The sequence below is a fragment of the Dipodomys spectabilis genome, unplaced genomic scaffold, assembly GCF_019054845.1.
Source record: "Dipodomys spectabilis isolate Male_0828 unplaced genomic scaffold, ASM1905484v1 ptg000095l, whole genome shotgun sequence".
NCBI lineage: Eukaryota > Metazoa > Chordata > Mammalia > Rodentia > Heteromyidae > Dipodomys > Dipodomys spectabilis.
This window is the reverse complement of record NW_024870772.1, coordinates 47,906,097-48,027,992: the sequence shown is the minus strand read 5'-3', so window position 1 is coordinate 48,027,992 and position 121,896 is coordinate 47,906,097. Positions and strand designations below refer to the sequence as shown.

The window sequence follows — 121,896 nt, the reverse complement described above, 5'->3', positions numbered from 1 at the left end:
CAAAGATGATGAAGAACCACCTCTCTGCTGCTTGGCGAGAGTCTGTAACCTTTATGAAGAGGCCTGGCCACCAACCTACCCCGTTAAACTCAGAAAAGCGTTGCCTTACAGCCTCCATGGCCGGTTTCAATGGTACATGCACACACTGTTCTCGTTATGGAATGTTTAGCTGCTTTTACACCAGGGAAGCCAGAGCAGCGCAGTAATAACACAGAATGAACAGCTCATAAAGACTGTGTGGTTGAAGCCGGGTGCTGGTGGCTCACATCTGTAATCCTAGCTACTCAGGAGGCTGAGATCTGAGGATTGAGATTCAAAGCCAGCCAGGACAGGAAATGCTTTTGTCCAATTAGGGACCCACTACACCCATACCCCTTCTCCCCCTCCCCCCCCCCCCCCCCCCCGCTCCAAATAAAACCAACAACCTGAAAGTGGCTCAAGTGGTAGCACTCTACAGTCCCAGCCTTGAGCAAAAAAGCTCAGGGTCAGCACTCAGGCCCTGAGTTCAAGCCCCAGAATCAGTGTATGTATATGTGAGCATGTGCATATGCACACGTGCATACGCACATACACACACACAGATTGTGTGGTTGAAAAGCAGGATCAGACCCCGTTGGATACCCCCTCCCATGCTTTCCTCTGCAGCCAGTTGTCCTAGATCCCAAGGGAGGGAGAAAGGTTGTGGGAGCTTTGGGAACCAAAGTCCATGAGCGGAAACACTCGGAACATCAGCAACTAAATTAAGAAGAGTCTATACACATATGCTAATGCAATGCATCATGATGTGTTTATTCTTTATTATTTGTTGTTGTACTAGGATTTGAACCTGGGGCCTTGTGCTTGCTGGACCACATCTCCAGTCCTTATCGCTTTCATTATTTTTCAGGTAGAGTCTCTCCCTTTTACCCAGGACTACAGTCCTTCTACCTATGCTGTCCTCATAGATGGGATTACAGGCAGGAGCCACTCTACCTGGCTACTTCATGAGCCATTTAACGTAACATATTACACATGGTTTGACAAATGTTTTCAAAGGCCTCCAATATATAAGCAAAACAAACTGTTATAACTGTTTCCAGAATATTAAGAATAACAAACAGCAAACATCTTACCAATATCCTATATCCAGGACATGGGTGTTAAGAACAAATATTCTCTTCAAGCCAATGAGTTTAGAAAATAGCAAGAAGTTGATGTTACAAACTGACTCAGTATTCACACCATGCTAGTCCTGAAGAACTGAAGCTTCCCTCATCCAAACAATCCCGTGGGCACCTCCTGGCCCCTCTTCCGGCTCTCACAGTCTGGAAATGGAAGAATTTTCTCTCAGCTGATTATAGGTCCACTTTGGACTCTGTAAGGTAGGTGGGACACGGTCACAGAGACCCACAGGCCACCAGAATACAGTGCTGAGCTTCCTCCTCGGTGAGCTGAGCTCAGGACCAGGTGGTGCCCGAGGGGCCCTCAGCTTCCTCCCAACACTCCGAACTGCAGGTGGAGACTGGCAAGGAAGGACACACAGCCTCTGGGGTCCTGACCCTGCTCAGCTCTAGCTCAGGTACAGAGCCTGTTGGCCTGACCTTGTAGGCTGGTATGCTTCGGTAGGTGACTCTAGCCATAGGGCTTCCACTACTTCCCTGATAGGAATGTATCTGTTCAGGTGTTGCAGTAGATTATGACCATTTCTTGTTCAGGTGTCAGAGTAGAGGTGTGACATGTTCCTGGTCAGGTATCATGGTGGAGGTGTGACATGTTCCTGGTCAGGTGTGGTGGAGGTGTGACATGTTCCTGGTCAGGTGTGGTGGAGGTGTGACATGTTCCTGGTCAGGTGTGGTGGTGGAGGTGAGACACGTTCGTGTTCAGGTGTGGTAGTGGTGGTGTGACATGTTGCTAGTCAGGTGTCATGGTGGAGGTATGACATGTTCCTGGTCAGGTGTGGTGGTAGAGGTGTGACATGTTCCTGTTCAAGTGTGGTGGTGGTGGAGATGTGACATGCTCCTGGTCAGGTGTCATGGTGGATGTATGACATGTTCCTGGTCAGGTATCTTGGTAGAGGTGTGATGTTTTGTTCATGTTGGAATTTTCTGAGTTCAGATTCTAGACAGAGTGCATGATGGGAGGAAGATGGTGTTGATCTAACAATTCTCTTCTATGTCCTGGTTTGTCAATACATGCACTGGAGAGCATAAACATCAATAAGAAATATTCCTAACTGTTGAAATGCCTCCTCCTGCAGCATTTAAATATGAAGAGCTCTCTTCAGTTTTTTGATATTTTTCCCTAGAGTACAGAATTAGCTAGAAAGAAAAGAATCTGAATAGCCAAAACATCACACGTTTAGTGTCACTAAATCTTTTCAAGTATAATTAGGATTTGCAAACTACCAATGCTTATTGATAATTTTTTATCTAGTATATTGTAGATATATTAGAGGACTTTTAATGAGGCCTACTTCCACAACTTCTAGAAGTTGAAATTATTTTTGTCAGATATAGTTTGAGATATTTATTAACAATTTAGTAACATTTCCTTCTTAAAATTTTTCCTTTTTTTTTTGGCCAGTCATAGGGTTTGAACTCAGGGCCTGGGCACTGTCCCTGAGCTTCTTTTTGAGCCACAGTGCCACTTCTGGTCTTTTCTGTGTATGTGGCTTCATGCATGCTAGGCAAGCACCCTACCACTAAGCCACATTCCCAGCTTAAGTTAGCAAAAAGTAATTCTGGGTATGGCACACCCTATAGACCTGGCAGTAGAAGGCCAAGGAGGGAAGATCATGAGCTTGAGGCCATCCTGGGCTACATGGTCAGACTGTCTCTGAATCCAAGCCAAACTAGAAGCATAGTGACCCTATATGTGGCCTGACCCAGTCGACTATTCTTGATTGCATCTATCTTTCTCTTTTCATTAAATAGGAAGAAAAGGATATTGACCTATTCCATCAAGAAGTGCACTATCGGGGGGAGGGGGGGGGCACTAGGGACTCACACTGGTAATTCTAATCACTGAAGAAACTGAGATCTGAGGATTGTAGTTCAAGGCTAGTCCAGGCAGAAAAATCCAAGAAACTCTTTTGCCTATGAGCCACCAAAAAAAACTCCCAGAAGTGGAGGGGTGGCTCAAGTGGTAGAGCACTAGCTTTAAGCAAAAAAAACTAAGCAAGAATATGAGATCCTGCATTCATGCCGCAGTATACACACACACACACACACACACACACACACACACACACAGAAATGCATTGGTTATGAAGTTTTAACTTTTATGCCTCATGATCATCAGTTTGTAATATATTTATGCTGTTTGAAATAGCAATATAGAAATAATAACTAATAACCCAGTTCAGAAGAACTTTAGCATGTTGTACACATTTTATAGTAATTTAATATGGTGAATCAATAAAGATTTTACAATCATAAATATATTTTAAGCGCCAATATCTTTACAGTATCATTTACAGCTATTTGAATTTTGACTAAATATTTTAATTTAACCTAAAATTGTGAACATTACAGTTTAAAAAACCTGAGGGTGGTGGTTACAATAGGAAAAACATTGACTTACAATTCTGGAGGAAGCGTGTGGGTTAAGTCTATGCCCAACTGTTGTAATGAAGTAAGGTTGTGCATCTCCCCCCAAACTTATAAAAGTACATTTCTCATTTCCTATACTACTACATATAGTACTTGGAAAAATAAAACAATTCCAGTGCTAAGAACCTTTAAGATTCCGAGCTCCAGTCCTGTTACACTGTTTTCAAGGTCTACTAAGTGAATCGGAACTTGGGTGCCTTGGATTTGAAAAATTCTGCTTTGAGTCAGTGACAAGAGGCAGTACTTGGAGTTTGGCAGTAACCTTAATACCCCAGAAATGTCATATTCTGAATAGAAAATTACAACTGCTGACCTCATTCACTTTAAGAGGACAGAAGACAGAGCCATCTCTTTAGATGAATGTGTTAGGTCGTGTCAGGCTCACTATCGAGAGAGATGGAGTAGCAGTGGTATACAATCCAAAGTCAGATGTGTATATCTTCTAGCAAAAAGTATATTTCAGGTATCTTTGTACACAAATGTCTTATAAAAGCATCTATCTAGAAATGATCCAGCCAAGCACTGGTGGCTCACACCTGTAATCCTAGCTACTCAGGAGGCTGAGATCCAAGGATCAAGGTTCAAAGCCAGCCCGGGCAGGAAAGTCATGAGACTCTTCTCTCCAATAAACCACTAGAAAACCAGAAGTAGAGCTATGGCTCAGTGATAGAGCCTTGAGCTGAAGAGCTGAGGGACAGCGCTCAGGCCCAGAGTTCAAGTCCCACAACTGACAAAAAAAAAGGAAGTGACCCACTAAATTGTCTAAATAATTGAGTTGGAATTCTTTACAAGAAAATGATTAAGTATAGCCATATAAGCTAAATATCAGCAATAACTGTGTTAATAAAAATAACTTTTTAATGGCAACTGAAATATAACCCTTTCATTGTTTTTTTCTATTGGTATCTATTAATTGTACAAAGGGGTTTCATTTTGATTTGCTCATACACATATAAAATGTGCTTCAATCAAATTCACCTTTTTAATATTGTTTTCTTAAATCACGACCCTGCAGGGTGATGAGAGCAGAGACAATGTAAGGCCTCATCATGTCAAATACCCACTATGGAATTGCAATCTGAACCTAACGTCCATGCAGCCATTGTTAGCTCTACCTTTAAAATAAATTGATCTAAGTATAATGCTGTTACAATGTTACAGTTAAGTGATTTAGAACTATGTCCAGAGGAATAATGGTATCAGAATATTTGGGGGAGCATTACTGAGAGTCTCATACTTGCTAGGCTGGAGCTCTACAATGTACGTAAGCTATGCTTCCAGCCTTTTTTTCTACTGTTTATTGGTTACGTTTGAGATAGGGTCTTGCTTTATTCCACCACTTGTCTGGCTGTGACCCTTCTATTCTGCTTCCCTGTGTCACTGGGGGCACAACTATTGGTTGAGATGGAGTCTCTCCAACTCCTCCCTCCTCCTGCCTGGATCAAAGCATCGTCCTTTATCTTCACTGCAAAAATGGCTAGGCTTACAGAATTGGGCCACCATGCCAAGTTTCTTTATAACACTAAGCAAACTATGTTGCACAAGCCCCCCAAAATGAGTGCCACCAAACTTTCTTTGACCACCAACATCCAAAGATTCACCATTAGAGGATTAGAGTTTAAGATCAATGAGTTGCCAATGATAAAATCCCAAATACTTCTATAAGATTTAAAAACAGGGGCTGGGAAGGTGGCTCAGTGGTAGAGCGCTTGCCTTGCACGCCTGAGGCCCTGGGTTTGATTCCTCAGCACCACATAAGCAAAAAAAAAAAAAGCCAGAAGTGGCGCTGGGGCTCAAGTGGTAGAGTGCCAGCCTTGAGCTGAAGAACTGAGGGACAGTACCCAGGCCCAGAGTTCAAGCCCCACGACCGGACCCCCCCCCAAAAAAAAAGATTTAAAAACAAAATAAATGTTTAGGGAATTTTTTTCAGGCTTAAATTCATAGATGCTGCTAAAAGATGTTATGTTAATTTTCTGTTCTTGTCTTTTGGCAGTACTGGGGTTTGAACCCAGGGCTGCACTTGCTGGACAGATACTCTACCACCTGGGCCATACTCCTAGCTCGTGTTTTCTTCAATCGCTAGTTTTCCTGGAGTGTCAGATTCAAAATCAGTGGGTGAAGTTGAATTCCAGTGCACTCAAAGCAGGTGCTACATGGGCGTGGTCTGGACCGGGCAGGGGTGTGCGGCACAGGTTCCAGTGAGACAAAAGGGACCTGAGGCTCTTTCTGGTCAGCACTACAGCTAGCTCTTAGGTGGAGAATACAGCAGGGTCAAAGGTGGCATTCAGACAATGTTTGTCATACTTCATACTTCTCATACTTCAGCATGTACAGGAATCAGTGGAGGGCCTCTTCAAAATAGGGCTCCACTCAGCAAGTGCAGGTGTGAGATGGATATTCTACAGCTCTAACCACTCCAGGAGAACCTGCTCCTGCTCAACCACTCCGAGCAGCCAGCACTTAGGGCAGGATCCATCCTGGTTCTCTGCGTCACGTCTGAGGCTAAGCAGCCACATGAATAGAAAGCTATTTAACCTCCACGTGAACTATTATCTGCTTCTGAATACTGGTAGGTCTGGGCAGGGGATGTGTCAAGTCCCCCCAGAGCCGTGAAATGTAAAGCTTTTGTGGTAACTTATTTTAGCTGCTGTCTTCTACATTTCCCTTCATGCTTGGTTAGGGGAAACCAGAAGGAGGTTTTATTACACTGCATTATTCCTAAATTCTTGTTTAGCTGCACTTTGCATTCTCGGCACTAACATGATAGTTCTTTCCTTTTTAAAATATTAACTTCCATACTTGTCCTCCATATTCTTCAAACTTGTCAGATTTGTCTTTTCCAGCTTATGAATACCCACTGAGCCGGCAGGATCATCTGTTTCTCAAATAAAAACAGAGTTCCTACTATTCCACAATCTCCTGAGAGGCTATAATATTCTTAAATAGAGGCTGCTCCATTCACTGGGTCAGTCTCATGAAATGCACCCTTGCTAGGTGGCCACAGCTGGCAATAGCTCCAAATCCTGTTTAGCAGGGGAGGGAAATCTCTCCCCTTCTCTGAGCATCCATTCTGGGCACGGCTCCAGGCACTGGGTCACCTCCAGGCCCAGGTCATGCCCACTGGGAAGCCTTATTCAATCAGTCCCACGTAGTGGGGTCCACCTTTTCCAGGGTCCTGCCTCTTCCCTTCACCAAGTATTTTCAACATGTCCTGTTTCTCTTACACATTTCCCTTACCAAGTGTCCTGGGCTTTCTTCCACAAAATCCTACTCATTCTTCAAGACTCATAGAAAATACACATTCTTGCTTGAAGTACTCTTGACTCAGCTACCAGTTCTCCACACAGCTCTCCTCTCATCAGATCTTCTGCCTTATACTTGCTGTGCATGCTTTGTCTGCCTGCTCCTATACAGTTCTTAAGATTATATGTATCTTAATGATCTTTATAGTTTCCAACATGCTTTTACAATTCTGCATATTTGCTGAAGAAATGAACAAATAAAAGAATGAATGCATAATGGAGCTATAGCACTGACCTACGGATTGAGATGCTCAGAAAATGCAGACATTTAAAAATTATTTAATACTACCATCTGCTGTTTATTTAGGGAAAATTAATTTTTATGATTCATAATTCTCAGATTTTGGAGGGCTAAGGAACATCTATCTGGTAAGTGTTTTTACTTGGTGGATAGAAAGTGACATGAAGGAAGGGCGAAGAACAGGGAGAACCATTTCCGGTTACAATATTTATCATGGTCTAGTCTAGACCATGATAAATATTGTAACCGGAAATGGTTCCAAGTTCAGCCACCTTAGAAATGATACCATGATTAGCATAGTTTGGGGACCATTACAAGTGTTCTGTACAAGATGCAACATGCCATTTGCTGAAAAACCCCAACAATCTATGATCACTGTGGAATTTGTGAACCTGAGTCCCTGGTTACACAAGCTAACATGCAGTGATCAGGATAATGACCTGCATATCTTAACCCTTTAGAACACCAAGCTGAGCAATAATATTACAAGTTACAAGACTTTTTTTTTTTTTTTTTTTGGGTCCGGTTGTGAGGCCTGAACTCTGGGCCTGGGCGCTGTCCCTCAGCTCTTCAGCTCAAGGCTAGTGCCCTACCACTTGAGCGACAGCGCCACTTCCGGCTTTTTTCTTTTTTGCTTATGTGGTGCTGAGGAATTGAACCCAGGGCCTCGAGCATACAAGGCAAGCACTCTACCACTGAGCCACCTTCCCAGCCCCAAGTTACAAGACTTTTAAAAGGCTTGAAAAACTTGTTATAAGAAAAATAAATTAGCTATGATTGATCCATAGAATTACAAAAACCTTTATAGAAACATTAAAACACCATACTCTTGCATACTTTTGATATTAATACCTCTTCTAATCCCATTCCATTGCCACAAAATATAATTTTTAAGTATTTCTAACCAACTATAAGCAATGCTTTTTGAGCTGGAGACACGTTCTCACTCTATAACTGAGGCTAGCCCCAAACTTGTAATCCTCCTCCCTCAGACTCCTGAGTGCTGTAATTATAGACATATGCCTCTGTGCTCAGCTAATTCAATAAGATTTAAAAAACTTGCTTGAGAAATCCATGTTAACTGTAGCAGGTTTTATTGGTCTTTCTACCCATGCCAGTTCAAGAAGGAAAACATAGGGCTGTAATTCTCTGAGGACTTTCTATGGTGTTCTACAGAGCGTTAGACGTAATCCATTATGTGCAAGTCAGAGCCTTACTTTTCCACAGTATTTTGTACTGCTGTCACATTCCAATAGTGTTTCAAGAGGACGTTGATCATCACTGAGAAAGTCAAGGGCAGTTTGGATGTGTTCTTAACCTCTAAGTTACATGTTTCAGTGCTACTTAAAAAATTCTTCCTCCACACACATAAGCACATAGCTTAGTCTGTATAGCCAAAGGGTAAATACTGTCTATTTACTCACACATTTCTGTGACATATTTGTGGAATACAACATAGCTTTGCTATAGAACATGATTCCATTTTCACAGTGATTATTTACAGAAGTGCTCATTGTCAAGCTAGGGTCAAACAGCAAACTGAGAACCAGGTCTTGCAATGAAACTCTCCACATCACTTTACTAAAGCTCATGTGTGTTTTCTTTATAAATCTAAAAATGTCTGTAATTTAGGAAAGATGAAGAAACCCATTATGTCCCCAAGGCTCCCAAGGGGAGATCTAGAATGACAAGGCCATGAATAAGCAATAATGAAGATGGCGGCTTAAGAAACGCTTCAGTGCATACACTGGCTTTGCCATCAGCTTCTGTCACAATATTGTAATTTAAACAACAGATGAGAAACAAGGAAATCTAGTGCCAGGATACCTGCCAGCATTATACAAGGCCTTTTGGGGTAGGTTGTAACTAGGCAATCACACTTATTACTAAAAGTTATGCTTCCTCAAGTAAAATTTCCATCTTACACCAATTTAAAGGTGGGTGTACTTAAAAATGTCAATACAGTGCAGGTGCTGTGGATAAAAATCAAAACGGAGGCTTGGGAAGCTCTTCGGGCTATGTGGCTGTGGCTCTGGTTTAACCTCTGTCTCTGATCAGCTATATTGCTGTAACCAAGTCACAGCCCACTCTGGGCATCTCTCCTTACCTGCAGAGAGGTCAGACGGCATGAAGGCATGGCCCTAGCACTGCTACTCTGTGATGCGACCCTCTCTCATGTCCACACTGTCACAAGAAATGATGACCTACATAAAACACCACACCACAGGTACAGATCCTAAATTAGCCAGGGACATCAGTGGATCTACTGTTGGTTTTAATTTAAAATTTGTTGATACCTGTCCTGGAGCTTAAACTCAGGACCTCAGCGCTGTCTCTGAGCTTTTGTGCTCAAGGTTACAAGTGAGCCACTTTTGACTTTTTGGTGGCTAATTGGGGATAAGAGTCCCATGGACTCTCCTACTCTGGCTGGCTTTGAACGGCCTTGAACAGTGGTCTTCAGAGCCCAGCTTCCTGAGTAGTTAGGATTACAGGTGTGAGCCACTGGTGCCCAGCTTGATTTTTTTTTTTTTTTTGAGGTTAAAGCACTCATTAAATCTTTGAAAGATTGGAGATAAATTTAGTTTTTCTGGGCAATAGTTTTTTTTTTTTTAATGTAAGAAGGGATACTAGGCACCTTTGGATTCTCTTCTCAATGGCATGTGTCACTGTGTCACTTGTGTTAGTTTCATGTATGCACATGAAGATTGAATGTCTGTGATGCAATCAGATGGAGGATTTAATGAAAATCAGTTTTTTCTTTAAAGAAAATTACACAGGCTGAGAAGGTGGCTCAGTGGTAGAGTGCTTGTCTTTCAGGCATGAGGCCCTGGGTTCAATTCCTCAGCACCACATAAGCAAAAAGAAAAAAAGCCGGAAGTGGCGCTGTGGCTCAAGTGGTAGAGCACTAGCCTTGAGCTGAAGAGCTGAGGGACAGCGCGCAGGCCCAGAGTTCAGGCCCCACGACCGGACCCCACCCCCCCCCCTCAAAAAAAAAGAAAATTACACTTTTATTAAGTGGAGAAAAATATAGGAGAATATTGTTTTTTAAGAAACCAGAGGAACCTGAACTTTAAGGCAATTTAAAATGGATGATTTGGCTTCTGGTTTTAATTTCACTCTAAAAATAGAAACTATTAATCAGCTAGCATTTTCAGAGGTAATAAACTGCTTCCAAATTTCTTTTGTTAAATTATCTCAGATTAGTTCTCTTCTAGTGGCTGAAGAATACAAGTTCCAGCCACATCCCACTTGGAGTGCCCAAAAAGCATTCAATGGAGAAAACACTATAACATTCTCAGGGATAGGCTCTGTTTTATTTATTTATTTATTTATTTTTTGGGTCTGGTCGTGGGGCCTGAACTCTGGGCCTGGGCGCTGTCCCTCAGCTCTTCAGCTCAAGGCTAGCACTCTATCACTTGAGCCACAGCGCCACTTCCGGCTTTTTTCTTTTTTGCTTATGTGGTGCTGAGGAATCAAACCCAGGGCCTCAGGCATGCAAGGCAAGCGCTCTACCACTGAGCCACCTTCCCAGCCCCATAGGCTCTGTTTTATAAAGTAATCTCTAGTCAAGTACCAGTGGCTCACACCTGTAATCCTACTCACAAGGATCTGAGGATCGCAGTGTGAAGCCAACCTGAAGAAAGTCAATGGGACTCTTATCTCCAATGAACCACCAAAAAGCCAGAAACAGTGCGGTGGCTCAAATGGTAGAACACTAGCCTCTGTGAGAACCTGTGGGGTGGGAAGTCCTGCCCCATGCTGGTGTCACCTGCACACACTCCAGGCCGCTGTGGGGCAGGCCACCAGATACAGAGAAGAGGACACACCACGAAAGACATGTGGCAAGGGATGCGGCTCCCAGAATGGAGGAGTGCCCAGGCCGGCCCGAGGGGAGACTAGGCCCAGAGGGGAGACCTGGCTGGGCAGAGATGCCCGAGGACAGGTTGAGAGGCTGCGGTGAGTAGAGAAGCCCCCAGAGAGTGGAAAGGCCATGGAGAGCAGAGAGGCCCGTGGAGAGCTGAGAGGCCCGTGGAGAGCGGAGAGGCTGCAGAGAGGCCATGGAGAGCAGAGAGCAGAGAGGCCCTCGGACAAGCAGAGAGGCCGTGGACAGGCAGAAAAGCCATGGACAGACTGAGAGGCTGCGGAGAGCCTGAGGCCACGGAGAGCCAAGAGGCCTGCGGAGAGCAGAGAGGCCCATGGAGAGGCTGAGGGGCCAGCAGAGAAGCAGAGGCAGGCAGAGAAGCCTGCGGAGAGGTGGAGAGGCTGGCAGAGAGGCCAGTGGAGAGGTGGAAAGGCCTGTGAAAAGCCAAGAGGCAGCAGGGCGCCAGTTGCTCAAGCCTGTAATAGCTACTCAGGAGGCTGAGATCTGAGGATCACAGTTCAAAGCCAGCCCAGGCAAGAAAGTCCATGAGACTTGTATCTCCAAGGAACCACTGGAAAACGGGAAATGCTGCTGTGGCTCAAGTGGTAGAGCGCTAGCCTTGAGCTAAAGAGCTGAGGGACAGTGCCCAGGCTGAGTTCAAGCCCCATGACCAATAAAAAGCCAAGAGGCCTGCAGAGATGAAGAAGCCCACAGAGAGTTGGAGAGGCCAGCAGAGAACAGAGAGGCCTGTGGAGAGGCCTTCAGAATTCAGGGAGAGAGTTGGGGAGGCCTGTGAGAGTCAGAGAGGCCAGCAGGGAGGTGAGGGGCCCACGTGGAGGTGGAGAGGCCAAGAGGCTGGCACAGTCAGAGAGGCCCATGGAAAGTTGGGGAGTCCTGCACAGAGGCCTGTGCAGAAGAGGCCAGTGAAGAGCCAAGAGGCCTATGGAGATGAGAGGCCTGCAGAGAGTGGAGAAGCCAGGGGCAAGGAGGAAAAAGGTTAAAAAAAAAAACAAACTTGCCCCCCTGGGAGGTTGCAGCTACTCCTGGTTCTGAGGTAACCCAGGGCAGGGTTGCATCCAACTAATAAAACTCCTGTGTCACCTTTAACTGTGCCTCCGTGGGTTTTCTCACTCATGGGTCATGTGAAAGGGTCCAAGCCTCGAGCCTTGACCCACAGATGCCCTTTCTCGGGGGAGGCCACGGGCGCCCCGGTCGGTGCTTGGCCCTCACCTCCTCCGAAGCTGGGCCTGCGGAGAGCAGCTTTGGACCTGGGGCACCAGTGAGTCCGGGAATGACTGAAGCGGGCACTGGGGGGAACTGAGTCACGAAGGACTAGTGCTTTATCTAGTCTGCAAACGAAGGGACAAACACCGATAATCCAAGACCATCTATTTTGCGGAATGTGCCTGCTTGCCGTGAGGGAGGAGGGGAGGAGGGGGGAGAAGAGGGGGGAGGGGAAGGGGGAGGAGGTGGGGGAACAAAGGGCAGGCGCACAGGTGTGTTTACCTGCGGCCTGCAGGGCGCAGCCACACACCCCCGGGACCGGGGATCCGGGACGGGGACCCGCTGGGCCTCGCGGGTTTCTCCGTCTTGGTGAAGCACATGCTGGAACGTTCCGTCCTGCCGTCCCGCTCCGGGGGGAGCGAGGCTGTGGGGGGAGGGGGCGGCCGGGGTCAGCGGCGGCTCAGCCGGCCCCGCAGCAGCGCGGCCAGCCTCCGTCGGGTCTCGCCGGGGCCCGGGGCCCGGGTCCGGGGCGGCGGCTGCGGGAGGGCGGGCAGCGCCGCCGGGCTGCCCGAGGCCGGCCCCCCGCGCGGGCCGGCGGCGCCGGCGGTGGGGTCGGAGCCGGGCCTCCGGAGCAGCGCCTCCCCGCGGGCCGCGGCGGCGGGCGGGCCTCCGGGAGCCGGGGCGCCGGGGCAGGGCGGGCCCGGGCCGGGGGGCGAGCCCCTGAGGCCCCCGTGGAGCCTCCTGAGCTCCAGCAGCTGCTCGCGCGCGCGGCCCAGCGCCTCCGTCAGCTCGAAGCGCTCCTCGCACTCCCTCCGCACCGTCTCCTGGAGCAGGGCGTTCTGAAAGACAGAGGAGGCGCCCGGCTCGCACCGACGCCCGCCCGCAGCCGGGCACGGCGGCGCCAGCCTGCGCTCCAGGCTGAGCTCTGCAGATGGCAGTTCAAAGCCAGGCCGAGCAAGGAAAAGCCCGCCAGACTCACGTCTCCAACCGACCTCCAAAGAGCCAGACGCGGAGCTGCGGCCCGAGTGGCGAGGCCCAGCCTTGAGCAAAAATGTCGAGGGACAGCGCCCGGCCCCGAGTCCAAGCTCCAGCACAGGCACAGGTGCCCGCGCACGCGCCACACAGAGGGGCTGGCGGGGCCGGCCAGTTCAAACCCCAGCCCTGCCCAGCAGGAAGAGAAGCTTGAAGAAAATATTAGGCCCAACCCCGGCCATCTGCAGAAGACCCAGAAGGCAGAATATGGCCGAGGGACCTGGTAGTGGTGAACCTGGGATTCGAACCTCTGACTTCTCATGCCTCTGCCATGGGGCTGCAGCTTCTCTGCCTCCTGTCTCAGACAGAGTGTGCAGGTACCCGCCGTCGATACTCACAGTTGTAGAGTGTGTTCTTTTTGTAATTTTATAGTGAAGGTACACAGCAATAATAAGGAAAACAAGTAAAAGGGCTTGAACTATAAGATTGGAAGAACAGCAAAACAGATCAGCTCCAGCATTTAAATAGTGAAATCAGTTATTTGTGTTTGCTCATCCGTCATTTTGTAAAATACTATACTAAAAACACCTACTGCTTCTAACTCCATTCAGAAATCATTTGGGCTAGGCACAGGGGCTCATCTCAGCTACCTAAGAGTGAACTGGGGGGGGGAGGGGGGTTGCAGTTCAAGGCCAGTTGGAAAAATGTTACCAAGATTCCATCTAAACAAACAAATTGGACATGGTGGCATATGTCTGTGGTCCCAGCTGCAAGGGAGGTACAGGAAGGTAGATTATAGGTCAAGGCAAGCTCAAGCAAAAACATGAGACCCTAGTTCAAAAATAACAACATAAAAAAATGGCTGAGGGTGTGGCTCTAGTGGTAGCAAGAGCAAGGCCCGGAGTTCAAACCCTAATACTACCACAAAAAACAAACAAACAAACCAGAAACATTGATCAAATTTCAGTATGCTATCAAATTTTCAGTATGCTATATTAGTCATCTCCACATTACTAAAACAAATTATCAGGCAACAGGTTTATAAAGAAGAAATGTTGACTCTTGCTCATCGTTCTATAAGTTTCTGTGAACCCAGTGCTCTGGGCCCCTGGAGAGGGTGACACATTGCAGGGGAATATGTAGGGGACAAATCACTTACATTATGAGTCAGGAAAGAGAGAGAACACTGGCTCCCTTTGGGGGGATACATGCTCAGTGACCTAAGGACCCCTCAACAGGCTTCTGCTCTCAAGGGAAGAGTGCCCAGGCCCTGAGTTTAAACCCCAGGACCGGCACTTAAAAAAAAAAGGGGGGGGCTGGGAAGGTGGCTCAGTGGTAGAGTGCTTGCCTTGCATGCATGAGGCCCTGGGTTCGATTCCTCAGCACCACATAAGCAAAAAGAAAAAACCCGGAAGTGGCACTGTGGCTCAAGTGGTAGAGTGCTAGCCTTTAGCTGAAGAGCTGAGGGACAGCGCCCAGGCCCAGAGTTCAGGCCCCATGACAGAACCCCCCCCCCAAAAAAAGGCAAAATTCCCAAGGCACTGTTTCAGTGGTACAGTAAGCTGGTGATCAGCTTTAAGTGGACCTCAGTGGATTAATATAAAAATACCCTTGATTAAGAACATTATGAGGAGCTAATTTTATTGGAATATATAAAATAAAAAATGGCCGGGCACCAATGGCTCACATCTGTAATCTTAGCTACTCATGACGCTTAGATCTAAGAATTGAGGTTCAAAGCCAGCCCAGGCAGAAAAGCCGTGAGACTTTTATCTCCAAAAAACCACCAGAAAACCGGAAGTGGCACTGTGGCTCAAGTGGTAAGTGCTAACTTTGAGCTGAAGAGCTGAGGGACAGCGCCCAGGCCCAGAGTTCAAGCCCCAGGACAAAAGAAAAAAAAAAAAAAGACAGCAGTGAATGATGTCAACAAATGGGTGACCTGAATGATGGGGTCATTTCATGAAAAGACAGGTTGATTGACACCTGTGTGAGGACAAGAGCCCTCCTTTATAAAACAAGAAAACTTAGTAAAAGGAAACGCAGGCCTTCAAGTACAGGAATGGCACTTGACAGAAAACATCCATGAGGCAAGTCACTGAAGAACTGTTTGGGCAAGTGACAGGGGAAAGGCACAGGTGGAGTAAGTGACAAAGTCACACCCCAGAGAGAAAGCTCTCTGCCCTGCGAGGTCTGAGTCTACCACAGGATCCTCACGTGTGTGCAGTTAGCTTGCAGAATGGAGGATTCATTCTCCTGTTACTTTGTGAACGAGGAGGATCCTGAGCGGAACACAGGATCCAAAGTTGGGACTTTTATTTCTGTCTGTTCACACATGATGAACTCTTCAGGGACTCTGATAATGTCTTCATGCCTCCTGCCACCACTACTTCCTTTTTTTAACATCTAGATTACAGCTCAGTTTTGCCCAACAGGCAGTTTGTTATCATTTGTTCAATCTTAGGGGCAACAATGGACATGGAAAGCGTGGCTATTTCAGAAGTGGGTGCGGGAGAAGAGAAGAGAGCATGTGGATTGTCAGTAGTCACAAGTGGAAAATTCCATCATATGGAGAAAGATTCATCACTTGTGCCTGGATTGTTCGCAGCAGTTTACACAAGAGGAAGGATGAGTTGTCACAGGAATCTAGTACGTATGTTCACTGAACATGGATAAATGTGATGGAATAACTGTAAGATGAAAACCTGTCAACAAACATGAGCATAATCAGTGATGCCACACCACAGTACTTTATATGTTTTAGACAAAATTGTCTTTGGCTGGGTTTCATTATGGCACCATGAACTGGAAGTCAAAATTAAACGAGAGGCCGGAGTGGTGAGAAAGAATCTGAGGTTTTCCAGGTGGAGCAAAAAAGAATGAGGCACATGTTGGCCCAGGGAGATGCAGGCTGCAGGTGCTCAGATCTCAGTTAGATTCAGGAGGTATTTGGCAACCCTTGAACACTGGAGTTTGACTTCACTCTACGGGCCAGATGGAGTCATTGGAAGGTCTTTGTCAGGCAGGTGGCTGGTGTGATCAAATCTGCCGGATGGAAAGCTCTTTTGCCAGCCCTGGAAAAGGATGTGGAGTTGGGTAAGGTGGGAGGCAGGAGGCCAGCATGGGCCAGAGCTGTCACGGGGAGCTCTGTCCCAGCGTCCCTGCATCCCTGTGTGAGGTGCCTGGAGGCCCCACGCACAGTCCCAGGCCCTGGCACTTTGCACACAGGTGTTGAGCATCATTCTAAAGCTATCTCTGTAACACCGTAGACAAAAGCCACTTTAAATGGGCTTAAAATATGGCCTAATTGCACTCCCACTGAGGAGGTAAATGTCAAAATGAAAATATAAATTAGCTCACCATCTGTTTTAAATTTCTAATATTAAGAGATGGCTAATTTTCCCCAATCTCTGCAAAGTAAGAGTAGGTTTATTTTTATGTTTGTTTTCGTTTTTATCCTTTGAGACAGCTGGGTTGCTTTCAGTTCCAGAAGCAGTGAAAGAAGCAGAAGGCTTTGCTGGGTAACTCGATCATTCTGAAGGTGAGATGCCTGCTTGGGGTGTTCTGGAATCAGCTGTACTTGGCACCATGTTGGTGACTGAGCCTGCAAAGAGGTCCTCTGTGAAGGGGGCTTGCTCCCACTCTGTGCCAGTCATGGAGAGATCAGGCTGCAGTTTTCATCAATTCTAACTAGATGTCACCCGGGGTGGAGGGTGGGGGGGAGGGTGGCCGGCCAGCTGGTTGGGGGAGCTGTAGAAAAGGCACAGAAAGCAGAAGCACTGGCGGAGTTAGCCAAGGGGGCCCCACTTCCATCCCAAGGCTGCTTCTGCTCACTTCATCTGTTCAGCCTCGAGCTGCAGAAAACATGGAAACGACCTTTGGATAAGGCACAGTGAGATGGCTAGGCGTGTTGTTCTTGAAATGGTAATTCTGTGCTTGAAAACATAGTTACGTCAACTATAGACAGCAGACATAATGAAACAGATGCTGTGGAGACAGATGCTTATCCCTCCGACTGGGTTACAGTTAGCATTAGTGAGAATGAGGACTAGGTTTAGGGTTAGCATTACCCAAAAGGTTGTGTTTGATCAGGGTTAAGGCTTGAGGTTTGACTGAGGCATTGGAATGAATATTAGGTTTAGTTTAGGATTTGAGTTGTTTCAGTGTCAGTTAAGGTTAGGTTTGGGGTTAGAATTAGGAATAAGGTTAGAGTTTATCGGTAATTTGGATTAGTGTTGGAATTAGGCATTATGGCCTGGATTAGTTGTGGGTTTAGGTTAGGATTAGGGTTAAGATGAGAATTAGAGGTAGGGTTAGGTTTGTGAAGATGGTTAGGATTTATAAGGGACAAAGGATAAGGTTAGGATTTGGCATTAGACTTAGAGTTAGAATTACATTAGGTTTAGGCTGTGGGATTTGATTTAAGTGTTCAAATTAGTGTTAGGGTGGGGTTATAATTAGGAATAAGGTTAGGAGCCACCAGAGATTATGGTTAAGTTTAGGATTAGGAACAGGTTTAAGGTTGATCAGTGGTGAAGGTTAAGGGCACAATTAGGTTGTAGTTTTTATTTTTTTACTTCTAAGTTCTTCTATTGCTTATTTGTTTCTGTTTTCTGTCCTTCAAAAATTAAAAATATTGGGTCTGGGAAGGTGGCTCAGTGGTAGAGTGCTTGCCTTGCATGTATGAGGCTCTCGGTTCGATTCCTCAGCACCATATAGGCAGAAAAAGCTAGAAGTGGCTCAAGTGGTAGAGAGCTAGCCTTGAGCTGAAGAGCTGAGGGACAGCGTTCAGGCCCAGAGTCCAGGCCCCATGAACAACAACAACAACAAAAATCCTCAAGTATTTGGTGATCTTTGGCTGTTCATGTTCAAAACAGAATCCTCAGAATGTGACCTGAAGTCCAGTGTGTACCTGGGTAAGGTTTATTGACTATTATTCCAGGATGGGTAGAATGGTTGCAGTGCAGCCATTTCCTGGAGATAGCTCTGTGTTCAGTATACATAGATCTTCCCAGAGAAGGCACTTCCAATTTGTTGCTAGTGATATATTATTAGCCTGAATGCTGGTGCTCTGAATGGGAGTGTGTAAGGGGGTGCATTTAGCACAGATGTCACCCCCAGTTTTTGGCTGTTGTATGTCCTCCAGTCTGGTGACTGACAGTTTTACTGGTGAACCTCTGGTACCCTGGCCTCCTGTTCCCTAGTGGGCCTGAGAAGGGGGAGGCACAGTCTTCCTGGCCTGCCTGTGCTGTGTCACATGCCCAGATTTGCATCTCTTGGTCCCCTCACTTCTCCCTCCACACACACACGTCAGATTTCAATATTCCATTCTTCAGGTTAGTTACCACTCAGCCATCTTGTTTTCCATTTTCCAAAATTTATCAACATCTTTTTTTTATCGTGTCAACTCCTCTCTTGCTCTGTCTGTCTTTATGCATTTGTTCACTTTTATTAATTTATTGCCATTTCATGCTGATAAGATGAAGTAGAGAGATAAGCATATTGGTTCCATTCTCCATGTTTAACTGAGAACATATTTTTGTTCTGGTGCTGGGGCTTGAACTCAGCTCCTCACGTTTTTGCTTAGTTTTTTTTTCCCTTATGGTTTGTGCTCTACTACTTGTGGCCACACCTCCACTTCCAATAAGCTTTGATTTTTATTTTCTATGTTTGAGTATCTTTCATCTTCCATTAGATAGGCTGCAGAAACTGGAGAAAGTAAACTCCTGATCCTTTCTCCCTGTGTGGGTTTGTTTCATTTTTCACTTTGCAGCTTGCCTGAATCTACTTTATAGTATAGTCTAACTTCAAATTCGATCTTCCTGCCTCAGCCTCCCAAGTTGCTGGGGATTATAAGTGTGCACCACCATGCCCAACACTGTGGTCTTAAAGCAAGAAGATGTTAAACTCCTTTGGAGCTTTTGTTTTGTTTTGAATCTATCCATCTTCTTCCTCTGGACCCTGGTCACACTCTCTTGATAGGATCCCAGAAAACCTGGACACCAAGAGCTTGGATTTCCGTTTGAACCTGGCTGGAAGGGTCGTGCGCTGTTCTCAAGAGTTACTACTTCCTCACTTCCCATTCTCTTCTGCTCTTCACACATGTCTTTTCCACAGTGCAGTGAGCGCTTTGGGGGCACCTTGTTTATGCTCTTACCTCCATCGCTCTGTATTTTCCATTCTCTCTTCCTGGTGACTGCAGTTTTTCCTGCCCAACCCTGTTCTGGGGGTTGTACCAATAACCCTGGCTTGCCTTTCAGAGTTCCAGCTCTCCTCCTACCCTCAAGCCCTCTCTTCTGCAATTTAAAACCAAGTCTGTCACTCCTCCCCTGAGATGGAGAGGACTGTCCTTCTCTGCACTGGCTTGTTAATTTACCCTTGTCCTAATGGGACCTTGCTTTCTCCGTGCATTATTTCAGAACCTAGGAAACTTCAGGAGTCTAGGCGAAGGCTGAAAACAAGGAGTGGCTGTCCCTTTGTGTCCTCTGTGTGTGGCCTCTACTCTTTCTGGTTCATAAGTCCTATCGCTTTCATTGGCTCATGTCCTATTTTTTTTTTTTTTTGGTCGGTTGTGGGGCTTGAACTCTGGGCCTGGGCGCTGTCCCTGCACTCTTCAGCCCAAGGCAAGTGCTCTACCGCTTGAGCCACAGCGCCACTTCTGGTTTTCTAGTGGTTTATTGGAGATAAGAGTCTCACAAAAAAAAAAAAAAAAAAAAAAAAAAAGAGTCTCACAGACTTTCCTGCCCAGACTGGCTTTGAACCGTGATCCTCAGATCTCAGCCTCCTGAGTAGCTAGGATTACAGGCATGAGCCACCAGCGCCCTGCCTCATGTCCTATTTTTATAAGCATGTTTTGGTCTTCAGCATGCTTAGTCATTTACTTACATTTTAGTTCCAATTATTTAACATTAAGGTGATATTTTGGAAACTTCTAATGGAAAGCCTAGAGTGCTTCTTCCCCTCGGTAAGCCTCCTAAGCATATCCATAATTAGCTTTAAAAAATGACAGGATGACAGTTTTTCTCCTCTCTATTATAGTGATAATCGACAATTATTTGTACATTTTATGGTTGTTCATATTATTGGAGTTTGAAAACTCCAGGCCTCATGCTTGCTAGGCAAGTCCTCTGCCATGCTTCTAGTCCTTTTGCCAGTAGAATCTCAGTCCAAACCAAGCCTGGACCTCAATCTTCCTAACCTAGACCTCCCTTGTAATTGGAATCACAGGCATACACTACCATACCTAACTTATTGGTTAAGACGAGGGTCTTGGTAACTTTTTGCCTGGGATAGCCTTGAACCTTGATCCTCCTAATCTCTACCTCCTGAGTATCTGTGATCACAGGTATGAGCCACTGTTCCTGGCCTTGTCCAATTTCAAAAAAAAGTAAATGCATACATAATGGAAGCCAGGAAGTGTTGTGAGATGAGCCTGAGGCCACCTTGAAATTTACAAGCAGAATCTGGAGAGCTCAGATCTCCTGAAAAAAGAACCATGACCCCACGGAGACTCAAATTTGAATCTTGGCTGTACCACATTGTAAAACCTTAGGAAAATTATTCAGTGTTTTTCAGTCAGTTCCTATCTGTAACATGCAAACATTTCTACTGTACAGAGCTGTGTTAGGCATTGTTCTTGATCCAGTGGGGTTTCTTCCATTCCCTATTTCATCTTATATTTATAATTCTTTCTAACAGCTTCACTTCATATTTGTAATGATGAAACTAATCTTCTATTTTGGTCAATAATCTAAATATAGCAAGAACATGATGTATTTATTGCTAGTACTTTCCATGTATTTCTTCATTGAGATGCTAATAAAACCAACAAAAACATTACTTATCACTAGCATGCAGAATCTCCCATTTGTCTTATTTACTAAACTCTTATAAATAGTATCAAATATTATCATCTAAAGTTGGTAATTAAAGAACAAAGTAATTGTTCCATTGTTCCTAAACTGCCTAGCATTTCACAAATAAGAGAAAAAAGCTTCAAGTCAAAATGAGCCTATTTCAGTTTAAATAAAAACATTGCTGAAACTGGGCACTTGGTGGCTCACCTCTAATTGTAGCTATTCAGGAGGCTGAGATCTGAGAATTACAGTTTGAAGCCAGCTGGGGCAGAAAAGTCCCCATGAGTCTCTTATCTCCAATTAACCAAATACTGGAAGTGGCACTGTGGCTCAAGTGGTATAGCCCTTAAACACAAAGAAGCTCAGGACAGTGCCCAGGCCCTGAGTTCAAGACCCACAGCCAATTGAAAAAAAAAACAACTGCTGAAACAATTATGCATACATAAGAATACTAACACTTATTACTACCTTTTAAGGTCAGTTTGACAGAAATGTAAAACTTTATAAAAGTCAAATTATCTTTATATTGTCCATATTTCTTTTTTAATTTATGCACTTGAACCCTAAACGTTTCTTTGGCAAAGATTCATGTTAAGGCAGATAAGACATAAATATGTAAAGATTCCTAGTCTTACAAGTCTTTTCTGTTTGCTTTGTGTCATACCTGGGGTTTGGTTTGAACTCAGGGCCTGAGCACTATCTCTGAGCTTCTTAGCTCTAGGCTAGCACTCTACCAGTTGAGCCACAGCTCCACTCCTGGCTTTGTGTGTGTGTGTGTGTGTGGTTGATTTGAGATGAGAGTTTCATGGGCTTTCCTGCTGGGGCTGACTTTGAACTTCAATCCTCAGATCTCAGACTCCTGCTGAGTGTAGGCTACGGGCGAGAGCCACCTGTCCAGCTCACATCTTAAGTAGTCTTTGGCAACACAGAATTGGGCACTGAGAAGGCATTAGCGTATATAGTCTAACGTCTTATACAAAGTGGGGCCAGGTCCACAGGATTAAATGGTGCCCAGAGATAGCCAGGATGTGGTTTCCATTTCCGGTCTCTAACAAACAGCCCAGGGCTCTTTCCAGGCCACCAAGCTGCCTTTCGTGTGTGTGTGTGTGTGTGTGTGTGTGTGTGTGTGTGTGTGTGTGTGTGTGTGTGTGTGTGTGTGTGTGTGTGTGTGTGTGTATTGGGAGAGCGTGAACTCTGACCCTCCGTGCGGAGGGACGGTGGTCTGCCCCTACCTCTTCCTGGGATTGGTTAAATTGTTGCATCAGCTGTGTTTGGGTCAACATCACTCTCGCCAGCTCATCTGACTTCTGTTTCATTTCCTTCTTCAAGTTTTCTGAAACTGTATCATGACTGTCAATTTCCTTCTTGAAACGTGATTCAAATTCTGCAACTGCATTTTTAAGGGTTTCAATCTCTCTTTGTTTGGACTCAGATTTTTCTGCGTATCGCTGATGGGTCTCATGGAGTTGTTCTTCAAGGGTGCTCACTTTCAGCCTCAGGTCTTTTGTAGCACCTGCGATTAAGTCAGATATCTGTAAGACAAATTTCATATTAGTTTGTAGGTGACAGTTTCTAAGTAACTATAGAGCTCTTATGGTTTTTAAGCAATTTATTTTAATAAACCAGTGTGTGTTTTTAACTAGATGAAAATAAACCTAGGATATATCCAGGCTTTCAGGATTTTCTTCTTAAAAGTTAACACAGACTTTTCTTTTCCCATGTAAAATGGAATGGCATTCATCACTTTGTACCCTTGGAAATACACAAATCTTGGTGACTATCTTGAGCTGCCAAGAATGGCTCGAATCTTGTCAAGTAGACCAGGGGCCTGGATAGTCCTAACTAGGCTGGCTTTGGGACCTCAAAATGCCTCATGTTTGGAGACATGAGTGTGCTACAGCTACTTCACTCTTACCAACAAGTAAATCTTCCTCGTGGCGTCACTGGGCTTCCTTCATGTATGTCCTGGCTGGAAGGCCCCAAGCACTGCACGTTTGTTTGTTTGTTTCTTTCTTTTATTTTCCTTCCTTCCTTCCTTCCTCCCTCCCTCCCTCCCCCCTCCCTCCCTCTCTCCCTTCCTTTCTTTCTCTTTTGTTGGTCATGGGGCTTGAACTGTGGGCCTGAGCACTGTCCCTGAGCTCTTCAGCTCAAGGGTAGCGCGCTCTACCACTTGAGCCACAGAACCACTTCCAGTTTTCTGGTGGTTAAAAGGAGATAAGAGTCTCACGGACTTTCCTGCCCAAGCTGACTTTGAACCAGGGTCCTCAGATTTCAGCCTTCTGAGTAGCTAGGATTACAGGCGTGAGCCAGCAGCACCAGGCTGCTCTGCATGCTTCTTGAAGAGTCCTGTCACATAGAATTTCTTGAAATGATAGAAATATTCTGCACTATCCAGAATGGTGGCCAGCAGCTCTCTACGGCCACTAGCTATATAAAATGATGGTAACAACAGTCTCTTTAAAAATAAAAGCCAAAGCCTGGCTCCAGGGGCTCATGTCTATAATCCTAGATACTCAGAAGGCTGAGACCAGAGAATTGCAGTTCAAAGCCAGCCAGAGCAGGAACTTTTATCTCCACTTAACCACCAAAAAAATCTTGAAGTAGAATTGTGTCGCAAAGTACTAGGGTGCTAGCCTTGAGTACAGAAGCTCCAAGACTGGCATAAAAAAGGAAAACAAAGTAAAAGCCAAAATTATATTTAATTTCCATGGTGTAAACACTCCTTCCACAGCTCTGGATGTGACACTACCAACGAGATGCTGTGACAGGCTCTTAAAAGCCATTACCGACCACCCAACATTTGAAATGTGACTGTGGCTGGGGCCCACACATTCAAGTTTATGAAAGCTGAATGAATTTTTTGGAAATACAGGCCACATATGGCTGCCATAATGATGTTGCAACACTAGACAATAGCAGAATACTGTGATCATGTGCTGCTTTTCTTGGTTGTACTTCTAGATAAATAAGTGAGAGGGGAAGAAAAGCTTTTCCTCATGGCATGAAGGGAACATTTCCCTTTTAGAAGAAAAGATTTCTCTTCCTCCTTACAAAACAAAGAACAGAAGAACAATCACATAGTTCTGATGAAGCTTATCCTTATTATTTATGCGACAGATATTGTCATCTTACAAATAATTAGCTTAACAAGAAACTAGTCCACAAAGAATCTGGAAAACATTCCTAGACCAAAGCTCTAAGGACTTTTTGAGCTATTACTTAAAAAGAATTATGTATCCAAAATTTATTTCAAATGTTAAATTTACATAAAAAACAGCTTTTGGGAGAAATCTATTCACCAGAGTTAGTCACTTTATAAATTAATATTCTATTATTTTCAACTAACTCAGGAGGGAAGATGGTCACTGCCAGGTCTGAACAGTAGTTCTGACACTGGAATAGAACAAATTGTCCTTGGGGTGCAGAACAACAAATATGTTTTTAGTTTGTGTGTGTTGTGTGTGTGTGTGTGTGTGTGTGTGTGTGTGTGTGTGTGTGCCTGTATGTGAACATTTTAAAACCAGGGGATTTTACTTGCAATACCTGGACTTATGACTGCTCTTGAGAATCACATGACCTTGCTCTGCACTTCTCTACCCATGGGATCCTGAACCAGGATTACAACCAGTCACCAGGTGGGGGAAAGGGGTACGAAGTTAGGGGTGAGGACCTGGCTAGCGTTGGCCAAAACTTTAGGTCAGTCAAGGCTCCAAGTTACAGTAGATGGTCTGCCATCTCACAGATTCAAAGGTAAAATGATCAAGAGTGTCAGGCAGCATCTGCACAGCATTAAGTCCAAAGCAGGAGCCCTTTCTGACTAAGAGGCCCTGTGTTACTACACTGGTCATATACTGGTGGGTGGTCCTACTTAATTATTGTTTTCAGTGAACCACTGAAATGGCTGAACTGTATCTCCTTCACACAAGGGCAGGGTATTAGGTTCATCAGATGCTCAATTAACATGGGCTCTTAGTGAATTTATTCACTCCAGTAAGACTTGACTGATACACATACATATTCTATACTTAGAGGCTGTGAAAACAGGGACTAAGCTGGGCACCAGTGCTCACAACTGTAATCCTAGCTACTGGGGAGGCTGAAATCTGGAGATTATAGCTCTAAGCCAGCCTTGGCAAGAAAGTCTTTGAGATTTTTATCTCCAATGAACCAAAAGGCCAAAAGTAGAACTGTCGCTCAACTGGTATAATGCTAGTCTTGAGCACAAAAGCGTGGGGACAGAGCCATGGCCCTGAGTTCAAGCCCCAGGACTGGCATATGTGCACACACACACATACACACACACACACACACACACACACACAAACACTACACACAACAGGGATCCACTGCTGAGTTTTGTATACAAGTTTATAATCCTAGCACTCAGGAAGCTGAGACCCAAAGTTTGTGAATTTGAGGCCAGCCTGGGCTACATAGCTAGATGATGTCTCATAAAACAAGCAAATAAAACAGACACCACCACCAGGGAGACTTTAACAAATAGGGATGTATAATTACATCTACAGAATATTGTTCTTCATTCAAAAAATGTTTTGAGCCTGGTGCTGGTGGCTCATGCCTGTAATTCTAGTTATTCAAGAGGCTGAGATCTGAGGAGTGCAGTTGAAAGACAGCCTGGACAGGAAAGTCTGTGAAACTCTTACCTCCAATTAGCTACAAAGCAAGCCAGAAATGGAGCTGTGGCTCAAAGGGTTGAGTGCTATAGACCCAGCCGTGAGTTTAAGTGTTAGGATTGGCACCACAAAAAAAAAAAAAAAAAAAAAAGAAAGAAAAGAAAAGGAAAAAAGGTATGCTTTATTGGGAAATGTAAAACATCTTATCATTTGGATATTATTATTCTGGGTATTTGAGGTGTTGTCAGAATAGCCATGTGCTTATTGCTGTTCTAAAGGTAAGTTTATTTTAGTAAAGGAAAATAAATCCATTCATAGCTGAATTATACACTTATGTCATTTATCTTCATCACCACAGGCCAGAGAATAGCCGAACTAGTTTACCTGTGTGGCTAAACCATGGCCCAACAACCATAAGAACAGTTACTGGTGGCAGATACTGCCATGTTCTTAGAAGGAAATTCCAACATCTGTAATTCCAAACACATTAAATATGATGGACATAGCTACAGACCTTTGCCTGCAGATCTTCATGCTCTTTCTTATATTTTTGGATTATTTCCTGGTGTTTTTCTTTTTCAATATCAAGTTCCAGTTTTGCCTCTTCCTTAAAGAGAAGAGCTTGCTCCTGGAATTCAACCAAATGTTGGGCTCTTTCCTTGGCGATTTCAGCTTCAATCTAAAAATAACATTAAGTACATATAAAACTTATTCTCATACTCTAATGAAAGAAATAAAACGTTAACATTAGCTGCGTGCCAGAACATTGACCTTAGAGTAAGATCCCAAGACCTAAGACCTTCTTGAATCTGAAAAATCAGTAGAGAAATTAGGACTGTATTATGACCGTTTTCAGAAATACTAAAAGCTGAATCACTTAATAACTAAGATTAGTTACCTATACTGTAAACTCAGTCCTCAATAACCACCCTTATACACACACATGCACACACATACTTTAGGCTGGTAGACTAAGTCCAGCTGAAAACTCAGAGGAGATAGAATGTACAAAAGTTAACTTTTCAAATTTTTTTGGACACAGATTGCCTTTTTAAATGTGACTGAAGCTGGAAGGGTGAGTAACAGACAGTGCCACAGACAGTGACACAGGCATCACAGTTTGACTCAGACAGCACCAGTGGGACAGAAGGCTCTAGAAATTCCCTGGCTCAGCCTTGCACGCTGTGTAACTCACGGAAAGCAGCAGCAAGGGCTCGGGTGGGGGTGGAACCGAGTTTGCACCCTGCCTCGGAGCAGTCAAGGAGGAGGAGGAGCAGGCCGCAGGGCTCACGCACGCGGCCATGCGCTGCCGGTGCTCCTCCTCCTTCCTCCCTGCAGGACTCTCCACCCGAGACTACGCACTAGGCTGCAACTTGGTCCCCTGACAGACCGCCGGACGAGGCGGGGTCACAGCATGAGGGCAGCGTGGGCTACAGGTCGTAGTGCGCTCACGGGCTTGACAGTCGCTCCAGAGCTCCAGACTCACAGCCGTCCGTGCTGGTACACGCACTCACGAGGGGTAAATCGGGAGAGCACAGGAGAGTGACAGCCAGGGACCCACTCGAGCTTCTCTCGGGACACTGCCGGGCCGCACGGGGTGGCGGTCCTGTCTTGGGAAGTCTGGATTAAAGGTGACCGTCTTTGGGACTTGACAGAATTGTTCCAATAGGCAGTTCTCTGACCGCTAAAGACCAAGGAAACTTTGGGGTGCTGGCAAGGAGCCCCCCGGAATGGCAGATCCTTGCACCCATTCATCTCTGGCAGCCCCTCGACATGGCCCATCCACGGGCCCACCCCTCCACACAGCCCCGCCCACAGGCCCGCTCTTCCACATGGCCCCACCCTCCCCTCAACGCGCCCCTCCAAGGCCCCGCCCACAGCCCCTCCCCTCCACTGGCCTCCCCCTCCCCCTCGACACGCCCCCACCTAGAGGCCCGCCCCTCCACGCGGCCCCGCCCACTAGCCCGCCCCTCCATACGCCCCGCCCACAGGCCCGCCCTCATTGAAGCGCTGTCCACTACCCAGGCGTCCCAGCCAGCAGCCCACCCCTTGGCTTTCACCCTTCCGCCCCTGCGTCTGCACTATCCAGAGAGGCCCGTGTCCATGCGGGTGTCCACCGCTCCCCCAGCGCTGGCCAGCCTCCTTACTCCAACGCTCCACCCAGCGTTCTAGTAATTTCTCAGTGCACCACTAACCGGTCACCACTCACCGCCAGGCCTGTGCGGACACCGCAGCCCATGACACGGCGTGGGGGTGAAGGTCGCCTGAAGGGTGGGCTGGACAGCAGAGGCCGGGCCGGGCTGCGCAGCCCCAGCTCCGGCCAGGCCTCTCCAGTGCCCCACCCCTACCCCTGCCTGGCCTGGCCTGGCCGCTGGGCCTCGGCCGCGCTGGGCGGACCGATGGGCTCCACTGCCCAGCTTGGATGGTTACCCGCGCGGTCAACGCCGTGTGGGTCGTGCACCTCACACAGGTCCACAAACATAGCCGCAGTGACCGCATGCATCCCGGCCCAGTGTCAGTCCTAAACCTCACTGCTCTTGGCTTCATCTACTCGCTGCCTCTTCCACTTGAAGAGGCTGAGGTTTCGTTCCGCCTCCTGTCAAACTCAGAATTTTCTAATTCTTGAAGTAAACGTTTCCCCCCTTGCGCTTTTACTGCCAATCCATTTACTCTAGTCAGGAAGTAAGATTTTTGTGGTTTTGTTGTTTAAAATGAGGCCAATTGGTGCAATTCTAAAATGTTTCTAAATGTAATATCTGGATAATCTATGAAAATGCTCAGTTGAAATTTGTCGACAGCACTCAAAAGTAACAGTCAAGAAGTAAAGCGAAGGGGTTATTAGGTAAGCACTCTGGTTATCGGAGATTTTTTAACCACAAATTGGTAACTAAATAGTAACAGCATTATGCATTTTGGAACCAGGTTTCCAGGTTCATCATGCACATTAATTTTCTCTCTTTGCATCCAAGCATACTTGAAATCAACAAAGATCACTGGCAATTAGTAAATGTAGTTATTTAAAAATGTGCCATTCTTGTTGCATAGCAACTATTTGGTCCTATTATGTGCTTTTTACATACTCTAAAATAATTAAGCACAGACACAAACTTCTATCCACTTTTTAAATGTTAAAAGCATTTAAGTTACGAAATTTATTCTAATATGTGTATTATATATTTGTAAAGAGAACATTTCATTCCTACGCAAAGGCACAGTGACCCAAGAAAGAGACTACAATGTCATATTAGTGATTCTTTCTTCTCACGAGAGGACTTTTAGGGAACTTTTTATTCAGAGTCTCAATAGCTGACACAGCCAAGATATAATTATCATCTCCTGGCTTCACTAATCTGAATCTTGATTTACTGCTGGCTAAATGATGACATTTATTAACAAGTCATGTTCTTTCAGCAAAATGAAATGTCCACTTATACTACAGAAATTATACATGCCAAAAGACATCTGTGCTACAATTGATTAGAAAGAACTTCAGAAATATTACGTGATATTATTTCATCACCAGTTAACTGCGCATAAGGCATAAATACAAAAGCTTTTATATGGCCAAATGCTACCATGAGCTTGATCTTACTCTGTATTAGAAATGCGGGGGGCAGGGGACAATGAACAGGAACACTAGAGTGGGTGATACTGTTCCCAATGACCTCTTCTCCATAATGGGTGTTAATGTGGACATGGGAACTTCTATTCAAGCCAAGGCAGGAAGGTCACTCCACCAGTTTAAGTGGAGGAGGTTAGGAGTTTGAAGAAAGGGAGAACCTATTAAATCTCTACCCAGGTTGATTCCATCGGAGAAATTTCTAAGTCAAAAGATGGACATTTACAATATCCTGTGATACATACTGACAAACTAATTTCCAAAACGTAGTTTTAATTTTCAGTACCTTAAAGAGTAAGTAGAAAGACTATTCTACTAGACTTTCACCAAGGTATTAAAAAATCTTAGTAATTGAATGGGTTTAAAGATAAGTCTCTTGTTTTGAATATTAAGTTGACTGTCTTCTTTTTTAAATCTTAAACATGGGTTGCTAGGAGGAGTAGGGGAGATGAATAAGAACAGACCAGCTAATGAGTACACTACAATGCATGAACATTAGAATTAAAGCAGCATGGGGCTTTGCAAAGAAGGAAGAGAAAAAGCCTGAGCTATATACAACAAGGTATAAACTAGAGAGAGCAACTTCCTCCACATTCTAAAATCTTATTCTACAATGATCATTTTATATTTTAGCTTGACTGCACATTCAAAGACACAGGAAAGAAGCATTGCTTTGCAGAGGGCTGGTACAAGTAGGGTATTTTGATGATTAGAAACAGAAGTGATGAATTTAGAAGTGACTGAGCCAGCAACAATGACCAGAAGGCCTCCATCTGCTGGGTGGCAGGGTGAGGATTCCTCGGGAGATGTCAGGAGAAGGGAGGCCACTGCTTGCTGTAGGTACAGAAGTTGGGCCTCAAGGGGAAGAATCTATGGTTCTTGTTGTCTAGCCAAATAGCCTGAATATCAGTAACCAGCTCCAGGTTCTAGAGAAAAGTTTGAGACACACTAAGGAAACTCCAGTTGGGGCTGAAGCTTGGCCGAGCACTTGCCTAGCACGTCAAGGCCCTGGTTCAACCCCAGCATGGCAAGAAACAAACAGAGGAGAAAAATCAGAAGAGAGGGGAAGGCTGGGGCTCTGTATGCAGGACAGGCCTGGCCACTCAGCAGTCCTGGAAGTTTGGGGCAGGGAGGGGTTGATTACCACTGACATGTGACTGACCTATGTGTGAAGTCTGGATGGTGGGGACTAATGATTTTTTAAAAATTAAAGTCATATTTCTAATATGACTATGATTATGTAATATTTATTAATACATATTAAATATGTGAATATTAAATAAAATTAGTTATATTTTTAAAAATATGACTTTAAAATGATTAAAATAACAAATGTGCATTGTTGAACCTCTGAGTTAATGGCAAGCTAAATGTTCATTTTACTGTCGCAGAGCAAATGTCAGAAGTTCATAACTGAATAACTTTTAAGTAATTTTTCATTCTCTTACATTATATCTCCTTAGAAGTAGAGAAGGTATATGGATTAATATTCCCTTGCTTTTAAGAATGTAGTAAAACACACATTGTGGTGGGAGAAAAGGAAACATCTGAAAGCTAAACTTCCATTTCCCAGTGCAAACTAAGGGCTTGATTTCTACAAGATTTCAAGATCTGTGTTTACTTTTGATGTCCCATGACATTGCTAGCATTGAAAAATACAATCATCCTAAGAACATTTGGTGCTGGAGATTTCAGGGAGAAGCACAAGTGTGTGCAGAAGTAGAGAAAAGCATGTGCATAGTGTTCTGGCAAGTGGACAGGAGTCTGCAAAGCCAGCAAAGCCAGCAAAGCCAGGCGCCCAGCAAAGCCGCCCGCCGTTACCTTCTCCCTCCAGTTATCATCGTTCAGCAGCTTCTGTCTAAGGGTTTCCTGCAGCTGCCCGATGCTTTTCTGGTGGGAAAGCAGCATCAATTCCCTGAAAACCATAAACCCAACACATGAGTAAAGACTCACCCCTGACCCTCTTCCAAAGTCGCACTTCCTGGTTCAGAGAACATTCTTGCATACCTTAGTCTGCTTATTCTTACTAGCAATATATATTGGCTACTATATACTATTTTAGTGGTTAGTGGCAACTTGAAAACTTTAATGCATACATGGGAAGTGCTTTCTTGGGGGTAACTTTCTCTTAGTTATCAATGTTATTATTTTTATGTGAAATAGTATTAACACATGTGCAATCACAAATATAAATGATATTATGGGTTGTGGCTCAAAAAAATTGGTGATTAAGCCAGGCACTGGTGGCTCACACCTGTAATCCTAGCTACTCAGGAAGCTGAGATCTGAGGATCACAGTTTGAAGCCAGACTAGGCAGGAAAGTCTGTGAGATTCTCATCTCTAATATACTACCAAAGAGCTCAAAGTACAGCTGTGGCTCAAAGGGTAGAGCACCAACCTTGAGCAAAAGAAGCTCAGGGAAAGAATCCAGGCCTTGAGTTCAATTCCCAAGACCAGCACAAAAAATAAAGAAATTTAAAAAATTAATGATTAAATTTTAACACTAGATAATAATGTTTCTAAAAAAAAGAAAATATTCTGGGATACACCCAAGTTCAATGAATATTCAGTGTTTGCTAAATTTATTTTTTCTTCTACTAATCTCAGATATTGATAGGAACAAACGGCAATATTAGGAGTTACATGGGATACAAACTGTAAGGCATTGGAAAAGGAAATATAAGGAACATTTTGACATTTTCATCTATGTAAATGGGCTTTTTTAAACAATCGGGCCTCTCTATATTGTTCATGCTGGCCTTGAATGCATGATTCTCTTGCCTCTGTCTCTCAATTGCTGGGATTACAGGACATAAACGGATCTTGATGTTTAATGTGTGTTCCTCTGGGTAGAAATAAGGATGAGAGATTCATGGGAACATTTCACAGGGACACTGAAGTGAAGGCCTTTAATGTCACAGGTAGTGACAAAACCGTGTGTAGGCCAGGACTCCTCCCTCCTTGGAGAGCCTCCACGCTCATTTTCTGTCAGGATACTTCTCCAGGGTTTATTCCTTCTCCCCATTCCTGTATTTTCCTTTACCATTCCCTTTCTATCTCCAAAAAAAACCCCCAAAAACCAAGGAAACAAATTCACCACTATCTCCTGCAATCTTCCTTTCTTCTATATTCTGGTAATTTTCAATAAATTAAAACTCGTCTAAATAGTCTCAAGTCTTTTAATTCTGTTCCCCATGTTTGAGCTTCCTTGTATATTTCCACATTTTGGATTCTCATTTTCTGTTGAAATTTCTGATGAAATTTAAAAGTAACTAGACTGTTTAGTAGTGAAAAAGACAACTGAAATAAAAACTCCTCTAAATAGTCTTCTAAATTTCAAACCTTGGGCTTGAAATTTTCAAGTCATCTTTGACTTGCTTTTCTCTTTGTAGTATTCATTCAATAGAATTGGGTCAGAAAACAGGTATCAACAAGTTAAAAAAAAACCCTGAAATTATATTGAGTATCTTTTTCATCACAGTGCAATAAAACTAGAAATTAACTTTCAAAAATATACAAATACATGGACATTATACTACTCACTAGTGAACAACCAATGGACTTAAGGAAGAGATAAAAAAGAAAAAGTTTATTTCTTGTAACAAATAAAAACAAAGAATATACCAAAACCTATGAAACACTATAAAAACAGTATAACAGGGTAAAAGTCTACAGTACTCGATTCCTACATTTTTAAAAAAGGATGTCAAATAATTCAATGCTGTATCTCAAAGGAACTAGAAATAAATAAAATAGATACTAAAAATTATGAAAATTAAAAAGAACTTTTTTCAAAAAGGTAAAGAAAGGGGCTAGGGGGGCTGGGAAGTTGGCTCAGTGGTAGAGCGCTTGCCTTGCATGCATGAAGCCCTGGGTTCGATTCCTCAGCACCACATAAACAAAAAGAAAAAAGCCGGAAGTGGCGCTGTGGCTTAAGCGGTAGAACGCTAGCCTTGAGCTGAAGAGCTGAGGGACAGTGCCCAAGCCCAGAGTTCAGGCCCCACGACCGGACCAAAAAAAAAAAAAAGGTAAAGAAAATGGATAAAAACTCATAACTACTTTAAGAAAAAGAAAAAAGAGGGGACTGGGAAGGTGGCTTAGTGGTAGAGCGCTTGCCTTGCATGCATGAGGCCCTGGGTTCGATTCCTCAGCACCACATAAGCAAAAAGAAAAAAAGCCGGAAGTGGTGTTGTGGCTCAAGTGGTAGAGCACTAGCCATGAGCTGAAGAGCTGAGGGACAGTGCCCAGGCCCAGAGTTCAGGCCCCACGACCGGACCCCCCCAAAAAAAAAACAAAAACAAAAAAGAATATTCAAATAAGACAAGAGGGACATTACAGCTGACCCTACATAAATACAAAGGCTCACCTGAGAATTAGATTCATTTGTGGACACATATATCTCACCAAGACTGAATCATAAAGAAGTAGGAAACTTTAACAGAACAATTACAGTAATAAGACTGAATTAGAAATAGAAAGTCTCTCATCAAGGGAGAGCTCAGGGCCATACGCCTCACTGCTGGGTTCTACCCAACACTTCAAGAGCTTGCACCAATTCTTTCTAAACTGTGCCAAAGTAAACGCAAGAGGAGGGACTTTCCCCATTACATTTTAAAGGCCAGCATTATCCTGAACCAAAGCCAGACAGGGACACAACAAAAATAGAATGCTATAGGCCCGTATCCTTAATAAACACAGATTCAAAAATCCTCAACAGATTGAGGGGGAGGGGAAAGGCTGGGAAGGGATGTGAAGGGTAAACCAAAGGAGGAGGCTGCAATGCTTGGTAAGAAATGTACGCATTATCCTGCCCATGTAATTGTAACCCCTCTGTACAGTATGTTCACAAATAAAATTAAATTAAATTTAAAAAAAATCCTCAACAAACTATTAGCAGGCTGAATCCAAAGGCGCTTTCATCCAAGGAAGCAGGATAATTTGACCTATGAAAATCAATAAACATATACCATAGCAACAGAAAGGACCAAACCATCAGATTCTCTCAATAGATACAGAAAAGGCTTTACTGGAGTTCAGCATCCCTTCGTGATAACACTGAACATATTAGTATAGGGAGAACTTTTATCAACACAAAATAAAGGCTAGGTATAATCTGTACACTGAATGAGAAGATGCTGAAAACTTTCTAAAAATCTGGAACAAGTCAAGGACCCTACTAACACTTACATTAAAAAATAGCATGGTTAACATGTTAGAGGAAATAGACTGACTTCCTTGAGTGATGAAGTTTAAAAGTAACTAGACTGTATAGTAGTGAAAAGGATAACTGAAATAAAAACACAGTGAGTATCTCTGTGAATGATTACTCACAGCTGAAAAAGCCGAAAGATGAGAACAGAAAATGAGAATACAAAGTGTGGAAATATACAAGGAAACTCAAACATATGGGGAACAGAATTAAAAGATACATCAGTCAAAAAAAAAAAAAAGATACATCAGTCATCATTTCCAAAACAGAGATGTCAGGGTGGGGGAGAAAACAGTATTTGGGAAGAATAGTCCACACTGATGAAAAACCTAACTTGTAAATCTAGGAATTCTGGATTGCAAATCCTGCAATTAAAAAATAAAACCCATGATTAATAAAACGAAATTGCGTATCTAAGAACCTCATTTGTGAAGCTAAAGAGCAACAAAGTTAGAGGTCTTATAAGATGTTGACTAAGATATTGAAAATTTACTCTCAACAGAAATAAAAGATGGCAAGAAAAGAACAGAGTAGAAGATTCAGTGTCCTTTGGGAAAAATCAGGATCCTAAAATTAAATATGGAACAAAGCTATCTTTCAGAATGAAGCTAAAACAAAAATATACCTGAAAGTTTATCTTCAATTCACGAGCCTCATGTAAAAACTCTTTGAAATAGTCTGGTGGTGGTTGATACCTGTGGTACCAACTACTTGGGAGGCTCACAGGCTGGGCCAGGCTGGCCAAAATAGCAAGACAAAAACAAAGGTGAAAAAGACCCGGAGGTAGCCCAGAGATAAAGCCCTCTTGCCACAAAATAACAATAACAAAAACAATAGCAACAAGGAGAAAGTTTCGCAAGAAGGAATAGTGTACAAGAAAGCAAGCCACACACGGAGAGACAGTAAGCAAAGACCCCAGCAGTGTCTGGAGGGCTCTTGGGTGTGTCTCCCACCGCTGTGCACAGCCCCAGCCTGCAGTGCCTGTGCCTGGGCTTTATGTTCCTGCATTTCCCATCCAGACGTTTCCAAGGTTGTTTTTCTTTGAATTTGTTTATACAGTGAAGCCTGGTAGATCCCCCAGGCCGGGGAGGGGGGGGGGGGGGGGGCTCGCCCAGTCTCCAGATCACCTCATGCCATGCCCTCCAGCCCTAGCTGCTGTCAGCCTCCCTCCCTGCCTCCACGTGGGTCTGATGTCATCTCTGCTGGAGGCCTGGCTTTGGGGAGGGCCAGTGCCTCTTAGGCTTGCGCTCACCCTGTCCTGTCTGAGGGCACATGACTGTAAATAGAAACAGAAGACTATTGTGACAAGCTGAGAGACTGTCAAAGAAAGGAAAAGCATTCTTTTGCAGTTTTTTTAGTTAATGGTTTTTTTTTTCTTTTTGGCTTATATCAGTTATACAAGGAGGGAGTGTGCACGGTTACATCTCCACAGGTTTACACCGTATTCCAATCAATTCTGCCCCCTCCAACACACTCCCTGTACCCATCTAAGAAATGCACCTCCAACAAGGTTTCCCTCATTATTGTAGTTGTGCATTTCTTTCCCCACTTTTTGAACTTCTCCCTCTACTACCCTCCTCCCCCACCCCCCAGCGTGGGCACTGTCCATGAGCTTCTTTTTCTCAAGGTTAGCACTCTACCGATTGAGCCATAGCTCAACTTCTAGCTCTTTGGTAAGAGTCCACATGGACTTTCCTGCCCGACTGGCTTTGAATCCCAATCTTCAGATCTCAGCCTCCTGAGTAGCTAGACTTACAGGTGTGAGCCACCAGTGCCCAGTTCATACTTAGCTTTTAAAGAGACCTATAAACCATTTTCCAAAGAAATCACACAAGTTGACACTCCCTCAGCAGGTATGAGTTCCAACTCCCCTTATCCTTTCCAACACTTGGTAGTTTCCAGCTTTTTAATTTTAGACATTCTAAAAGCACACACAGTGTTATCTCTTGGTGGTTTTGATTTGCATTTCCCTGATGACTGAGGATATTGGGCACCTTTTAGTATATCAATTGGCTGTGAAGTTGATCACTCAACAGTCTGCTCAAGTCTTTTCCTCATTTTTAAAATTAGGCATTTATGTCCATTTGACTAGGTTCTGTGAGTTATTTATTATGCCCTGGAAATGCAATTTCATGAGATGCATCTTTGCAGATATCATAGTGTAGTCTATACTTGTTTTCCCCTTCAGAACAAGCTTCTGATTGTGATGAGGTCACTTGAAGGTCTGATATAACGTAAGAACTATGAGTTCATACATTAATGCTGTCTTAAGCCACTAAATGTATGTAATAACATCAATAAGAAACTATTATAATTACACAACTTCAACTAGATACACAACTAGATGCACTTTTAGACTTATAATCGTAAGTCAGAACAGCAACAAGTAGAAATAATGAAGCACTTCAATTAAAGTAGTAGTGATTGTCAAAATGGCTGGATCATAGCACAGATGTAGCTGGCATGTGTTTATTACAAATGGGCCGACAGCAGAGTTGTGGCAATTTGGTGCACTCTATTTCTTCTCTTTTTCTCTCCCTTGCCCCTGTTTTGGATTCACTTTATCTTGCAAGGTAGACTTCTAGTTTGAAAGGAGACCTTAGAAGTTACTTTTCCTACAAAGTAGATGGCCCTGAGTATCTGAGATGTCAGAATAATTTTGATTCTAAGCCAACAGAAGCCATTCCACATCCATTCCACTGACGGGCCCAGGACAAAGCATCACTTTATGTTTCTCTTTGGAACAGAAGCTAAACTGTTTGTCTGGTGGATTACGGCAGCTAAAACAGAGTGGGCCGGGGTTCCCACAAAGCCAACAAAGTGATCATTAGTCACCCAGTTTTCAAAGACTTGTGGCATCTGTTAAGATATTATTACAAAGTAGAAGATATTTTAAAGGAGTTGCCAGAATATATAAATTTACATCTGCCATGGCAATTTCTTCACTGAATGGGAGAGACCTTTACATTGCTTTGATTCCTTGCTGGGCCTCTTGCTGACTCAGACTATTTCACTGTGAATGCTTAATGGGACAAGCAGAAAGGATAATTATAAGTGATATTATAAGCTCTCCTCATTCTTTCTTCCTTTTTTTTGTCAGTTGTGGAGCTTGAACTCAGGGCCTGTATGTTGTCCCTGAGCATTTTTGCTCAAGGCTAGTAGTACTCTACTGTTTGAGCCCAGCTCCACTTCTGGATTTTTGTGATTAATTGGATCTCATGGCCTTTCCTGCCCGAACTGTGATCCTCAGATCTCAGTCTCTTGTGTAGCTAGCATTAGAGGTATGAGCCATCAGAGTCCAGCTGCTCTACTTATTCTTGACTAGAATAAAATGGGCAGTGATTGATGCATAGAGATGGTCATCCCAATTCCCAAAGTGAAAGCTGCATGTATGCAGTACTCCATTAAAATGCTCAAATACCACTCACATTACAAAACCATTTTGAGACAGTGACAAGATGAAACAACCCTGCATGGGAAGGAAGTTAAAAGAGAAATGACTATGTGGGACTTTTTGTTAAAAATTGAGAGGAATTATGAGGAATCAGAGTCATTATAAGAGCTTAGTCCATGTTATGCAAAGCTGAAGGTGTACAGCTGTTTAGATACCTGCCTGTCTCTTCAGGACCTGTTCTGAGATGCTCATACTTTGATATTATAGGAAACAAAACAGTTTTCAGCCTTAAATCTGAATTTTACTCAGAATCAGATAGATTACCACTACATGCTTTATTCCTAGCTCTGATTTTTCTTTTAAAAGCAAGTCAGCAGTTCTCTGAGCCTAAAGAAAAACTAGGAGGAGCTTTACATGTTCAAATTCTGTAATCAGTTCCTTAACTGGAATTAAATTTACTTCCTTCATCCATCCATCTAGCCAATGTATCAGTGTCTTCTATGTGTTAAGCAATGTTTTAACTCAAGGAATACTTGAGGTTCTTTCTGGTTATTCCCTAGAAATATGTTAACACAATGCCCACATTCTTAGAGGAAACAATCACAGAGCAGTACAAGACTCTCTCCCAGGTGACGCAAGCGGCTGAGCTAGCCCAAGCTTATGTGGGCCTTGAGCCCTCTGAATGATGTCATGCTGCCTTGTTTTACATACAGCGCAGAGGGGGCCTCTCTATAATCTCATCAGATCGTTTTCTATTAACATTTTTTGAGTTAACATAATAGGCAAATTAGGATAGACTTACAATTAAGAAATTAAAAATTTCATTAAAAAACACATTTAACTTTAAACACTCTTAAGCTAAAAAGAAAATGAGAATTTATTTACATGCAAAACAATCCAGATTTCTTTAATTATAGCTAAAAATGTAACTTTAAACAAATGTCAAACCATAATGCCAAAATAACAGATTTAAATTCTGTTTCATGAGTTGTTCTTTTAGAGACGTCTTCATATTGTCAATCACAGAGATGATTTTGATGTTACCACCACCTCTGCCTCCACAGAAAACTGTAGGTGTGAGCTACCATGGGAAGCTAGGGAGACGGCTGCTCCCAGAGCTCACAGGGCATAGCAAATCAGAGACAGAGGCGATTCTTAGACAGACAGTACTTGAAATCCTTCATTGGTAATGCTCTAAACCAACAGAACAGCATCCATGGGGAGTGGCTGTAGGGGTTCATCTTCACGGCTAAAGGCATACAGCAGATAACTTTGAACTCAAGTTATTGAATATCTACATGGACAGAGCAGGGCATAAAAATTAGTGAGGAGTGGCTAGCCTAGAGAACGACGAAGAGGAGGAAAATAATACATTCTGAGTGTCTTCAACCTAAAACATGTAAATGAGACACATCAGTATTCCACAGCTGTTAGAACTGCCCATCTCACATATAAAGAAAAGGAGTGTTCCAGTGGTTAAGCTGCCTAGGCTTGACATTGGCCCGGGGTGGGGAGGGGTGCAAGGTGGGGTGGTTTACACCTCTGCTGGTCTAATTCTGTAAGCCACACTATGGGATGACGGAGCCCTGAATTCTTTTTTTGTATATCTAATATTAGATATCCTTAACCACTTCTCATTGCCTCTACTTTCTTTGGTAACATCTCAAGCTTCAGTAAAGAAACAAAGCATGAAGCATTTGTTTCCTTTTAGAATGTGGTTGTCAAAGTTTCTATTCTATTTCCAACCTGGAGATACAGCTGTTCTTCTGATTTTGCTGAGGCATTAGAGAGAGGACATCTCTCATGTTTATCGAGTGAACAGAAGAGTCCCTAGCATGAGAGGGGGCAAGGAATGGAAGAGGGGACACAAAGGCACAACACTGGGTTTCCTTCAGGGCCAGCGTCCCCTGAACACTTGTTGCTACAACACGCTTGAGAGAGAGAAGACAGAGGTCACACCTTGAAACTGACCAAACAGCCCTTCAAGTGAATACAGAGGAAAGTGTGCTAGCTGTGTAGATGGAAATGTGAAGCCGAAGACCCAATGTCACACACTGAAAGTTCTGTTCTGTCTTTGTCAGCTCTGTGACCCTGAGCCAGAAGTTCAGCCTTGGCTCACCTTAGTGTTCTCATGTATGAAAAGTGGAAAATGACACCTGCTTCACAGGTGTTCGACACCACTCCAGTGCCGTTGGGCTGGCTTAAGAATGGGCTGTGGGATTCTTGCACAGGCCAAGACAAGACGACACAGGTCTGCCAGTAGCACTGAGAGGACTTGAGGCATTGTGTGAGGAGCCTGAGACATAAATAGAAAGGTTGGGAAAGAAAAAGGGGAGAAAGATTCACCATGTTTTACATAGATTCATTGAGCATATATAAGTGCTCAGTGAATAAACCTGTGGTTTCCACTGTGATATGTAGCTGATTTGAAAATGTTATACTGAGGGTCATTGTCATGGCATCAGTTGCTAACCCACATTACAGATATAGAGAGCCTGTTCTCTGGTTATTGGTGGGTACCGGGCCGACGGCTGAATTACCCACAGCAAATGACAGATTCATTCCTTCCTTTATGCATGCACTCAACAAATATTTATGTGCTAGGCTCTAGGACAGAGTAGAAACCAAGACAGACAAAATCTGGAAGCAGCCTGGAACATGAAAAGGGGAATGTTTATGTCTAAGAGAAATGCTACAATCGTATAACTGTGACAAGTACATCTTAATCTTTCCTGTGTAACAGACACCACTTCAAAACCTTACGTACCAATGAGGAGAAAGTCATGTCTCACCTGTTTCTTCACAGGAGAGAGGAGCAGGGGCAAGGATATAAGAAAATGAGGCAAGAAGCAAGAGGGCATTCTATGGTATGGCCACTCTCTAGAAGCCGCCGGAAGCCACCCTTCTTGTAAGTGCTCAGAGCAGAGGGAGTGACTCTAATCATAAGAAAAATAAAAACAGCTAAACATGTTTGGTTCCAGGGAGAGTGCTGTTTGAAAGTGACCTTGCAGAGGGCCCTGCATGTTTCTACTGATACAGCTGAGCTTCAATATATTTATAAAAATCACTTCCTCAGACTGCAGCCAGAGACAGACAATAATTCCTCTAAAACCTCTTTATAAAGAGTAAAAAAGTATGAAGCTTCCAAATTATAGTCATTAAATAAAATAATTCGAACTTGAAAAAGTGATGATAGGAAGAAGAAAAACAAGCAGAACTCATCATATGCTGTCTACACAGAAAGGACAAAATAAGCATTCCTGGCCTTACCAAAACTGTTCTTCTAAAGTATAATAATTCTAGAAGAATTATTGACAATCTATCAACAAACATCTGCTAATTTATCAATAGATGTAAGTGGAATAATCTTTCTGTTTTTGGTTCTGCTACTGGGACTTGAACTCAGGTCTTGCACTTTCAGATGTTTTTTGCTCATAGGTAGTACTCTGCCACTTGAGTCTCTAGTCCGGCATTTTGCTGGTTAATTGGTGCTAAGAGTCTCATGGATTTTTGTCTGCTTGACCTACTTTTGAACTAGGATAGCAGGCGTGAGCCACTAGGACCTAGCTTGGACTAATCTAGTAAAGACTACATTTTTTTTAAACCAACAAGAGGAACAAAGTTTATGTGATGATCAGATATGCATTTTAAAAAGGACTGAAAAGGAACGAGCCAAGACATACTAAACTAATGAAAATTAAAAGAAAGCAGAGTTGAAAAGTTATTACAGACTGATTAAAGATAAGTTAACTGAATAAAAATATTGGAAGACTGGGCCAATATGCTTCTCGACATCACTAAAGGAGGAGGTTATCTTTGCCTGGGGCAGATTCTCAAAGAGATATGCGGAAAAAGGAGGAGGAGTAAAGAAAAGCAGGAGCCAAGAAACAGGAAGTGGGGTATAAAAAAGGACTTCTTATACCTTTCTATAAAAGGTTTTTTTTTTTTTTTTTTTTCTGTTGAAAACTAATAGACTTCAGCAATCGTTTGTCATCTTTTTCCACAGAAATCTCACACCAAATGCAATCTGAACTCCATCTCTGCTGTCACTAACTGTGGGGTTTCAACACATTCAACATGGTTTCTGGTTTCATCACCTGAAAATTAGGTGATGAAGTACAGTGACTGCAGGTGAAATAAATCTTTAATCCTGTGTTTTAATGTTATTATAACAAACCAGACATTGATGTTTTGAAACTATATGGAATATCGACTTAAACATAAAAAAATTTTGTAAGACTGCACCTTTCATTTTTCAGGGCTAAAACATCTTCCTTAGTTTGATTCAGAAGACTTTTGGTTATCTCTAGTTCATTTTCTGCATGATTCGTTCTTCTTTTCAGGTCATCTTCTTGCTTTTCTGTTGCAGTCAGCTCTTCCTGTAAAGTTTTATACATTTGTTGACAAGACATTAAAGAGTCTTCTTTTTCTTTAAGTAGCCTAGTATGCCTAAAAAAAAGAATAGAAAAATAACCCTGCCAGCATGCATTAGATACTATGTTCTTATACTGTGATTTTGTACTTCTATAGAAAGCTCATTTACATTATAGACTACAACTGTACTTTTAAAAATGAAAACTGTTGAGGAGATGGATAGTTCTGTGATGTTAAATGTTCTATCTGGGCACAGACAAAAGCAGTGAACAATGTCAAGTCATTAAAAGTCTGAGGTAGGGGGCTGCATGTATAAATAAGGACATTAAAAAATGAAGTACATTTCAAATAAAATAATATTAAAATATGGTTTCAAATTCAATAATTAAAATACTAGTGAAAATATCTGCAGTGTATACCGTGATTCAGAAACAATGGATTCAAACTTCAGTTTTCTAAGTTCTCGTTGATAGTCATCAGCTTCATTAGATTTATTCCTAAAATAACAAAATTACACCAAATTACTTAAAGCACAAGCTTTTCTAAATCACTGTTTTACTCCTCTATAGAAAGACTTTCACAGCATCTTCAACTGTAATTCCTTTAAAGAAATGAACACCCAATCCACTTCAATAAAGGCAATATTAGCTTCTACCACACTTCTCTATTTCTAAATAAAGAATAAACTCTAGACAACATTAAAAACAAAAACAAACAAAACCCTATCTAAAGGTTTTGGAAAGTAGCCAGGAGAAGGAAGTTTCTCAGGGAAACTTGTTCCTTGAGTGAGGTACTAGCATAAAATCAGGCTGTTTTTTAGATTATTTTAAGCCTGAAGGCAGGTCTCGGGGTGGACCATGCAGAGGAACGTAAACTCTGGTAGAAAACTCTTGGCTTTTTGGCTCAAACAATGAGGACAGTGTTTGGAGTAACCACAGCTGCTGGAAAGTGAAAGGTTACCCCTGAATAGAAGAGAATACATACATACACACACATATATATGTGTGCATACATACATACTGTATATATATATATATATATATGCATGAGGTTCCAAGTTTTATATATATAATATACATATTATATATAAACATGAGGCCCTAAGTTCTATACATAATATTATATTATACTGTAATTCTGGGCATGCATATATATGTATATATGTATGTATATGTATATATATATATATATGTATATATTACAATCCTCCTACCTACACCTCCTTCAAAGCTGGAATTACAGGTATACACCACCCTACCCAGTCTAAACACAAATTCTGCTGAGCTCTGAACTCCAGGTGCACAGAGCAGATTCCAAGAAGCCTAAAGATAAAAGAACTAAACTGAGACTGAGCTGCTGTCCTAGAGACAGAGTTTGGAGTTTGAGACCAAACAAGTTAACCATTTGCTTAAAATGACACTACCCCCAACCCTATATTATTTTTTATAGAAAATAACAGATTCAGAGTCTCTATAACATAATATTCACAATGTTTAGAATAGAGCAAAACTGATCATATACTGGAACAAAAATGTGTGACTCATTCTCAAGAGAAAGATGAATTGTACTTATAATCTGACTTCAATTGAAATGCCTTTGTACAACTTAAAATTAAAAATATATCTTCTCTAGACTTCTTATGAGCAGAACAGAACAATACTCCTCCATTAAATTTGTTGAAAAGTTAGGCAACACCTGGCCTGTGATCACACTGAACGTCTTGGGGAAGGGAGAGGGCTGTCATGTGCTTCTACATGTGTCACAGCTATAAAGACATGTCACCACTGTGGGAACCCAGAAAGCAATGGCCTGAAATGTGGCACACTGGCCTAGCAGTTATTTTAAATTAAGGACTCTTGGACAACAGCAGGTGCTAGAAGAAAATTTCCCTTTGCTATTCCCTTATCTATCTAAAAGACTGGACCTGCCAAAGAAGGAAATAATTGCCTTTGGTCCCTCCTGTGAGTTTTCATTAACTAAATATGGACAGATTGTGTCACACTCTATTTCAACAGCCAATTCAGTTCACAAAGCAAATCATTCATTAGGACTCTATCAGATATTTACGCTGAACTCTATCCTCCTGCCCAGTAGGGGCAGTGCCATACAGGGTTATCATTCAGTCAACAGCTAAACTGAAAGATGGGTGTGAGTTTAAAGTGTGTGTGTGTGTGAAATAAAAATGCTTTGAGACTGAACAGCTCCATCATAAATTCTATGATATGTTTAGACCCACACTTGTTTTCCCAATGAGAAGGAGGACCTCCTTGGGATGCTTATTTTACATTATTGATCATGTCCACAGGCTGCCATCCCAAGAACCTCCCTTACAGAAGGCTAATTCAGTCCTTTCTTCAGTATGCTCTTTACTACCCAATTGTTAGCTTCCTCTTGGCTAGGATGGAAGGAACTAGAAAGAACAGAAAGTGTGCCTAAGTCTCTTAAGCTCTACATTCTTCCTTTACTCTCAACAAACTTAATCCTTTTTCTTCAACTTCCTTGAGGCCTCAGGCGGCTGCTGCCAGTCAGGACCAAGGAAACAACATGAAATGGCAGGCTATTTCCCCCTAATTTCAAAGTCACTTGTGCATATATTTTTATTCCTGCGTAAGAAATAGCCATTCTTGAACCATCTCCTGGATAGTTCCACTTTGCCACCTAAAATGTACCTCAATGCCAATGTGGTCAAAAGCATTGCTTTTTTTTGTTCATAGTGTAAGTGGTAAGATTTTCTCTAATTAGAATATAGCCATGGTTCTTTTACACATACTGTGATTTGAACTTTTGTTCTTTTTTTTTCCTAAACAATTTTATTGAATCTCTTTTGCAACTTTTCCTACTTCAACACAATAATAACAGCAATGATACCTTAAAGATCTCCTCAATGCAGAAGGCACTCCTAATTTACAATTGGAAGAACTGAGCACAAAGGAAGTAACTGGCCTAAGGCGACAGAACTACTCAGTAGTGGTTCTAGGAGCCCAACTTTGGAGACTAGGCCTCTCAACTGTCTACCTAGAGGCTGAAAACCTCAGGCCCCATGGCTCTTCCTTTTCCCTTGCAGTGTCCTTCCCCACAGGCAATCCTGGCTAACATACTTCCGCCCTTCCTTCTCTTCCCCCTCACCACAGCCTTGGGCTGCTTCTCACTTGCATGAAACATGGTTTTTTCACACTTTCCTTGATTTCCACTCTGTTCTCTAAGCAGCAGCCGCCTGAAGCTGTGACCACTTTCTTGTCTAAAAACTCTTCCCAACTTCCTGCTGCCCTCCCCTAAACGCAGTGGTGGAGAAAACTTGAATCCCAAGCTTCGTGTTCAGCAACCCACTAACCAGTTTACAGTTCTCTAGGCTGGAGTCCTGAAACCAAGGTGTGGCTGGAACTGCTTTGTGAGGAGGTCGGGAGCTTCTAGAGATGGCCTGTCTTAACTGCAGCCGCCTCCTCTCTGCCAACAACACCACAGTTTCCTCTGCTTCCATCCCCACATTTCCTCCCACGATTTCATCCACTTGACTCCCTTCTGACAGGACCTGATGGTAGCATTGGGACACCTGCACAGCCCGGGGAAAATTCCCCATCTGAAGTCCTTAATTTAATCCCATCTTCGAGTGCCATATGCCTGTAAGGAGCATAGCCACAGATCTCGGGGACCAGGGGACATTAACATCTTTGGGGCACCATTATTCTATCTATGGTAGCTGGGCCCATGCCCTGCTGAACCTGTAAAACTCCTTTCCAAGAAACGGAGCCTGTCCTTGTGCCCCTGCTCTCAGATGTTGGCATGTTGGCATGGTCAGCCCAGGGCTGCCATTCCCATCTTAAAGGTCATCTGCTCAGGAAGGTCATTTGCTCAGTCTATCAAAAATATATCATTCTTGCTGACCATTCACCTGCTACTGTCCCTGCTCTAGATTTTGCAGCTGTTAGTATTAGCTAAATCACCCAAGTAGCTCTGTGGGAGCTTGCTACTCCAATACCCACTGTGTGTATACAACAATGCTGGCCAACAATAGGCTACACTTGTTTGAATTGCTCAGACAAACCTGGCCTATTCAAGTTAGGGTCATGTGACAAGCAGAGCTACAGTTAACACTGGAATGGCACTAGGCCACCTGTGCGTGCTGGACAAAAAAATCCTTTAAGCGAAAAGCCACAAGAAGAAAACCAAAACATTTATACTTACATCCCAATAACAGAGAATGTTCCCACTCCGTATCTCATGTGTGCGCTTGTGTGCACGCATACACACACAAACTATGCATATATCTTTATCCTGATATACATGTATATATTTCATATCTACGTGAGGGTAGTAAGCACATTTCATATTCTATCTATGTGTGTATATACATATACTTAAAATCAACAAAATTGCATCCACAGCCTTTATAGCTCTCACTATTTCCTGAATTGAAGCATCACATGTGTAGACAGCTTCATCAGGAACTTTTTGGAGCAGCACTGATGCTCTGCCACTGAGCAACCACCCCTGGCTCACCAGCATGCCTCCTGGCTCTCAGAGTCCAACTATCATCTGCTCTCAGGATTGGTCCTGCTGGGCCTACCTTCACTGCAGTTCTGGTTCCCTTCCCAGAGATTCCTTTAGGAAAGGGTGTATGAAGAGTCCTCACTAAGAGATGTGAGAGAGGACTGCTTGCTGGCCCTGGGCAGTGCTCTGTGTGTGTGTGTGTGTGTATGTGTGTGTGTGTGTGTGTGTGTGTGTGTGTCCCACCTGTGTGGCCCTCCCCATTTATATTTGGTACTTGGAACTGCGAGGGAGCTAGCTTTGGGCTGAAGCCAGTGCTGAAGCCAGCAGGCTGCAGACAGAAGGAACACCTAGATGGTACTGCTGATCAAGATCCACTGAACCCATACTTTCAGCCCAGAACACTCTAACTGATAAAGATCTCTGCTTGCAAATGTTTTCATAAGCCATAGGAAGCATTTTCTTTAAAAATCTCAGAGGAAAACCGAAAGTCTCATCCATTTATGGGCTGCCTTTTCCCCTTATGTTAAAATCCATACAACACATATGCTCAACTGTTTAGATACTGGATAGCTGTGTGAAGAAAAGGTCTCTAGCATGGGCTACCCTCAGTTGTTCCGCCCTTCAGTTTTTAATTTTCAGAAAGGTCAATCTGTGGGTCAAAAGTACTCATTTTATAACTGTAAAAATGCCGCCAGCATTCCTATGGTTAGATGGTAAATTCTGGCAGGTCATTAGCATCAGTGAGTCAGCTCCATTCTACTTCAACTCATCACTTCTCATAATACTTGTCATAGAATATGTTACAAATGCCCACAAAAGCAGGTGCTAATATTAAGCGGGATGTCTCACAAAGAATTCTGGAAAAAGTCAGTTCATGTAAAAACCAGCAAGCTTCATTCCTTTTTCCAGTAAGCCTACTGCTATGTTTATTGTCTCCCCTAACTGTGCAAGCACCCCACCCCTATCTTCTGTATTTGCTGCAACCACGAACCTCCCCCCCCCCCCAGCACAGGCCAGTGTGGGCACCACCTGTTTATTCACTTCTCCATCAGTTCTTGGCCCTCCAGGAGCAGGTGTCACACAGGAGATGTGGCCGGATGAGCTAACTTTCCCCATGAGAAATCTATGGGCAAAACCTTTCCTGATGATATGTGATGAGAGAAGGAAATACCAATGAAAAAAGACTGTACCCATGTTTCTTGTCTTCCAGAAACTTCTTGTGTGAAACTACTTAAAGATAATAAAAATGTAATTTAAAAACATTTTGCTACAACTAACCTAAGTATAGATTAATTTGATGTGGTATTTTTGGAATTGGTCTTATGTTATTGGGTCTTTGAGTAAATAGATTGTTCTTAGGAATAGCCATGAGCAAAACAACCATTTAGTTGCTAAGCACCCTAAATATTTGTATTTCTTCTGAGGCTCATCCTTCCAAAATCCAGGAACTGAAAACCAAAGCTACCAGACTATGCAAAGTAAAAGAATTTGCTTTTTCAAATGTATATTCTACTTTAGTATTATAATTATAGGTATGTTATGTTTCTGGTATCATTTCTGAATAAAGTTAATTTTTAAAAGAAATCATGCTCTGAGTATTTTACAAGGTCATTTTCTTCCATTTACTTTCAAGTATTTTCTCACTTATATGATGTATAAAGCTGTCATTTCAAAGGAAGTAAATCCATTTTGAACCTAAAATTGGTAGTTTCAAGAAACAACTTCAGGGGCTGGGAAGGTAGCTCAGTGGTAGAGCACTTTGCCTTGCAGGCATGAGGCCCTGGATTCGATTCCTCAGCACCACATAAGCAAAAAGAAAAAAGCCAGAAGTGGCGCTGTGGCTCAAGTGGTAGAGCGTTAGCCTTGAGCTAAAGAGCTGAGGGACAGCGCCCAGGCCCAGAGTTCAGACCACATGACCGGACCCCCCCCCAAAAAAAAAAAAAAAAAACAACTTCAATATTGTTTCTTGTGGACAGACAATAAAGATAAGAAAATAAATTCAGAGAATATTTCACATTAAGTTTACTGTATTTGAACCACAGTGATAATCTTGTGTATTGAGAGAGGTTCTTATTATGCCCTGTATGCAGTTCTTTTTTTTTTTTTTCCGGTTTCAGTTTTCTGTACCCTTTTATGTATAAGTTTATCTGGTCTGTGGAAGGGAAAGGGAATCACAGAAACTGCAGGACAAAGGATGAACTAATGCAACAATGATACTCACTAGACACTATGTTGGAAATGAACGATAAATCTTGGGGGGAAGGAGAGTAGGGATGAGTACGTGGGAGAAAATGAGGCAGGAGGTAACAGTGTTTTAAAAGAAATGTGCTCATCTCTAGCCTTGAGCTGAAGAGCTAAGGGACAGAGCCTAGGCCCAGAGTTCAGGCCCAGGACCGACAAAAAAAGAAAGAACGAAAGGAAAGAAAGAGAGAGAGAGAGAGAAAGAAGGAAGGAAGGAAGGAAGAGAAATGTGCTCATTACCTTATTTATGTAAGTAAGGTTTATCACCTTTACAATAAAAATGTAAAAAAGAGCAAGTTCAGTTTCTGTATCTGATTTTATCCAAAAGGTTGTGATTCAATTGGTAAGTTTCTTAATGAGAGAATATTTAGGTATATTTATGGGTTCTTCAACATACAATATAAGCCAGTAGAGTAGCCAGGAAAGTAATCATACATTGTGGTCTACACAATGGGTTTACTGCCAAGAGAACCCAAACATGCCCTGGGATCTTCCTGAGTAAACTTTCTGACATCATCAGGGCAATGTTGTTCATACGTCATCATCTTACATGAGCATTTCCTTGTGCCTGTCCAGCTCCATCGTTACCCTCTGAAGTTTCAGCCCAAGCGCCTCCAGTTGACACTGTAAATCTGGAATGACACACATAACCATTTCATCACTATAGTTCCACGGTCCAGATACTTTCATGAAGTACACCATATTCTACATGTCACTCGGATCCTGAAGAATGCAGCTGTTTGTTTCATTTCACCTTTATATGCTTATGGAACTTACCCATCCACCACTCAGCCCTGCCCACCCTATGACCCCACAGATTAATGAGACCTGATTGGTTGGCCTCTTCCTGTCCCTATTAGCATGCTAATTTGCAAACAGCTAATGCTAAATTTTACTCGTGTTTTCAAAAGAAATTCATATAGCTAAGAGAGAAATTTCTCTCTTTCTTTCTCTATTTTTTTTTTTGCAGTAGTGGGGCTTGGATTCAGGGCTCTGTGCTTGCTGGGCCAGCATTCAACTACTGAGCTATACCTCCAGCACTTTTACAGATGTATTTTTGATCATATACATAGCTCACTTTTGAAATACTTGGTTTCCTGAGCTCACCTTTGTGGTCCGGAAGCAAGGAACACACATGAGACTCCCAGGAAGGAAGAAAATAGATAAATAAATTACCTGCTAGGCTTATGGGCAAGAATCCACTAACTTTTGGTAGCACATAAAAGTCATTTTGATGGCATTTAAAGCCAAAATAATGATGTCCAAATGTGGATTCCAAAATCCTGAACCAGGAACTGTAGGCAGAATTTGAAGAAAATAATTCAAGAAAGTTTGTCTACTATGTGGAGAATAAATGGTTTGACTTACCTCAGTTCTGCCACTAGCCGGTACTCAGAACTGAGGTCTGAATCCTAGCCCCCCAACCCTCCAGCCCCATCCGTGGACAGCCCTGCTGTCCTCTTTTGATAGGAAAGAAACTTACAAAATGAATTGGTATTTCCAGAAAAATTACTTCAAAACACAAGAATTACAAAAATTCTGTTTCATCTCTCAAATGTTTTAACTCTCTCTATATATAAGCTTTTATTATTATTTGTGTGTATAAATCTTGAACTTGCCTTCTTTGTTTTACAAAGAACAAGTTTTTTAAATCAGAAAATAAATTCATTTGAAACAACTTCTGAATTTACGGGACATTTGTATAAATCTTTATGCTTATGCACTCACATATATTATTTTTAATTATTTTAATCAATAAAAATTATGCTTCAAGCTGGGTGCCCATGGCTCAAGCCTGTAATCCTAGCTACTCAGGAGGCTGAGATATGAAGATCATGGTTCCAAGCCAGCCTGGGCAGGTAAGTCATTTTTACTTGTCAGTTGTGGGGCTTGAACTCTGGCTTGAACTCTGTGCTTGGGTGTTGTCCCTCAGCTCTTCAGCTGAAAGCTAGCGCTCTACTGCTTGAGCCACAGTGCCACTTCCAGTTTTTGAGTGGTTTATTGGAGATAAGAGTCTCACGGACTTTCCTGCCCCGGGCTGGCTTTGAACATGATCCTCAGATCTCAGCCTCCTGAGTAGCTAAGATTACAGGTGTGAGCCACCAGCGCCCGGCTGGGTAAGTCCTTTTGAGACATCTCCAATTAACCACTTAAAACCTGGAAGTGGTGCTGTGGCTCAAAGTGGTCTAGCACTATAGTGCCTTGAGCAAAAGAGCACAGGGACAGTGCCCAAACACTGCGTAAGCCCCACAACCAACAAAAAAATTATGTTTCATGATGTACAGTATGCTTTGAAATATATATTTTTTTTACAGATGCAGATTCTAAGGATCACAATAATTAATTTATCAAAGTTCATTCAGCTAGTTCAACTCAAGTCTACTTGATTCCAAAGTCTTTCTCTTTCATGCTGACTCTGAACCAGAAAAGCTGGAACAAGTATGAACGGAATATATTTGCCCATAAAAGTGTAGTTGGCACAGCCACAGGTCAGTTACCATACTGCCAGAATCTTTAAAGAGTTATACTGAAGACAAATGAGGGCTGTTATTTTGGATAAAATCTGTTGGAAACTGGTAGAATTTCTAACTCCAAAGGGTGGATGAGATTTTATATTTTGGAAAGTTGAAAGTCCACAGGAGAGGTTCTGGTTAGTGGGGGAGGGATGGCAAATGAGGATGAATATGGCTGAAGTAGTTTGTTTGCATATATAAAAACAGAACCATGAAACCCATGAAATTGTCGAAGAAGCAGAGAGTATTTGAGAGAGAGTGATGGGGCAGGGAGGTTATATATATATTATACATATTATACATATAATACATTATATTATGCATATTATACATATAATACATATGTGCAGAAATGTCACAACAGAACCCCTGCCCTCGTTAAGACTAAAGCACTCTTGCTTTGTATGTCCCTCCTCCACAGTATAACCCATGTTTTCACTGTATTTTATGTTGGTATAATTTGTGGAGGGGAAGGGAAAAAACAAATTGTTTAAATTGGGATACAGGTGGATCCATTGCAACAATGAAATGTATAAGATGTTATGTCAAAAAACGAACTTTACAACTTTGAGGGGGAGCGGCGGGGGAGGGGCAGGAGATGGGAAGGGATGGGAAGGGGAAACAAAGGAGGAGGCAACAAGGCAACAATGCTTGATAAGAAATGTACTCATTACCTTGCCCTTGTAACCCCTCTGTATGCTATTTTCCAATAAAAAAAAAGACTAAAGCACTCTTAATAAAAATGCAATATAAATAACGCAAGATATGAAGGCAAATGTGGTGGTGCTGTGAGTAATTTTATGAGGCTGACATCAGAGAGAACAATTATGCCTTCCTATTAAGTGTCCCTGGGTACTTTTGTCAGAGTACAACTAGATGAGGCTTGGAGCTGAGCCCATGTGATAAATTTCATGTTATTACTTCTATGGAGCTATAGTAAAAAGAAAAAAAATTATCTTAAAAGTAAATCTCAAAGAATCGGTGTCTGATATGTGAATTTTATGCCATTAATTCTCAATTATTTGAGAATTAGTAAAATAGTAAACAGAAAAATAGAAACTAATTCAAAGCTATTTTTATAATATTAAAAGACAGCACTTTGAATTTTGAACTTGGTATGGTGACACTCTTTATAATTCCCCCAAACTCAGTAGGCAAAGACAGGAGGACCCTAAATTTGAAGCCAGTCTAGGATACAGAGCAAGACCCTGCTTCAAAACAAACAAACAAAAAGAAACACAAAAGAATTCTGAGGCTCACATTTGAATATGCTTATACATCTTAGTTACAGAATTTACTAGAAGCAAAGCAAAATTAATGATGCTACCATTCCCTGACTCCCAGTGTCTCTCTCCACTGTCTACCTAAATCTTCCTTTCTTCCTCTATTTCAGAGTAAACAGAGCTCAGCCTGTAATTCACAATAGCTAAAGAGTGAGAAGCCACATCCCCAAGAGAATTTGCCATGTACCTTGCAGCAACCATGACTAAAAAACAGGAAAGTAAATTTTTTTTAAGAACCAAGAGCTTCCATAGACTATCATATGGACTAAACAGAAATGGAAAAAAAAAGTCACGTCAACAAATAAATCATTTTGCAAAAGCAGAGAAGATATGAGAGAACTGAAAACGATTCATAATCAGCAATCCATAAATAAAAAACTCCTAGTATAGAATTAAGATTTGAATAATATATTTTCATGGTTGTTTCTTTTTTAGTTGTGTTTTCTGTTATGAAATACTAAGAGTTACTGTTTCGACCCTCCCCCACCAAACCCAGCATCAGCATAGGCCATCTCCTTGCAGCTCTGAAAGAGGTAGAACCCTGCACAGGTTTATTATAGGTTCTGGTAGACTAGAGGCGTCTTTTTGTTTTCAGTAGCAGAGTGCCCAGTTCCTGTCCTTAATAAAGAAAGGAACACAGGATAAGCAGCAGAGAGATTAAGCCACCTGCACAAAACAGCTCCTTCAGTTTCTGAGGCAAGGAGTTCTTAAATAAGAGTATTGTTCTGTTTGGTTAAATAAATTCAACTTCAATTTTCTGTCATTCAGCATGACATTGGATTATGAGCAAAGGCCCTGAAAGCCTGCAAAAAGAAAGGAAGCATTGGCTTTAAACACCGTGCAGATGTAAGGCGGACCCATGGAAACAATCCAGAATTGACAACAGCACATTCTACTGTGATGTGACTACGTTCTTTGCAGATATTAAATAAGAAGCAAATGATTTTAAATGAACAAAACAAAAAAGAGCTCTTAGCCTCTCTTCATTCAAAGACAGCTGCTCGCTGGATAGCTTTACACAGGCATCAGATTTGGGGTAATTAGTCTTTTATGAGAATCCTGTTATTCTGAACAGTTCCAGAAACCACAAATACAAATGCTATTCAAAGTTAACTGTATTATAGGAAGATATAATATTTTAAAAGTCACTTGGAAGGCATATTAAGTTAATATAATGTTTGGGAAAGAGTAAAATATATCCTTTATGGTAGAAAGGTATTTTGAGCTAAAAAATACCTGATAAAGAAAATACCAAAAACGAACATTAGCTGGTCCAAAGTGCCACAGGGAGGAAAATGAACCCAGGTTTCAGAGTGATGGAAAAACAGGGGGAATAAGTGATACACCCAGATATATAGGTTACATTTCTAAAATACAATAACATTTTTTAAAAGCGGTAGAGATGACTGAACACACTCTAGCCTCATTTAAGGGTGGTGTGCACTATCCCCGAGCAATGACTTCAGATCTAGGCTCTGCTTGCCTCTGTGGCCATGTGGTGCCAGGGTCTCCCTGTGTGTCAGCTGGTCACTGCCCTGTGGACTCCTGGGAGCACTCCATGATGTCATGTACGGAAAGCACAGGTGAGTGGAGGCACATAGGGAGTGTTTCCTAAAACTGGCAGTGAGATCATTTTTAGAGTTTATATTAACAGAGGTCTGAATCACACGGAACAAGAATGCAGGACACATGTGTTCTCTGCACCATGCCCAGAAGGAACTGAGACTGTAACAAGTTACATATTAGAGCAGGTATCAATACAGAGCTAACAAGTTGCCATTTAGATACCTGTACTTTAGTGGAAACTAGGAGTTTTTGTGCAGCGGGGTCTAGGATATGGAGTGAATTAGAAGAAGCAAAGGAGATAATCAGAATACTTAAAAATTCATAAATCAGTTACATACTAACATTAAGGAACAATACTTTTAACAACATTTAAGAATTTTGTATATCATCTTTAAGTAGTTGTACAAGAGTTGCTATTCAATAAATCAGTTTATGAACATAGTGCATCCTGATCAGTGAAAGACCAATACCCTCACTCCAGAATTGTTCATGTAAAAATGGACCTAAATTTGTGTGTGGATACACACACACACACACACACACACACACACACACACACATATACATATATATGGAATTCTGAACATTAAACCAACTTTATATTACAGGAATACAATTATAATTTACAGGGCTTACAACACTTGACCAATTTTATAGATATGGGTGAGAAATATAGTTAAAGAAATTCTATGATTGGCAACTACTTTGTATAACTACTTAAAGATAATAAAAACATAAAAACAATAAAAATAATTTCTAATGATTTTATTCTAGACACAATCATTTGGTTTGTTGTAACACCTTGAAAATGAAGTTCAAGTTGGAGGTGTAGCTCACATGGCCTAATGCTTGACTAGGAAGTATGAGGCTTTGAGTTGAAGCCCCAGTTCCACCAAAAAAATTAAGTGAAATGCAGTTCACTATTTCATACTTATGTAGCTCTTTAGGTGCTACTCCATTTTACTGTTCAGTCCCTTAATGTTTTGAGGTTAGAAATGAAAGACACCTTGTTCCCATTTTACAAGCAATATAACTGAGTCAGAGAAATTCATAATTTGTCCAAGGGCCTAGAAAGGCATAAACAGTCCCAGAAGCAAAAATACTAGTGAATCCCATCCCACTGAGTCACTCCTTGACTATTTTTCCTTTTATTAGAACTACAACACAGATAAAAAGACCACTTGTACATGGTTTTGTTTGTGTGAAGTGCCCAGAGGTGACGAACCTATAGAGATAAAGCAGATTAGTGGTATGAGGAACGCATAAGGGGATGGCCACTAATGATTTCTTCATAGGGTGATAAAAATAGAGATATTCTAAAATTAGATCAAGGTACATATCCTTTAAAAACAGCTAACTTGTACACTTAAATAGATGAATTTTACTCTATTTAAATTATATCTCAGTAAGGCTGTTTTTTTTTAAAAAATCAGTAAGGATCTTAATACATGAAAAATAATCTGATGAAAATATCTGTATATCATTCATAATGCCAAACAGCTTACTGAAAGAAAACAGGCTAAAAGTTTCTTTTATCTGAGGCTTGGTCAAATAAATTTAAGGAGATTAATGCTGAAATAATTTATCTGAACTCTGTCTTCCAATATTTGTGACTACTGACAAAAAGCAAAGGACACTTCATCCTAACAGGTAGAAGGAAAATCACTTAAGTGGATTGATTTGTGGGTCATGATGACCTCTGAGAGAGTACTATCAATTGAGATAAATTGTACATTTTGGAAGTAATATTAGTGTGAGCTAAACATGAAATTACCAAAATTATATAAACAAATCTTTTAAAAGGGAGCTAAGATTTTAGTCTTCAAATTTTTATTTCATGTCTACTTTTCTACAAGAGATTAAATATTACCATCAAGGATTACAATGATATGGACAATCGATTATTTCTTCTTCCACCACTATTATATAAGACAGAATTAGCACATATTTAAGTTTTTAGTCTCTACATTTCAAAAGATACATAAAGGGAAGATACGGAAGAAATAAATCAAAAGCTTTTAGTGTACAACATAATGATTATTACAGTTTTTATGCTATATTGTTGATTCAAAGTTGAAGTCATTCAGTGGTGTTTGAGAAGAAAAAAGGAACAAAAAGTGCAGGTCTGAGTATTTATTTAATTTGGAAGCAGAAGCACAGAATCAGAGTTAGAATCATGTCACTTCACAGTGGAGCCAGAGCAAAGCCTTTGGGTCCTAGTCTGATACATGGGTTTCCTGAAAGCCAGACCCACCTCAGCCCGCTTCTCCAAAAGGTGGCTTGGCATTGTTAGAAGGTGCTCTGGAGATGAGGTCATTTTTCAAAATGTGCCTCCTTAAACCTGTATACGGCTTGTCTTCCTGAGGCCAGAAGGGGAGGAGCAGTCTCAGCCCCACTCCCTTCCTCATGGGGGCCCATTAGGAAATGGGCCCACCTATTGTCAGTCCCCTGAGAAGTCCCTAAAGAAATGGTTTCCAGATTCCAAAATGCCAGGTTCCATTGGGAAGAGCTGTTAAATACCATACACAAACACATGGCTCCTGTTGCAAACTACATATCAAAAGCAATGGAGCATTTCATTCTTTTAACCTGGGCTTTGTTGTGGTGAAGGCATACTCTATCTTTCTGGCTATACAGCCTGAAACAGCCACTTAACTTGGCTAAAGCTGAATTTCTTCACTAGTATGGTAAGAGTAACACTGGTCTCACTCCCAGAGTGATTTGAGAGTTAACTGAGATAGTTGATGTCAATGCTTACCACAGTGACTGGCAATGAGATGTCCACAACCATTCTGCATGTGACCTGACCGAGAAGGGAACAAGGCAGCCTAGAGGCAGAGCTGCAAGGATTCTCAAGCAGAGAATTTTACTTTCTTCATGTTTGAAGGAACTGTCCAAACAGTTGATTATGTACTCAGCATAAAGCAATGCTATTCATTTTCATTTGTTAACACTTTCACAAAGTAGGAAGTGGCGCTGTAGCTCAAGTGGTAGAGCGCTCGCCTTGAGCTGAAGAGCTGAGACAGCGCCCAGGCCCAGAGTTCAAGCCCCACGACCGACAAAAAAAAAAAAAAACAAAAAAAACACTTTCACAAAGTAAACAAGCCTACAGGCTTCCTTTCTTCTCATCTCTTTGTTCTGTTTTGTTTTGGCCAGTCCTGGGGCTTGAACTTAGAACCTGGCATGGGCACTGTCTGTGAGCTTCTTTTGCTCAAGGCTAGTACTCTACCACTTGAGCCACAGTACCACTTCTGGCTTTTGCTGTTTATGTGGTACTGAGGAATTGAACCCAGGGCTTCATGCATGCTAGGCAAGCACTCTACCACTAAGCCACATTCTCAGCCTCTTTGTTTGGTTTTGATAATAGTGTTTCTCTGTCCTTACAGAATGACTTAAGAAATGAATCCAATTTCTGGTTGTTTAAAAAAAAATACTGTGTAAAATTACAATCTTCTATTCCTTGAAAGTTTGGCAGTATTTGCTTATGATTTACAAAGCTTCCCCAAGGGCCTAAACACAAATTTCACTTTTTTTAAAAATCAATTTGAAGATAAATTTATTTTTATTTAGTTTTGATTAACAATCATTCTTTTTTCTTTTTTGGGGTCCAGTCGTGGGACCTGAACTCTGGGCCTGGGCACTGTCCCTCAGCTCTTCAGCTCAAGGCTAGCACTCTACCACTTGAGCCACAGCGCCACTTCCGGCTTTTTTCTTTTTGCTTATGTGGTGCTGAGGAATCGAACCCAGGACCTCATGCATGCAAGGCAAGTGCTCTACCACTGAACCACCTTCTCAGCCCTCATCTTTTTTTATTTAGAAAAAAGCCGAGGGAAAAAGCTTCAGCACCTTGAATTTGATGGTGATTTTTTTGGGGGTATAACATCAAAAGCACAGGTAACAAAAGCAAAGATACGGTGACAAACTTTAAAATGTCTGTGCATCAAAAGAGACAATCATCAGGTGAAATGGCCGCCAGGAGACAGGAGGATGGCACCCTTAATCCAGTCCTTATGAAAAACTTCCATAATCAAACCACAGGTCAAACAACTGCATTGTGAAAATGAGCAAAGGATTTGAACAGACAGAGCTCTAAGGAAGTTATACAAATGACCAACAGAAAATACTGTTGGAGAAGTTGCACAGAACTGGAGGCCCTGCACACCCACTGGTGTGAATGTGAAATGACACAGCCCTGGGATGACAGCAAGTACACTGTTCACAGGTCCCAGACATGGACTGCTGGATAGAGAGCCAAACTTCGAAACAAGGTCTTGAAGAAATATTTGCATGTCTACGTTTATCTCAGTATTATCTGCAACAGTCAAAGGCAGGGACAATCAAAATGTCCAGTGATACTTATGAGTAAACAAACAACATGGATCAACCTGGACAATGTCCTGCTAAGAGTAATAGACACAGCCATCAATCAAATCTTGCCTAAACACACAATCTACAGACACAGCCAATCCATCACCAAGTAATCTTGCTTATATATAAAGAAATCAAACTCATAGAAGCAGAAAGTTGGAAAGTGGCTATACAGTATTGGAGAGAAGAAAGCGGTATCCAGTGGGCATAAAGTTTCATCTCTGCAAGACAAAAAAGTATGTATTTCTCACAGAAAATGTAAATATACATGAAAATAGTGCGCCGGGCGCTGGTGGCTCTTGCCTACAATCCTAGCTACTCAGGAGGCTGAAATGTGAGGAATGTGGTTCAAAGCCAGCCCAGGCAGAAAAGTTTCCATGAGACTCTCATTTCCAATTAACCACTCAAAAACTGGAAATGGTGCTATGGTTCGAGTGGTAGAGCACTAGCCTTGAGCACAAACAGGCTCAGGGGCAGCACCCAGGCCCTGAGTTCAAGCCCCATGCAAAAAAAAAAAGAAAAAAAAAGCATATAGAAGAGCATAATTATTAGTTTAACATTCAACATTAGGTTTTTAAATCTTTATTACTTTGCTCATAAAATTTAACTTATAGAAGTGCAATTTTTAAAATGAAAAAAAAAATCATTTCCCTTACGTAAGGGCATCAGTTGTATTTTCCTTTAGCACACTCTGCAAGGCTGTATACCAAAGGCAATCCCACTTTGCTTCTGAAGTCTTCCTTTGAATTTGAGATGTCTTTAACATCTCCAGCCACTTAAGTCTTAACTCTTAAGATAGCCAAATCGGAAGGGGTGAGGGCAAACCACCACCACAGACACAGAGATCACTTCAAGGTTATTTGCAAAGCAAATTAATTAAAACAAGACTTCCTTGTGATTGCAAGAAAAACATTCAGACATTTCCTTTTATGATTATTGCTAACAAGAGGAATAAATAAATTCATAAATTCTCTTTACCTAGTACTTGCTTTTGCAAATCATAGCATCTGGCTTGTAAATTGACCTCTTGCTGTCTAGATGTCTCAATCTGCTGAGATCTTAGTATGGCTGCATCTGACAACAGTTTGAGATTTTTCATTTCTTCTTCAAGGCATACCTTATTTCTCTGAGATGCTGTCAAACTTTTGTTTAACACATCTATTTCTGTAAAGAAAATTCAAAGTTTACAAATGGGCAATAATGGATCATGAAACATTTTGGAGAAATGTTTTCATTTTAGAAAATGAATCCATGAAAGCCAAGATGAGATATCTTCTTAGAGTATGACACCCAACCAAAAGGTCAAATTGGAGTTCAGTAGTGATTCTCAAAGAGGAGGGAAATGGGGGGGGGGGGAAGAGAAAGAAAGGAGAGGGGTGGGGCTATATTGCTAAGTAATGATTGTGTTTTAGCCCTCAGTAATACTAAACTGCAATGTCTCTTTTAAGACAGGTCCAGTTGTATATCCCTGCCATGAAACGGAACTTGCAGTTGTCTGATCCTCCTGCCTTTTTTCCTGAGGACTGTTATAGGCATGTGCCACCACACCCACAAGACAGAGAAACATACTATCTGTGTCATGTTCTGAATTTTATTGAAAAAACTGTTTTCTTGGCAACATGATTCAGACAAGTAAATTTAAATGTGCTAGCATGGGCTGGCTCAAGAACTTCTGGACAGCCACAAGGAGTCATTCTACAGAAATTGTGAAGAAAGGTGGCAGGGTGGGGGAAGGAAGGGATTAGGAAGTTGTAGTATTTAAAATGAATAAGCAAGAGTCATAAAAGTATTTATTAGTTAATATAACGATTCTAAGAACACTCTATCCCTCTATCCCTCAATTACCTGTCATTATTCTGTCTACTAAAGCTTAATAATTAAACTTAATCTCTTAGATTTGTGTGCTAATTTTATAAAAATTGAAAAAAAAGTCTGGAGTGTATCCTCCATCAGAATCACCATCACTGCTGCTATAAACCACCACGAAAAGCTGAGAACATACATATAATAAGTAACAATAGTATAAAACTTGAATAACCACAGTGTGCTGAATAAATAAGGGCAATTCGCTATTTTAGAGCTTACTTGACATTCCCTTCTTTGGTTAGTACCATCGGGGCTGTACAATGGTTCATATATGAATGGCTTTCTGAAGAGACTGTCTTGGTTTATTGATCTTGGGCCTATCATGGCAGAGACTATGGCTCCGTGGACCAGGAAAGACCACAAGTAGAGACATAGGACAGATCTAGTGGCAGAGACAATATGGCCAGCCAATAATCACAGGGAAAGTAAAGCAGTGAGCTAGACCACAGCCCAGAAATGAACATCCTAAGGGAAGGTGATGGTTGGGTTGAAGGGCGGGGTCCGAGGAAAAGGTGGCATGACTGCAGACATGGGGCAGAGGACAAGGAGAATGTGGTGGGGCCACAGACTTGGGGCAGAGGACTTTCCAGTTTTTATTTAAATGGGGAAACCTAGAGAAATATATTGGCAGGATCCAAATGCATAGGTTTCTACCTTAGTCCAATGGTTACTTTCTGTGGAGATCCCATTCCTTTAGGAATAGCTAATCTAGTTCTACAACTGCATGGCCACACACCCATTTCTCAGACCCATAACTACCAACATAGGAGCATACAAAGTCTTAAAAGAAGATAGGGATAGAAGCTAGCTCCATGGCAGAGTACTTGCCTAGCACATGCAAAGCCATGGGTTCCATTCTAGCACTGCAAAAACAAAGCATAGACACACAGATGACATAGTGTAATTGTCCTCATATTTAAAGTCTTCCTGAGCATTTTTGTAGCCTTAGAGGTAGTTTCTTATGGTAGAATAAACTGTACCATGTGGTAACTGCATGTGTCTATGCTGAAGTCACAATGACACTGCAGGGAACACACGCTGTCACCTACTTATCATTTGCCAAAATGACTCTGCTTAGGTTAGCAAGCTGACTCTGTTAGCGAACACTACTGTCTAAAATAACTGCTAGTGTCAATGTGACTTTCTATCTGACATTAAGAGAACAAGACTGTAATATAAATATATTTGTAAAATATACTCCATTCCCATGTGTTCATGAAAAAGTATAGCACAATGTCCAAAAGAATGGGGGTGACAGTGCTCCTAGCATGGACCCCAGCAGAGGTGAGGTTTAGGAGAAACTTCCTACACCCATGGGTGTCCTGGTGTCAAAATCCAATCCTACACTCGCCAATTATACAGTCTCCTACTCGTGTCCCAGTCTGAAGTTCAGAAATGAGGAACCGCACCAGGCTCCACACCACCTTGTGAAGGAGCTCCTCCTGTCCTTTCATGCATGGTCTATCGTGGTTCAGATGCTGCCTTGACACAGAAACCTTTTCTACTTGATAAGGATGTGGCCTTGGTCTTCCAGTTTTCCCACTTGCATGTGGGAAAATATATATAAATAATATATAAAATATATAAATGTGATCTGTAAGTTATTTCAGGGCAGAGATAGTTGCTTATTCCTTTTCTATTGCCTCCATAATTTCTACGAGGATGCCCTTGAATAGGAGTTAAATAAACCTGTTCTGTGTCTATATAAAGGCTGAGTAAAGCTTCTAAACAATTTCTAACATATCATTAGTTACACATCCAAAAGGAAGAAACATTTGCAACGGAATATCAAAATAAGCCTATTTGTTGTGTGCTGGTATTAGGGCTTCAACTTAGGGCCTCAAGCTCTAATATTTACTTTTTTTTTTTTTTTGGTCTGGTCATGGGGCCGGAACTCTGGGCATGGGCACTGTCCCTCAGCTCTTCAGCTCAAGGCTAGCGCTCTACCACTTGAGCCACAGTGCCACTTCCGGCTTTTTTCTTTTTACTTATGTGGTGCTGAGGAATCGAACCCAGGGCCCCAGGCATGCAAGGCAAGTGCTCTACCACTGAGCCACCTTCCCAGCCCTCATATTTACTTTTTACTAAAAGCTTTTTACTCAAAGCTGGTGCTCTACCACTTGAATCACACCTCCACTTCTGTTTTTTGTTAGCTAATTAGTGTCTCACAGACTTTTATGCCTAGGCTGGCCTTAAGATATAGAATATTTTCTTAAACTTCTAATTTGTGAATGGGCATGTTTATGTATTTATAAGAACTGCTAGGTGTAGAGTGTATTCAAAGTGATCAAAGAAGCTATGAATGGCAAGCTTCTGCACCTGTCAAGTTTTGCATCTACTTATACTTTTGTATACCGCCCCCTGGGGCTCTGATTGTGTTCACAGCATTAAGGAGAAAAACACTCTGAAAATAATAAAACTTCAAGCCCACACACCCATCTGTCCTGTCCTCTAAGCTCTTGTTGGTGAGCTAAACACATGATCCATGTGTATGCATTTCTACCTCTGAGCTTCTGACTCATACAGGACAATCAGAAATTGGTCTCTGCTGGCTGGCTATCCTTTCCAGGGATGAGCCATACTTTTCTATTTCTTCTGTAAAGCCATTAGGTTATAGAGACTAGGTACTATTACATTAGGTTACAGAGACACAGCCATTAGGTTATAGAGACTAAGTACTGTTACATTGCTTCAAAGAAATGTTGAATTTTTTTTTATCTTGTTTACTAAGTACTTCGTAGGGCTTAATTCAAACTGCATGATGTGTCTGCCCCAAGAGAAGTATCTGCTAAAATATCAAGTATTTTAGTTCTCCGTGAGTTGTATAAACTCTTCCTTTTATATACAGGTACTTTAGGGAGAAGCCAGACATTAGAATTAAATACAAAACTTAAGCTCTGGCTCTCTGAGGATCTTTTCTCCAGGATATTCCCCCATGTCCTGACTGCCCTGTCTCTGTCCTTTAGTCCTCAGGTCTAAAAGAATACATATTTCTACCAGATGTTTTTGTTTCCATGCATGGAGTGAATTGCAACCTGCTCTCAATCCAATAGTCTTTAAAAAATCCCTTCTCCTTCTTTCAGTATCTAAAGCAGTTAGAATATTTAGAGTTTTTGGTCACGGTAAAAGTGTACTTTTTGTCCTCACACACATGTACACACATATACACACATGCACATATAAACCCACAACCTGCACTACAATGATGTTTCCTATTTAACACATTATTACTATCAGCCAGAATTCACAGTTTCAAGCTCACTTTTGCTGTTGTGAGTTCTGACAAATGCATTATAACGTGTGCACCACTGTACCGTCTTGGACCTCTGACAACCACTGACCTGTTTACTGACCCCAGGCTTTGCCTTTTCCAGAAGGTTGTGTAGCCATAACAACAGAGCTTGTAACCTTTTCAGATGTCATCTTTCACTTAGTAATAAAACTTGTTTCAATTTTTGACATTCCCTCCTCAGTGTGTTTGATTCTGTTATTTGCCAATGTTTTCAGATAGTTATTTTTGTCTATAATTACAGTGATTATGTTAGAGGCTGATCTAATATGACTACTCAGTCATTAAGAGAAAAACATTTTAAAAAGTACAAATTGGTTCCTTTAACAGAATAATCAGACTTCTGACCATAGCTCAAGATAGACATATCATGACTTATCTTAGAGCAACCTAAAATACTACAGTTCAGGGTAGATCGATAATAATGTTCATCTACTATGCCAATCACAAATAGGTTTAGAAAGTGAGTTCCAAGCCCCACCAAATACAATGAGGTATTATTTATTTACTTAAAATATTTTTACAAAAAAGTACAATTACATTCTAAATGTATATCACAAACCTGCTAGAGCTGCTTCACTAATGGATTTAATTTGTAGAGAAACTTCTCCTTTCAATAAAGTCCAGATTTGAAAATTATCATATATTTCATTTTTAATACTGTTTAGTTCTCTTTTGGTAACAGTAAGTAATGAAAGAGTCTTATTCCAGAAGTATTTGTACTCCAACAATTTTTGACTGTAATGAAAAATTAGAATTTTTAAAATAAAGTAAACAAAGGACACATTTATCCAAAATGATTTTAGAATAATCATACAATCTACTGTCTAAATGAAGACAAATTTGAAAAGGAAAAGTGTTGTTCATACTATGTTAAGACAACAGGCATAAATCAGAAATATCTCAGTTCGTTTCATGTATAAGCATATCAACTCAGTTCCATTTTGCTACTATTTTAATTACAAAAAGATAATTATCTTCATTTACATTTATCCTATTTTTTATATTCACCAAATAAAGAAGAAAATTTGGTTAGAGCAAAATTTAGAAAATTTAGACCAAACTTAGAAAACTTGGTCAGAGAGTAAATGAGAATCTTACAGCATTCTTCTACGTACCATGGTTACCCAGGCAGTGTAACACCTGGAGTAATATACTTTTTAAAGTACCTGAGCTAGTACTTTTGCTTCATCAAATACCTCAGAGTTCAAAATAAACTTATTTTTATATCATCTTATTTTATTACTTCAGATATCCTGGTTATCGTTTCCTTAATCATTAAACAAGATACAGACATAGGTGTTCTCAGCAAAAAGATGATACCTACAACCAGAGGAGTGCTTGGTCAATATTTATGTCTCTGAAGAAACAAAGATCTATTAGGTAGAAACATCTTTCTTGTGCCTTATAATCTCCTTAGTATCTACCAGTCTGTGATCAACAGAAACTTAAATGACAAATAAACTTCATTTCTCAGCTGGAGGAATGGGGAAGTGAAAAGAGTTAAGGATCACACACTGGAAAAAACAAAAAGGAAACCCAAGAAGGAACTGTTTCCAGTGAGTTAGAAGAAAAGCCAAAGGAATAATATCAGGAAAAAACAGTGGTCTTCAAGCAGAAAATAGAAGGCAGGGTTGAAGGCTTCAGACAAAGGCTGAAGAGGCCATTGTAGCTGGCGTGAAGGAGACCTTAGAGACCTCGGAGAAGCATTAGGTGGGAAAGCAGGTATGAGACAACAGAGGTCTGTGCTACCAACTATTAAAACCATGGACAGAAGGGGAAGTAAGAAGGCTGAACAGGGTGGGAATTACTGGAAGTGTGCATAGCTGAGTGTACTATGTGAGTGAACACAGGCCGGAAATACAGGAGAGAGGGGAGCATTTCTTGAGCAAAGTCCTAGAAAGGACAGATATACACAAAGGCTAAAAGAGCTCTATTTTCCAAAAAGACTGTGGTTGTGATTCTGTGTGGCCAGCAGGGTCTCCCCAGTGAGCAGACCTGAGGGGGTGATTAAATCCACAAACACAGCTAAGAGGATGCTGATTACAGAAAACAGAGGAGGAGGATGACACAGGTGTGAGAATGAGAAACCAGGATGTGGAGTCAAAGTATCTGGGGCGCAGCTGCTGAGATTCCGCTGCAGACCTGGAAGTCAGGGCCTAGAGAATGTTTGACAGAAAGGAAAATGCAAATGTGGGTATGGATGCTTCTGTAGGGAGAAAGGCAACAGACAGAAAACTCAAGCTTTATGCGCTGGGAGTGGACCCACTTTTTGTGATGACTCAATTCAACTTCTTGAAGAGGAAAAAAAGAGCACAAAAGTAATAACTATAAAATAGGTTAAAAGTATATATTTACTGATAGAATGAGAAAACTCACTACATTTAAAAATTGGCAAGTTAATAAAATTCTCTAGAACCATAGAATATAGGAAAATGGTGTGGCTCTTCAAGCAGCTCTACAATACATTTTTGCATATAATTTTTAGCTACTGTAATTCTGCTGTTTGTGTAGATGACTGATTATACAGCCTTTGAGTTTAACATAGCAAGAGACTTTTTTTTTGCCAGTCCTGGGGCTTGAACTCAGAGCCTGGGCACTATCCCAGAGCTTCTTTTACTCAAGGCTAGCACTCTACCACTTGAGCCACAGAGCCACTTCAGGCCTTTTCTGTGTATATGGTACTGAAGAATTGAACCCAGGGCTTCATGTAAGCTAGGCAAGCACTCTACCACTAAGCCACATTCCCAGCCCATGGCAAGAGACTTTAAAAAAATTAATAGCTTAGAAAGGTCTTTTAAAACTTAGTAGGAGGGGATGGTAGGGGGAAAACAATGGAGGGGGTAACAAAAGAAAAAAAAAAAAAACTTAGTAGGTAGTATAAATATTCAGCATTGTCAGATCTAGAAAAATCCTTATCAATATCTATGCATGACTATAAGGTTTTGGGGATTTCAAGTTTTCTTAGAAAGTGACCAATTTTAAAAAAATTTTTATTGTAAAGATACTGTACAAGCGGTTACAGTTACATGAGTAAGGTAATGAGTACATTTCCTACCGAGCATTGTTACCCTCTCCTTTGTTTTCCCCTACTATCCCTTCCCTCCCCACTACCCCAACTCCTCCCTCTCCCCCCTACCAAATTGTAAAGTTCATTTTCAACATAGTATCTTGTACATCTTATTGTTACAATGGGTCAACCTGTATCCTTATTTCAGCATTTTATTTCCCTTCCCCTCCTGAAATTAAAAAATATGTATATACAAGATGCAGGGCACCAGAACCAAATACAGTGACAACAGGGGTTATACCACAGGGGGGAAGAATATACAAAAGAAACAAAAAAAATCACATAGTACATTAAAAAAACAACAGCAACAAAGAAAAAAACTTCTTGTGTCCATTGAAAATGACCAATTTTAAACTTTATTTTAAATCTGAAACAAATGGACACGTTTAAGTATCACCCTTGAAGTAGTATTTTGTAATTTTTATATTCAATGGTGTTATTGTTTTTTGTAAAATTAGGAAATAGATATTTCTCCAATGTATTTGAATAATTAACTCATCTTCATTGGATTATCAAATACTTTAAGATCTTTATTGTGTTTGTATGTTTGTTTTACCTGTGCTAGGGCCTGAACTCAGGGCCTGGGTGCTGACTCTTAGCCTGTTTGTGTTCAAGGTTAGTGCTCTACCATTTAAGCCCCATCACCACTTCCGGCTTGAGTAGTTTACTGGAGATAAGAGTCTCAGAGGGACTTTTCTGCCTGGGCTGGCTTTGAACCTCAATCCTCAGATCTCAGCCTCCTGAGTAGCTAAGATTATAGGCATGAGCCACCAGCACCCAGCTCTTACATTGTTTGAATACACAGAAATGTCACAACAAAAACCCCTTGGTATAAACAAATATATTCAAGTAAAAATGGATTAAAAACTGAATAAACAAAAATTTTGTTAGTGAATTTGCTCTGATGTAATTCAAAAAATATTGTTATAATTTGCTTTATATTTTTTATCTATCAACCTTTAAAATATGGACTGCTTCACAAATTTGTGTGTCATCCTTGAACAGGGACCCTGCTAATTTTCTCTGTATCGTTCCAATTTTAGTATACTGAAGTGAGCAGTGTTTCTTTCATTTTGAAATAGTTTGCTTTTTTTTGGGGGGGGGGTCCGGTCATGGGGCCTGAACTGTGGGCCTGGGCGCTGTCCCTCAGCTCTTCAGCTCAAGGCTAGCGCTCTACCACTTGAGCCATAGTGCCACTTCCGGCTTTTTTCTTTTTGCTTATGTGGTGCTGAGGAATCGAACCCAGGGCCTCAGGCATGCAAGGCAAGTGCTCTACCACTGAGCCACCTTCCCAGCCCCTTGAAATAGTTTGCTTTTGTTTCATTAATTTAAAAAATTTGCAGGGTGCTGATGGTACACTCCTGTAAACCTAGCTAATATGGAGGCTGAGATCTGATGATCATGGCTCATAGTAGCTTGGACAGGAAAGTCTGTGACTCTCTTATCTCCAAATTAATCACCAAAAATAAAAGCCAGAAGTGGAGTTGTGGCCCAAGTTGTAGGCAGAGTGTTAACTTTGAGCAAAAAAAGCTCAGGGACAGTGCCCAGTCCCGGAGTTCAAGCCTGTATACACCTGAATGTTTAATCTGATTCCTTTGCTTTTTACAGAAGCTATTCTAAATTTTGTTTTCAAAGGGCAACTGAGCGGTGTATTCCCAAGTCAACTTTGCCTTACTAAGACTCTCCCAGGCCTCTAACTCCCCCACTGATCTTGAAGTGGAACAGAGGGGAAAGTAGACTGGAAAGATGTTTTTTGGTTTTTTTTGTTGTTGTTGTTTTTGTTGGTTGTGGGGCTTGAACTCTGGGTGGGGGAGCTGTCCCTGAGCTCTTCAGCTCAAGATTAGCACTCTACCACTTGAGCCACAGGACTACTCTGGTTTTCTGGTGGTTAACTGGAGATAAGAGTCTCAGGGACTTTCTTGCCCGGGCTGGCTTTGAAACACGATCCTCAGATCTCAGTCTCCTGAGTAACTAGGATTACAGGCATGAGTCACTGGTACCCAACTTGGAAAGATGATTTTTAAACAAGTAGGAATAAACCACCTCCTTTCACCAGGGGCCTGTCCAAAACTTTGCAGGAAGACTTGAGGAGAGATTCTGAAACTTGGCGCTATTCCATTCACAGTAAATCAGTCTGAATTGTTAACTGACCTTTGTGGAATATGAGGCAAATCACCAGCTGTGAAGAGATGAACAAGGCTGGTGATCCTGGCTCAAAGAGCCCTAGATTAACAACCTGGAAGTAGGTGTAAGAACTGATGGTTTTAAGTGTAAATACAATCATATGACAAGAGGTAAAAGGACTTGGAACACTAGAAAACTCTGTTGTCTATAAGCCTATACAATGTAGAAAAGCTAACCAACACACACAAAAACTAGTAAGTTCATCAAAATAGCAGGGTGTAAGAGCCATACACAGAAAAATTTTATTTCTGAATATTACCAATAACCAATTCCCAATATAAGATTAGGAAAACTGCCATTCATAATAACATAAAAAGAATAGAACACTTAGAAACAAATTTAATAAAGAAGTGAAAAAAACCCAAAATATTTTTAAGCAAATTAACTATCTCCATAGAAAAATATATTATGTTCACAGATTAAAAGGTTCCATGCATTGTTAGCATCCCAAGTTGATTATAGATTCTACATTATATTAAAATCTCAGCAGTGTGCCTAGCAGTTTTGACAAGCTGACTCTAAAATGCTTACAGGAATTCAAGGGGTCCATAATGCCCAAACAATCTTAAAAATCAAGAAGAAAGCTGGAAGGTTACATTCTTGGATTTTAAATTTTACAAAAACCTACACTACTCAGGAGAACAGACCGTCAGCGGGGAAAGCAGAGTCCTCTCAGCATGCTGCAACATCCAATATCCTCACAAAATAAGACGGATTTAGATTCTTACCATACTCATACACAAAAATTAACTCCAATGGATCACAACAAAACTTTCTGAAGAAACTATAGGAAAGAAATCATTATGATTTTGGCTTGGTCCATTCTTAAATATATCACTTAAATATATCTTAAATATATGCACAATCCATAAGAGAAAACAGATTAACTATATTTCATAAATATAGTGGAAATAGTTTGCATTCATAAAAAAAGAACAATGAAATTATTTTAAAACTGAAATTATTTTAAAAAGAAGGGAGCAGGGTGGGGGGTGGGACTGGGAAGGTGGCTCAGTGGTAGAGCGCTTGCCTTGCATGCATGAGGCCCTGGGTTTGATTCCTCAGCACCACATAAGCAAAAAGAAAAAAGCCGGAAGTGGCGCTGTGGCTCAAGTGGTAGAGCGCTAGCCTTGAGCTGAAGAGCTGAGGGACAGCACCCAGGCCCAGCGTGCAGGCCCCACGACCAGACCCCCCCCCAAAAAAAGAGGGGAGCGGGTCAGGGAGAGTGAGACAGGGAGGGGTACATTGTCTACATGTACGGAAATGTTAAAATTACCCACACCTCTTGTACATACATGACATATGCTAATAAGAAAATACCACTGAGAAAATGAAAGAAAGCCACAGACTGCAAAAAGCAACTGCAATCACACTTATATAGAAGACTTTTATCCAGGACTTTTTTTTTTTAACCAGTGTACCTTTTCCTATGCTAGCATGGTTAGCTAGCATGTATAAGGCCCTGGGCTCAATCCCAAGCACAACCCAAAATAGTGACAAAACTAAAATATAAAAGCAAATTTTAGATATTTTATGACAACTGACATGCAAAACTGAATGACAGGATGAACGGTATCAGTTTTATAACATCTTACAGCAACTGTAATTACATGAAACACTCCACATACTTGAAATCTAGTCAATTCTACCATCTGCAGTGGCATTAGTAAGCAAACAGCTGGGATTTCCTTAGTAGTGTTAGGCCAAAACTACTGCAGAATCTAAGTATTAAAGAAAGCTTGTTTTTATAACAAAGCCTCTCCCACAATATTGACCTTCACCCATTCATGAGAGTTGCTATGGTTTCAGTGTTTGCAGAATCCATGTGTTGGAAACTTAATTGTCAAAGAAAAAAAAACACGCCAAAAAACAAAAAACTGATGATCCTGATTAAAATAGGAGAGCTGAGGCCACCAAGGTGCTACTATCCTACCGATTTCTGAGAAAGGACCAAAGAACAAGAGCAGACATCTGGCCAACTGCGATGGTATGCCCTTGTAATCCCAGCTACCTGGGAAGAGGAAATCAAAAGGCAAAAAGACCCTACTTCAATGAAGAAGCTAGGTGTGGTGAGATGTACCAGCAGTCCTGCTACATGGGAGACACAGGTAAGCAATACGACCAGCCCTCACCAAACATGTGAGACTTTACCTGAAAAATAACTCAAGTAAAATGGCTGAGATACAGTACAAGTGGTGAGAGTACCTGCCTAGCAAGCCCAGGATCTGAGTTCAAACCTTAGTACCACCAAAATAAGGCTATTTGTATTGCGAACAGACTATTAACTCATTTACTCATTCATTTATTTATTGAGTTTCAGTTACATGCAAGGCCTTTATGAAGTGCAGGTGTTCAGTAGGTCATCATTGAATAATACATTAAAAAATAATTAGCCCAGAGAATGTTTTTAAAAATGTTTCTGGTAATAATCGGGAGGCTGAAAACAAAAACAAACATTCAGAATACTCACCCAGCTATTAAATTGTTTTACTATATTGGTTTAACATTCCCTTTTTTTAGGAGCTAAAAGTTACTCAAGTGCAAAGGAACCATGCTCCTCAAAAATATACTAGATATATTCAACACCATTTTAGGGGTAAATGAACTAGTTTCTAGTCTCATAAAAGCACTGAGTAACATACACGAGAGCAGAGTAGCACCACTTATGTTGGATATGTCGACATTTAGGGAGTCTGTCATTGTCATTAGAAAACTTTCATCAAGAGCCGGGCACCATTGGCTCACGCCTGTCATCCTAGCTACTCAGAAGGCTGAGATCTGAGGATCGCGGTTCAAAGCCAGCCCGGGCAGGAAACTCCATGAGACTCTTATCTCCAATAAACCACCAGAAAACCGGAAGTGGCGCTGTGGCTCAAGTGGTAGAGCGCTAGCCTTGAGCTGAAGAGCTGAGGGACAGCGCTCAGGTCCAGAGTTCAAGCCCCACGACTGACCAAAACAAACAAACAAACAAACAACTTTTCATCACTGGGTGATGGCTCTGGAGGTCAATATACCAAGAAATTGAAGACTGAAACTATTTCTATTGTGTTAATCATACTAGATTACATAGAAATCACATTACTAAAGTGTGTGTGAATGTTTAAAAAGCTAGCATTAAACTTACGTTTTCAGTCTTTATCATTTTCAATTCTTTAAAAGCAATCTTACCTGAAGAATTGTGATTGTCTTTGTTTAGTCTTTAACTCACATTCCAAATGACTAAATTCTTTCTGTACTCTCTGAAATTCACTTTGTTGATTTTTTAACTGCATGCTTACATCTTGAATTCTAAAAACATAAACAAGATCTAAATTTAGGCATTTTCTGATGAATATTATTTTAGTTAAAATCTACTTAAAAAAAAGAGTTTAAAAAAAAAAACTATGCATGCTTACATATACTATCTGGTTGTATTAGAGAAACGTCTGGAGAGAAAAACACCAAATAGCAATTGGCCTTGGGGAGGAGAAAGAACTGACAAGAAGAAAAGGCAAAAAAATGCTTGAGAAAACTAGAAGTTTTACTTTGTATTATTTTGTTCAGATTTTTACAATGAGCATGCAGCCGTAAATATTAAAGAATAACAAAACGCTGAAACAAGGACACAGGATGACCCATTGCAACAATGATACCCACAAGACAATATATTGGAAATGAACTTTACAACTTGTGGAGGGGGGAGGAAAGAGAGAGGTGGGGGAGGGAAGGAACAGTAAGAGAACAAGGGAAGGAGAACAATGCTCGACAAGAAATGTACTCAGTGCCTTACGCACGTAACTATAACCCCTCTGTACCATATCTTTGCAATAAAATTTTAAAAAAGAAAGAAAACACTAAAAAGTATAAATATTATATAATTTTGTTGAATATATATGTAACTTAAAATGTCTTTTTTTCTTTCCTTTTTTTCCTTTGGTTGATTCCCTTTTGTTTCTGTTTTTGATTTTGTACCCTTTATCATACATATAAGTTATCTGATGGGGTGGGGGGAGAAGCACAGAAATGGAAGGGACAAAGGGTGAATCAATTCAGCAGTGAAACCCACTAGACACTGTGTTGGAAATGAACTATACAACTTGGCGGGAGAGAAGTTGGGAAGGAAAAAACTGGGAGAGAATGAGGGAGGAGATGACACTGTTCAAAAGGAAATGTGCTCATTACCTGACTTCTGCAACTGTAACCCCTCTGTATATCTCTGTATATATGTTTTAAATGTCAAGCATTACAGAAAAGGTTATACGAGAAAATAGTAGTCATTTGCCTTTATCGCAGTTACTACTGCCAAAGACAACTGCTTTCAACAATTCAGTTTCTCCTAATACTCATCTCAATGTGACTAAACATACATTTATACTGCTTTTCCTTAATATCCCATTGGAGTTATTTTCTAATGAAATACAAATGAGTTAAGATCTGTTTCTTCTGCATATAACTGTGACTGAATATGATCAAACACATGTAAGGTCACACAGAAACAGATGGGCTAGTGGACGTCCAGGGCTGAGGTGATGGCTTTATAATGTATTGGGACCCTTCCAAGACTTGCAGCTGCCATCTTTGGTATGAACTTTATTCCACAAGGTGGAGGCGAAGCTCCAGTCATCACAGTGACATTAGACTAGTAGCAAGAGAATGATGGCTTTTGGCATGCCTTTCATGCGGTCTCCTCACAGCTCTACTGAACACTTGTCTTGAATTTAGGCCACAGGTCACACATCACGGCATAGAGACATAGTCCTTTAAGGTACCCAGGTAGGTACCTTGATGGAAATAGAGGTGTGGTAAACACTAATGAAAACGGGTCATTCTACACATCTCTACCAACCTTCTGACCCTCTTCCTCCTCTCACCTTCCCAATACAAACCAATCCTTTTTATTAAGTTATATTAATATATTTTTTGCTAGTAAGCCACATAGTGTACCATAGTACATCATGATAACATTTATGGTCTTGTACAATTTTTTGTCCTTTTAAAATCACCTTTTCCCTTCTTTCTTAGTTACTATCACTGATTTTCTTCCACTTCTGCCCATCTTTTCTCAGTAGACAGCCAACAATCTTTACACCACTGCTTTCCCAGGAGGCAGCCTTTCTAGAGCTCCCCATTTCCTGCTCTTGTCTGCTTAGGATCTGGTCTGACTGCCTGGCTATTATCTGGGATTTCTCATTTCAGGAACTGTCCTCCTCTCTTTTGTCATTTGTCCTCTACTCTTTTTCTGAAGTCTCTCTTTCTTTTTTTTTTATTTCTTTCATTTTGTGAGCAAACTCTCCAGGGGTTTGTGCATGAGAGGTAAAAACCTGAGTCTGTGTGAAAGTGTCTTGGATTATAACCCAGAAAACAAAAGTGATAGAATAACTGAGCAGATAAGTGTATGGGAAAGGAGACTACTCTTCTTCAGAAATTTTAGCTAATAAATATAAAAGAGAAGTGAGAAAGAATCACCATTAGAAGAGCAGAATAAATAACTATTGCAGGCAAATTCTACTGATAGTTGTCTTAAAAACAGGTGAAATTTTGTGGAGAAACATAACAACTGCATCGTTTCAAGGCATCTACCCCAAGGCATTTATTGTTTACAAAGAGAAAATGTAACTATGTTGTGGAACAACCTGGTGAATAACCAAGTGATAAGTGATAATAACCTAGCAAATAAGCACCTTAGCCAAGTGATCACACTTTAGCTAAAGTTTAGCCTCAGTACTAAGATGCTGACATCATCATGTGCACTGGGAAGGAGTATATCATTTCTGTGGTACTCTTCCAGGAATAAATAATCTTGATTATGGATATCAGAAGACAAACTCAAAATGTAGGTTAGTCTATAGAATAACTAACTAGTACTTTTCCAAGCCCTCAGGATCATGAAACAAATGAAAGTGGAGACACTAGATCAAAGAAGATCAAAGAACTAAAGACAACAAAGAGACTGCAGATTGAATTATGGACTGTAGGAAAAAGACAAGTGGAAAAAAAAACATAAAATCAAATAGTCTGGAAGAGAGTAAGTTTTCATCATTACACCATAGTTATATGATGTGGTAACTGGAGAGGTTGGATTTCTGTTGTTTTTTTCAACTCTATGCTAAGTATAAATTATTACTAGTTTTCCAGTTAAAAACATAACTTGTACAAAAATGGTGAGTAATTAATCTGTAGTATAATTGTGGTATAAAAGAATGGGTGTATTTTACATGAAAGCAGGGAGTGGGGTTAAGGGGAAGGGGTAGGGAAGTAAAGTGAGGAAAGAGGGAGAATGAAGTAGAAAGTTCAATGCGTAGCCTACAAAATGAAGAAAACAGAAGGAGGGGTAGAGTTAGGAGGACTGGGGGAGGGGGTGATGAAGGGTGACACTGATCCAGATGCATTGCACTTACAAACTGACATGTTGAATTGAAACCCCTTTGTACAACTACATACAGATAATAAAGATAAAATTTTGAAAAAGTGTGGGTACATTAAAAAATGACAAATTATACCACACTGGTTTATTCTTGTGGCTTACAGTTGGGAAGTGTCAGTGCATGGTGCCGAGCAGGACCTGGCCGAGCAGCGCAGTTCACCTCACCCGCAGGAGTAGGGGGAAGGGCTGTAGGAGAAGGCCCCACAGCACGCCCCCAGTGACCTAACTTCTTCCACCAGGCCCCATCTCTGGTCTCTCACCACCTCCCAATAATACCATCACATACGAACCCATCAAGAGACCAGGCCTCTCACTGGGTCAGAGCTCAGGATCCAACTGTCTCTGGAAAGCATCACAGACACATCCAGAGATGTGCTTTGCTAATCCCCGAGGCATCTTTATTTAGTTAAGTTGCAGTGAAGATTAAGCCCACCTCTTGTCAACTTGACACCCAAACTTGTATCCTTAAACATTCACCCTTACCCCCAAAAGGCTGTCTCTGTCTTATAATGAGAAATATATCCAATCCATTTCCAAGAGTCCCCATAATCAACTGTTCAACACTAAATCTAAAACAAAATCTAAGTTCAGTCTTTACTGAGATGCAAGGCAATCTCTAAGCTGTGAGCCATTGTAAAGTAAAAAAGAAAAGATGCAATGCAGGGTAAAACATTTTCCCATGCCCAAAGGGAGCAGGAAGGGTGGAGCCAGAGCAAGACTTAAACCCATGGGGGAACAGAGTTGTGCAGCTCTGTTCAGCCCTGGGGCACAGGGGAGGGGGCTAACGGGAAGCCTCACCCCTACGGCCTGGCCATGAGAAGTCTCTCCCCTTCCTGCCAGAGGCTTTCCTTGCAGACATTGTACATTCCTGACCCGTGTCACTACTACAGCTCAGGCTTCTCCTTCACAACTTCATGTATCACCAGGTCAGAGGCTGCCCAGGTCAGGTCTACAGTTTATGCCCAGTGCCATCCTCAAACCACAGTCCTGGCATAGGAAGAAGGACAAAATGAGCTAAAAATAAGCCAATGAAAGCTGTAACTTACAGATCAATAAGTATGACTTGAAACCATGTATTTTCTTTTTTTTTAATTTTTTATTGTAAAGATACTATACAGAGGGTTACAGTTACATGAGTAAGGTAATGAGTACACTTCCTATTGGTTACAGTTACATGAGTAAGGTATTGAATACACTTCCTATTGAGCATTGTTACCCCCTCCATTGTTTTCCCCCTACTATCCCTTCCCTCCCTACCTTCCCCCGAGGTTCTTTTTTTTTAATTGTGATTAAGTGATTACATAATTTCCCAAATTTCACAGTATTGTGGAATAATGATGCTCATTTAAAGCCACAAGCTCATTCTATCAAGGTCTATAACATATAACAGTGTACACATATACACCATACATGTGATCAGCAGCATGGGGATATTTAGTAGTAAAACCATGTACTTTCATGCTAGCATACATATATGTATTTAAGACTTTGGAAAGAAAATGGGAACAACTCTATGCTAAAACAGGGTTACCCTAGGTAAAGAACCTGAACTGGGAGGGCTAGTCAAGACAACGCTAGGGTTTCTTTCTACAACAACTAGATTATTTACATAGTGGGTATAAACTATGTAAATAATTTGCATTGAAAATCTACAATTAGATTTTTACATAGCTTTTTAAAAAATTACCTTTATGTAGTTGTACAAAGGGTTTCAATTCTACATGTCAGTGTGTGAGTGCAATGCATGCGGATCAATGTCACTCTTCATCCTTCTCCCCACCTCTCCCAGCCCCACCCATCATCCCCTCAAGTTACCTGGGTCCATTGTCACATATGTGCATTGAAGATTATGACTGTTAAAGTTAGATTTGCCTGCGTGCGTGCATGTGTGCGTGCGTGCGTGCGTGTGTGTGTGTGTGTGTGTGTGTGTGTGTGTGTGTGTTGATCCTGGGAGGCTTGAACTCAGGACCAGGGCACTGCCCCTAAGCTTCTTAAGCCACAGTGCTATTTCTGTTTTTTTCTGAGTAGTTTGTTGGAGATGAGATTCTCACTGCAATTTCTGCTCTTCTTCTTCGAATTGAGATTCTTAGATTTCAGCCTCCTGAGTAGCTAGGATTATAGGCGTGAGTACCAGTGCCTAGCATAAAGTTAAATAAAGGGGAAAAAAGTATACAGTCTCTTTACATGTGTATAAGTATAGCTCAGGCTTATCAATGGGGAATATCTAGAAATATTAGAAAGAAATTTAAGTTTATTTAGTATGCTGCAGAATGATAGAATTTGGTGTTGTTCTGTAGAACTGAGGATTAAGCCCAGAGCCTAGTGCATGCTTGGCAAGCATTCTACCACTTGAGCTGTGCCCCAGCCCAGGACTGTTTGAAAAGATGTTTTAAACATCCCTTAACAAAAGCCTATTTCAAGTATTAAGATTGTCTCAGAAAAGAACTCCAAGCTTGTGTTTTTACAAGACATTTTCCAACATAATTTCTTGGCAAATATTATTCAAATGAATGCTACACATGAATAATATCTCAAGCTCCCTGACTGTGTACCCTGAGAAAGTTGGTCACATTAGCTTACTCTGCTTTGGCTGTGCTCATTCACTTACTTCCTGCAAATCAAACCAATATGGTTAAAAATTAAACATGGAGACACAAATGAATGTTCACTCTTACTGTATATATCAACTTTCCGAAGTAATTCACAAGATGCTACAATACAGTACATTCTGTGCAAGCATGCATTTCTCCTGAGAAGTCATAATTCTGTACAGAGTTTGAACATTATGTTGATGTGAGGACATGATGTTATCTAGTCAGAGAGTGTTCCTGGAGATGGAGGCTAGCAGCGTGTTCCAGTGGAGAGTCCTTCCTGGGAGTTGGATGACTGGAGTTATAGGCCTCTTGCCAGTGCACCCCAGAGAACAAGCACATCCATCATCCTTATCTACTTCCCAGGTTCTCTAAGTCAACCTGACTGTGAGAACCACTACACTATAACACAATTGAGAGAGCTTTTAGAGTTGTTCCTTAATTATTCTCATTTGGACTATCTACTAATATTCTTCATAATGAAAATATTGTAAAGGAAAATGATTTAAAAGTGCCTTTTAACTAATCTTCTCTCCGTTATCAACCACATCAGAAAACACAAGAAATCTGATCACACGACCAGGGGTTTTAACCACCTGTGATCTGGGTACTTTCTGTCATGCTCTTAGATCTAAAGATTAATTTGTTTTTTAGTTCTTTCCTTCAAATTGGTCTCACAGCAATTCAAGATGACAGGAGGAAGTTCAGAGACTAAAAAGAAATGAGATTGGGGATTCTCAGGATAATATTCAACCTAGGTCTCAAAAGCAAAGACATCTAAACACCAAGGCAAAAAATAGGGGGCAACAAAGAGATCAGAAGAGATCATCCTGCAGAAACTAGTTTCAGAAAGTGACAAATGCCTGCCCATTAGGAGAAGTAAACCACCACCCGCATACTTACAGGAAATTAGATTACTTTTCAAGACAGTAGGAATGGAGGGTTGAGAGTCTGGGTATTTATAGACAAGTCCTTTAAGGGTTCAATAAAAGCAGGAAGAACTCTTACTTTGTGAGAAGTCAGGAGACCTGTGTGAGGGCCTAGAGGCATAGTATCAGGAGCCTAGTATCAGGGCCTAGTATCAGGAGCAAGACAGCTTCTGTAGTGCCAACGGGACAATGCACTGGACGGGTGCAGAATTATCTGTAAGGAAAAATACTGTGCAGGGTTATTCTAGATATTTGAAAAAAAGTTATTGTGACACTATCTTTCTATCATATTCTTAGCTGCTAAAATACATTTTTGTTAAGGTAGTTTTAATTTTATACCAGTTAGTAACCTGTAATTATTGAAAAATATTTAATAAAGGTTGGAAAAAGGGTTTTGTTCCCCTACCATGGGCCTGAATCAGTACTTTTTTTTTTTTGTTTTTGTTTTTGCTGGTCATGGGGCTTGCACTCTGGGCCTGGGCGCTGTCTCTTAGCTCTTCAGCTCAAGGCTAGCACTCTACCACTTAAGTCACAGTGCCACTTCTGGTTTTCTATGGTTGTTGAAGGTAAGAGTCTCACAGACTTTCCTGCATAGGCTGGCTTTGAATTGCGATCCTCAGATCTCAGCCTCCTGAGTAGCTAGGATTACAGGCCTGAGGCACAGGCACCCAGCTTCAGTAATGCTTTTTTTAAAAATATAATTTTATGGTTATTATTAAGGAGTTGTGCAGAAGGGTTACCATTTCATAAGTCAGGTAATGAATACATTTTTTTTTGGATGTCATGCTTTCCTTTGCTTCTCCCTCAGAGAAGCTTTTAAATAAATGCTTTTTAAATAAACTTTATTTTCTCTCATTTGAGCTTTATTAGATGATTCACTTATTTTCTATCATATCTTTAATATGCAGATAGTCTATTAAAAATACTGATCTTTTTCTGGCTAAAAATAACTCTTCAAGTTTACTAATGCAGAAGATAAATTCTTAACCCTTGTCTAATTTTAAAAGAAAGCATACATAATTCTGTATTACAGGATTTATGTATAATTTCACAAAAACTGAGACAAAACAGTTTAACATATTTTCTTAGACTAAGGGGATAGAGGATGATTTAGAGAAAAACTGAAATTGCTACCATCATTTAGAGGATAGCTATATTCCATACCTGAGGATTCTATATCTGCAGATTCAACCTATCTTAGATAAAAAATATTTGGAAAGCCAGGTGCTGGTGGCTCACGCCTGTAATCCTAGCTACTCAGGAGGCTGAGATCTGAGGATCATGTTCAAAGCAGCCCGGGCAGGAAAGTCCGTGAGACTCTTATCTCCAATAAACCACTAGAAAACCAGAAGTGGTGCTGTGGCTCAAGTGGTAGAGTGCTCGCCTTGAGCTGAAGAGCACAAGGACAGTGCCCAAGCCCAGAGTTCAAGCCCCACGACCGACCAAAAAATAAAAAAATATTTGGAGTGGCTAAAGATGTAGTTTAGTGGTAGAGTAGAAAAGGGAATGGGATTATATCTGCATCAATACTGAACATTTATTCAGTATTTCCTAAACAATATAAAACTACTTATACAGCACTTACATGATATTAGGTATTATAATATAGAAATGATTTAAATTATACTGGAAAGCAATGACTGGTGACCTTGCTTGTAATCCTCTCAGGAGGTCAGATCTGAAAAATATGGTTTGAAGCTACCTGATGCAGACAAATCATAGAGTCTTTAATTAACCAGCAAAATGCCAGACTGGAGATACGGCTCAAGTAGCAGAAGGCCAGCTATGAGTGAAAAGCCAAATGAGAGTGAGAGGTCTCGAGTTCAAACCATAGCACTAGAACAATGGCATGCATGCATATGTGCGTACATACATGCATGCATACATACATACATACATACAAACATACACACAGTATATAGTAGGATGTGGGGGGCTACATGCAACACAATGTTCCTTTTATATAAGAGACTTGAGCACCCATGGATTTTGGTGTCTAGACAGGGGAGTTCTATAATCAGTTCTCCACGGATACAAAGTGGCTAGAATTTATATGTTTTAACAATCCCCTAAAACTCATCTAACATAGTGTTTCTGTAAAAATTAAAGGGAGATTGCCTGCTGTTCACTGAAGGGATTCCTTACAATAAATTTCTATTCTTATTTTGAATATTTAAAAACATATAGAGAGGCCAGGTGTCAGTGGCTCATGCCTGTAATTCTAGCTACTTAGGGGGTTGAGATCTGAGGATCTCGGTTCAAAGCCAGCCCAGGCAGGAAGGTCTGTAAGACTTTTACCTCTAATAACCATAAAAAACAACCAGCAGTGGAATTGTATATCAAGTGGTAGAGCACTAGCCCTGAGCAAAAGAGCTCAGGGATAGCACAGAAAAGCCCAGGAAGGGTTTTTCTGGGCACAGAGAGGGGTGTGGAGATGGGGGGACAAAGGAAAATTTTTTAATTTACCTTGACAGTTACAAAAGGACAGACCATAACTCCTCCAGTCTTTTGGCAGCACCTTCGGTGAGGAGTAAGTTGCTACACGCCTACCCATAGCTACTTGTCCTCACAGCTGACAAGAAGGGGCTTCTCTGCCTCCTTACACTAAGCAAAAAGCTGTAAGAGCATGGAAACAAGGACACACACTGACCATGCTTGATAAATGCTTGATAGATGTTTGCATTTAAGCCCTTTGGAAGTCCAGACTGGACTCAGATTCTCGATCCTCCTGTCTCTGCCTCCTGAGTGCTAGGATCAATGTGCCTGTGCCCCAACACCTGACTACGATTTCAACATATTGCAGATATCTAATATCCCAAACAAAATTTGACTAAAGAACGCTGTCTCATTGTATATGAGTCTACTTAAAATGTGGTTTGCTTTAATAGATTATTTGAAAGAAACAACAAAAAATACAGGAGGAGGTGAGTGGATAGCAGGTACTCCTGAAAAGAGGAGAAATTAGACGTTTCCTAGTGAGCCCTCAAGAGGTTGTGGACAGGAGCTGACCACAGTGGAAGAGACCTGGCACAGGATGGAGTCAGCTCCATCCAGGACTTCTACACAGTGTTTCAGGGGATTGCTTCTAGCCCTGTCCTTCCTGGTTTCCAGCTCCTGACATTCCCTCTGTCTCTAAGTCCACTGTTGGCTACTGCACTGCTTTAGACTTAGAGGACTCCATGGTAAGCCAATGCACCCAGGACGTTCCCAGCTAGGAAGGAACATCTGATAGTTGTTTACCACCTCAAACCAAGGACAGTCTCTCCAGCATGGGAAAAGATCGACAGTCCCACTCTGCAAGAGAAATGCTGTTCCATGTATCTTGGGTAAACTGAATGTTAACACTTTTATTGTATGAGATCATAAGGTCAATCCAACAGGCACATAAGACAACTAATGAATAGTGTTTTTCTGTACTCGTGATTCATCACATTGTCAAATTCACAGTTGGACTTACCAATCTTCAAATACCTGCCAAGGAGCCCACACTATACTTCAAGAGCCATAAGTAAACACCTAATGCAAGGCTTTCCTTTGCCATTCCTCCCACAGAGACTTGAAGACAGAGAATATACACACAAATACACACACACACACACACACACACACACATAATGCATTTGACATTTCACTCTCTAAAGTACAGAGCCTGAAACTCCCCTTGACACCAAAGGTATAATTAGATTTCCAGAGCCTCAAAGAAGACATTTTCCTATATGCCCTGACATGATAAAGCTCTAGTGTTCCACAAAGCACTCCACTGAGAAACAGAAGCCAGCTAAAAAATATGTCTTGGAAGTTTCTGGATAGCTCCTTCACTGCACACAGGAAGCTATCCAGTAGTAAGCCTGAGGCATTTCAAACTAGCTGACCGTCAAACTGCACTAAATCTTAGCCATAATTCTTTTCACACAGAATCTCATCTGAATCATGCATTTATTCACTCATCATAAATTTCCATTAATACAGAAGACAGGCTGGTTGATCAATTAGCATGAATGTGCACACCAAGTGTGCACAAAATTCATGTGAGCACAGAGGAGGAGCATGTGAGCACAGTCAAGGAAACTGAGTAGTAAAGAATGATTTTAAGAACACAAAGTCAGGAATTCCAGAAGGGCCTTTGCTGAAGTTTGAGAGAAGACAGTGCATTCTGATTAATTCTTAGAAGTTCACATGAGAGTATGTGTACCATATTATAGAATTTATTCTTTTTGCTCAGTATTACAGACCCTTAGAAGATTTAAAGATCCTTAAACTCAAGAATATTTGTGTCAGTCAAATTTCTGCTTCCATGTATCAAATCTAGCTCTTTCCTGAATCTTCTTCAGCAGCTTGTCTTTCAGCCTGATGGCGTAGCCTAGTGTATAGAAGATTCTGAGTTTGATCTTTAGCCTTTTAGGGAAAGAGAGAGTCAGAGAAAGGCCAGGAGGCAGACTTTGGCTTGGATTGTTTTTAAAGCTCAGTTTACAGATGTTCTTGGTTGATAACAACAATTATCAACTTCCAGAAGGTAAGTATCTCACCTACAATTATGGCCATTAACTCCCATCCTTGATCTTCCTGGTTCAATTCTGGGTCCAATGGCCTTGTCCAGTTGTTGACGCCAGTTCCTCCTTGTTGATGATTTCTCCCTCCTCTAACACATAGACTTATTTCTACATTTTCTTGTTTTTTTTTGGGGGGGGGGTCCGGTCGTGGGGCCTGAACTCTGGGACTGGGCACTGTCCCTCAGCTCTTCAGCTCAAGGCTAGCGCTCTACCACTTGAGTCACAGCGCCACTTCCGGCTTTTTTCTTTTTGCTTATGTGGTGCTGAGGAATCGAACCCAGAACCTCAGGCATGCAAGGCAAGCGCTCTACCACTGAGCCACCTTCCCAGCCTCTTATTTCTACATTTTCTTGTGCTCTTGCTGTCTATTGGCTTTTCCACTTGAGCCTAGATCCCTGATATTCTCCTTTCAAGCCAGGTCCAATCTTGTAATTTTGTTTCTCTGACTGTCACTGAGTGGTGAGACTTTTGGATTCACCAGAAGCAGTCTTGCTGTCTGCTGGAACACAGGGGTAGGGAGAAGAGAAAACTATGCTTGCTTCATACTGATGGCTACAACTGAAAAGGCTAAATATGTTTCCCTCAGAGCTAGCCTAGACAATTCCCAGTGGGTAGAGGGTCCTTATCACCCTATTTGACAGACAAGGATGTAATGGCAGAGGTAAGTAAGCAGGCTGAAGAAATGAAGCCACCCAGCCAGGAAGTGACTGAGTGAGATCTAGCTCAGGCAGCGGACTCTCACCCTGCTTGCACATGTGGTTGGGCTATACTTTGTGCTGACTGCGTAGCTTGAATGTTTCTCCACATACCTTTTTTTTTTTTGGTTGGTCGTGGGGCCTGAACTCTGGGCCTGGGCGCTGTCCTTCAGCTCTTCAGTTCAAGGCTAGCGCTCTACCCCTTGAGCCACAGCGCCACTTCTGGCTTTTTCTGCTTATGTGGTGCTGAGGAATCCAACCCAGGGCTTCATGTATGCAAGGCAAGCACTCTACCACTGAGCCACCTTCCCAGTGTGTATATGTACACAGTATACTTAGAAGTCTGTCCTGACAAAAGTTAAGGAACTTGGAATAGTATTATCAAGAAAAGAGGTTTAAAATCACAAATGCCATAGGCATAAAGGAAAGTTAAGCAAATTCTCAAATACATGTTTTCTAGAATTCCCTCACGCAAAACCCAGGGCTTTACAGACAGAGTTTCTCAGTCATTCTAAGGAACCCCTGCTTTCCTGGGCATATGATGTTTTCGGAATCAGTCCCAGTCAGTCTGTCTTTCAGTATGGCAAGGATCTGGCATGTTTTCTCCTTGCCTTCTAAGAGAAAAACCCAAGTACTTGCCAGACCACTTAATATTCTAGCTTCCATAGCAAATTGCTCTCATCTCCTGCCTCCAAACTAATTTTGGATTTGTGCAAAAAAAAACCAAAAAAAACCAAGGCAATAAGGGAAGGAGAGATGGGAGATGCAGCAAGGCTGTGGACTCTGTTTTGTTTTGCATGTTTATTACAACTAAAACATGCTTTTAATTATGTGACACAATTTATATTTAGCAGAGTTCTTGCTATCACTCCACTCCTTCTAGATGCTTTCTTCTAGAAGCTTTGCAGTCTTCACTCAGAGCAGAAAACACTACACCTACATTGGAACACAGATGACATATTAGATGGTTGCCTTCTACCTTAGTGACAATTTTGAGTTTTAATTCAATAGCCAATTCCTTTATTTTAAAACATAATAAGGGGTAAATAAGTGCAGCAGTGATAGTCAGTAGACACTATGTTGAAACTATACAATTATAAACTATGTTGAACTACATGACTTGTGGGGAGAAGAGTCAGGAGGGAAAAACAGGGAGAAAATGAGGGAAGAGATAAAACTTCAAAAAGATGTGCACTCATTACCTGACTTATGTAACTGTAACTCTTCTGTATGTCACCTTTACAATAACAATAAAAGAGAAAAAATATAATAGGAAATAGAGACAAATATAACCTATTCTCCTAGAGTTAAGCAAATGAGTAAATACAATTTCTGGCCAAAGAAAACAAGATTATTATTAAAGAAATCTGTGATTTAGCTTTTAATAACTGAAAAAAAGATGATCTAAGAGCAAAAGATCAGGGAGGGAGAAAACAGTCATAGGCAAAAGAAAGGGCATAAGGAGAATTCTGAATTCAAAACCTCAACCTGATGAACATTTCTAAATATGAAGTGATGTTCCCTGAAAAAAAATCTATCAAATGAATATATTTGTTTTAATAATTGCTCCTGTGAAATAAAGTGTTTATTCACCATTATTTCATGAACACACTGAGCCTTTAAACACAAAGGCCTGAAGAAGAAAACAAAAGCTTTGAAAATGTTTTTCAAAATGGAGAATGACTACAAAGTAAAATTTCAGTTCCTCCTCTGAGTTTGAGGACTGAAATCTCACGTTTAAATATGTATTTCCCTGCTTCTTTCCTCCTACCCCACCAACTCTTGCAAGGACCTTCTCCTCGCTCCCAGAGTGCATCTCCCTGCCTGTCTGGCATGGCATTCCACTGGCTACCTCCTGGCTGGCAGCAGGTAAAATACATCCTTCCACCTCTGAGGACACACAGTGATAAAACCCCAATAATAAATGCAGGTGACAAAATCCACCTACATTAATAGAAAAATGGAATAAAAATTCCAGGAAGTTATTAGGATTCAATCTTTTAAAATTATAGTTGCTTGATACACTTTCTAGTCATTGTTATCTATCTGGAACCACATTGAGGCAAAGCAAGAAATACCTTTCAGAGATAGTCATCCAAATATTTATCTGAGTACAAATATTAGTAGATTTAGTGTAAGTGAGGCTGTATGCTGAGAACAGAACTGAACAGCCTAGAGGTCTCGTAAAAGCTAGCATCATGATGCAAATCATGGCATAGGGCCACCTATATGCACACATGCATTTGTACTAATAGAAAAGAGAGAGGACAGCAAGAAATACAGTTTCTGTTTCTTGACATTGAAATCATTTAAAATACAGAATAAGGCAGAAGCTTCAGTTCCTTCCAAGAGGTAAACAATCTTATTTTGCATATGGGTAAAATCAAAATGAGATATGATTTTAAAATCTTGACCTCATGATACACACCATGTTTCAATCATTTAGAAAATTAGCAAATATCAACATGTGCCCATTGTCATGCTAGATCCTGTGGTTGATCCAAGGGAAAATAAAAACAGTTTCTGTTCTTAAAGACTCTGGCATATTAAAAAAGAATGACATACACCAACAGAAAGACAAAACAAGGAAGCACATATTCAACTGCTAAACTGTTTTAAAATGTAAGTGCTACATGGTATCACATCATTGTGAACTGAGGTTGTGAACAGGAGGTAGCAATGAAAAAAAGAGGAGCTTGAAAGTTTAAAATAAACACAAGGAAAAAAATGAAATGGGCATTTGGGGAGAGGGGACATTTATATGCTGTAGTAAATGATTATGGCTTCTTCTTCATACAAACTCATATCTATGTCAAAATTATAATCTTTTGACATATAAAGATGAGTTGCTGGGCACTAATGGCTCACGCCTGTAATCCTAGCTGCTCAGGAGGCTAAGATATAAGGATTGTGGTTCAAAATCCCTGTAGGTAGAACAACTCTATGTACAAGACTACATAACTCTCTGTCCAATTAGCTACCAAAAGGTTGAACTGGAAGCATATTCCAAGTGGTAGAGCACTAGCCATGAGCAAGAAATCTGAGCAAGAGTGTGAAGCTCTGAGCTCAAGCCTTGGGACTGTCACACACACACTTAGATATAAGTCCTAGTAGAGTTCCAATTTAAACCTATTGCACATATATTTATCAGCATTGATAGCACCCACTTTTACTCTAGTTCCAAATTTGGTCTATAAATTTTGTGTTCATCTTACTTATCATGAGCTTATTTCTGTAGAGAATTATACTATCTGGTATCCTTTCATTTAATAAAATTTTGTTTAAATACCATTCAAAAGGACATTTTCAAGATATATCCTTAATTCTTTTATAAAGATACTTGGTTTTCGAGACAGTAATATAGCACAGATTGACTCAAATGTTCTTGAGTCTCCCTAAGTTATGAGAGTCCAAAGGTTTCTCTCTTAAGGGATTTCATTTTTAGAACTAAATTGAACGTATAATTCAGAGTCTTCCTTAATGAAATGTTCCCTTCAAGCCTCAATTAACAGTATCATTATCAATCAGCATTCATCACATACCTGCCATATACAGGACAGTGTTCAGGGTGAAAGAGTTAGGTCTGAGAGAAAAATAAGAGATATGGTCTCTTTCCCAGTAGTTTATAATACATATACTGTTTATTGTACATCCACCCATCAATCACCTACTAACCCTTGATCACAGAACAGCACACATCAGGTACAAATAAATTACTTAGGCAGTAAGTGTGTGTATCAGGGGTTGCACCTGGCTGCACATAACAGAAACCAGAGCACAGGACATCGATCATATAGCGGCTATGTATTCTCATGTAACACAGCTAGATAGGTATTTCAGGGCTGGTGGTGGGGAACCAGGTTACTCCTGTCTTTCTTGTTGCAAAATGGCCAGTCTCTCTCTAATCTCAACTCTGAACCTTGGGGAGAAGAAGGGTGATGCAACAAAAGGAGAGGTAATGCAAACTTCCTCAGAAATCCCTGGAGAGCTTCATTTTCATCTCATTTGACAGACTCTTCACAGTAAAGTCAGCCTTAATTGCAAAGGAGGCTGGGGCAGTGGGTGTCTGGCCTTTTCAGCTATTACAGGGATGTACTGTCAGATGAACTGCCCACAAAACCAGACAATGGAGAATTATTCAAACATAGGAGGCCATTACATGCTTTTCATTTCTGCTCATAAATAAATCAATTCATGAAGTATTTTGGAGCATTATTATGTGCTAGACAACTGTGTTAGGTGCTAGGCATAGATGAAGCAAAGAATACGACTGATTTTCACGGAAGTTACAATATAGCCAGGAATGTAAAGGGCAAACGTGTAGTTATACTTAACACCACATGAAAGAACAAAGAATGTCATGGAAACCCACCAGGGTTGGCAAAATGGCTTCTCTGGGGTCTTCTATCTCAGCCAAACCTGAAAAAGGAGGTAGAGAAAAGATGGGAGAGGGAAGAAAGTTGCAGGCAGAAGATACGAAGCATTTGAAAGGCCAGAGAAGAGTGAGGAACTGAAGAGAAGTCTGAGACGATTGTGACCAAGAGTGAGGCTAGGAAGACAGATGGCCAGATATCAAAAGACTCTCATAGCACAGGGGGTTTTGTACTGTACTCCAAGGATAACAGGAACCCTAAGCAGGAAAAGCCAGGGAGTGCAATGATGGGTAAGTACTTGGATGGGATCACAGGAGACAAAGGATGGGCCAGAAATGGGCATCGGGAGACCGTAGTAGATATCCAAAAAGAGAATAGCAGATATGGCTGTATGGATCCAAGAGATACTCATGGGGGAAGATGATCAAATAGGAAGAATCGAGCTGATACCCAAGATAGCTAATAACCATAATTACAATTTTTTGTAAGTAATCTCAAATTTTATTAAAGTTACATAGCTGTAAACCTCCTATAACTGCATCTACTACTCACAATAACTCTGAATGTTGACAGTGTTCTTAGGCTCACCTTCAGCCTGGAATACTGAGGCAAAGAGTTCAGCACTACAGTAACTTTCCCAGGTCCTCGCTACTCCGTGTACAGCAGGAAACAGAGAGGTCGGGGGAGGATGATGAAAATCAACAATATCCATAGGAGACCACATCCCCTTATCCCCCTAAAACCAGAGGATGATAACATATCACAGACATAGGGGTTCTTCAGATGGAAGTTAAGAAAGACAAGGAACTAGAGTCTGTTTTAATTCAGTGGTGCCTAAGTAACTGGTAACCTGAATTACAATATTCTCATTGAAATGAAGATGAGTAGAGACACGTTACCAGAAACTGAAGGATGAGAAAACGAAGGCATTGGGTCTAACGTATTCAATTAGGCTGACATGGAAAGGAAGAGAAGCTTAGATCGGAGCTGGAAGAAGCCTCAGACTGAATGAAGGTCTGGAGAGTTCTGAAGAAATGCAAGACCTAAAAACATGCACAGCCTGTCCTCTGGCTTTTTTGTCCACAGCAGGTACACTACCACTTTAACCATACCTCTAGCCTTGGTTTCTTGGATTTTGTCCAATACCTACCTGTCTTCTCCTTCACCTGTTAATTTTACTTCATCATTTTATACCACTTTATACCAATTTTTGAAAGAAAGGGAGATCTAGTAAATAAGTCATAATTATTTTCTAAAGTTCTGCTTTCACCATAATCTCTACTCCTCAATGCAGAAATCATAGCCTCATCAAAGTTAGGCTAGGCAGTTTAAAATTCCAGTTGCACTAGAATTCTTTTTGGTGAGCCTCATCAAAGTTAGGCTAGGCAGTTTAAAATTCCTGCAGTAGAATTCCTTTGGTGAGCTGGCATTTCCTAAGCCCAAGGACTTGGCTTGGGCTTCCAATCATTAGGTATTGAAGGTAGGAGGCAATGTGACAGTACCTAGAGGGCAGCACACACCTCAGTGAAAACATGAAAAGGAAAAAGAAGAAAGGCTTCAGAAAACTCCTCTAGGCACTGAGGAATGAATAGATCACTCCTACCAAGTACCTTTTCTCTCTGACCATTCTTTTTTAATTGATATTTTAATTAATTAAATATCTTCAAATAATTGTACAAGGGTTTCAATTCAAGATGGCCACTTATTCTCTGACCATTCTACAGATGAAGAAATCAAGGCACAAAGACACAGGATTCCAGAACTATACAGTACATAGCATATCATTACATGCTGCATTACCTGCTGATTCTTACAATGAGTTAGGTTTTGCCTAATAAAAATTCTGTTATTTGTCATAATCATAACTAGTATCAATTTTGGAAAACTGAAGGTGGAAGGATAAATTCAAAGAGTAATGAAGAATTAGAATGCTACATTGCTGATTAAAATGTTGGGTAGTGCCTTTAAAAAGACAAGGCAAGCCCGGTGCCAGTGGCTCACACCTGTAATCCTAGCTACTCAGGCGGCTGAGATCTGAGGATTGTGGTTCAAAGCCAGCCTGGGCAGGAAAGTCCGTGAGATTCTTATCTCCAATAAACCACTAGAAAGCTGGAAGTGGCACTGTGGCTCAAGTGGTAGAGCACTTGCCTTGAGCTGAAGAACTGAGGGACAGCGCCCAAGCCCAGAGTTCAAGCCCCACAACAAACAAACAAACAAACAAAAGACAAGGCAGAAGAAATATATCTTATTTTGGTAACCATGTTGCTATAGCAATAACATAATGATAGAAGGGCTTTCAAAGTTATACTAGCAATAAAAGATATGTATGTGTACATGTCTATCAATACTGCTGAATAAATACTAATCTGTATCACCTTGTGTGATCTAGTAACAAGGAAACCCATGTAAACATTGTTTATACCAATCATAAAACCATCTGTCAAGTTCTATTTATTGTTTGCACGTGTCCACGGAGAGGAAGAATACAGGAAAACAGCATACTATAACTAAGGACTTCTTTCTGAAGCACAATCTAGAGTTGATGTGGGGAGAAAATGAAGCAAAAGGATTTGCTGGTCTTACAACTATATGATAGGAATAAAACTTGTTTAAGCTCCTAGAGTGCGATGCACAGTGCTAACCTCAATATAACAAATTATCTAGAATAAAAATATGGTATCAACTCTGGGTTTAAATTATTTATCAATAGCTCTGTGTCTACTGGAGCCATTTTTCAGCAACCTGAACTAGAATAAGTGCTTTTCTACAATGGTACCAACCTCACTTCAATCAGTAACAGTTTTCATTTTGCTGCAAAGAATCTCACTTTGCTCTCAAGCGACAGTGTGAGAACTAGTCCTTCAAGGGGATTGTGAGGCTTTGAAAAGTCCCCTGAGGTCTGAAACAGTTCCCTAGGAAGCAGGCCTGCCCCGTGAGAATGACAGTTCTACATCAGTTCTTTGTTCTATAAAGGCTGGATGACTTGAAATCTAGTTTTCTCATCATTGTTAACATGACTGCCCCACTTCCGTGCCAAATCCAAAAGCAGAAAAAAACAGAAGCTTGGGTGGTAAGTGTACGTTAGACTCACCAAGTAGAATGGTCTTAATGTTGGCCTTTTTGTTTTTCCCCAGTACTTAGGGATTTTAAATTCAGGGACTATACACTTGCTAGGTAGATGCTCTACCATGTGAGACAAGCTACCAATGCCCTTTTCCCATTGGTTACTTTGTGTGTATGTGTGTGTGTCTATATGCATGCTGGTCCTGGGCTTGAACTCAGGGACTGGGCACTGTCCCTGAGCTTCTTTTTTACTCAAGGCTAGAACTCTACTACTTAAACCACAGCCCTACTTCTGGCTTTTTCTTTTTTTTGAGTAGTTTCTTAGAGGTTAAGAGTCTAATGGACTTTCCAGCCTAGGTTGGCTTTGAACTGGGATCCTCAGATCTCAGCTTCTTAAGAAGCTAGGGGTATAGGTATAAGCCACCAGTACCCAGATCCTTTGGTTACTTTTGATGCAGGGTTTCAATTTATGCACAGCTGTTCTGGGCTACAACCTTCCTTATTTGTGCTTTGCCCCACCAAAGAAGATATAGAGAGGGTAAGCATATGAAAAGACACTCAGCATCATATGGAAGTATGAATTATAAGATGCCACTATCTTCAGTGAAAGTAATAAAACAGAACTACAGATCTTTAATAAACACAATTAACCAGTATAATTTAATATATCTACTGAAAAGTTATATCAATAAAACAAAGAATATTTATCTTTTAAAATAGCATGGGATATTACTAAAAAATGACTATTAATTAAATTCTTTAAGTTCTCCCAAAGAACTTAAGAGTTAGTTCCTCTATCCATAGAAGAATGCAAAAGAATAGCTAAAATGTCATCTTTTAGAAATATTAAAACATGCTTCCAGGTATTTCTTAGGTGAGATATAATTGTATGTCAAAAGCTGAAAAGTCAAGAAAGACAAAGTATTTCTTTAAAAAGAAAAACTGAACTTTCATCTTATTTATCAGTAAATGAAAACAAAATTCTATTATACAAAGGTCTGCAGTGCAGCCACTGCCAACACAACAAACTTGTCACCACAGGAAAACATGATAGTTTAAACTGCATTTATTTGAAAGAAGCTGAAAACAAATTAATCAAGACTTCAACTCAAGCAACTAGCAAGAAAACTAAAAACTGAAAAGATAAGAAACAGATATAAACAGGATAATAAGTTAACAAACTAGAAAACAAACAGAAAAGAAACAGATTTGATTATTGAAACCAAATCTGGTTATCTGAAAGGGCCAACAAAATAGACAATCTGTTACTCTCCTTGGCAAAATGTTCCTCTCCTTCTCTGCCTCCCTCCTTGTCCCTCAGCTCTTTTTCAAATGCAACTAATCTACCCAAGGAAAAGAGAGGGAATCGAACAAACACAGAAGGTGAACTTTCAAATAAGGAGAAACCACATATTACTAAATAACAAGAAATTTGAAATGCCAAGTGATATTATTAATTGCATAGGAAAATATCATTTGCTGAAACCAGTAAACTTTGAAATCAAGAAGGAATAAAAATCCACAAATAAAGCAATAATTAGAGAGAAAACAAAATGGATCATTGAAATTCTACCACCCTAAAAAGACACCAGACATTTTCTATAAAGATCTACTAAAACCGCAAGAAACAGCAACTACGATGCTATTCAGAGTGCCTGCTGCACATAAAAAGTGAAAGGCTTCTTAACTTACTGTGAGAGTGGAATTTATGTATTTATTTAAGCAGTACTGGGAAATGAATTTAGGGCCTTGACAAGTACTCTGCCTCTTAAGCTACACCCCTAGAAAGCCAGTCTTTATACCATTAAAAAAAAAAAAAAAACACTACATAGCAGCTTGACCAGTGAACAAAGGTGCAAAAATCTATGCTAAAATAGTAGCAAGTTAATAATTTTGCCTCCCACCACTAATATGGGTGATTAGTGTTGCAGAGAAAAGGCATTTGTATCATAATAACTTTATGTGTATACTAACCTTTAATTTATGGCATACCATAATGTAAACTCATGTGAATATATTTAAGGAAGGATTTATAGGAAAATAGTATCACAGTAAGAAAGCATTTATTACAAGCCAGTCCACTTGACAGTGAAGCTCATTGAGACTGGTTTGGGAAGGGGCAGAGGGGATGAGGAAGAGTGTCAAAGTATGATGCTGAGCCAATGCCACAGAATGCAGGGCCCAGACGCAATGGCACGGAACACAGGGCCCAGACTCAAGCTGGAAACGAGCAGGTGGCATTGCAAATCTGGGGGGAAATGGTGAAGTACCTGATAAAAAATACTGAATAACAATCCAGACATTTGGAAAGCAACAAAAAGCATGAAATTATAAATCTGCCTCTGAGGTGATACCGAACTGTGAAATATGCTTTTGTTTTTACTTTACTAAATCTATTCCCCCTTCTGATGACAACAGTCAAGCTTTTCTTTTAGTAAACAAGTTTCCTTCTGTGTACAAACTCTTCTCAGAATTGTTAAACAGGGTTCTCCCTTTTATAAGGCTAACAAAGTGGGAGTTGAGTGGTCATGTAATCAAAAGAAGCCATTAAGACTTTCTTCTAGGACTTCAGGCTTGAAGGGAAGGATGAAGAAACAAAGGGGAGCTAATTCACTCTAAGGAGATGGCCCAGGTCCCCAACAAGTGCTGTTTCCTGTCCTTCTCAAAGTCTTTCAGTGAGCTATCAATCTATGCACTTCTAATAAATTCCTTTTTGTGTCAAGGTTAGTATTACCGTTTCTGTTGTTTACAAACAAAAGAACATAATGCAAAACCCTGTCTGGCCAAAATTTGACATAAGGTAAGTAATTTTAAAAGGGGTTAATAAAAGAATAAGAAGAAGTGTGGCTCAAGCACAAGGTCCTAAGTTCAAACCCCAGTATTGCCAAAAATAAAATAAACAAGGTAAAAAAACAAGCAACCATTAGGAAACACTAACAGATACAAAGTAGAAAGTCAATATTATATTAAGAACTCCTAAAAATAAAACATAATACCCAATAGGACCTCAAATAAGCAAATAGAAAAGTGAACATCTTATATAGATAGATATAGATATGAGAAGAAATATATTGTCTAATAAATATGAAAAAATGTTTAGCTTCATTGGTAAAAACAACCAAATTAGATAACCATGAGATAATGTTTTTGTTTTCACTCAAGAGATTCAGAAAAATTAAGAATATGTCAATATTAACAAAATGTAGAAAAATAGCCACTTCAAAAACTACTGGCCAATTGTAACAGACACATCTTCTCAATGGATAATTGGTAAAATATTCACTGAAACTTTAAATTGGCATGTGCTTTCTTGCAGCAACTTTAAATCTATAAACTTATCTTATGAGAAACATATTAAATGAATATAAATACAACTCCTCTATGCAATAATAAAACTTGAAGTAATATAAATGCTGAGTTAAAGTTCCACGGCCAACAAAAAGAAAAAAACAATTCTGGAAAGAACAATGGGAAGGTATGTTGTATAAGATGTAATAAGGAAAGTGTTGGTGCATCAATGGCAGGGTGAAAACTGGACAATCTCCAGAATATACAAGTAAGTAGAAGAAGTCACAGAACAAGGCATTCATGCCGAAATGTATATAATAAATAGAGATATATCTGTTATAAAGGTAAAGATACAATAAAATACTTAGAAAGATATACCACCAAACCATGAAGAGCTGTTTTACTTCCAGTGAGAATGTAATCAGCAGATCATCTAGGGATGTTCTTATCTTTTATTCTGTATGCTTTTCTTTTTTTTTTTTTTTTTTGGGTCCGGTCGTGGGGCCTGAACTCTGGGCCTGGGCGCTGTCCCTCAGCTCTTCAGCTCAAGGCTAGCACTCTACCACTTGAGCCACAGCGCCACTTCCGGCTTTTTTCTTATGTGGTGCTGAGGAATCGTACCCAGGGCCTCGAGCATGCAAGGCAAGTGCTCTACCACTGAGCCACCTTCCCAGCCCTCTGTATGCTTTTCTTACTTCATGTGCTGATGTATAACTTGTAGAAATAAATTGTTTTGTCTTTTGTGCTGATACTGAGGCTGGAACTTAGAGCCTCACACTCTCGCTCAGCTTTGTCACTCACAGATGAGTGCTGTCATTTGAGCCACGCATCCAATCCAGCATTTTTCTGGCTAAGTAGAGATAAAAGTCTCTTGGATTTGTCTGTCCAACTTGTCTTCAAACCATGATCCTTAACCTCCTGAATAGCTAGGATTACAAGCATGAACCACTGGCATTGGGCTGAGAATACAAAATATTACTAAAGAAAATGTGGGTAACACTGGAAAAAGAATTCCTAACAAGCAGAAATCCTCTAAATTAACATTTTTAAGCTGAATATTTCAAATTTTAAAAATTTCTCAACTAAAATATTGTATTTTATTATTCAGATTTGAAATTGAAGAAACTATAGCAAAATGTTCTTGATTAAGAAGAAATATCTTGTTTTAATTGATAATGTAATGATATGATAAATTTATACAATAAATTATATAAACAAATTATACAATAACCTATGTGTAAACTATAAATATCTATGTATATGTTATCATAAAACTTTATAGAAGTACTTTGTCCTAAGGGGTTAAAAAGTAGGTATTTTCCCAAAGACGTGATATTCACTAAGCTGATTAACTTAAGAGTTGCTAATATCAATTGTAGATACTTTAAATCAAGAAACTTTCATTCATAAGGAAGAGAATAAAACATAAGGAACTCTCACATTAAGTATCCACACAAGCTAATTAAATTATCTTAGGCAGATTCTACAGCATTAGGAACTCATTTTTAAATTTTATTTCAATTTCTCTGGGTGCCATTGGCTCATGCCTGTAATCCTAGTTCCATAGGAGGCTGAGATCTGAGAATCACAGTTCAAAGCCAGTAGAGGCAAGAAAGTCCCTGAATTTCTTATCTCCAATTAACTACCAAAAACCTGGAAGTGAAACTGTGACTCAGTGATAGAACAGTAGCCTTGAGCAAAAAAGCTCAGGGAAAGAGCTTAGCCTCTGAGTTCAAGCCCCAAAGAGTGGCAGTGGCAGCAGCAGCAGCAGCAGCAGCAACAACAACAACAGAGTTATTCCAACTCCAATTATTTAGAATCCTACAGCCTTTTTAATGTCTTGGTATCCTTTTCAAAATATGAAAAAATAAGTATAACTTATATATGTATATACTTAGTCAATTGTTTTCTAGTTATTTGGGAGTCTCAAAAGGAAACTATAAATTATATTGATAGTTACTCTTGGACACTCATAATTATGAGCAAATGTATTCAACTAAAAAAATATATGCTTGAGATAGGAACATTCTAGAAAAACATTCAAAATCTATTTTCTGTCCTTTTCTTTCAAACTAAATAAGAGAGAAAAGAGAAAAACATCCTCTAACCTTTTAGTTTTGGATTCATTTTCAATTTTACACTGGGCAAAGTCTTGACTGAGCAATTGGAGGTTTTCTTGAAGTCTCTTTTCCCGGTCTACACTTGCTTGGTAAAACTCCACCTTCTTCTCCATTGCTTTCAGTCTTTCTTCCATGGCCTTAAATTCATGTAGAATTAGATAGCTGACTCCGCAGTACTTGCAAACTTTCTCTTCAGGAGACATCTAGGAAACAGAACACACGTTTACTGATAGGCTGCTTTTAATTTAGCTGAAGATATGACGGTAGCCTATGCTGGTCAGGTACAGAGGGTTGTGCCACAGGTAAGAGTCCCCATCTGTCTTTTTACCATATTGACTCTGGCACAAACTCTTGGAACTAGAAACAGTTCTCTTAGAGCAATTATGTCTCTGTAGTATTCCTCAGAGGGATTTACACTTCAGATAGGTTCCATAAATTTAAGTAAAAAATGGTAAAAACATCTTTACGATTGTTGTACTAAGATGAGTTTTCCACAGTACTAGAAGTCTCTGGCCTGTCATGGCCAATTCCCCTGTGAGTCTGGTCATGCCTTTCGGCTCTTTTCAGATCCTATTTTTCTCATTTATAAAATTATGGCATTGAACCAAATGAACTTGAAGTTCTTCAGTTTCAATATTTTATGATTTTTATAGGATTTAGTATTCTGTCATAAACCCACAAGTACAAAAAGTATTTTGAATGTAATCTCTTCTCCCTTGATCAGATCTCTCCCTCCAGTGGGGTCCATGGTACTCACAGACTGACATGGAGACTACTGGTGTTCAATAACCAGCTGAAAGATGAGACTAAATGTTGAGACTAAACCTCTAAACCAGTGCCTATGACTTTAATCGTTTATATTATATTCAATCTACCATGTGTACATTGGCTAAATCCTCTTACTTCCTTCAGATAAAGTGTGCCTGAGGCCCTGCCAGCAAAAGACCAGGGGAAAATGAAATTTCAGGAGTCGGGAAAGAAACGGCTTTTTTCTGTGTCAAGTAAAAATAGCCTCAAGTAGCCTCTGCTTCTTTTGCTTCTCACAAAGGATGAGAGACAGCTTCATGAAATATTTGCCCCAGGCACCAAACTGGATCAACCCTTGGATTAGTTAAAAGTATTTATTCTTTTGCTTTTTTTTTTTTTTAAACAGGATCTTTGAACCCACAATCCTTCTGCCTCTGCCAACCAAGTGCTAGAATTACAGATATGCATGACAACGTCTGGCTATGTGCTGTTAGGTAGGCACCTGAGCACGTGAGCTATATATACTCTTAGCCCTCTTGCCTTATTTTCTAACTAAGGTCTCATGTTATGTCCTGACCAGCCTGCACTGGGACTCTTCTGCTTCTGCTTACCTCAGAGCTGGGATGACACTCAGAATCTATCTGTAAGATGGGCTTTCAACCACATAGCCTAAATAGTGATCCTCCCATCTTTGTCTCCCGAGTAGCTAGGATTACAGGCGTGAGCCATAGGCGCCCAGTCTTTTCTTTACTCTTCTTTACTCCCTTTCTCTTCCTTCCTTCCTTTCTTTCCTCTGCCTTTATTCTTTTTTTCTGTCTTGTACCCATCCTGGGGCTTGAACTTAGGGCCTGGGTACTATTCATGAGCTTTTTTTCTCTAGGTGAGTTCTCTAGTCTTGTGAATCACAGCTCCAATTCTGGCTTTTAGGTGGCAAACTGGAGACAGTCTCAAAGACTTCCTGTCTGGGCTGTGATCCTCAGATCTCAGCCCCCTGAGCAGCTAGGATTATAAGCATGAGCCATCCATACCTTGCTAAATTCTTAATGCCACCTCCCTTGATACTACAGAAACTGCTCCAGTAAAGGAACCACCATATCTGCCTTTACACAAGTATTGATTGGGAGAAACTAATAATCGATTTTATAGAATAAACATCAAATTAAAAGCCATAATACAAATCATGAATGACTCTATTGATCCTCTAACTGCTGATGATATCAAATTTATAGATTTATAAACCATCAAGTTAAGGTAACCCAGTTCAAGCTTAGCAGGCTGCCCAGCAACTTTTGTAATATCCCAAAGGATGGGAAAATACTTTGCAAGGCAGCCTGTCCCATCCTCTTCCAGTTTCGTCTCTCAGGAAATGCCTACATCAATCTGCCTCCCAAAATAGCCCAAGCCCCAGTCTCTCTCACACAGACCTTCCTGAGATTTGAAGACAGTTCTCAGGAATGTTCTGTTTTCTCTTGTCCATACAATTCCTCTAGCTGTTTTCCAGGGTGTTACCTTTATTTCTCATTCTAGATCATTTGCTCTGATCTGGTTCCTGCTTCAAAGGATGGGTAGATCTGCATAGTTTAGTGTGTTTGAGCTTACTAAAACATAAACTTCCCTTAGTCTAGCATGTCATCGTGTTATTAGTGCCTGGTGCTTACTAGGCCCTAAAACAAACTGAATACATTGTTCTTTAAAATTTGTAGAACATATATGCTGTTACTTTATATACTGTTATGGCTTTTATGTTAAATAAGGCCCCTGCTTAACAAAACAATAGAGAGCTCTTTCTCTAAGAGGCTGCTGTGACCTGTAAGAATGGATCCCTACTCTTTTGACCCAGAAACTTCAACAAAATCATGCAAGTCAAAAGGTTCCAAGTATGTGTGTTCACTTTTAAGAACCCAAGAAACAGCTCAAGCCATCAAGGGTATGCATATCTGAAAAGCTACCTAGTATCTGAAAGATGTCACTTCAAAGAAGCAATGTGTGCCATTCCAATATTACAATGATAGAGGTGGCAGGTGTGGCCAAGCCAAGCAGTGGGGCTGGACATAAGTTTGGTGGCCCAGGAAGGGTGCAGAGTTTCTCCTGTACATGTTTCAGAATGCAGGTGGTAAAGTTGAACTGTAAGGTTTAGAGGTAGACTCTGGTCATGGAACATATCCAGGTAAACAAAACTCCCCAGATGCATGCGCTGCTGAACTTACAGAGTTCATGGTCAGACTGAATGGCACAAAAACAAACACAGAAAACCTATGTATCATTAAACTGCACCCATCATCTCCTCATTGAGAATAAGCTGCTCTGTGTGGTCACACAACTGACTACCCATTATAGAAGCCATCACTGTCTTTTGGGATCAGACCCATTTTCTAGTTCTTTTTCATCTCCCTTCAGCTACTTCTTCCTGGAAATTAGTACTTCCCATTCTATGCTGGGAGCATTTGGCTCTTCAGACCAAGTACAGAACTGAGAATGAAAATACATATCTTCTATCACTAAGGCTCAAATACTGGTGTATATTATCTATATAATACTCAACCGTGTAAGAAAGATATATACTACATATGTATCTCAGATTCAGCCTTAGTCATTGACTTTAGCATCCAAAAGACTCTAAGCTTTGTAGGTTTTTTTTTAATTTGCTCTTTGAGGATCATTTTATTCAACTCTCTGATTTTCAATGTTGGCAGTGACAGAACACGATTCTGTGTCATACCACACTGGTTGATGCTGGTCCTTTAGTCAGTACATTTCATATATATCTGATTATGAAAGTACCCAGACATCCAGTTATCAGCACAGACAGCCTAGTTATTCATACTTCCCTCAGTAATTTATGACAAACATAATTATTTTCTTCCCAAAATCCAGAGATTTGACTCCTAATTTAATTCCTTGATCCACTAACTCTACAAAAAATGAAATGGGGAGGCTCATATGCTGCTTCTGAATACTATAAAATTGGTCTAAGAGTTATTGTTTTTTTTTGATATGCTTTATAAACCACCCTTTAATAAAGTACTCTGCAATCTCCTTAGGAAGTAAAATTAAGCTCACTGGATATAATTAACGGGCATCTTCCTCCTACTTGGAATGGCATGTGTGCATCCTCCACTCTGGACCAGCTCTCAGTAACCAATGAGGGGCTCTGTGATCCCATCCAAAGATGCTATCAGTCCTCAGGAAAATAATTCACCCAGGTCAAGAAACCTAGACTAATTCAGAGCAGATGGTATTTTCCTCAACCCCTTTGCCCATCTTGAGTTTGGTTCCTTCTTGTCCATTTGAAAATTATATTGCTTACTCCAAGGCATTCATCCTTAACTTCTACTAATTAATCACAGTTAATGTCCTGCTCTAGGAAAAATGTCCTACCTTTAATGACAACTTCTGATGGATAGAGTATATTTGCAGCTCTATGTACAAAGTGGAAATAATACAAACTCCATAGTGTGAAAACTATGAGAATAAATAACATTCATCATAGCAATGAAAGGAATAAAAGCTGAAGTAAGCAAAGCAATATATTTTAGAGATTTTCTAGAAGCTCAGCAAAGAAAAGCATGATAGTCATGATTACTTAGGAAGGAAAATAATACAATTACAAAATAACAGGCCCACTAGAGAACTATCTTGACTTTACCTAGTAAAACCTGAATCTCTGAAGGAGCTGTGCTAAGCAAACATACAGCACCAAAATTTTTACTGCTTTTAAATGGAAAACAATTTTCTGTAACAAAATTGTTACAGAAGGAAAAATAATCTTTTCAAATGCTTTGTGTCTGTAACAGGCTAATTACTTAGGATATTTCTGCGAAACTTGAGAAGATATGAAATACTGCAATTATGCTTCCAAATGAAGCAAGTATAAGTTATCTGGTTTCTTGTGAACCATGTGTGGCTCTATTCTTCTAGCTTGCGCTTACAGAAGGTAAAATGGTGCCATGCTTTCATCCTTGACAAAAGGGCCATCAGCGTCAGGATGCTTTGCTATCTGCAACACCTACTTCGGGGAACACACAGTCTATTAAGAAATGTAGGACCATTTAGAAATAAATTATAAGCAAACTTCCCAAGGGTACTGCTTGTACTCCTAAAAATTACAGTGATTCACATTAAAGTCATGTAAACTCCCAATGCATTTGATATTACAATGGTTCATATTAAAATCATGTAAACATAATACATTCAAGCCGGCTTCAGATCCCTGTTGGAACTCCTGGCTGCCCTTCAACTGCAAAGGCACCCAGTGCCCTTCTGCTACAGTCTGAGGCCTCTCCTTTTCTCTAACACACAAACAATCCATAAAATTAAGAGTAACAACAACAGAAAATATAATATTAAGAGGCTGTTTGTTTTGTTTTTGTGTGCTGGTCCTGGAGCCTGAACTCAGGGCCTGAGTGTTCTGAGGTTTTCTTTTGCTCAGGGATAGTGCTCTTATCACATTAGCCACAGATACACTTCTAGCTTTTTAAGAGTCTCAGGGTCTTTCCTGCCCTGGCTGGCTTCTAACTGAAATCCTCATATCTCAGCCTCCTGAGTTGTTGGAGTACAGGCATGGGCCAACTGCACTAACTTTGTGTTTTGTTTTGGTATGTTTCATTTTGGTACAGTGCTGGGGATTGAACCCAGGGCCTAGCACATGCTAGACAAGTGCCACTTGAGCCTCGCCCCCAGCCCAGAAAGGATTTGCATTTTTTAAAAGGCCTTTACTCAAAACAATGAGTGTCTAATCAACAAATTTCATTCAAATTGGCAGAGACTTTTTGAGAAAGGAGAGTGAAACCTGCATTAGTCATGCAACCAGTTAACTATTTCACAAGACTACCAGTCAACTTGCTCCACTACAATTTAAAAATCAATTTGAAGGCTCTAGTGTTGTGATTCACATCTCTAAGCTCGGATATTTGGGAGGCAGAGATTAGGAGACATGTGGAGAATCAGGAGGATTTGTCCAGTCTGGGCAAATATCAGGGAGATCTCAACAAACAAGCTTGATGTGTTAATTTATATCTGTAATCCAGCTATGTAGAAGACATTGTAGGAGGACTGAAGTCCTCCTGCTGGGCCTGGCAAAAAACAGAAGACAATATGTAAAAAGTAACTAAAGTGAAAAGGACTAGTGCATAGTGTTAAAAGTAAAATATGTAGACATAGGCATAGATTTAACAAAAACCTGAATAAGATTTATATGCTGAAAACTACAAAGTGTTGATGAAATAAGCTGAAGAAGATCTAAATAAATACAAAGACATATTATATTTATGGTTTAGAAGATGGAAGATAGTAAAGATATTAATTTGCCCTAATTGACATATTGGATAATTCAATTCCTCCTAAAATCCTAGCAACATGCTTCATGGATATAGACAAGATTCTTCTTGAATTTATATGGAACGCCAAGGGAGCTAGAAAAGTTAAAGCAATCCTTAAAAACAAAGCAAGAAGAGTCAGTCTTCCTAATTTCCAGATACACTGTATTTCTACACTCATGAACACTGTAACAGTGGAAGGAACAACACATAAAACAATGGCATAGAATAGACAAGCTAGAAAAATTGGCCAAAATTGGCCCTCTACAAAGATGCAAAGCAATTCAATGAGGGAAAAAGCCTTTTCAATAACTGAGCAGTCACAGCTTAAGGAAAGAAAAAAAGGAACCTAAACCTAAACCTCACACTTTATACAAATATATATTCAAAATGGATCATAATCTTTTTATTTTAATTTTATTTTATTTTATTTGAGAACATACTGTACAGAGGGGTTACAATTACATGGGCAGGATAATGCATACATTTCTTACCAAGCATTGCAGCCTCCTCCTTTGTTTACCCTTCACCTCCCTTCCCAGCCTCCCCCCTCCCCCCCACCCAATCCTTCCCCCCTCCCCCCCCCCCACACCGACATTGTAAAGCTCGTTTTTGACATGACATTTTGTACTTCTCATTGTTGCAACAGGTCCACCTGAATCCTTAAACGACTTGTTTGTCCCCATCTCCTCCACAAGTTATACTGACATCAAATATAGTGAAAGCGGGGGTTACACTGTGGGGGAGGGACATACAAAGCAACAAAGAAATAATCTTATAAATGTGTTAGAAACACATGCATGAAAGAAAAAAAAACATTAAAATACATATTTAAGGGGTCGTTTTCCTAACATCACATTATCTGACCTTTTCCACTTGACTCATACATATACTAGATATTGCAAATAAGGGAAACCATGGGACCTATGTTTCTTTGGGCCTGGCTTACTTCACTTAATATAATTTTTTCCAAGCCTTTCCATTTCCTAACAAATGGGGAAATGTCATTCTTTCTGATGGAGGCATAGAATTCCATTGTGTATATATACCACATTTTCTTGATCCATTCATCTACTGAGGGGCATCTGGGTTGGTTCCATATCTTAGCTATGGTAAATAATGCTGCAATAAACATAGTTGTGCTGGTAGCTTTAGTGTGGTCTTGTTTGTAAACATTTGGGTAAATGCCCAAAAGTGGGATTGCTGGGTCATAGGGGAGTTCTATGTGTAGTCTTTTGAGGAACCTCCATACTGCTTTCCAAAGTGGTTGAACAAGTTTACATTCCCACCAACAATGAAGTAAGGTTCCTTTCTGTCCACATCCCCTCCAGCATCTGTTGTTGTTAGAGTTCTTGATTTTTGCCATTCTAACTGGAGTGAGGTGATATCTCAATGTTGTTTTGATTTGCATTTCTTTTATGGCTAGGGATGTTGAACATTTTTTCATGTGTCTATTGGCCATCCTTCTTTCTTCTTCAGAGAAGTTTCTCTTTAAGTCTTTCGCCCACTTATTTATTGGGCAGTTGTTTCTTTGAGGATTTGTTGTTGGGGGGTTTAATTTTTTGAGTTCCAAGTATATTTTAGATATGAGACCCTTGTCCGTTGTATGGCTAGTAAAGATCTTCTCCCAATCTGTGGGCTTTCTATTGATCTTGCTAGCTATGTCATTTGCCCTGCAGAAGCTCTGCAACCTTATGCAATCCCATTTGTCCAACCTTTCTTTGATTTGTTGTGTTTCCGGGTCTCTATTCAGAAAATTTCGGCCTGAGCCAAGGAGACCTAGGGTTTCTCCTATTCCATCCTGTAATGTTTTCAGAGTGTCTGTTTTGAGTTCAAGGTCTTTGACAAAATGGATCATAATCTTAAACATAAAACAGGAGTATGTTTTTATTAGGAAAAATAAGAAGAATCTTCATGTTCTAACTTTTAATCAAAGACTTCTTACACTTGAAACCTAGAGTATGATATATCAATGAGAAATTTGAAAAGCTGGACTTCATCAGAAACATGGTTACTTTGTAAAAAACAAACAAGTGTGAAGGTAATTTTTTAAAGCTCCAGACTAGGGAAAAGTTTAATCCATATATATGCATATATATTGCCAGTATCTATCTATCTATCTATCTATCTATATATATATGTATTAAAATATATATAAAGAATTCTCAAAACCCAAGTTTTTAAAAGCCCAACTGAAAACCGAGTGTAATACAAGAGGCATTTTACCCAAGATGACATACAGATGACAAATAAGCACGAGAAAAGATATCCAACATAGTCATGAGGAGAATGCAAAGTAAAGCCATGGGGTATCTCCTACCCACAGGGGACAACTCCTGCCAGTAAAGATGTGGTGGACTTAGTGTTCCTGCATTGTATGGAGAGAGTCAGGCAGCACAGCCACTCCAAAGAACGGAGTGTCCTTTTAAAAACTGCATGCAACTACATACAACCTAGCAATTCAACTCTTGAGTATTTATCCTGGGAAAATGAAAAGGTATGTTCATATAAATGGATTTTTATAGCAGCTACATACATAATTGCCCAAATGCTCTTCAAGAAGTGAATAATTAAAGAAACGGGTACATTCTTACCATGGAATCATACTCAGCAATAAAAATAAACGATTGATACAAAGAGTGAAAATAACTAGCCCAAGAGCTCACACAGGGCATAATTTCCTTTATATAATACTCCTGAAATAACAGAATTACTGGAGACCAGAGCAGATGAGGGAGGGAGTACAGGAGGGAGGGCTGGAGAAGTTGAGGTGAATGTGGTTGTAAAAGTCAACATGAGGAAGCACTGCTCTGTATTGTGATTTTATCACCTATCACGATTCTGACATGACTTTAGTTGTACCAAATGCAACTTGCTAAGGAAAGCTGGGAATAGTATATACGGGACCTCTCCATATTGTTGTTTACAATTGCATGTGTATTCTACAATTACTTCAAAATAGGAAGTTTACCTTTAGGCAAGAAAAATAAATAAATCTGGGGTTAAAATTCCAAAGATTAATTCACCAAGACTTTTTGAACAATATCAGAAGTGGTGGCTTTATAGTACATAAATTAAACAATATACATGTATCATATTTCTGAACTGTATTTCCTCTAATACCTGTTTCTACTAGGAGACCTTAACTTAGTAAATTCTATAAGCTTCTATGACCAGTCAGCAGAAATATATTTGACTACAAAATTGACAAATACAAATTTTTAATATTTGGAAAAACTGTGTTTCCAATAAACTAAGATCACAGGACTGGCAAAAATAAAACAATTGCTTACGCACACACACACACACACACACACACATACACACACACACACACAATTTATCACTACTTTCTGGGAGGCTAGGCCAAAGATTCTATGGTCATGACCATTTTCTTTTTTTCCTTTTTCTCACATAAAATCTCAACCTAGCCACAGTGGCCCAAAATGACCTGGGAAATTAAGTTTATTTTTTCTGGCAATGGCAACGTGTGCTTGGAAATATAAAACTGTTATTCTGAATAAATTTCAAAGTTCCAAAGTACTACAATTACTTTAGTGAAACAGGACAAAATGAGCTGTTACTGCTGGGGAAAGGACTGGTGTCCCAGAAAGAACAGCATGCTCCCCGACCCTGCCTCACCACTTCTGGCTTAAATAAACAACTCTGCTCTTTATTTTGCTTTCACCCTGTGCTAATAAAAAAAAATATCTGCAGCTAAAGTCCTCCTCTAACAAGTCTTCATTTTGTCACCATTTTTAAAAAACAACAGATCAACCCTATTTGGGTAAGGTAACTGGTTTTTCCACTTGTTTGTGGCTGTTGTTAGACCTCCTGTTGGGTTCCCTAGCAGAACAGTATAAGGAAATTTGCTCACTGGCTCTCTTTAAAAAGATGACTCCATATGTCTGTAAAACAGATTGATATTCATGAGTGGAAAAGACACCGTTATTACTTGGTTAATCTGTAATACCACAGTGTGTGGCATTCTGCTTGCAGAATACTGGATGAAAATTCTAGAAACACTGCTGGTTATACGTGATCAGAGGGTAGGAAACAGCTCTGCCAAGAGAAAATGCAGATATAGAGATACGGTTTAAGTACACACTGAATAAAATGTCGAGTCCAGAAGGAGACAAGAAGGACAGGCGTGTTCTGTGGACCTCTTGCACATTTTTCTGCCACTTAAGGAGATTGGAAGTTTAAGATGTGTTCTATGCTCAGTTTGAAACTGGGAAAAAGCAAAAAAACCCAGGGAAAGGAAGTCAGACTATCTTATCCCTTCCCCTACACAAGGTCTGCTCAAACAGGAGATCAGGGGAAGGTGAGTTAACAATCTAGGCCTTCTAAGCACCAATCATTTTTCTCCACACTGCCTTTGGAGGTCATCTTCACCTCTTCATATTTTCTTCCCAAGCGCCTCTGTCTACTACTGTTCATTTTGTTGCTAGTTCAGTGTAGGAATCATGTACACATGTATTCACCATCCATTACTGAAGTGGACCCTGAGATGGGGCCCAAGCTGGTATGATTCCATTTTGAGCTTTGCCTTTGTTTTAGGGATTTTAGCCTTGATGGGCCTAGATCCAGAATGAAAAAAATTTATCTGGTCCCCCTCCCCTTAACAACCCTTGATTGTTCAGTTAAAGACTGACCCATGAAACAGATAGGTTGTAATCTGGCTCCAACAGTAAACCCTGCCTTTTTTCACATGCTTATGATAAACTCCGCCTATTGGCCACCTGTGTGTGTGGTCTGGTATGACTGTACAATCCTTTGTGTGTGTTACAATCCTATTGGTCACCTATGTGTGACCAGGCTCGAACTCATGGATTTTGCCTTTTAAAACCAAAGTATGTGGGCCACTCGGGGTCGCAGTATCAGCTCCCGAGCCTGTGCTGTGGCCCTGACAGGTCAGTGTAGGAACCTTCTCAATAAAGTTGCTTCTTTGTTAACAACTTTGTTGTTGCCGTGGGCTCTGTCACTCCGGATGACTAGATGGGTTTGCCTGTCTGAGTAGGGGTCTTCCTACTACAATTACCATGTGGAGAAAGTACAGAAAGAAAGGAAAAGCCCTTCCCCTGTCTTCTGTCTGATTTCTACACTGACCCTCCTGTCTGCATACCAAAATGAAAAGGAGCTGCAGCAGGAGCATCTCTGGCACACAAAGTTAACAGAAGAACAAGATAAAATGAAGAGAAAAAAGGCTTTGAGAGAGCCATCACTTAACACTGATCTACCTGCCTCGAGTCTTTTCTCTTCCAATAAAGAAATGGAGCACATTTTCCAAGTCATTATGAAAATAAAGATCCCTTTTTCTTCATCTTAAGAAAGGGCTCTGCTAATTTTCCCTCATGTGAATGCCAGAAAACATAACTATTTGTGATTTCAGAAACTTCAGATTTGGGAATACTTGCAAATATACACACATATGGAGACATCTTGCTGATGGGAATCCAAGTCTAAACACAAACTTCACTTATGTTTGAAATATGCCTTTTACAATAGCTGGAATATAATTTTACACAATAGTCAAGCAATGCCTCAAGTTTTGTGGTGTGGTGTGAAATTTTCATGTCATACCATCTTGACATTGAAAAATCTTTCACATCTCAGAACATTTTAGATGTGAGATTTGGGATGTTCAACCTATATATCAGATCAGTTAACATGATTCTGTAATTTATGCAATGGATAAAATAGATATACTGCCAAGCACTAGGCAATTAAACAATGTAAACTACAGACAATGTAGATAAATACAGGAAGGAAGATATGTATGAAAACCCCTTTTTAAACTGCTTTTCTAAAAGCTGTAGGATGCATAGACATATAACTGTTTTATAACCAAGTACCTAGAAAAATGTACAACACAAATATTTTTGAATAAGTGACCTTAACTAAGGTCTGAAAAAGCACAAAACTGCACTTCTCTAAATATTTCTTTTTTTTTTTTTTGGCGGTTGTGGGGCTTGAACTCTGGGCCTGGGCGCTTGTCCCTCAGCTCTTCAGCTCAAGGCAAGCACTCTACCACTTGAGCTATAGCACCACTTCCGGTTTTCTAGTGGTTTATTGGAGTTAGGAGTCTCATGGTCTCTCCTGCCCGGGCTGGCTTTGAACCGCGATCCTCATATCTCAGCCTCCTGAGTAGCTAGGATTACAGGCATGAGCCACCGGCGCCCGGCTTCTAAATATTTCTAAGACAAGGCTACTATCAGCAAAATAGTCCAGAGATTTAGGCAGCACGGTGCAGGGAGGGGGTATGAAGGAGACTTGGGGAGCTTTCCTTATGTCATTTGTCTGCCCTGCCTGCACAGCTTCCTGTCATTCCTGTTTAAAACTCCTGACTGTAGAGTAAAGACATGCTTGGCTTTAAACAATTTACTTCTAAGTACCTCAGACATGAGAAAACCAGCTCCATAAATGCCTTATAAAAATAAATACATGTTTTATGTACTCAAAATATTGCAGCAAGCCAGGCACTGGTAGCTCATACCTGTAATCTAGCTATTCAGTAGGCTGAGATCTGAGGATCATGATGTGAAGCCAGCCTGGGCAGGAAAGTCCATGAGACTCTTATCTCCAATAAACTACTCAGAAAAAGCCAGAAGTGGCACTGTGGCTCAAGTGGTAAATGTTAGGTTTAATTTATGTTAGGTTTATAAAAAGAAGTAGCTGAGTAAGAACAGCACCATACATGTGGTATTCAGGTAAGAGGTAGGTTTATTCAGTAGACCTGCTGGGACCAGGCCAGGTTGGCACTCCATACGGCTGGCAAAGAGGGCGTTTGGCTCTGGGTTAGGCCTTATCTAGAGTAGGGGGGGGAGGTTTGGCCACATCAAATTCAGATGTGACCTCAGCATGCAGATGTGACCTCTTCCAGGTGTCCCAGTTGCCTAGGTAACGCAGGCACTGGGCGGGGTCTGCTCACCATCCAGGAACGGACCTTACAGTAAAGTGCTAGAGGCTCAGGGACAGTGTCCAGGCTGAGCTCAAGCCCCAGGACCAGCAAAGAAAACCCCAAAACAAAAAATAAAAATATAATTAAAGCAGTTCAAATCTCTAGCTTGGCCCACTTTTTTTTAACCAGGAAGCCCAGTTTCTTTGACCTAGGACAACTTGACCTCTATCTATAGAAATATCCAGCTCCACCTCTGCCTAAAGCAGTCTCTTGACCTTCCTGGTATCTAGGGCTCTACCTCCACCTCTCCATTCTCACCCTCTGATCCACAGTCTTGTGGAGGCCTTGTATGGCTTGGCAGGTTAATTAGGATCTGAAGTATAGGTATCATTTCTAGTGCATGTCTTTCTTTTTGCCTTACTTCATCTGTATCATCATTCATATTTCATCTGTACATAGGCTAAAACATGGCAGGAACTCAGGTCAGACTGAAAGAAAGCCATTCTATATCTTCAGTGCATATGAGCATCATTTTGAGGTAAGTGAAAGCATAGCTGAGCTCTCTCTGTGCTCACTATTTTACAACTAACATTTATCTTAAGGTAAAGAGAATTAGATATACTGATTTTAAAATACCTTTTCTGCCATATACAAGGCCATCTGCATGTACACACAAACTGACTAAAGTGTGGTATGTGCAGGGGCAGATTCCAATGGTGGAACTTCTCTGAACAACATGAATACTAAGACTGAATACTAGGAAGCTGAAACAGTGTGGTCAGGAGAGGGAGGACCTGGCCAAGAGGAAGGGGAATGGAAAGAGGAAAAGTGGGCAAATACAGTCATAATACATACTCAATGTACATACGTGAACATGGAACCAGGTAACTTGAGGGCAGTGGTGGGGTGGGAGAGATTGGGAGAGAAGGATGGAAGGGTGACATTGATCAAGATGCATTGTACTCATAAACTGGCAGATTGAATTGAAATCTTTTTGTACAGCTAGTAAAAGCGTCTTTTCTGGTAATTAGAGTTTCCTTACAATTCCTGCCAGGTTGAAGTTTACATAAATCTGGAGGACAGGCAGTGTGAATAGGTGTCAAGGTAAATCAATGACATGAAAAAAGCTATTAAGCAGCCCACAGCAATATGCACAGTGGACAAAAGCCCGACTGAGAGTTGACTGTAATTTTCAATTAAAATGCAATGCACTGGTGGTTCATTAAGAATTGGCTGTAGGGCAGAGTGTGGCTCAGTGCTCATGGTGCATGTGTGCGGTCCTGGATTCCTTCCTCCTACCTCAAGTTAAAAAGAATCGACGTGGTACTTTTACTGAAAAGCCCAGATGGTTAATGACAGCAAAGGTTTGATATTTTAACTCACAATTCAAGTAAATTATTTTCAAAGAGACATTTTTAACAACTGTTTATTTACTATATATGAAGATTTTTCATCGTAAATTAATTTCTACCATTCTGCCCATTGTAATGATGCATTCATTGCAGAGTATGTGATCAAAATAAATATAAAGTCTCTAAATTCATTCTCATACACCTTAAGAGTTATCTAACTGCTGCACTGGCCCCGGTGCCATCCTGTGATAATGCAATACAACCTCTCACCTTTTGGATTTCTTCAGGTAAAGCATGCATGGGAATGTGACGGTCCATAACTCCCAAAAATATTCAGAGCTTCAACACAAAATATTCTAAAAAACAGTGAGGACAATGATTAGAACTAAAATTTTAAAAATTCAAGTTAAGATGATCTATAAAGTCTTAGCATTTGAGGAAGAACAGCACTAAGGTTTACAACATGTTCATCAACTCAGTGTTAAGGGTCCCATGTTGGTTTCCTCAATTCAGCCAGTGGAAAAGGAAAGACTTAGAGATTGATGAATTATATGCAGTATTTTCTATTTTGTTAGAACAGTACAGACTAATGGTAATTACTATGGTGGTTTACTATTAGTTTTGCAAATACAAAATTACTGTGAAATTCTAAACAAATTCAATTATTTCCGCATCTATTTTTAAAAAGTCAACACATGCTGGACACCAGTGACTCAACCTGTAATCCTATCTACTTAGGAAACTGAGATCTGAGGGTCACACTTGGATGACACCCACATAAAGAAAGTCCATTGAGCCTTTTATCTCCAACAAACTACTCAGAAAAAGCCAGAAGTGGTGCTGTGGCTCAAGTGGTAGAGCATTAGCCTTGAGCAAAAGCAGCTCAGGAACAGCACCTGGGCCCTGAGTTTAAGCCCTTGGACCTCAAAAAAAAAAAAAAATCACATTAGGTAGGCATGGGTGGCTCACCCCTGTCATCTGAGCTTCTCAGGAGGCTGAAATCACAGGATTGCAGTTCAATGTCATCCCAGGCAGGAAAGTCTATGAGAGTCTATGCTAATTAACCAATAAAAAGCTGAAAATGGAGGTGTGGCTCAAGTGGCAGAGCTCCAGCCTTGAGCAGAAAAGCTCAAAGACAGCACCCACATCATGAGTTCAAGCTCTGGAATACATACACACACACACACACACAATTTTATCCTGAAAATCTACAGAGTAGTCTGACAAGATGGTAAGAGCAATTGTGGGATCAATACTATTTTAAATGATGAAGTATAGTTACAAGATCAAATATAACATGCAAGAAATAAACTTGAGTCATTAAAACATGAGAAACCAAGTGTCAACTTTATCTAATATGAACACCTATATATAATGTTATGCAAATAATATGAACAGCTTTTCCTTTTCTAATGAACATAATTCAACATAAAAGTATATCACTACTTTTATAAGCCACAAAGGATGATTATGGTCCAAGTAGTTTCTTTGCATGCATGAAAACAGAACTTGTTGAAATTAATAAGAAAATAAAACATGTTGAAATTGTTGTATGAAGGGGAAGGAGGTATGGAGAGTGATAGAAAGGGTGAGGTTACAGTTACAGAGTGGAAATGTCACGAAACCCCTTTGTACAACTAATGCATGTTTTTTCTTTTTTCTTTTCTTTTCTTTATTTCGTTTTGTTGTTGTTGTTGTTGTTGTGGTTGGTTGTGGGGCCTGAACTCTGGACCTGGGCGCTGTCGCTCAGCTCTTCAGCTCAAGGTGAGAGCTCTACCACTTGAGCTGCAGCACTTCCGGCTTTTTTTTCTGCTTATGTGGTGCTGAGGAATCTAACCCAGGGCCTCATGCAGCAAGCCAAGCACACTACCACTGAGCCACCTTCCCAGCCCCAACTAATGCATGTTTAAAAAGAAAAGGAAAAAAAAGAAAGAAAGAAGCAAACCTTCCCCATAAGGGTACAGATGGAAGGAATAGTGAGTAAAATAATAAGCAAACAGGCTGTGTGTGTGGCTCAAGTGACAGAAGGCCTGCCTAGCAATCAGGAGGCCTGGAGTTCAAACCCAGTACTATTTTAAAAAAATAATAAAGTCCCTCTCAAATATGGAGAAAGAGTTGTGTCCTAACTCCGTGAGGGGTACTTAAGAAGCAGGGGAGCAGCAAATGCATAGACCATGGGCATGCAACTTCACAGTGGGAAAGAGGCCTGACCGCCCTGAGTTTGAGTTACAGCCAATGAGCAGGCTCAAGACTCAGGAGGGGAAGTCTTTCAGGTGGGGGTGAAGGGTCAGTGGAGGAGGTTGGGGTGAGGGGTCAATGGAGGCTCCTGAAGTTGGTCAGAGCAGGATTTTGACACATACAGACACAAGTAACAGCGGCACGACTTTTCAAATTGTTCAAATCAGGACTCCTCATCCTGTGTTAGCACAAAAACTTCTCATTTCAAGGATTTAAAACAAAAACAAACCACAAAACAAAGTGTGTATGGTAAACTTAACTGAGGTCAACCATGGGGTTAAAGTTAATTAACTATGTCAACGTAGGCCCAAATGACCAAGTACCTTATAGGATGTTTGGCAGACTCACAGTCACGTGACAAGAGACCAGAGACTGGTTCTTCTTATTTATGCCATTTTAGAGGGCTCACCTTCCAAAAGATAACTGGTAACAGTTTCAACTTCATGAGTTTTTTTTCTAAAATTACCAGCTAAATTTTCTAAATTTAGCACTTTTCTAAAATTACCAACGAAATCTCCTTTTATCTGCCCATAAACTACTTAAAGAGCATGCATCTGAGTGGCAATATAAACACAGGCATCAATCAGCCTTCATTGATTGGACCAGATTCACAATGAAGGTATTTATTTAGCACCTTCATTGTGAATCTTGTTCAATTTAGGGGGGCACTGGGATCTGAATTCAGGGCCTGATGCTCCCAAGACTGGCACTCTACCTTAGGCATGCCTCCAGAATTGCTTTAGGCTGGTTATATTGGGAGATGGTAGTCTCACTGACTTTGTTCAGGGCTGGTTTGGAACCACAATCCCCTGGATCTCAGCCTTCTAAGTAGCTAGGATTACAGGCATGACTCACAGGTGCTGACTTGGCCGTTTCTTCTTACTTAGGAAAAACTTAAAATATCCTGCCAAGCCAGAAAACTCCCCAAAAAACAGACATGATTTTATTATGGAGTAAGCATTTAGCTGGACTTCTATGAACATCCAGCCAATGTGCTAAGAAAATCACAAACAAATCCCATTCTTCAGAGGCAGAGACAAGTATGCAGCCATTCATGTATGCTTCAAGAAAACTGATACCTTGTCAAGTAAGAGACCTTAACACAGCTTGCTGCTCATGCTTTCACAGTTCATCTTCAATTCACTTAGGATAGGCACCTAAACTAGCTGTCTTGCTCCTGGGGAATGCATAAAGATGGTTAGGTACCTGAACTACCTTCCAAAGGAGACAGGCTCATCTGCTGTGGTAGTGGGGCTTGAACTCTGGGTCAGTGCTCTACCACTTCAGATACACAACTCCACTTCTGGCTTTTGCTGGTTAGCTGTAGCTAAGACTCTCGTGGTCTTTCTTGCCTGGGCTGGCTTCGAACCTTGATCCTCAAATCTCTGGTTCCAAAGTACTGTAGCTACATTACAGAGGGAGCCAGTCTTTCTTGGTGTTCACTTTCTAAGAAATAGCTTTCAGGTCTTAAAAAAAAAAAAAAAAAAGGAAAAAAGCATTCGAGTCTTTATGCAGACTCACATGCACATGGAAGGAATGGAGGAAGTATTCAGAAACTTGTCAGGAAGCTGAGCTTTCCCTTGTGCAAGGGGCAACCTTGTTATCCTGATTTACTGCTGCTTTCTATCTGATCCCAGTCCCTCCAGTTCGCCCCAGTCTGCACGTGGAGACGCCTGCGAGTAGGAGGGGAAGGGTGACCCGGTGACCCCGCAGCGGGGGGGGGGGGGGCTCGATGGTTTACTTCCGGTCCCTACACCGGGGTCAGCGTCAGGCACACCCCCAGGGCTATTCCCCGCGGCGAGGGGGTGTTCCAGACGTAGCAGGGTCTTCCAGAAACCAACTGCGGGGAAACTGAAGTCGGCCCCTTCCCAATGCGTGCTGCGGGGACCAGCCACGGCAGGAATGAGAAAGGAGGCCGGGCGAGGGGATGGGGGGCGCGGGGTCGGGGGCCTAGAGGGCGCAGGCCGAGGGGGGTGCGAGGTCAGAGGCCGAGGAGGCTGGGAGCGCGGGGTCAGAGGCCGAGGGGACTAGGGGGCGCGGGGCCGGGGACCGAGGGGAGCGGGGCTGGGAGGCTGAGGAGCCAGGGGGGGTACGGGGTCGGGGGCCGAGGGAGGCTTGGGGTCGGAGGCCCGGGGCCGCGGTCAGGCCCGGGCGCCCCGCCCCGGAACCGCCGCCCGGGGGAGCCGGGGACGCCGGCTGAGGGAGCCCGGGCCTCTCACCTCCACCTCCCGTCCGCAGGCGCGAAACGGCCGGGCGCGTCTCCCGGGCGACGGCGCCGCACGTGGGTCTGGCGTCAGAGCGCGATGGCGTCACGACCCACGCCGCTCCCTGACGCGGAAGCGGGGCGCCCCCGCGTCTGCGGGCCCTGCGTGCCGGCCGGAAGCGGGAAGACGGCAGCGGAGTTCGCGGCCGCCGAGGTGTGCGTGACGTCTGTGTGGAGCACCGTGACGGGGCGGCGGCGGGCGCCCGCCGGGGAAAGCACGGCCCTCGATGTCCCTGCGAGGGCGGCGGGGTTGCGGGTGGGGGAGCCCGCGTCGGGGCTGCCGCGGCCCCCCCGCGCCTTCCGCACGGCCACTGGGAGCTGAGATCCAGGGGGTCGCAGGCCCGCCGTCTTCGGCCCAGCCTAGAATGCTGTCCTGGGTCCGGGGGAGAGGGGGGTAAAACTGCTTCTTCTCGGGAAACACCCCTCCGTTCCCCGCGGGAAGGACGAGGGGCCACTGGCAGCCAGGTCGGGGAGCGGGGAGAAGGTCTGCGGGGAGACCAGGTTACCCATGCAGTCCGCACCTGTCCCTGCTTGAGGAAATGTCACGTGGGACAGACTGGCAAGAAGGAAAGGACTGGAGAAAAGATGAAAAGACGGACCACCATCACCCAAGAGGTGACACAGGCGTGCTTAGGAGAAGCGCTAGGAACTTTGCATCCTCCTCGTGCTCCTTTGTGGAACCGTGAATGTAGCCCTGTTCTCGTTTTGTAACAGTGTTTAGATAAAGCACACACAGCGCGTCCAAATCCATCAAGCGCATAGCCGAAGCCAGATCACTGTGTTCCAAGGCTCACTTTGCCGGTACAGTCATGCTTTGCTTAAGGACCGGGGGAGTCTTGTTCTTCAAGCACCATCGTGAGCTCGAGCAAGCCGAGATGATGTTGTCGCCCATTACACACCTAGACTAGATGGGGTGCTGTGGGTGTATAGGCATGGGTGTGTACATACACATATATGTATAGGGCACACGATACAGGCGTGTGCCTCCTGGTCATAAGAAATAAACGATATGAGATTAAATCAAACACAGAAAGCATGTTATAATAAGAAACTTACAAGATGTTTGGGACACTCTTTAACAATGGAGTTACTATCACCCATTTTTCTCATTATTTTTGGTTTTGAGAAAAGGTCTCAGTAACTTTGCCCTGGCTGGCCTTAGAATGCCCCTGCCCCTGCCCCTGCCTCCTTGAGTGGCTGGAATTGCAGGTATGTGCCACCATGTTCTGCTCAAGATTACTAATTTTACAGTACACCCAGGGGCTCTACAAACGATAGTTAGCCCCAACCTTATTTTCTTCCTATGAACTCAACACAACCACCCAGTACAAGTCTGTCCTCTCAATCATTTGAACAAAATAGTTACAAACAGGCCCCCAAGGTTGGAAACCACAGCATCCATTGCTGTTTCTTTTTTTGGGGGGGGGGGTCCGGTCGTGGGGCCTGAACTCTGGGGCTGGGCGCTGTCCCTCAGCTCTTCAGCTCAAGGCTAGCGTTCTACCACTTGAGCCACAGCACCACTTCCGGCTTTTTTCTTTTTTCTTATATGGTGCTGAGGAATCGAACCCAGGGCCTCTGTCATGCAAGGCAAGCGTTCTACCACTGAGCCACCTTCCCAGCCTCCATTGCTGTTTCTGAGTTCCATATAACACCAAGTGCAGAATTCTTAAAAGCTGAGCTTTATGATGCTCTTTATATTTGCATGACACTTCATACACAAAGTGTCATTTAAGAACTCTTAAAAACATAGATCCTACTAGCTATTTTCATTCAATCAAATGATGGGCGCCAAGTGCATGAATGGCCCAATATGTGAGCCATATCCCCAAATGTGAGGACAATATGGGAGCATAGTGTGCTGGTGGCCTCCATGAGAGCCTGTGTGAAGTGCCCAGGCCTCACATACAGTGGGCTGACTCTGCCAGTCAGCCACTCCCCCGGGGGCACCATCCTCTTGTGGATTAAAAACATATGTATATGCCCCCAAAGCAATGACTTCTGAAAACTTTGCTTTCAATTTCCTTTCTTCCTGCACAGCTTCCAGTGTTCCAACAAGTTCAGCTACAATGTGCTACTTGCTTTGTCTGACTCATTCCAGCACATTTTGTTCCCATCAAGATACACATTGTTTTCCCCCTTGGAGCTTTTTGAATCCTTTGACTCTTTTTTTAAGCTTCTATCAATGTTTAATGTTTTATTAAGCTGCTAGGTGTATCTGAACCCCAAAATAAATATGCTGTGGAGATTAGTTCGACCACAAAATACTATTTGTAGCTGGGCACTAGTGGCTCACTCTTGTAATCCTATTCAGGGGGCTGAGACCTGAGGATCATAGTTTGAAGCCAGCTTGGGCAGGAAAGCCCACAAGACTCTTAAGCAGCAAGAAGCTGAAAGGAGAGGTGTGCTTCAAGTGGTGGCAGTCTTGAGTGAAAAAGCTAACAGACAACACCCAAGCTCTGAGTTCAAACCCCAGTACACAGACACACACAGCAGCTTCAGGATAATTGAAAACCTGCATAATTTGTGTTAGTTGATGTAATATATTTAATTTTTTCAGTGTGTGATAATAGCATACATAACCCAAGATAAAAACATGCTGTTGAAAAATATAGTATTACAAATACTTAAGACTAGCAGTCTAAATGTGTGTTTTATTTGTTATTTCTACTTATATTCATCAGAATACAAGCATACCTAACAGAATCGGCAGAGCTGCTAAATAACAGGAAAAGGGCCACAGACTTCATTGAGAACTACTACCAATTCTGGAGCCCTAGAAAGGCAGGGAGAGGCTCTGCTTTTGGAATGTACACCTAATGACCGTTGTTCCATTCCCTTTTCGGTCACTACACATGAAGGGAGAGTGGGGGCCCAGGATCAGAGGAATTCCAGGAAATGACTGTCTTTGGCTCACCTCTAGCTGCGTGCCAATCCTTTGACCAAAACAGGCAGGCCATGAGTCACCTCCAGTCTCTTCACCAACTGTGGGGACCGGAGAGACAAGGCCGCACGGAGGAGAGGCAGAAGCAGAGTCCTGAAGAGCAGTCCTGACCTTAGAGGAAAGACTCGTGCTGAGCCCACCAAATAAGTAAGCATCGCCTGCAGTCACTTAGTGAGAATTGTGCCAGGCAGCCAGGGGAACATGTGAGATGTGAAGCATGCCTCTTCCCCTTTCCCTCAAGTGCCAGGAGGACCTTAATCCTCAAATCTTTGGCAAGAATCCTAACCCTGGAGAATTGCCTTCTATACGTTACTTGTAAAACAAAAACTGTGTCGTTAACCATCACAGACCCACGGTAATAAGAGAAAAGCCTAAGTGAATAGAGTACAAAGGAATGCAGAGGTCCCCAAGCTTTTATGCTATGTCGTCTGGTCGTTTCTGTTTTATCTTCCCAGCTGGATTTGTTTGCAACGCTGCAAGCATTCAGTGAAAGTAAATAACCAAGTGGAAGAACACTTCCTGCAGTCTCGAAAAGGGTCTGGTTCCGGGACTGACTGGTGGATCTCGTAATCCGTCGGGCCATCTTCTCCCCGTCCCGGGACCACCCCCCTCCCCACACCCCCGGGCCCGGTCACCCCAGCGGAGTCGCGGCCAGTGGCCGCCCGGACAGCAGCGAGAGCGCGCGGGGACCGCGGCTGTCCTCGGACTCTGCGCCCAGCGCAGTCAACTGGGGTCCCCAAGCCGCGGTTCAGGTAGCGTGACCGCCCGCCCTCCCGCCCCGCCGGGCTGTGGAGCGGAGCCGGGCGCCGCCCTGCAGCACCTGCGCCTCCCGCGGGGCGACGGCTGCCTCCTGCACGAAATGCGTGCGGCCGCCGGCTCCCCGGTCACGCAAGCCCCGGCCGTCCCGCCCCGCCCCTCCCCGCCCACTGAGCGCCGGCCCCGCCCCTGCCGCCTGCTTTGGTGCGCTTGGCCCCACCTCCTGTCAATCCAGGCCCCGCCCCCACCCGCCCAGGCCCCGCCCCCCGCCTGTTTCCCTGCGCCTCGCTGTTCCCCGCCCGCCTCGAGCGGCCCTCGCGTGCCGCCGTCGCTGCCTAATCCGGCGAGGAATCCTGGAATCCGCCCGGCCCCGGCTCTGACTCCGACTTTAGGCGAAGGGTGATGCCCTCGACTAAAGCCGGGAAAGTTTGCCTCGCTGATGATGGGCCTGCGGCTCGCGGGAGGAGGGGAAGCCAGTGGGTGGAAAGGGAGGAGCCGGCCTCGCCCCCTACTCTCCCTCCGGGGCCGGTCGTCCGGCGCGGAGCCCGGAGGCCGGGGAGCCCGGGAGGCGCGGCCGCGCGGACGCTTTCTGCCGACCGGACTCGTGCGGGCCCGGTGTGGGCCGCCGTCTGGTGGAGGGGCCGGGGCAGCGGCGGGTGCTTCGCACGCCACGGCGCGTGCAGGCGAGGCGAGGGGAAGCGCGTGTCGTGCCGAGCCGCGATGAGATCAGCTTGAATAACCGCGGCGGGCGCCGGCTGGAAGGGCCTCGTGTCACGCAGCCGCGGCCCGCCGGGTGCACCTCGGCCCGGGCGCCCTCAACACCACCCCGTGCACACGTACACACTCGCTCTCGGCTCCCTCAACATCACCCCCCGTGCACCCGTGCACGCTCGCCACGGGCTTTCTCAACACCACCCCGTGCACGCTCGGCCCGGGCGTCCTTCACCTCCACCCCTGTGCACTCGTGCACACTCGCTCCGGGCCTCTCAACACCACCCCGTGCACCGGTGCACGCTCGTTCCGGGCGGCCCCGACCCCCTGTGCACACTTGGCCGAGCGCACTCTACCCACCTCCCCCTTTCTCTCCCCTCCCCCCCTCCCCCCCCCCCCCCCCCCCGCCCCACCACTCAGCACGCTCAGCCCGGGTGGCCTTGGCCGCCCTTTGCTCCCGAGGATCGGGGTGGATGCGCCCTTTCCGGGCGGTGGCCACTGGGGACAGATGGGGGCTGGGGACCCCAGGAAGAAAACAGTGCAAAATCCAACTTGCATGGTTAGCAGCAGCAGGCTGAATTCTATTAGCTAATCGGTTTTGGAGACGCACTCGGAATATCAGCCTTGTGAATCAGCCAGTCCTGGTTCTGTGCCCAGTAGGTAACTCTGAAAACCACTGCGCCGTGGAACTCAAAGGTCATTAAATGGGCCTTTAGCGGTGGTGTTTAACAATCTGTGCACACGGATTGCATATGCACGCGCGCGTGAAATCTAATTTATACACACAAGTCTGGAGGCGCTTTGGCAAGAGGAATACATGTGAATTCAGTAGAGTCAGGATACAGTAAGACTGCTTCAAAAGGACAAATGAACTTGTAAAAACCTGCAGCCTTTGACAGGAGGAAAACATTACATTCATCTCTTCACCATCTTGAACATCTTGTACCAACTCAACAACTACAGGGTGGAAATTTCTTTTTAAATTGTGAAAATACCATACAGAGGGGTTACAATTACATGAGCAAGGTAATGAGTACATTTCTTATCAAGCATTGTTGCCTCCTCCTTTGTTTCCCTTACAGGGTGGAAATTTCTAATGAGACAAAAAAAAAGATGCAAACATATAAACTACGCAAGCAAAAGCTTTTAAAAGCTGTGTTTAGGCTCATGGATAACCTCTGCAACATGAGAAAATCATATATCTAAGATTTGGTATTGTATTTTCTAAGCATGCATGTGATTCATTGGTGGGTATGTCGTCATGAAACAATTAGGATTAGTCACCAGGTGCAGAAAATCTCTGCTCTGCATTTTACAAGACTTCTTTTTAACTAGTTGTAATGCTCCTAGGATGTGAATTCAGTAAAAGTGAAGCCTCTTGCCTAGCAAAGCTGCACCATACTCGTGTATGTGCACGAGTGTGTGTACACATGCATGCGCGCACGCGCGCGCGCGCGCACACACACGCACACACAGAGGTCTGGGCACTGCCCACTAGCTTTTTCTATTCAAGGCTA

At 41.5% G+C, this 121,896-nt stretch overlaps 1 protein-coding gene and 1 non-coding gene across 2 annotated transcripts; both read right to left on the bottom strand.

The window, feature by feature from the left end:
- Positions 1 to 12,668: 12,668 nt before the first annotated feature.
- On the bottom strand, positions 12,669 to 116,006 carry Lekr1 (leucine, glutamate and lysine rich 1). Its single transcript, XM_042685660.1, has 13 exons — positions 115,928 to 116,006; positions 111,741 to 111,826; positions 97,144 to 97,358; positions 72,312 to 72,431; positions 64,452 to 64,627; positions 59,713 to 59,898; positions 49,555 to 49,636; positions 42,695 to 42,772; positions 42,147 to 42,350; positions 31,119 to 31,212; positions 26,193 to 26,357; positions 22,277 to 22,576; positions 12,669 to 13,058 (listed from the first exon to the last, which is right to left on the bottom strand). Exons 2-13 carry the CDS (start codon positions 111,786 to 111,788, stop codon positions 12,669 to 12,671), a joined length of 2,058 nt encoding a protein of 685 aa, XP_042541594.1. The 5' UTR covers positions 111,789 to 111,826; positions 115,928 to 116,006.
- On the bottom strand, positions 67,920 to 68,026 carry LOC122112942. The gene has a single exon (XR_006148319.1). It is a non-coding gene; the product is annotated as a U6 spliceosomal RNA (small nuclear RNA).
- Positions 116,007 to 121,896: the final 5,890 nt, after the last annotated feature.

What these genes read in the sequence shown, in the direction of transcription:
- Lekr1 (XM_042685660.1), bottom strand. Translation starts at nt 111,788, where the DNA reads ATGGACCGTCACATTCCCATGCATGCTTTACCTGAAGAAATCCAAAAG. An exon ending in TACCTGAAGAAATCCAAAAG is followed by an intron (nt 97,359 to 111,740) that starts GTGAGAGGTTGT and finishes TCTGTTTCCTAG; the next exon opens with ATGTCTCCTGAAGAGAAAGT. An exon ending in TAGTGAAGCAGCTCTAGCAG is followed by an intron (nt 59,899 to 64,451) that starts GTTTGTGATATA and finishes TTTTCTTTACAG; the next exon opens with AAATAGATGTGTTAAACAAA.